The 144,179-nt window shown below is 37.1% G+C and overlaps 10 protein-coding genes across 17 annotated transcripts; 8 read left to right on the top strand and 2 right to left on the bottom strand.

Moving 5' to 3' along the window:
* Window positions 1-5,048: 5,048 nt before the first annotated feature.
* Window positions 5,049-10,279, top strand: LOC134649002 (spondin-1-like). 4 transcript variants are annotated; one of them, XM_063503714.1, is made up of 9 exons: window positions 5,049-5,464; window positions 5,565-5,756; window positions 6,370-6,576; window positions 6,782-7,039; window positions 7,396-7,564; window positions 7,869-7,959; window positions 8,260-8,437; window positions 9,522-9,639; window positions 10,159-10,279. In XM_063503714.1, exons 1-9 carry the CDS (start codon window positions 5,069-5,071, stop codon window positions 10,251-10,253), a joined length of 1,704 nt encoding a protein of 567 aa, XP_063359784.1. In that variant the 5' UTR covers window positions 5,049-5,068; the 3' UTR covers window positions 10,254-10,279. The 4 variants fall into 4 exon arrangements, with proteins under 4 accessions (XP_063359784.1, XP_063359771.1, XP_063359776.1 ...); XM_063503701.1 differs by having other exon boundaries at window positions 7,869-7,998; XM_063503706.1 differs by having other exon boundaries at window positions 7,866-7,959.
* Window positions 10,280-10,887: 608 nt separating this feature from the next.
* On the top strand, window positions 10,888-22,006 carry LOC134648904 (spondin-2-like). 4 transcript variants are annotated; one of them, XM_063503527.1, is made up of 11 exons: window positions 10,888-10,965; window positions 11,710-11,871; window positions 13,385-13,599; window positions 16,513-16,695; window positions 16,942-17,151; window positions 17,600-17,857; window positions 18,038-18,263; window positions 18,503-18,542; window positions 19,549-19,720; window positions 20,905-20,992; window positions 21,876-22,006. In XM_063503527.1, the coding sequence occupies exons 1-11, from the start codon at window positions 10,944-10,946 to the stop codon at window positions 21,929-21,931; spliced, it is 1,632 nt and encodes a 543-aa protein (XP_063359597.1). In that variant the 5' UTR covers window positions 10,888-10,943; the 3' UTR covers window positions 21,932-22,006. The 4 variants fall into 4 exon arrangements, with proteins under 4 accessions (XP_063359597.1, XP_063359587.1, XP_063359578.1 ...); XM_063503517.1 differs by having other exon boundaries at window positions 18,500-18,542; XM_063503508.1 differs by having other exon boundaries at window positions 18,497-18,542.
* Window positions 22,007-24,986: 2,980 nt separating this feature from the next.
* Window positions 24,987-29,253, top strand: LOC134648937 (tubulin-specific chaperone C). Of its 2 annotated transcripts, XM_063503591.1 has the most exons (3): window positions 25,125-25,226; window positions 27,789-27,910; window positions 27,946-29,253. In XM_063503591.1, exons 1-3 carry the CDS (start codon window positions 25,125-25,127, stop codon window positions 28,910-28,912), a joined length of 1,191 nt encoding a protein of 396 aa, XP_063359661.1. In that variant the 3' UTR covers window positions 28,913-29,253. The 2 variants fall into 2 exon arrangements, with proteins under 2 accessions (XP_063359652.1, XP_063359661.1); XM_063503582.1 differs by lacking the exon at window positions 25,125-25,226 and adding an exon at window positions 24,987-25,119 and having other exon boundaries at window positions 27,789-29,253.
* A 7,465-nt stretch (window positions 29,254-36,718) lies between these two features.
* LOC134653494 (uncharacterized) lies at window positions 36,719-40,518 on the top strand. The gene is made up of 5 exons (XM_063508865.1): window positions 36,719-37,032; window positions 37,409-37,502; window positions 38,476-38,615; window positions 39,553-39,660; window positions 40,437-40,518. The coding sequence occupies exons 1-5, from the start codon at window positions 36,970-36,972 to the stop codon at window positions 40,509-40,511; spliced, it is 480 nt and encodes a 159-aa protein (XP_063364935.1). The 5' UTR covers window positions 36,719-36,969; the 3' UTR covers window positions 40,512-40,518.
* A 9,579-nt stretch (window positions 40,519-50,097) lies between these two features.
* On the bottom strand, window positions 50,098-59,858 carry LOC134648803 (N-acetylgalactosaminyltransferase 7). Its single transcript, XM_063503365.1, has 6 exons — window positions 59,534-59,858; window positions 57,976-58,138; window positions 56,027-56,198; window positions 52,580-53,516; window positions 51,563-51,713; window positions 50,098-50,371 (listed from the first exon to the last, which is right to left on the bottom strand). The coding sequence occupies exons 1-6, from the start codon at window positions 59,724-59,726 to the stop codon at window positions 50,221-50,223; spliced, it is 1,767 nt and encodes a 588-aa protein (XP_063359435.1). The 5' UTR covers window positions 59,727-59,858; the 3' UTR covers window positions 50,098-50,220.
* Window positions 59,859-62,485: 2,627 nt separating this feature from the next.
* Window positions 62,486-71,941, top strand: LOC134648928 (spindle assembly abnormal protein 7-like). The gene is made up of 9 exons (XM_063503554.1): window positions 62,486-62,538; window positions 62,680-62,837; window positions 63,225-63,482; window positions 63,794-63,886; window positions 65,119-65,301; window positions 66,076-66,275; window positions 69,642-69,821; window positions 70,346-70,508; window positions 71,798-71,941. The coding sequence occupies exons 1-9, from the start codon at window positions 62,529-62,531 to the stop codon at window positions 71,885-71,887; spliced, it is 1,335 nt and encodes a 444-aa protein (XP_063359624.1). The 5' UTR covers window positions 62,486-62,528; the 3' UTR covers window positions 71,888-71,941.
* A 2,493-nt stretch (window positions 71,942-74,434) lies between these two features.
* On the bottom strand, window positions 74,435-75,116 carry LOC134653483 (lysozyme-like). The gene is made up of 3 exons (XM_063508856.1): window positions 74,894-75,116; window positions 74,646-74,804; window positions 74,435-74,565 (listed from the first exon to the last, which is right to left on the bottom strand). The coding sequence occupies exons 1-3, from the start codon at window positions 75,018-75,020 to the stop codon at window positions 74,435-74,437; spliced, it is 417 nt and encodes a 138-aa protein (XP_063364926.1). The 5' UTR covers window positions 75,021-75,116.
* Window positions 75,117-80,266: 5,150 nt separating this feature from the next.
* LOC134653474 (lysozyme-like) lies at window positions 80,267-83,388 on the top strand. Its single transcript, XM_063508844.1, has 3 exons — window positions 80,267-80,426; window positions 83,027-83,185; window positions 83,258-83,388. Exons 1-3 carry the CDS (start codon window positions 80,300-80,302, stop codon window positions 83,386-83,388), a joined length of 417 nt encoding a protein of 138 aa, XP_063364914.1. The 5' UTR covers window positions 80,267-80,299.
* A 16,789-nt stretch (window positions 83,389-100,177) lies between these two features.
* On the top strand, window positions 100,178-102,140 carry LOC134653468 (lysozyme-like). The gene is made up of 3 exons (XM_063508836.1): window positions 100,178-100,357; window positions 100,986-101,144; window positions 102,004-102,140. The coding sequence occupies exons 1-3, from the start codon at window positions 100,237-100,239 to the stop codon at window positions 102,135-102,137; spliced, it is 414 nt and encodes a 137-aa protein (XP_063364906.1). The 5' UTR covers window positions 100,178-100,236; the 3' UTR covers window positions 102,138-102,140.
* Window positions 102,141-105,244: 3,104 nt separating this feature from the next.
* On the top strand, window positions 105,245-131,811 carry LOC134648994 (START domain-containing protein 10). Its single transcript, XM_063503682.1, has 6 exons — window positions 105,245-105,524; window positions 118,370-118,517; window positions 123,985-124,117; window positions 129,320-129,439; window positions 130,726-130,876; window positions 131,188-131,811. The coding sequence occupies exons 1-6, from the start codon at window positions 105,354-105,356 to the stop codon at window positions 131,542-131,544; spliced, it is 1,080 nt and encodes a 359-aa protein (XP_063359752.1). The 5' UTR covers window positions 105,245-105,353; the 3' UTR covers window positions 131,545-131,811.
* Window positions 131,812-144,179: the final 12,368 nt, after the last annotated feature.

Raw genomic sequence — 144,179 nt, 5'->3', positions numbered from 1 at the left:
GTATTTAGTATTAAGTTTTGATATCAATATCATGTAAGTAATTACCTTTTTAATAGTCAATACTTTTTAGACTTTAATATGTAATGGGTCATAACCATGTGCCATGCACGTAACGGTACACATATAACGTTACGTGCAAAGTTATGCATTCCGGACAAGCAATTAAATTGCACTTTGTCACGACACTTGAATATATTAATTATGTAACACGTACAGTACAGTCGAAATAAAGTTTAGAAAAAAATTACTTTTTAACAATTGTACGTTTTTTAGGGCTTTTAGGTTTCGCCATTTCCGTCAGTTTGTCTGTACGTGGCTTTTAGCTCATTGGCCGATACCTACTGCTAGAAACCTACAATTTGGCATGGGTAGGTATAAACAATCATGCCAACAAAGTGATAAAACAAGAAAATTCTACACGTTCGTATTTTAGTGGGGATGTATTTTTTTCGCTTACCTAACTCAATTATGGTATGTAGGGACTGTATGTAGCGTATCGTTGGATACGAAGTAGATCTCTCAAGACGAATCAAAACCATTTCTTGATAAAGCCAATGTTTTTGGAAATAAAAAATTTGTCGTTAGGTTAGATGGCTAAATTATTTAACCATCATAGTTACAAAAAATATCAAACATGGTCGACATGTTCTTGACCTGTTTTACATAGTTTCACTTCACTTTTATTGTATTACTAGCTGTTGCCCGGGACTTCGTACGCGTGGATTTGTATATTGGTGGTTACATATTCTACATTAGCTTAGAACATTATGCAGCAAAAGATAGCAGTAGGGACTGTTAATCATTTTTTGTTAATTATTATACCTACACAACCTGGCTACGAAGTTTCAAGCCCCTAACTGAATAATATTGTTCTCGATATAATCCCTCTCCACCTCCAGCATATTTTCAAGTCCACTATTTAGTAAAACCTACTACCTAACTACCTATTTACGAAGTTTGAAGTTCCTAGCTTTAAATAAAATTTGATCTCTCTACCAACTTTCAACCCCTTCTTAAACCTTTTAGGGGATGAATTTAAAAAAAAGCTGAAATTACTTTTCATGTATTCTAATAATATGCCTTTATACAACGATTTGAATCGTGCCGCACTCAAATAAATGTTTGACCTCCATACAAATTTTCAACCCCTTTTTTACCAGCTTGAGGGATGAATTTTCAAAAATGCCGAAATAATTTTTCTTGTATTCTAATAATATGCCTTTATACAAAGTTTCAAGTCCCGCACGCAAAAAAATGTTTGATCTCCATACAAACTTTCAACCCCTATTTAACCCTTTTAAGGGATGAATTTTTAAAAACGCTGGAATCACTTTTTTTGTATTCTTATAATATGCCCTTATACAAAGATTCAAGTCCCACATTCAAAAAAATATTTGATGTGCATACAAACTTTCAACCCCTTTTTCACCACCTTGAGAGATGAATTTTCAAAAACGCTGAAATAACTTTTCTTGTATTCTTATAATATGCCTGTATACAAAGATTCAAGTCCCGCACTCAAAAAAATGTTTGATCCAATACAAACTTTCAACCCCTATTTAACCCTTTTAAGGAATATATTTTTAAAAATGCTGAAATTACGTTTCTTGTATTCTTATAATATACTCTTATACAAAGATTCAAGTCCCGCACTCAAAAAAATATTTGATGTGCATACTTACAAACTTTCAACCCCCTTTTCACTACCTTGGGGGATGAATTTTCAAGAACGCTGAAATAACTTTTCCTATATTCTAATAATATGCATTTGTACAAAGATTCAAGTCCCGCACTAAAAAAATGTATGATCTCCATACAAACTTTCAACCCCTATTTAACCCTTTTCAGGGATGAATTTTTAAAAACGCTGAAATCACTTTTTTGTATTCTTATAATATGCCCTTATACAAAGAGTCAAGTACCACACTCAAAAAAATATTTGATGTGCATACAAACTTTCAACCCCTTTTTCACCACCTTGAGAGATGAATTTTCAAAAACGCTGAAATAACTTTTCTTGTTTCTTATAATATGCTTTTATACAAAGATTCAAGTCCCGCACTCAAAAAAATGTTTGATCTCAATACAAACTTTCAACCCCTATTTAACCCTTTTAAGGGATATATTTTTAAAAACGCTGAAATTACTTTTCTTGTATTCTTATAATATACTCTTATACAAAGATTCAAGTCCCACACTCAAAAAAATATTTGATGTGCATACAAACTTGCAACCCCTTTTTCACTACCTTGGGGCATGAAATTTCAAGAACGCTGAAATAACTTTTCCTATATTCTAATAATATGTCCTTATACAAAGATTCAAGTTCCGCACTCAAAAAAATATTTGATGTGCATACAAACTTTCAACCCCTTTTTCACCACCTTGGGGGATGAATTTTCAAAGACGCTGAAATCAGTTTTCTTCTCTTTTATTATAATACCTTTTTACGAAGTTTCAAGTTCCTAGCTTATAATAAAATTTGAACCCCAAGACAAACTTTCATCCCCTTTTTAACCCCCTTAGGGGTTGAATTTTTAACAACATTCAATGAATGTTATTTTTTATTTTATGTTACGCGTTTATAAGAAGTTTCAAAGAATTCGTAATGGATTCCATCTTTCAACCCCGTTTTAACCCTGTTAGGAGATGAATTTTTAAAAACGCTGAAATTACTTTTCTTGTATTTTAATTATATGCCCATATACAAAGTTTCAAGTTCCGCACTCGAAAAAAAAAATCGATCTCCATACAGACTTTCTACCCCTTTTTCACCACCTTAGGGGATGAATTTTCAAAAACGCTGAAATTAGTTTTCTTGTATTTTAAGAATATATCTTTTAACGAAGTTTCAATTTCCTAGCTCAAAATAAATCTTGAACCCCATACAAACTTTGGACCCCCATTTCACCCCTTTAGGGGATGAATTTTGAAAAATCCTTTCTTAGTGGACCCCTAGACCTTATAAGGAACCTACTTGCCAAATTTGGACTTTCTAGTCCCAGCGGTTTGGGCTGTGCGTTGATTTAAGTCGACTGTCAGTCAGTCAGGTCTTTCACGTTTATATATATAGATTTATACTCATCTATTTCATTCATATCTCGTAAGTTTTTGTAGTTATCCAGACGAATGTTATAATTAGGTAATAGGATCTACCTACCTGCAAATGATCATCTAAGTATTTTACTTGTCACCCTGACCAAACACTGACTTTATGAGTAATAATTTTACTACCTATGTGTTATATTATAATTTATTCTGTGGTATTGTGTACAAAATATTCGTGATTGCAACCATTTAATAAATTAAAAAAATATAACTGAATAAACGTTAGGTATAATTTATAAGCCACGTAAGTAATATTCTACAAGGGAATTCGTAATTATACTAATTATTGTTACTCTATATTTAAACTAGCTGTTACTCGCGACTTCGTACGCGTGGATTTAGGTATACCTAGTTGTTATATTCTACATGAGCATAGAACATTGTGCAGCAAAAGATAGGGTAGGGTTCATAATTTTATAACGCATGAAATTTGTCTGTCACAACGTGCGAAGTTTAGAAGTGCCTCTCTCAACATGCTCTCAACCCCCCTTAAAAGAAGATATTTCTAAACGACTGAAATAGTTTTTCTTGTATTCAAATATAACACCTTTTTTTTACGAAGTTCCAAGTACTTCTTAGAGTCTGTGCGGAAAGAAACGAGTCGTGGAATGTAGGGGCCCAATACATTCCAGGACTCTTCTCTTTCCGCACAGACTCTTTCAGTTCTAAGTATGGGGAACCCCCAAAAATTATTGTTTTTTTTCTATTTTTGTGTGAAAATCTTAATGCGGTTCACAGAATACATCTAATTACCAAGTTTCAACAATATAGTTTTTATAGTTTCGGAGAAAAGTAGCTGTGACATACGGACGGACGGACAGACAGACAGACAGACATGACGAATCTATAAGGGTTCCATTTTTTGCCATTTGGCTACGGAACCCTAAAAACGCTGAATTTTTTCTTGTTTTCTAATGTTATGCATATAAGAAGTTTCAAGTCTGGCACTCAAGAAAAGTTTTCGTAGCCGATACAAATTACAAACTTCTAATTTTGTGTTTAATTACGGAGTTACATATTTCTTACCTAATAAAATGTCACTTCCGATACAAACTTAGGTAGGTAGGCTTAGGGGACGAATTTTGAAAAGCACTTTCGCATGCACGAATTTTAAAATTAATTTTGATTTGTATAATAATCCAATATTATTATGGAATAATCACATCAACAAATTTGCTCTGATAATTAACTTAAGATAATTTATAAGTATGTTACGAATCATAAGTGCTTGTTGCTAGGCCTACATGAATAAAGTATATTTTGACTTTGACACAAAAAAAAAATGCGTTCCTGGTACAAACTTTCAACTCCTTTTTAACTCCCGTTAGGGATGAATTTTCAAAAAAGCCGAAATTCTTTTTCTTGTATTTTAATAGAATAGGTACCTTTTTACAGTTTCAGGCTTCTAGCTTACCTACCTAAAGTAAAACTCTAACCCCATACAAACTTTCATCTGAGTTTCATCCCCTTTTTAACTAGAGATTGAGTTTCTCAAAATCGCTTCTTATTTCTTGTACATAATATAGGTATGAATGAAACCTGATGTGCAAATTTCAACTTTATAGGTTTTGTAGATTACTGCTAGGGTGCTACTAGGTCTAAAATGATGTCATAAATAAGTATGTATATCTATATTCTGTAGAACTGTATATAAGTAATTATAATCAACATGTACCTATTCTACATGAAGTATAGCTACAGTGTATGTAATATATCCCTTTAGATTAAGACGAGTTCCTAAGTAATTGGGTAGGATATGCGATATCCGTCGACGCGTCCCACATAGTCCTGTCCCACTGTCTTCATTTGAATCGTTACGTAGTCTTGAAAAACACATCATTTTATAGTTCTGTACATAGTATTATGTAAGTTAAAATTACTATAATTTTATTCAATATATCAGTTGAGTAAAGTTAAGAGGCATTTTTTTTTTCAGATAGAACTATATAGCAATAGCAGAATGTCACAAACGAGACTTGCACATTTTCTGCTCTTGCTAATACTATTTTTAAAGCCCGCTATAAGTTTTCGTTGTGATCGTCGACCCTACGGTTCTACGTCTTTGGCGTCTCCCTCGGATGGCCGATTTCAGTTAAATATTATCGGCACTGACGATACGTACCTACCGGAAGAAGTGTATACTATTCAAATTACAAGAACGGATGACGAATCTGAATTTACGGCGTTCATGCTGTCAGCTGAAGGTGATTTAAAGCAGGACCCGAGGAATCCAAGGAGGATGTTGGCTCAAAATCCAGGTGAACTGAGACCGCAAAGCCAAGCATCTGGAAAATATAGTGATCGCTGTTTGTATTCAGTGGAGCAAGCCAGCTATAATACAAAATCTTCTGTAGAAGTAAGTACTTATATATATTCTCTTCTTTACTATGAGAACTCATTTGCTAGATTTTTTAAATTTTGCTTTACTAAAATTGAAACTCACTTAAAACGTACAGGTGTATTGGGAAGCTCCTCCAGCAGGCAGCGGGTGCGTGACCATCCGAGCTATGGTTGCCGAAAGCCAGGAGGTCTGGTTTGAAGACGGGGCTCCGCTGACTCGTAAACTGTGCGAGGACATGCGCCAACCTGACGATGTGTCTCCGAACCTTAACTACGAATGTAACATTTGTGATGAGGCTAAATATCAGGTAAGGTACCGAATGGAGTATGTAGCCGTAAGGTATCAAGTAGGTAATAAATAGTCTAATTATCAGATTTTGGAATTCTTTCTACCTTTTTAGGGTTCCGTACCCAAAGGGTAAAAACGGGACCCTATTACTAAGACTCCGCAGTCCGTCCGTCCGTCCGTCCGTCCGTCACCAGGCTGTATCTCACGAACCGTGATAGCTAGACAGTTGAAATTTTCACAGATGATGTATTTCTGTTGCCGCTATAACAACAAATACTAAAAACAGAATAAAATAAAGATTTAAGTGGGGCTCCCATACAACAAACGTGATTTTTGTCCGAAGTTAAGCAACGTCGGGCGGGGTTAGTATTTGGATGGGTGACCGTTTTTTTGCTTGTTTTGCTCTATTTTTTGTTGATGGTGCGGAACCCTCCGTGCGCGAGTCCGACTCGCACTTGGCCGGTTTTTAACCATGAAGGCTCGCATAAGCCCGCCGTGTGGAATTGCTCCGGAGAGTCCGGGGTTTGGGGATTTACTTCACTAACTTTGACACTGGATTAATATTTAAAGTGGGTTTATGTGAAACCAGGCATGTTCAACTGATCAACAACATTGTATTATCTTTTTGTTAGGTTACATTTACGGGTATCTGGTCTCGTAACATTCATCCGCGACTATACCCAGAAAGCGACTGGTTGCCGCGCTACAGTGACTTAATTGGGGCGTCCCATGCGACTGATTTTGTGCTTTGGGCGCCTGGGGAGCTGGCTTCCGATGGTCTGAGACAACTGGCCGAGCATGCCAACAGTAGCAAGTTAGAAGCTGAGATACGGGAAAAGGTTTGTAGATTAATTATCAGATCAATGTAACCATTATATGTATTACTCAACTATGTAGGTTCCTTGCAAATAAGTAGCCTTGTTATTATCATGCGTAGTGCTTATTGATCGTCGAAATTGTATATATGCTTAAAATTTTGTTTAAAACAAGCCTTATGTAGTAACGATAATGGACCTTTATGTGTATACTATGATATTTCTTCAGATTGGTGATGGCGTGCGGACAGTTATCAAAGCAAAAGGTCACGGTTACAAAAAGATGGACAATCCATCTCATGCATTCTTCCGAGCCGACAAAGTCAACCACTTGATCACCACCGCCGTGGCGATGTACCCGTCTCCCGACTGGTTCCTAGGAGTGACCAGGTTTGAGTTGTGTCAGGAAGGCAACACCTGGCTTCAAGAAAAAGAACTAAATTTGTATCCGTGGGATGCTGGGACTGATAGCGGAGTGTCTTATGAGGTAGGTACCTACGCTTCAACTCAACAGCCAATATTATAATAATGTATAATGACTTGAGGAGTTAAGTTAAAGTTATGATTTAATTATGTAGTGCCTCTAAAGAGTTTGTGTTGTTCGTGATGTGAGATCAAGTCTTACTGTTTTAATTGTGTTCGACTATGTTGTGAAATCCACAAATTTTGCATGTTACAGTGGAAAATAAAAACTCATTGAGATAATTGTATAAGTACCACTTATTAAGTAGTTACCATAATGTTACCCATTGACTATTCCGTGGGTGTGATTGGTACGTAGCAAATCGTATGAATCAAGGTCCTAAAAGTCTAGGTAAAGGTCTATTTGTCTTCTTTTTCTAGTCCCCAAACATAGAGACGTATCCTCAAGACGCCATTGGCAGGGTCCAAATGAGCTCATACGATAAAAACTCACCATTCTATGGAATCGATGTGAAGGATGTCCACCCATTCGGAAGGATCCGTATTCAATTAATAAGGACGTACAAACGAGATTGTGAAGAATCTACAGGTCAGTATTGGGCCCGTTCTCATTATTTGAAATAGGTAATATCGGAAGTCAAACCGATATGATTTCAGCGACCATATCGCAGTCCCATTAATTATTTCCTAATTGAAGCATCTAAGGTACCTATCGGAACTCGAAAGGACATTTGTATAAAAATGTTGGTTCTGGGGTACCAATGCCGAATCGGAAAATGTGAAATGGCTTAGCGGTACTTAACTAGTTCGATAAGTAGTTTTTTGCGCAATGTTTCTGTGTTGCCCAGTGGTGGATAATTTGAAAGCTTTATCCTTTTTTTATTATATAGAAGAAAAGGAAGAAGAAGAAGAAAAGCCTAAGGAACCCGAAAGTGGGGAAGAGAAAACAGATTCCGAAAGTCAAGAACCAGACGAGCCCTCCAGGTATCAAAACCCTGACATAGCTAGCGACGAACACGGCCGGTGAGCCATGGTTCTGTATTCCTAAACTCTGCTATTCATTTACTGAAGTAGTTTAACACACGGTCATTTCCATTTTTTATATACTTGTGTCACTTTTTTAAGTCAACAATGTGCAAATTGCATACAAAATCTATTTTGCGTCAAGAGGTCCTTGCCTTTATTTTTTTTAAGAGAATAGATTGTAAAAACCTATATTAAACTAAGTAGGTATGTAGTTGATCAGAGTTATTAAAGTTCCATTTTAATGATGTATCGTTCCAGTTCAAGCGAGATACCTCTAGACCAAGACCCAGAATCAACAGAAGAATGTCCTATGACGCAATGGCTGGAGTGGAGCCCCTGCGAAGGTCTCTGCGAGGACGGCACGCTCACAGGCTATAAATGGCGGGAACGCTACCATCTGGTGGATGGGTTGCCAATCGAGATGTATGACCCTAATGTAAGTAAAAAAACCCTTTGCATATTTGCTTAAATGTATATACTTAATCACTAGTCAGTACCAGCTGATAAAATTAACGACGAGTTTAACCGTTTAAACTCGTCAATATTGCCCGCACTTTTCATATTTAGCCCTATCAGGGGATGAATTTTCAAAAACGCTGAAATAACTTTTCTTCTGTTTTAATATAGGTAATACCTTTTCACGAAGTTTCAAGTTCCTAACTTAAAATAAAACTTGATCCCCATACAAACTTTCATCCCCGTTTTACCCCCTTAGAGGAAAAATTTCCAAAAATGCTCATATTACTTTTCTTCTATTTTAATATAATACCTTTCACGAAGTTTCAAGTTCCTATCAATCCTAGCTTAGAATAAAATTTTAACATATAAACGTTCAACCCCATATTAACCCCCTTAGGGGTTGAATTTTTCTAAATCGCTACTTATCTCTTGTACACTTTATAAATGCAACCTAGTGTGAAAATTTGTTGATGAATCAGTCAGTCAGTCAGTCAGTTAGGAGTGTTAGGACACTTGCATTTAAATATATATTGATAGATTAGTTCAAAAGAGCGGCAGGTGCCGGAGTCGTAAGTTCGAGTCTCAAGACCCGAGTCACCCGAGTCAGGGATTTTTTTTCGCTTTTCCTTTATTTCATTGTTTATTTCTAATTGCATTGTGGTATCGTTTGCAGACATTTCGCCGGCTTAACACAAAATTAATTTACTTGCATTAAATTATGTGTTACATAAAAGTGTGACAAAGTTGAGCTATTATCCAAAGCTAAAATATTTATAATAAACAATAATATAATAATATATATATATATATATATATATTTTTTAATATTTATTTTATTTATATATTTTTTTTTAATTTATTTAATAATATTTCTGCTAAAATATTAGCATAAAGTAAGAACTATTATATAATCTGTGGCATAATTCTTATAGATTGGCTGCATTGACGGATGTGTTTAAAAATGTTCTTTTGGGCACTGATTATAAGGCCTCTGGTGGCAGTGTGTGCGAGTTTGATGTAGTACCTACTGCATTGATACACAGCAATTAATTTCCTTCTAGGAAAAACATCCAAGCAAGAAAGAAGTTCCAACATACTGCAAGACCCATTTCGAGGATTTCGAGCGCATGGAATGCGAGGAACCGTGTACGGAAGAAGGGGAAAGAACTGAAGTCACTGGTATGTAGCAGTATGTATGTAGTATGTACCCCGCCGCCTGGCGGGCCTTGTGGACTTTAGACAGTTTTGTTTAGGTAGTTATTTCAGAGTTGGCATATCATTATGAATTTGGGCCCACAACAGTTTACAGCTTTAGGTATCATGCCGTTTTTATATACTTACTCTTTCACACACTGCTAACATGTCCATTAAGAATGTACATAGCTACATACTTTTACTTTTGTACAGGGTAAACCAAAACCAAAGCCGAAAACTAAAGTATTTAAAGTTTAGCTGTAAATTGCTAAAAAATTACCACGTAATTACCAATATATACAAAAGATAAAGTGGATGTCGATATCGCATTGATAAAAATTAAGAAACCTCAGGGCCTACCGCGAAAAACTAAATGTATTTATCTGCATCTCGAATACCTACGCTAGAGAGGCGGGTAACGAAATTTAGATTTTAGTTTTCCGCGGTAGGGCCTCTGATGTATGATTAAAAATGTACGGTCTTAAGTATTTGTTATGATTTCAGCTGAACGTAGACGGAACATGATCATTCCTGGACACCCGTGGGGCTCAAGAAAACGAGAACTTTTCAACAAAAAGAACATCAGATCTTTGTTGTAAACTATGTTCCAACTAGATTTAAGATAACATAATCACTATAGTTAGAATATAAAAAAAAAACCGAATTCTGAGAAGAGCTCTAGTACGAGATAATCGGACATCTTAAGAAATCCAACTATACCTACCTGCCTAATGCTTTCCATAATTATACTTACTTATATACCTAATATATAACATCGTCAGTAAAATTAAATATTAAGCTTGAGTGTAATTAGTATTCTATGAAAAATATTAAACTGTTTTAAGTACCTACTCTAATAGTATTTTACTATACACGACGCAGAGAAAATAATTTCCCAATATAAAAGTCAAAAACAGTTACCTCTAGCTATTTAAAAAATCAAAGGCATATTAGGCATATGCGCTTATGAACGTCAATAAAAGGTACACCGGCTCTATCCCTACACAGAGGCTTCGAGAAGATTTAAATCCCCCCTCAATTCCACACAAAATTCCAACTCTATTCGTTTGACTCGAAGTATGATTCATACGTATGAATAACATCAGCAAGTAACCAGAAGGGATCTTTATTAGGTATATGAGGATGCGGACGATAAAGTATACATTACAGTTTAACAATGTAATGCTGCTAATGAAGGAGTTTATATTTAGTGTCATGCGGCATTTGTGTGCTGTCCTTTCAAATGGTTACAACTAGTGATCAAAAGTGTAACCGAATAGGTTTCCAAAATGCTTAAGTCGTTCAGTATCGGTAAGTAATTTGTTACCTATTTACATATTTTGTTTAAATTAGGTTATTTCTTAGTTTTTACAATTAGGTAAATCAAAATTAATTAAGATGTAGGTAGATGTTTTAAATTTTCAACTTTTATGTTATGATATCAAATTCAAGTAGAATACGGAGTAAATATCATGATTTTAGTACTATAATATTTAAGTAGGTACCTATTAAATATGATCTCTATCATATAGGTATTTTTTCTTATTTTTTTTATTTGTAAGGTGTCTTCGGGTAGGCAATACCGATTAAGCTACAGATTGTCGGGTTATTTCGAAAATGGACTCTTATAATATGATATCATTGATATGTCTAGAGTTGCTGGCTACGGAGACTGCTTACAATCAAGCGGGCCGTATGCTTGTTTGCCACCGAAGAAGTATAAAATATATCTTATTCGGAATTACCTGAAATTCTGAAGTTTTTACCTACCTTGGAATTACCATAACGCAGCTTACCTTATTATTGTGTAATTTGTGTATTATGATTTGCATACAATATTAATAGGTACCAAATTCAAATTTAGTAGTAGGTATACACATTAGTAGTAAAACACTTTATTGTACAAAAAAGAAAAAGTAAACAGGAAAAAACACAACATTAGTACAAAGGCGAACTTATCCATTTAAGGGATATAATAGTTTTAACCATGGCTTCTAACAGTTTTAACCATGACTTCCTATACATCGACGATTTTTATTTTATTTCGGGTTTCAGATTTCCCTTTCTTCATGATTTTACTTTTACAAAGTGTCCTGTGCGACGAAAGTTGTAGAGTACCTTTAGGCATTAAGACGCCCGCTTTGCCTCCTGATGACCGCTATATAATCGATATTAATCCCCCTGTCGATAATTACGTACCAGAAGGAACTTACACCGGTAAATTTTTATATTATATATCTATAGATCTATAGGAAGGTACCTTGTTTTCCACCACATCATACCACCTTCTTAGGATTCCATACCCAAAGGGTAATAGGGTTCCTAGTTGACTACGGAATCCTAAAAACGTACCGGGACCCTGTTACTAAAACTCCGTCCGTCTGTCTGTCACTCATGAACCGTGATAGCTAAACAAACTGTTGCCGCTATAACAACAAATACTAAAAACAAAATCAAATAAATATTTACGTGGGGCTCCCATACATCAAACGTGATTTTTTTGCCGTTTTTTGCGTAATGGTACGGAACCCTTCGTGCGCGAGTCCGACTCGCACTTGGTCGGGTTTTATTAACATTATGTCACATTAAACAAATACAAAAGCAAACTTAATACCGCATAAAATAGAAGAAAAGTAATTTCAGCGTTTTTGGAAATTCATCCCCTAAGGGGGTTAAAAATGGGATGAAAGTTTGTATGGGGATCAAGTTTTATTTTAAGCTAGGGACTTGGAACCTCGTGGAAAGGTATTATAAAAAAATAAAATAGAAGAACAGTAATTTCAGCGTTTTTGGGAATTCATTCCCTAATAAGGTTAAAAAGGGGCTGAACGTTTGTAACGGGAACGATTTGAGTAGGTAGGGACAGGGACTTGAATTTAGTAGGAAGAGAAAATATTAGAATGTATGAAAAATAATTTTAATGCTTAGCCCTCAATAGCAATAAAAAAGCGGCCAAGTGCGAGTCGGACTCGCCCATGAAGGGTTCCGTATTTAGGCGATTTATGACGTATTAAAAAAAGCGGCCAAGTGCGAGTCGGACTCGCCCATGAAGGGTTCCGTATTTAGGCGATTTATGACGTATTAAAAAAAAACTACTTGCTAGATCTTGTTCAAACCAATTTTCGGTGGAAGTTTACATGGTAATGTACATCATATATTTTTTTTAGTTTTATCATTCTCTTATTTTAGAAGTTAGGGGGGGGGGGGACACATTTTACCACTTTGGAAGTGTCTCTCGCGCAAACTATTCAGTTTAGAAAAAAATGATATTAGGAACCCCAATATCATTTTTGAAGACCTATCCATAGATACCCCACACGTATGGGTTTGATGAAAAAAAAAATTTTGAGTTTCAGTTCGAAGTATGGGGAACCCCAAAAATTAATTGTTTTTTTTCTATTTTTGTGTGAAAATCTTAATGCGGTTCACAGAATACATCTACTTACCAAGTTTCAACAGTATAGTTCTTATAGTTTCGGAGAAAAGTGGCTGTGACATACGGACGGACAGACAGACGGACAGACAGACATGACGAATCTATAAGGGTTCCGTTTTTTGCCATTTGGCTACGGAACCCTAAAAAGGGGTTGAAACGGCGTTTCAGGAAAAAAATCCACGGACGAAGTCGTGGGCAACAGCTAGTGATAATTATTGCTGACTTCAGATTTTTACACATTATGTAATAATTGCTTAAAAAATTCATTGAGTTAAACTTTAATTTATGTTTTAGTTATCCTTAAATCTAAAGACGGGAAAGCAAAGTTCATAGGTTTCACTATTTGGTTGACGGGGCACAGCGCGGAAAATCCTGACAACAAAAGGAAACCGAAGATTTTTTTGGCTGGTCAGTTATTACCGGATGATCCACTAACGAAATTTGGAGACCGAGAATGTCCCAATAACACAGTAATTCAGACTAATTTGGTACCTAAGAATATCGTGCAGGTAATTTGATGTCAAGTATGAATTTTATACTCGTATTAGGGTCATTCTCTCATTTCGTGCAAATCGGTGAGATTCTCTCGATTTGTAATTTTTGTTTTAAATGGTAAACTTTTGAGTTTCGTCAATTTGTGGATTCATTTATTAACATTTTTCTGCTAAAGGCACCTTTGTAACGTTATTACTTTTCATTTAATAAGGCTACTGGTAATGAACTACGCGCTGGTAATGAATTCGGCCGAGATGGTAATTTTATCAGTGGACGGTAATGAAACAAACTTATGAAATCGAACATATTCTATGTATATAAGTATGTATTTATCTATATACGTATGTATATCGTCGCCTAACACCCATAGTACAAGCTTTGCTTAGTTTGGGGCTAGGTTGATCTGTGTAAGATGTCCCCCAATATTTATTTATTTATTTATTATTTATATAAAAAACTGTATTTCAAGAAAATTAACACGAATTAAAATCAACAATATTAAAAACATGTGTCTTAAGCACTGCGGAGATGATCAAACCGACTTGACATACACTTGGAGTTGACAATCTCAACTTATAATGTTCAAGCTAGATGGTACATTCACCATTTACTTATCATCATTATAAGTCGAGATTGTTAACCCCAAGTGTTTGTTAAGTCGGTTTGATCATCTGCGCACCATATCACATTAAACATAGTTTTCAAATTTTCAAAAATTAGCATAGACAAAATATATTTAAATCATTCGCGTTTTGTACCTATGTAAATTTTTTTTATCGTTTTAACCCTATAGTGTGGGGTGTCGTTGGATAGGTCTTTAAAAATAAATAGGAGTTTGCAAACAACATTTTTTGATAAAGTCAATCAATTCGGAAATAATAATTTAGAAAGAATAAAAAACGGTTATTCCTTCTAACTTTTGAAAAATGGATCCAAAAAATATGGAAAAAAATCATAAAAATAGTGCTTAATAAACTCATTCAAACAAAATTAAAGCGAACTTGATAAGTTAAGCCGTTTATGAGTTATCGCTAAAAGTCTTCCCTTCTTATTTTATTTAAAAGCCTGGCAAACCTTATTTGTGACCGGATTTTCGCAAGCAACCCTATAACCACATAATAGTGACCGGAAAAAGATAGGCAACCTAGTTGATTTATATTGTACAAGTTGTATACTTTCCATTGGAACTTATTTCGTTTGTCAGACAGATCGATGAAATTTAAAGAAAAAAAATTTTTTTTTTCAAAAAATAATTAAACATAGTTTTGACCATATTTCTTTAAGCAACCCTATTTATTTATGTTCAGAAATATATTTTCTTTCATAATATGTAAGTTTCATCCGTCAGACATATCGGTGAAGGTCGACCATCTTAGACTACAAAGGCTCCCCGGTTGGGCTCCCCTATTATCATATACAGTTTTAAATGTTTATAACAACGTAATATTTATAATAACTAAGCCTCTTTCCATTAAATGCACTGCCTCGAATATATTATCATTACCTTCTTAAGTCATTCATTACCTTTCCCAGTAAAATTAGAAGGAAAAGAAGTGAATGAAACCGATATGAATGAAGTTTTGGAAGTTTTTGTCGCCTACATCAGTTGGCATCAGACCTTAATTTTGCAGAATAAACCATCTGAAAGGGGACACTAAAACACTTCATTACGTATAATTATAATAATGTACACTTGCTACTTACTGTATAAATCACGCGATGGCGATGAAGACTAACGAGAACCACACTCCTTCCCGACCCGAGAGATCGTATATATTTTCGCTAACAGCGGCACACGGGCGTCCGCTACGAGATCACGCGGCCAACTGACTGACGAACAATGTGTTGCATCGGCGGTAGGCGCTATATACCCTCGCTATATAGCAAAATATAGCTAATCTATTTCTCGCGTCGGTAATGAAGAAATTACTTGAACCATACACTTATAAGGCTGTATAGTTTTTATTATTTATTTCTAGCTTCTAATATTATACGATTTAAAACATAACTAAATAAGTCATTTATTGAACAAACAACGAATTTTCTATTTGTAGTATCTTAAGGTTAAAATGTAGGTCAAAGTTATATATTCACGCGTTACATGTAGAGATGAATGAAAAAATTGGGTGTTAATTGTACATATAAAGAAAATACATATCTTTTTAGAATTGTTCATTGGAGAGACATATACTTTAGGCCCTATGTTACAACCTTGCATTAACAGATATTTGAAAACGCCACCACATTTTTGGTAAATTTCCGAAAACACCGATTTGCACGAAATGCGAGAACGACCCATTACCTCTCTCTAATGTTGAAGGAAGGCAAAAAACACGACACAATAGGTATCAACACCAACTTTCGCCACGTAGTATTATATTTTTATTATATTACGTATTAGGTACACTGTTCGACCTTGCCGCAAACTAAGCATAAAGCAAAACTTTGGGTACATTGGGTAATTAAGTGTATTTATACCTACCTACTAGATATGTACCTACATACATAGAAAACACCCATAACTCAGATACGAAATATATATTCATACTCATTCATTACACAAGCAAATACCGAGACTCGAATCCGGCCCAGGATCTCCAACTAACTTCGTACGCAAAGTCACTTTGATATCGACCAAGCTACGGAGGCCGTTGGCAATTGGAATCGATGGTTATAGTTACTCGGGTTATGCGGGTTCCTTCTGTATAAATAGATCAAATCGATTCCCACGGGCTTGCTTGCTTAAAAAGAATGGAGCACTTCTACAATTTTTGAATAATAATTTATTTAAATCCAAATTACCCTGGCTTGCCTTAGAGATTTCTAATTTCTTAGGCGTTTATCAGTTGCCTGCCTTAAATTTGACTACCGAAAAGGTTTAGCTAGTGTCTCTATTTAATGTTTAATTCAAATATCATCTTATCGAGGCCAAATGGAAAGCTCCACCCAAAGGCCAAGACTGCGTGACCATCCACGCAATGGTGGCGATCAGAAACGACATGTACTACAGCGGCCTGACACGACGCGTGTGCGAGGACGTGCGCAAACTTGAAGACATGCCGCCGGACGAAAGCCCTAATTGCTCTGTGTGTGAAGAGGCCAGGTATAAGGTGTGGTTTCTATCTATATCTGCAGTTAGAGTCGAAACTCTTGATAGACTTGCGAAGTATAAATATGACGTGGATCCCCTTAGAAACAAGCTGTCGAAAAGCATCTGCTTGATTTTGTAAAATGTATGCGTAGGTACACAAAATTGTGTGATTAGTATAGGATATTATTACTTATGGGAGATAACCTTTCTTCTGCAACAATTATGGGACACTACTTACTAACAGATTTATTATTTTCTTTCCCAGGTGACATTCGAAGGCCTATGGTCTTATAATACACACCGTCCCTTGTACCCCATGTCTAACACGAGTATGCCCTCATTCAGTGATATAGTGGGAGCATCACATAACAAAAACTTTAAAATCTTTATCATCAACAAAGAGGCTTCCGAGGGAGTTAAAACACTCGCTGAACAGGGGAATACTACAGTACTGGAGTTGGATATGCAGGAAAAGGTATTGACGGTCAACTCAAGTTAACCGTATGAGTTGGGCAACTAGGGCATTGGTAAATTAAGAAATCTGCTAGGCCCAAATGGGAATGCGCTGGCTGTGCATGTATTCCGATAGGTCGGCTAGCATAGCTACCATGCGGATGCCGCAAGAAGGGCGGGCGTGGCCAATACGGAGATGGCGGGACGACTTAAACATTTCACTGGCCAGAAAAAGCACTAAATCAGGAGTTGTGGAGATTAAGGGGAAATATGCTTAAGCATATAGGCTAGCAAAAAAAACTTTAAGAGCATTAGGGCTCGTGTGTAAAAGTCTACGACGTTAGCACTATCACACCAAAGAAAACGGGATTCAGCTACGTATTTAGATATTTAATAAGATATTTTACATTATTCTCTTTGGTCATAGTACCTAACTTAACTCCAAACTTTTAATTAAACTACCCTTTCAGATTGGCAAAAGTGTTCGAAGCATAATCAAGGCAACGAGGCCCCGCACTACAAATGCGGCCACCTCCGCGATATTCCGTGTGAACCAGAAATACCACCTAGTGTCGGTGGTGACAGCTATCCTGCCATCGCCAGACTGGTTCTTAGGGGCATCCAACCTAGAACTCTGTGACGCGAGAAATCCAAATACATGGGCACCAAACATAAATTATAATCTCTACCCATTGGATGCGGGAACCGACAAGGGATCGGACTTTAATGTAAGTAAGTCTTACTTTAACGCTAAAAGTCCCTAATGCTAGGGCACCTATAGGTACAACATATTCGAGTTGCATAACACTGTCCATCGGTGGACCTTATTGCTTTTGTAATGCCAATGAACAGTTAAGGGTGTTGCTATTTGTACTACAATTAAAATGGTATTCTATGAAAATTTACAGTCAGCGAACGACAACCTCATGCCTCCTCAGGCGATAGGCAATGTAAAATTCCAAAACGCTCCCAAAGAAATCAAGCCATTCGCTAAGCTCCACTTCGAGTTGATAAGAACATTCAAACTTACTCCGGACTGCTTGAAAAATAAGACTGAGACCTCCGGTGAGGATGAAGGCGAAGGCAATAACGACAACACTCAAGAAGAAGAAGAAAAAGAAGATAAGGAAGAAGGTAAGATGCGTAGTCCATTGCTGATCAACAGGAAATATTACTATAAAATGTTAAAGTCGTAAGAATCTGCACGGTCAATTCAGTCGAAAATACCCTGTCTCAACTCAGATCAGCCTACGTTCAAGTAGCCCCTTCTGATGGTTTACTGATATTATTACTTATTACCTTATTAAAATGACATGCGTAGGTCCCTACTTAAAACAACCATAAGCTTTTTAACAACTTTGTTCCAGAAGAAGATAATGAATCGAGTGTAAAAACAACTGTCTCCAGTACCAGGTGAGACCAAAATTAAATTGTCAAATCATTAAGAGGCCGGTATCGATTTTAGTCGCAAAAATGTAAAATTGATAGATTTAGTCGATGAAATTGTACACCTTTTGTTACGTAATAGAAATAACAAGTACTGGTATCTATTAGCACGTCTTCTTATCTTAAATTTGTACAGGATCATTTTTTTGAAAACTGACTCACTAAATTAGTAATGATTTTTTTTCTGATGGACGTTTAGGTAAACGCGCGTAAATCACTGATTTAGTCGATCTTATTTGTAAATTTCGTAAAGTTTGGACTGCTAAAAATGGTAATTTTGTATTACACATATCCTATACTCCAACTTGCATAGACTACATTTTTGTTATATGATACTGAACGAGAGTAAATGAAAGTTATACGAAATCAATTTTCACCAGAAATTACTTCAAAACAAGTGAACATTTTTCGTGAAAATCGACTTAATTTCAACGTAATATTGATACATAAACAATCTACAACATTTCCTGAAACTGTTCTTATACATCATTTTTTATAATTTATAACTATAATTTTATGATGAATTTTTAAAAACTGCCCCTTCTCCTCACATATTGCCGGTGACGCACGCTCGGGACCTTATTATTAAAAGGCAAGATGAGAAGACGTGTTAATAGAAACCAATACTTATTATTTAGATATTACGTAACAAAAGGAGTACAATTTCAACGAGTAAATCTATCAATTTTACATTTTGGCTCTAAAATCGTTAACGGAGCCTTAAAAACTAGCTGTTTCGCGCAACTTCGATCGCAGAATTTTTATGTTTTTATGTTGTAATTCTTCATGAACATTGTGCAGAAAAAATGCAGTTGGGTTAGTAATTTGACAAAACGTAACATACTTATATTTCTTTTACAAAGTTTCTAATCCCTCACAAAAAAAACAATTTCAATTTTCATTACACCAGCTGGCTCTCTTGATCAATTCTTGATTGTTCAAAAACTGATGAGAATAAAAATCGAATTTTTAGTGAAACATCGTTAGTAACGGATCCAGAATCATCGCCGGAGTGTCCCATGTCGGCTTGGAGCGAATGGGACGAATGCGTTGCCAGCTGCGAGGGCGGCAAGCGCAGAGGGCAGCACAAGCGAGAGCGGTACCACTTGGTCAACAACCATCCCGTCGAGTATGGGGACGATGAGGTAACAACCTTTTTTTATACCACGTCAGTGGCAAACAAGCATACGACCCGCCAGACATTTCACATTGATTCAGACCGTAGTATGAGATACGATGAGATGAGCTTCAGAGGGTTTTAATATTGTCTATATATAATTATGGCCTTTCTCTGGCGTCTATTAATCTGACGGTTTTTTGTGCATAGTAAACCAAACCAAAGATAATTAAAAATTATTGATAATTTTATTATGATGTGTAAAGTCTTAGACGAATTTGTGTTTTATATTTGACAGCTGATGTTGATGGAGCTGTGTGTCTTCGTACATTTTACGGTAAAATACTTAATTGTTAAAAATTGGCTTTTAAAATCACCACAAATCATAGCAACAGTACAGCGCCATGCTGACAAACTAGGGGGCATGTTTTTGAAGTGAAAACTTTTTTAGCGGCGCTGTGCACTTTTTGTGATGGGGAAAAAATGTTAAACTCGTAACAGGTGTCACGTGACCGTAAGACGGACACGTGACCTGATCGAAAACTGTTACTTCAATGTCATTGAGTTTTTCTTTATTGATTTAAATGCCATCTAGTGAGTTTCGCTCTAACTGGTATTACCTAATATAACTCGAGTACTAACAGTGATGTGCTTAGGGGTTTCAAGTAATGCGAGTAATGCGACGAAATAACGCTAGATGGCGTTAACCTTAATTATACATAGTGCTGCAGACATATTGCAATAGTGATTGAGTTTTCACTTCTGCCGGCACTCCCTGAGTGCAACCCGTTGTTGTTTTTTATTTAGTTTTACATCTCTTCCACTAGTATCAAATTAGACTGTTTGATTTTCGTATAATTTAGGGATGAGGAATTCATTTTTGAAATAAACGTTATGACCCTTGAAGTTCATAAAAAAACAAACATATTCACATTCCTGCATTGCCGTCCGCCTCGCAGGACTGCGGAGCAGGATATAGCTCACACACTATACTGCTTTAGCCGCTATCGCTAATCTGCCTCTCTATTGCTCTTGCATATTCTATTAATAGAGAGGCAGAATAGATAACGAAATTTCCATCGTCGTTTTTCGTAGTAGGCCATCGGGCTTCGAACTCGCGACCTCCTCCATTTAAAGTCCCACAAGTCCCACATCTTACTACTTAGTATTATTTTATTACATTGTTTATAATTTATATTATTTGTAATACAGGAATACGAGAAGGTACCAGAAAGCTGTAGAGGAATAGAAGAATACGACTTTGAACTGTGCGAAGAAGACTGTGAAGAAACTTCGACAGGTGAATAAAGTTGATGAAACTAATTCCTACGCAAATTCCTGGGATTAGTTGCCAAGCGGACCCCAGTAGGCTCCCATGAGCCGTGGCCAAAATGCCGGGACATAATAATAATAAATAAGCATGCCGTCTAAGTAAGCAATAAACACTATATTGTACAAAACCTAGTACCTACTATAAGTGTTGTATTGTATGTTATAATCAGGAATTAGAGTCCGTCTAAGCTAACTTTGCAGTCTTTGCACCGACTTGAATGGAACAAAGTGAGGGGGTGTCATTATAAACGTCATACTTGCATTCAAATTTGACATTGTCACACTTTGTCATTAAAAATGGCATGCATGCAGAGTTATCTTGGTCCGACTATTGACTTTATACCTTCGTAAAGACGGGTCCTACGAAGTGGGCCAGTTCTTTGGCCTCAGGCGATATCAACTTGCCCCCCCCCCCTCCTAGTGCACTGGCTGGCTATTACGCTCTTGCGGACGGCTAGAGTAGAAGACTACCTAATAGGCTTCGTGCGAATAATTTGTAAATAATTATTGCTAAAATTGAATCCTAGGTACAAACTAGATGTATTTCGAAATCTAAGCTACTTACCTTCTATTCAGAGAAAAGTTATTAGTAGGTAAGTAGAGTTGATAGAGCCAGGAACAAGCTTCTATGAAATTATGACGTTTAAAAGAACACTTGCACAGCCTGGACTATCAAAATCGCTGCAGAGTTAGCATAGTCTGACTCTAAGTAAATCTAGGTACCTACCTATATACAGTATGCCTACTATACATATAGTCTGCCAAGGCAAATTCAGCAGAAAAGAGCGGCAGTTATTATAATGTTCATCGCCTGTACTTATAATACTTAATATAAATATATTATGTTTCAGCGGAGCCCGAAACGCAGCAACGACTCGCTCCAGGAAAAAGTTGGTGGTTCAACTAATTGACCTTAATTTGAGCCAAATTAAAACAATTTCATGTCCAGCGACAGAGATTAATTAAACAAGTGTGTGTCACAATGAATGAGTTGTAATTTCACCTAGTTTAGCGCTTATTAATTATAGTGCATTGGGGTAAACCCATCCGAAGACGGGATAATTTTGCAAATATCTACTAAACTAGAAAGACTTTCTACTGTAGCAACAGTACGCAAGATGCCATGTAAGCGTTGCAGTGGCGTAGGTCTTGCTAAAGTATGAAGTGTTTCTAGTTTAGTAGATATTTGCCATTTTCAAAATTACCCCGTCTTCGGATTTACCCCAATGCACCTTATACATATATCTACCTTCTACCCTTTATAAAGATGGTCAAGCAAATCTTGTCAGTAGAAAAAGGCGGCAAATTTGAAAACAGTAGGCGCGAAGGGATATTGTCCCATAGAAAATTTGAATATCCCATTGTGTACTGGGGCCTTTTAGGCCCCTCCAGACTATGTGCGTGAATCGCGGGCGAAGCCGCGAACGGAAGTGTGGAGTGTCCTATATATTATACTACTCTTTGGTGTGAGTCGATTTTCGCAGACAGCGCCGCGATTCGCGCACGAGTGTGAAGGTGGCTTATTATCGTGAAGTACTGAGGTATGAAGAGGCCCTAAACAATTAACTCTCAATCAGGCAACACAATGGCAATGGCAACACGCACTGAAAAAAAAAAAAACTTTACGTCATCCAGTGTTGCCAGATCGTACCTTTTAGTACGATTTTGCGTACTAGTTTGGATCCTTGCGTACCTTTTTTGTACGCAGCGTACATCGTACTAAATTCGTACCTTTTGAAGTACGATAGTTTTTCAATTTTTTTTTCGGTATGTTGGTTAATTCGGGGCAAAATTTCTAATTTGAAAATAATGGCCAACATAAAAAAGTACCATGTACATGTGGGTACTATAAGGAAATTAAAATTATAGACAATATACGTCCAAACAATGTACGTATATTACATGTAATTACAAGTAGCAGTTGCAGTCGGCAGTTGTGTCTTAACAAAACTCAGATAGTCAAAATTCGGTCGGCTATTAATTTTTCATGTACCTATATCAATTTAACTTTGTTTATGTTAAAATGTATTTACTGAGAGAAATACTTAGTTCTTTTTTTTATTACAAATTGCAATCGCAAAATGATAGCAAAATGTAGGCAAACGCTGATGCTGTTTTATAATATAACCTTTTTGAATCTGTGGGCCAACCGCGAAAACCGAAATAAGCAAATTGCGGGGATTTTCCTTTTTTACTCCAATGAAGGCGTAATTAGAGTGACAGACAAAGATGCCCGCAATTTGCGAACTTTGATTTTCGCGGTTATAGTCCTGAGGGTCAACCGCGAACCACTTTTGACTTGTGGCCTCTCTGTCTCACTTATGAATTCGTACGTAAGTGTGACAGGGAGGCAGGCAACACGTCGAAGGTGGTTCGCGGTAGGCCCTCTGGACTATTCAATTTTTTTTCCAAACTGGGCTATAACCGCGAAAATAGATGTTCACAAATTGCGGACATCTGTCTCTGTCACTCTAATTACGCCTTCATTGGAGCCAAAGAGAAAGATCCCCGCATTTTGGGAATTTAGGAATTCGCGGTAGACCCCCAGATTCTTCAGAAATATTATTTCTGTAAGAAATTTATCCTAATAAAAATCCGTACTTTTTTTACCCAAATCGTACCTTTTCTGACGTACCTACGTACAAAAGCTGGGAGCGCTCTGGCAACACTGACGTCATCTCATCTCATCTCGGCCTGTCTTTCGCTTCGCTTTTAGTCCAAATAATTTTGCGATACTTATTAAAAAACTTCACGTTAGACAAGAAAATCTTTTACGATTTCAGTATTTTTATATTATGCTAGTAAAAAAGCCGCAACCTGCATCTTACACGAAGTGGATCGGTAAAACTCTGAAAACCGTATTTATTCTGGAAGCACTTGGAATCGCTGTGTCGTACGGAGTGTATTTTAAGCTAAATACGGAAAGAGGTAAGTTCTGTTCTTTTTTATTTGTACTTATAAGGTTACAAATCTGAAACTTTATGCTTTGTTCTACTATTAAGAGATTATTTTGGCGCGTTTCATGAATGAGGAATGTATATTGGGGAGTTAATTGTCGATGTCGACACGTGATATGTACTTTTTTATGTGGGTCATTCTTTTTGTATATTCGTTATCAATATTCTTTATTATTATTATAGGTCTTAACCAGTTTTTAATCACATGTCATAAATATTACCATAAGGCCCACTTGCACCATTCCACTAACCCGGGGTTATCCGGTTAAACCTGGAGTTACCATGGTTACCAGTACAATTTGACACTAGGTTAACGGTTTAATTTGGCTTTGCATGTTTGTCTTGATTATTTAATCTGATCATGGATGAGTCAGTACCGAACATTACTTAATCATTCATTGGTGGACTTCACTACTTTATAGATTTTCATTTATTATTTATGTCTGTCATTTAAGTATATAGTATATAATAGGGCACTGTTTTTCAAACTTTTACATGCTGCGACCCCCTTAGTACGAACAAAATGTTTCGCTTATGTATTATTGTTTTAAGGGTGGCAGAGGCTTTGCGACCCCCCTGGGGTTCACAACCCAGTTTGATAAACACTGCAATAGGGTATTTGACTGTATGTAAAATAAATTATTTTACACCATGCATTAAATAAAGCACCAGAAAATTAATAGATAAACATAGATATCAGTTATTTTAAACACAGGTTCTATTTAATAAATCAGAGAGAAATATAAAAAGTAGGTGAGTTGATTGTGTCATTGTGTAATGTTTCATATAAATTCCATATTAGCAAATGGGAGAGTTCTAAAAAAGAAACTGATTTGACTAGTAAGAGTCCCTATTGTCTTATACCAATGAGGTAAGCATAGCTTATTAGGTTTATGGTTCTGCCATTCAATCTCTTTAGACATACAACAACAGCCAACAGAAATCGGTATGCTTGTATCTTTCTGCTTAACCAGCTAATGTATTCCTTTACATTCTTTTACACAGATTTTCGTTTGTACATGCACAAGAACTGCAACTGGGTTCTGGAAGGCTATTACCAACTCGGTGAACGGATTGCCGACCACAAGACCCGAGAGCTTGACTACAAGGTGTGGACTAACGAGGGCAAGATCTAGCGGTGAGATGGACATTGCTATTAGGGCCTCCTTCTGGGTGGTTACGTTCGGAGGGCTTGGCTATGCCATGTTCAAACTGGCCAAACCTAATGAAGAACTGCTGAAGAAGGTCATTATATTATTATTATGGGCTGATTGTGATGTTTTGTTCATGTAGCTTTCGAAATTTGTAGACATACTCATTCATCATAATAAATTATTTAATTTACATTAAAACTGTTAATTGAATCCCATTATCACTGCATACAATGTGTATAAGGGAAGAAAAAAATTGAAGCAGGAGAAGTGTGCACTGGATTGATGTCAAGAAAAACAATTATGACTACATACATCCAACTTGACCTTCACCAGATCTGTCTTTTCTTTATAACAATGAAATGATCTATGAACAAAACTGAGTTGATTTGCTTTGACAAAGTAAATTGTTAAGATTTTAGGATTTCACCAAAAAAGCATGGTTTTAAGGTACCTTTTAAAATCTAGTCTAGGATTCCTCCCCCCCATAAAACTGTAGAAATTGAGGAGTTTACATAAATTATTCCACTAAAATGCAATTAATTTAATTCCATTACACTGCATTTATACTGTCCGATTATTTCTCCTTCTGTATAAAGATGTAATATAAAGGGAGACATCCTTATAAGATCACTAGTATGTCTATCTGTCCAAACGTCTCACATCACAGCCACTTTGTTCAGAAACTACATACTGGACATGCATACTGATTCGAAAAGTAGCCTTTTTGGAGTAAATTAGAAAAGTAAAAACCAAAGTGACATATTAAATGAAAGGGAAATTGACCATTGATTCGTCACTAACAGGTGTACTGGCTTTTTGTTGATTTGATTATAATAGTGATAGTGGATAGAGTTTTTGTAAAAAATGAGTAGCATGCTTGACTTGATAAGTTCTAAATCATTGTTGGGATAATTGTTGACTCATTAACAACTAACGGGTTATCCCCAATCCCCACTAGTTTACCACCGAGTTGTTACCAGTGGTAACAACTAACAATTTTTTTCTTACCTGTACAAACTGGTAACAACTGAGCAAAAATTCCCAGTAGTTACCACGAACTTGGGTTTGCTGGTAAGTTAAGTGGTATGTTTTTTGTATTTACAATCTAATTTTGTTAGTGTTCAATACTAATACATCTACAAACCAAAAAGTGTTTGTGGTAACAACTGGGATTTTTTTCGCATTTGTTACCAATGGGAACATGCCGAACATGGGAACAGTTGATAAAAAAACTAGTGGTAAATTGGTAATAACCCCAATTAACTCATCATTAAGTGGACTTGAACTTGGAATCATCCTAAATAATAATTGTGTAGGTATGTAAATTGTAGTCATAATACAGGGTTTTTTAGTCACCTGCAATAATTTACGGGGTAAATCATACTGAGCAACTTTTACGATGGGACCAACCAAGAAGTCACGAAAAAAGAATTGGCCATTTCATACAATTTAGCTGGTCAGGCGGTCTAGCATGAGTTGCGTTCCCGCGCGTGAGTCTATACTTGAAGTCGCGCGCGAGACGAGAACGCAACTCATGCTAGCAGGCCTGATGTTGATACTTTGTATGGGAGAGTTAATTAGGGTTCCGTACCCAAAGGGTAAAAACGGGACCCTATTACTAAGACTCCGCTGTCCGTCCGTCCGTCCGTCCGTCCGTCCGTCCGTCTGTCACCAGGCTGTATCTCACGAACCGTGATAGCTAGACAGTTGAAATTTTCACAGATGATGTATTTCTGTTGCCGCTATAACAACAAATACTAAAAACAGAATAAAATAAAGGTTTAAGTGGGGCTCCCATACAACAAACGTGATTTTTGACCGAAGTTAAGCAACGTCGGGCGGGGTCAGTACTCAGTACTTGGATGGGTGACCGTTTTTTTGCTTTTTTTGCTCTATTTTTTGTTGATGGTGCAGAACCCTCCGTGCGCGAGTCCGACTCGCACTTGGCCGGTTTCTTTTTTCGCGATTTCGGTGTGGCTTTACTATGGTAAAAGTTGCTCAGTATGACTTGCCTATATATTTACCCCGTAACATAAATGATTGCAGCCCTAGTAGCACGGTCGCATTTTTATCGTTTATCACCATGCCTGTCACGTTCTAACAAGTATGTAAGTGCGAAAGTGACGGGCATAGTGATAGTCGATAAAAATGGAACCGTGCTGAGCCCGCAGGTGACTAAAGAAACATTTTGTATAAACATTTTATTTTTGAAAATGGGACTTATCAGCATTCATTTCACACATTATATTTAAAAAGCAAAGTTAGGTAATATATTTATTGTTAATATATAAAAAATACCTGCTTTTTAAGCCCTATTTTTAAGAAAATAGTCAATATTGGTATCATTTTGTGGAATCACAATGGTTGTATCAAATCAAATTGTTGATAAGTATAGGAAATAGTTTTACAGGGGGGCAAAATTTTTGTTTAACTTTTCATGTTAATATTGATACCAGAGACAGCGCAATCTTCCAAATTTGAACCACAAGCGTATCAAGCGGTTCTTAAAGTAGAATATTGTGCGTTGTGAGGATTACTTACAAGGCACGAGGGTTAAACAAGTTTTGCAATTTTGGGTTCAAAAAAATGGAATCTTGAGTGTTCTATATCTATTCTTGTAGCAGTTTTTATACCTGTTTTTTTTTGTTAACAGTATGATCAAGAATCGAAGCACACTGACACAAGAAAATTAGCCAATCAAACCTTAGCCGTATTGAAAGACGCGACAAAACAAGATTCCGAGCTTAATAAGAAAATTGAAGACCTTATAAAGAAGTAAAAATGAATGACAAGAACACAGTGTTAGAGAGGCTAAGCAGAAGAGATGCACAAAGACTGGAAAAGCTTCACAAAGCCCACAAGGCCAGAGAAGAAGTTGATGCCTGCAACGAAAATGAAGAATATTTCTCTGGGGCATTCAAAATAAAATCAGAGTACATTGAAGACTTGCTCTCCCAAGTACCCACATTAGAAATTAAAACTCTCCCATCTCACTTTGACAATATTAAGAAAGAAGTAAATGAGCTACAAAAATATGTAATCACATCAGCTTTGTTCTTGAAGGAGTTTAACATGCGCAAATATTTAGGAATAGTTCAAAATCTACAAACAAAATGCTATGAGTTAGAAGACAGATATGTACCAAGAAAAAAATTTGGTTTCACTAAAAAGAAGTTGCCTAGATCGAATAATCAGAAGCAGAACTTGGCGGATGAACACGATGGCGCAGGAAAGACAAACAGCAATAAATGGGACGAAAAACTTTTCGGATTTGATCTAAAGGAAAATGAAATATTGGAATTGCAAAACGATGAACTATTCCAAAGGGATGTGACATTGCGTAATCTGAAAAATTGCACGGTTAGTTTAAAGGGTGTCATGGGCACACTTCACATGAATAACCTGGACAACTGCGTTATTCTTTCTGGCCCCGTAACTTCCTCCGCTTTTTTAGAGAAATGTACAAACTGCAAGATTGTTGTGGCATGCCAGCAGCTGAGAATGCACACCTCAACAAAATGTGATATCTATTTGCATGTGACAAGTAAAGGTATTGTGGAAGACTGCACAGAGATTAGGACAGCACCATATAACTTGAAGTATGATGATTTAGAGAAGCATTTTAACATGTCATTGTTAGATAAGAAGAGCAATAATTGGAACTGTCTTGATGACTTCAACTGGCTCGCTCCTGATATCCCTTCCCCTAATTGGTCTATTTTAGATGTTTCCGATCGGGTCAATGATTGGAGCGTATACTGGTCAAAAACTCCTTGAAGACAAAAAAAACTGGTATTCAATTTAATATTTGTACTAATCAGGACTCAATCAAACATTCCGAATGGGAGTTGCAATTAAGCTTCACTAAATAAAATTCTAATAATTAATATTTTATATACACTTAAGGAAACAATTCGGTGTCTCAAGGCATTGAAAATTTTCTTGAATTATTTATCCCTCAAATACATGTAAAACCTGTAGTTTGATATGGAAGACTAATTGGAATTTGTAATGATAATTACTTAAAATCTTTGTTTAACTGCTTAGTTAATCTACATTAATATAGATAGCATTTGTTAGATTGGAAAACAATTTATGTAATAAAGCATTTTATCACATTATATTATAGTTATTTTATTTTATTAGTGACCAGTCAACGGCAACGGGCCACTGATTTCATTATAGGTTAAAAAGATAAACATCAGTTATCCGCCCCATCCCATCAGACGAGCGCTTTTTCAACGCGGGTTATAAAAGCGCTTGAATCTGTCTGCACGCTAAATTCAATTTAATGACCAAGGCTTAAAGTCGAAAATCCAGCGCTTGGTAAAAAGCGCCAACGCCATCGGGAGAGGTGGTAAGAGTGAGAAGAGATATCTGTTTCTCGCTCTCACTTATGGGTGCGACGCACCAAGGTCGCAATGCAGTGCGATAGTGTGTAAAGGGGCCCACTGATTATCAGTCAGCCGGACAATATCGGCCTATAAATTGTTCGGAAGTGTCATCTTTTTGTTCTAACTGACAGGCCGACATCGCCAGGCGGACTGAGGGCCGACGTTCGACGTGTTGCCTCTCTGTCGCACGTGTAAATTCGTACGTAAGTGTGACAGGGAGGCAGCATTTCGAACGTGGTTCGTGGTAGACCCTCTCGTAATCACTATCAGGGCTATAACCGCGAAAATCGAAGTTAGCAAATTGCGGGCATTTTCCTCTGTCACTCTTATTACGCCTTCATTGGAGTAAAAGAGAAAGATCCCCGCAACTTGCTAATTTCGGTTTTCGCGGTAGCCCCTCAGTGGGCCCCTTTACCACTATAAAGTGGAGTCCAGACGAGACAATTTTTCGCCAATCTGATGAAATTGTCCGATCGAATCAGGCCGTGCGGACGCAAACGCCAATTTGATTCCCCGATCAAATCAGCAGGTGCGGTAGTAAAGGTGAACCAGGATCTATTGAGGGTGCGCCATGTTGCGGAATTTCACTGGAACTAATTTTTTCATACTACACTGAATTGTCACCCTATACATGAGAATAACAGCGCCCTCTTGACAATTATCATATATTACTGGTCAGGCTATATCTTCTTAGTAGTTTGTGAGGTGCGGACACAAAAATACCAATTTTCGATGTTAGTATTAGTTAACACCTGTAATACCATGGATTGCGATTAAATGATTATGATTATGATTTGTGTACGTGGGGGCGCTAGATGAGATTGGCGCCAATTATTTTCCTGATCAAATCGGTCGATTTGCCCAGCTCGTCTGGACTCTTAAAAATACCGGTATTGAAAAATGCGTTTAAAAATACGGGATCCCGGTATTGGAAGCCCTAGACCGGACCAAGGTCGCGGTCCGGTGCGGCCATCTGTCTGTTACATGAATCTAGTATTTTAACTGGATCTGGCATGAGGGGTGGGGGAAATGACCGAACGGGATAGTCTTATGTATCTTTTAGTAGGAGTAGCAGCGAAAGCGCTATTATTGTTTATCACTGTCACAGTCTCACATTTTTTTATTCCCCACCGTAAATTTAGTATGTATTATGGTGGGCAACAAATAAATTCGACCAATCATAGTGTCGCATTTCCTATGTTTTGTCCCTCACGGAGGCACGCGTATACCACTTCTATAGGATCCTACCTTCTATGGTCTGTTACAATCGTGACATCTGTAGAGCCCTTTTCCACTTTGACAGTGACAAAGTTGACATTGACATCAATTGATGTAAATAACATCAAATCAAAAGTGATAGGAAATAGGAAAGCACAAAAGAACAAGGAAATTGTGTCTCGACTTGGAAGACACAATAAATCAAAGGCTGCTTAAGTATATTCATTAGTGGAGAAAATACATGGGATCTGCTGACAACTTAATACAATAGGACATCGGATTATTTTACATTTTCTTGTAACCTAATAACGTAAAAGTAAGTATACTTTTTTTACTGTTACGAAGTTTCTTTTGTACTTTAAAAAAATATCTTATAATTGAAACTCGTTGAGTTTCACTAGTAAATTAACATACTCATTAAAAAATATGTTTTAAAAATATACCTACTATAATTTCCGAGTGACTCATTTTTTTAAACGAAACTAGAGCGTCACACTACTTTAATTGTATAGTATAAAGCTCCTACTATATCCTTGTTTTAGATGTCGCGCGTAATAACTTGGACTGTGGGAGTTTTCCTTATTGCAGTCATTGTTACAACAACTGCAGATAAAAAACAAGATGAAAAACCCGCTTTTAAATTGACAACTGTTCCTTGGGCGGCCGCTTTGGTTTGTGCAGCTGTGCTGGGAGTCATCATCTTTTGTTTCTGTACCAAGATTATTAGTTTAGTTTTGATCGCTATTATTATAGCAATTTGTGGTGGCTTAACTTATCTTTATCTCAAATAATTTTGGTAAAGTCTGTTCATTGCTTAACTATTCATATGCTTCAGGATGTAGATCTGCATCTTAGGTCTAATTTAAATTTATGCATCAATTTACATTCTGGCATACTAAACAGATTCATTGATTGTGTGAGATGCATATAGACAAATTCATGCTTCAAATATGGCAGCTAATGAAGCTAGCTCTATATATTATGTGGTCACTCTGGTTATTAAAACTCAATCAATTATTTTTTGATTTTTTCAGATGACTAACTTTTGTGCAAGACTTCTCTTAGACTTTATTCATATTTATCAATGAACAAATATTTGCTAGAAATCAAACATTGTCTAAACATTTTTTCCTAGCAATGGGGTTAAACACATAGAAGTTGATGAACAGAAGATAATAATTGCCCTAGCCTAAGTCCCAGAAGCTTAAGTTTTATTTTTGAATTTGGAACCTTGTCTCATTTAATAAAAGTTAAAATTAAATTTTGGAATAAAGCCTCTGGGACTCAGGATGCTAGGCTATTTATTTTGCTACCCCAATTCAAGCCCAACTGGCCATAACTCTAGCTGCTCCGGGCAGTAAACCCATAAGCCTATAAAACAGCCTTCCACTCCAATATGACAAATATAATATATTACAGGAAGTTCTTGCATTGTGGGTGGCTGGAGTTAGAGGATAAGGTGAATCCTGTATCCGTCCAAGCTGCTAGGACTTTGAATATTATAAGATAAGAGTTATTATGTTGTTTCAACAGATCTTTTCTTACAAAGCATTTTGGTAAATTATTTAATCAATCGCTTCAGTTATTTTGAAGACATTAGTAGACAACTCATGGTCATTAGGAATTTCATGCTTAAGCAGTTAAGGTAAAGGCTGAGATTTGTACAATTGGTTTTTACTATTTATTTGACCATGAATAATAATTTAACTTTATAAGTTAACAGTGTCATAAATAGGCTTTATTCTACAATGTCAATATTTAACATTTGAACACACACAATAGCAGCTATTTTAATTTAAACTTGGTCTTATAATAAGTTGCCTTCTTAGAGGGTATCTAATATCTTATTCTTACACTTAATACATTAAATACTTATGTATCAAAAACCCTGCTGTCGGTAGATGTTGCACCACCAAGTAAAAATTGCAAAACATTATTTTCTAATATAGTATCAAGCAATCTTGTTAAACCATGATACATATCTCTATAAGAAAGAAAATCTTTATAAACTACCCCAAAACACCTGATAAAAGTCAACTAATTAGTTGATTCATTATATATTATATGTACCTATGTATATCAATTGATTTTGTTTTTTTATTATGTATAGGTAATAACTTAATAAGTTGATAGTGAAAATTTAAAAAAATTATATATTAAGTACAGAAAATGTATTAAATATTTTAATATTTGTATTGACTAATGACTGAATAGTAGGTAGGTATTGAATATCGAAATATTTATTTAATTAATGCTGCATAATTTACTAAGTACCTGCTAATATTTCGAGTCTCTTCTTTAAATATATTTTTTGTGATAACACTGTAACTACTGTAAGTACATTTTTGTTAGGTACTTGTAGTAGATGTATTATGCATTGCATCAATTGCATGCATATGATTTATGAACCAATAACTGTTGAGTTTATTGAATTATAATTATGTTGATTCATTAGGTTAAATAAGTGGATTATTATAGCACAATACTAATAACGTATGTGGGTGGGTATTTCTTTACAAATGGTTAAGGGGTTAATAAAATAAAATTTGAATAATTAGATACTCACTGTATCCTTTTTTGATAATTATACATTTTATTATTTATAAATATTAGGGTTTTACACCCTGGATGTATTAATTGAATTTTAGGTAAGGTAAATTGAAACGCACACTTTTACTAAAATAATAATAAAGGGTTTGGTGATATCTTTCAGAAATATGTTTTATTTAATTTTTTAAACATTATAAGCGATACTTTACTCAAAATCAATATCAAAAACCCATGAAACCAAGAGCGCCATAGGCAGACTTTAAAGGGGCTTTTGTATATATGTACCTATATACATACTATGAATAATTGGGAATCACAAGCAAAAGGGAGAGAGGGAAGGATTGTAGATACCCCAATAGTGGTCAATAGAGTCCGTCTAGCACTGGGTAGGTTTTTAATTTATTATTCCCTTTATTTGTCTTCAAACTTAAGTAAGGTTTTTTATAATATGGATATAAAAATAAAATACAAAAACAATACAAAATACTTATTTTATTATTATTATTATTTCATTCATAATTTGAAAACCCATTTATAATAAGTTTTAATCGAGCTTTGCGTAAACTTTATTTGTGGTGAATAAAGGAAACAATAAGATTTAAGCTTAGCAAGTATTAACTTTTAAGCGAGTTTTAAACTTGTTAATATACGTTTTACCATAGCTCCCATACAGCTTATTGACCGAGCGTTAGCGAAGGTCTCCGTCTCATCTTTGGCACGCTACGTTGGTGGCTTAACGGGTGTTATTACGTCGTCATTAGTAGGTATGTGACGCAGTACGAGGTTAGGTCTTTTTTAAATACATACGTACTCGTACTTAATACAAACATCCTACGAAACAAATTTTAAATAAAAAATGTGGGCATCAATCAAACTACAAACGACCGTAAATTGGGCTCTTGATTCGGAAATCAACTGAGACAAATTCTTTCCTATTTTTTTTGTAGGTACCTAAAGCCTATTTTGCTGTGTACAATGTTTCTCTACGCGTTTTATTTAACAATGGAACTTTTTAGGCTACTATTCGAAGCGCTTACAAAGCAAGTGAAACAAAGGGATCATAAAATGTATAATCCGGTCCGGTTTTGGCAAAGCAGCAAGCGCCAGCTAAAAATCTGGTTTGGATGATTGCTCAGCAATAAGTTATGTAATAAAATTAGGTACATTCTTTTGTTCTCCTATGCTTCGTTCTATCTTTCATAGTGAATGCGAATCTCGTTTATTATACCTAATATTCACTGACTTAATATAAAAGAAATAGACACACAAAGCAGAACAAAAACGTCAAGAAATGTGGATCCCAATGACGTTTCGCACCATTTGCATTGATGATAAAAACGCTTACGTAAATTTTGAGTCAAGATAAATGTTTCGTACAAAAAAGAGCTTAATGTCGTAAGCATTAAGTGTCAAATTTGCATACATAAGTACCAACACTGTTAAAAAATTTAGTCCGATGGCACAAAACGTAACGTATTTACGTCAAGCAACGTCAAACGAGAATAATGAACGAATGGAGTCACTTTGGTACACTTGAATAGGTATTACTGTACAGAAAAACCAATTGAAGTTATAAATAAAACAAATTTAATTTAATGGGGAGTTTAAATAAAATTAATTCGTGGTTCAAATTCAAACAAATTAAATTTTTAATAAGTAAGTATACGTCTTTAAATACTAATTTCCTTGAAATAAATTCAACTTATTAAATAAAATAACTGTGTATTTTAGATCTACATTTACTCATCGCACGGGTGCACGGGGACATTTAGGTACTGATTGGATTTTTTTTTATAAAGTCCATACTTTATAAAAAAAATCGGGTTGTTCCCACTAGTTACCACCAAGTTGATATCAGTGGTAACTACTAGGATTTTTTTTCCCACCTTTTACCACTGGTAACTACTGGGAAAAATAATTCCCACTAGTTACCACCAAAGCGAGTTGGTGGAAATAACCCAAAAAAATCCTGTGGTTGTCGCTGTGTTCAGACAGGTTTAGCATTTACAGTTAGTCGATATAAGCCCTTATTGGTTGTCGGAAACAGGGAAATGGGCCGATCACACAAGTGCCGTTTTGCTTTGTTTAAAACTGCATCACCCCTATCTCTTGCTATAATTAAATAGCAGTCCACTTTGCACGTCGCATAGGTTTTCTTGGAAATCTTGAATTTAAACATAATATTATTCCTTACGGATTCCATATAAAAATAAAAATAAATGTTGACCTCACATCGACTCATTAGATTTTTGTTCCTTGACATCCCTTCTTTGGTACTAACAAATTAATTTATTCAAAACCATAAAATTACCACCAGATTACATAAATTATGTAATGCTATCCAAAGAACTAACCGAAAGAAATACATTCCATCCTTTTTCCTTGTTTTATCATTGTTATTTTTACATATTTTAACGGCACATTTCGTAATTGTTGACAACTTCACATTTGAGCGTTTCAAACAAGACTAAACGAAAAAGTAACGCGTGATCTGTTTCAACGTTACTTTTGTGGGGCCATTTTTTGCGGCTGATTGGGTATCCAGTTCTTTATTCTATATCAATGCTAATATTCCTATGTAATTTAATTTTTTTTTTCATTTAAATTTAAGCAGGTTATGTGCCTAAACTACTTAGGTTCCTCTAGTTACAATGCGATGCAAGTGCAAAAGAAAAGTATACAAGTAGGTAAGGGTTAAATGGCAATTTCTCATGGCCATACCAAACCACATTTCGACCAGCATTACACATTAGGTACCACACACGAAAGGTCCCAACCCTGTGAGCTGTGTCTCGTTACAACCTATGGTTGTCGCCTTAGCCGAGCCAGTCGCGCTATAGCTCGTAACACGAACTGAATTTATACCTAGGTATTTCATATATTTACCTTCCCTAGCTAGATGCAGATATCTAGGGATATTTTAAAAATAAGTCAAGAGAAAAAATAACACGATTTAAATAAATTAGATTCATTTACGGTTTAAATTAAGCTGTTAATTATTTTTTTGTAATTAACTAACGACCAATAACGATTGTAGTTAAGGAAGTGTAGGTACCTAATGCGCTCGTTTGAGTTCTAATTGATCATCTAAAAATATTCATGGACATGCTTACTTATTTAAATTATTCATAAGGGTTTCAACAACTATTCTATAATTATAATCTATAGTTCGCCGTAAGGATTAAGTAATAATTAAATAGCAAGATTATACAAACGTGCATACTGTATTAGGTAACTAGGTATCATCTAAATACCAGGAATAATTATATTAATTAGGTAGGTATACCTACTTACTAAATTAAAAGAAAGAACTTAAATGTCCCAGACGCCAACCTGTCTGTAAAGTATGTAAGTGTTCATGCCACATTAATCTCTTAAAACACCATGTACCTATTGACTTGTAGAAAAAGCTTGTAAAAAGAGGTTCTTTATGATTTTACCTGCCTTAAATGCCATGCAATTTGGCACTTTATTACAAAAGAGATTAGTGCCATAATGAATTACTGGCAAGACACAAACACAGTTACAAAACTACCCCTCCCCACTAACAATTAATGCTTAATCTGGAGCCGGCCGGCGTTTTGCACTGCTCATTACAAAGTTGTGTCTTACACGGTGCGCTTGTCTGTTCCCTTAGAATTAGTTCAAAACAGTGTGATAATAGTTTTAGTGATGGCAAATATTATTGACGTGGAAATGGATACCTGCGAACCAGATAGCACGGTGGAAATCATCGTAAGTTTCATTTTGAGCGAAATAATGTGCATGTTATTTTAATAACTAGAACTTTTGCAATAATAACGATAGGTATACAATTATTATTGTTCTATGGCCATAAAGTCTATTGTTGACGGTAGGATGTGTACCTACCTAATTGCCTATATTTAAATAGATCTAACATAACTTTAAAGTTTAAATCTCAAATAGTAAAATAACACGCAGACAGTCAGCAGCAAAGTTGCTAAGCGGACTGGGTGTTCAAAATGATCTAGACGCGACTTTATTGTTAAGAAATAAGAGCGTGTCAAGGTAATTTTGTACACCTCGTCCGCTTAGCAACTATTTCTGCTGACTGTATGTTGTTGTTTATAATTTATTGTTTATATTTAAGGATGTGGAAGAAGAAACAGTGACTGAGGAGCGAACTCCGCTGCAGGTTATGAGTTATGAGCTTGTGGAAAGGCAGAATATGTGTGCAGCTATGGGTAATTAAGCATATTATTACTATTAGAAATGTATTAACATTTTATTTGAATTCAAGTAGAAAATCAGGATGGAGTTTAAAAATCACACGTGTCAAAAGTTGGATTTAGTAAGTACTTATACTTAGACGTCATCTTTATCAGATCCATAGGCCAGTTGCACCAACCACAGTTGACGGACCGATCAACGTTATAATATGGCTCCTCTACACGATGGGCCAACGCCGGCCACTCCAAGGGACGCATTTATGCGTTAGAGGGAGCAAGTGATATTGCTATCTCATTCTACCGCATGGCTGCGTCCCTTGGAGTGGCCGGCGTTGGCCCATCGTATAGAGGAGCCATTAGTCAGCAGTGAACTATGAAAGTTCCCACCTTATTACCAGATGGCGTCACTAACGCAGCCGGTCCGAGTTCCCATTCATTGTGTTCGGCCAGGCGTGTCTCACTCCGCGATTTCGTCGCTTTGCTACACAGGTAGCTAAAAGTACATCCGTTTCGGCCCCAATTTTGGGGAAAGCCATAAGCCGCGCGTGGCGCTGTCGCCACCTAGCGGCCATATCTGTGCTGATCGTAACAGACGCGTTTTGTTAGAGAGTGAGTCTTCTGTACTTAGTACTATTATTTATTTTGTGGTTTGGCGTTTAGACCACTGCTTTCGGATTCTAGTAGCGCAACACTATCTAATAGTGAACGGAAGTTGAGTTATTTTGAAGTATTGTCTCATTTAGTTCCACCACATATCATGTTCCACCCATTTTGTTCATCGCTAAAGATAATACCTACCTACGTCAGCTTCCCTTCAATAGATGGCGCTAAATATTGATGGAACTCGACTGTGTGTTAAATTCACTATCACCACTAGAGTCTTTTGGAATGTATGGGGCCCAATACATTCCATGACTCTTCTCTTTCCGATCAGACTGTATCAGTCTTCTAAATGTCTTTTTTAATTCTTTTTTTTTGTATATTTTAGTGGCGGCCAGTATTCGAGACAGAGACCGCGTCCGATCACAACTAGAGGAAGCCCGAAAACGTCGGGAAAGCGTCACGGCGGATTATCTGCAGGTGATGCAGTTGAGTAAAAATGCTGCTCGAAGCCTTGCGGACGTCAAAGTGAGTATCTAATAGTCATCTTAGGGATAGTTTTCAAACAATGTTTTATTTATTAGTCTAAGAGCAGCTACGGAAATAGGTTTGCCATTTATAGAGCAACGAAATCCCTCTATTTAGTGTGCCATACTATCATTATTAATTAATCCGCGCGCCTGGCAGCTGTCCAGCGTAGGGCATGCAGTACCGGTCCCGGTACCAAGAATTTCATTTCCCGGCTCTCAGGCATCTTTTGATTACTTTTAAGAAATTGTTTGTGTTAGCGTACAATCTTTATGAATGACTTATTTTCATATAAATAATTGCATAAGAATTAATAAATCACTTATTTTATTATAAACAAACACTTAATTGGCGTTGCAACCTATTTTACGAAATTAACCGGCACACTTTGCCTTCGCCTGGGCCGAGCCACACGGCTGTAGCGTAGTCGATGCACTCAGCACTATGACGGCACCGCCTGCTTGCACAAATGTCTACTTTACTAGGTTACTTTGTCGGGTTATTTGGGTCCCCCGTTTCATAGCACCATTATTAAATGTTATATAATATCTCGAGCTAAAGTACTAAAACATTACTACTATTGAAATGGGAATAAATAGTCATATGATGAGAACCGGGAAGTACCGGTACCGGGTCTTCAGTACCGGTTCTTTTGACACTATAAAATTCCCGGGAATATGAGAACCGGGAATTCCCGGGAGCATGCCCTAGTCCAGCGGTGGGTGTGACAGTGGTTTGCCAACAAAGAGGTTGTAAAATCAATTGAAGGCTTGGCCAGTTTTTCGTTTTGAGGTAGAACCATAAAAATAGGTACAACCTTAAAGAAATTATATCCTTCGTCACTTGTTACACTCATGTTTCTTTAGGATATTCTAGCTAGTAGGTAGGTACAGTTGAAGTTACACAATAACAATTTTGTCATTCAAATGTTTTCCAGGCTTCACTTGAGGACGCAATGAGGAAGCGCGTTGCTCTGCTAAAAGAAATCGAAACTGAAAAGATGTGGAGACGGCCGAGTGCTGAAATGTGTCTAAAAAAGCAGCAGGTAATTTATTATGCATACAAATCTGAGGATTCGAAAGGCTCCTGAATAGGAATCTGAATTGATGTACCTAAAGTCTATTTTTTTATTCGGTAGACTAAAATGACATTTCATAGTATGAAATGACATTTTATGTTCATACTATGAAATGTCATTTTAGTCTACCGAATAAAAAAATAGACTTTAAGAGAACCTGAAAGGGCCGTTAGTATAAATCATCTTGAATTTGCACATTTTTTAATCCATCGCGCCGAAAATTAAATACCTACCTAGAAGTAGATGTCTGTAAATAGGTACACTCTCTAATACTATAGTTTTTGGCGAACCGCGAGTTTTCAGTTCGGGCAATCTACTAGTATATGTATAGTATAGTTCTGCGCTGGTGGCTGGTGGCCTAGCGGTAAGAGCGTGCGACTTGCAATCCGGAGGTCGCAGGTTCGAACCCCGGCTCGTACCAATGAGTTTTTCGGAACTTATGTACGAAATATCATTTGATATTTACCAGTCGCTTTTCGGTGAAGGAAAACATCGTGAGGAAACCGGACTAATCCCAATACGGGCCTAGTTTACCCTCTGGGTTGGAAGGTCAGATGGCAGTCGCTTTCGTAAAACTAGTGCCCACGCCAATTACTGGGATTAGTTGCCAAGCGGACCCCAGGCTCCCATGAGCCGTGGCAAAATGCCGGGACAACGCGAGGAAGATGATGATATGTATAGTATAGTTCTAATACTTCTATTCTAAGCGTAGCATTGACATTTTTATTTGTATGTATTTTCAGGAACTAAAGGAAAGAGTAGAACATATGAGAGCCATTTTGGGTATGGGCAAAATACGCACACCCGATGATTGTTGACCTTGTATGAGGTAAGTAATTTTCTGTAAAATATATCTGTGTTTACTTTAAAGATTGACGATTCCGAATAAATTCCGTATTTTTTTCAGGTCATCTACATAGAAGAGTAGGTAAACTGTTCTTATTACTAATCTAAAGTTCTTAGTCACATATTCGGTACACGGCGGGAAGAAGTTGAAACTCTCGGGAAAAAATGGAAGAAATTTGAACCTTATATAATTTAATTTAAAGTTCTAATTTCTTCAACAAAATATCTCGAGTTATCAGCTTCTTCCCGCAGGGTACGGAATATAATATAATACTACCCGTTCGCTTCAAGATAGCCGTCGGCGACTGTTACATGATAACGTCACAGTTACAATTACTAGTAGTGTCGAGAAAATATAATTAGGTACGTACTTTATTCTTTAACGCTCACTTTAGTTTTAATTTTTTGTGATTGTATTAAATTTCAGTAATAAAAGTAGTTGTAAAAGCTGTGGTAGCCGAGTGGATAAAGCGTTAGAGAAGGTGATGCGGGGAAGCGAGCCGTAAGGTAATGGCCTACTTTAAACGAATGGGTAGTAATCATATAGACATACCTAAATAATTAAATGTAATTATTTTAGTTAATTAATTAGGAAAGCACTCAAATTTTCTTGCGTTTGTAATTTTACTAGTCCTAAATAGTCAAAATAAGTTATCTCTAGGTCGTTTCCGTAATTCATGTTACGGTAAACTATCGGCAAAGTTAAGGAGTCTTGTAATTTTATTTGATAAATAATTATTTATAAGATTTATAATAATTGAATAAGTTATAGGATTATTGGGGAAGTACTCATTTTTTTCAATCCTTATTATAAAAGGATGGAAAGACTTTTGTAAGCTAAACTACTGTGATCGTCCTCTTGTCTTTGACATTATTCATATTTTTTTATTGTATTTCAAAATGATACCTACACTGGAGGTGACCGGAGTAGGTAATAAAGAATATTAAAATAACTAGTCTAAATTAGTAGTCAGGGAAAAATGTAGATTAGATAAACTATTTCTAAACTGTGAGCCCTTCCTCCTTCCTCATACATACCCTCCTGTCTCAAGGTCCTACGTAGAATATTTACTTAAGTTTGATGAAATTTAAATCGTGTTCAAATGAAACGGAGTTGCATTTCTATTATTTCAGTAGGTACTTAAATTTTCAAACAAAGAAAATTCATCATAGGGGAAACTGGGGAGGGTTGATCACCCCTTTTGTTTTTAGCATACATTTTCTTAACTATTTGTAGTATTGAAAAACTTTATAGACCATACGACTCAGAATTTATCTCTTCATTAATAGTTTGAATTAGAACAGATTTGTGCAATAAATTAGATCATTATTTAATGAAAACCCATACTGTTGACTTTTACCATGTGTCCCCTATGTAAGGGAGACTTGTTTACCCCTGGTCGGGAGCCTTGATCCTAGGGGGATCAAGTGACCCTGGTTCTTGGGACACATGGTAAACATATTTTTACCATGTCTCCCCATACCAGATTCTCATTGATTATATAACTCGGATCGCTATTAGCAATGCATCTATAATTTGTAAAATACACAGCAAACATATATCTATTGCATCTTCCATGCTTTGAAGTTGTATTTCCCGTAATCAGATGTCTAAGCCGAAGGGATCAAGTCTTCCAGATTTGGGGACACTTGGTAAAAAGATTTTACGTGGCAATGTCATATTTCGAGGGTAGTATCTACATTAATTTATTCACTTTATCTACAGAAAATTAATATATGAAGATATCAAACACATATTTATCCATAATCTTATACTTTTAAAAAACAATGTAATCGTATTATCCATAAAACAACATAAAATAGGGAATCAATTTTTGTACAAAAAAAAAAACAAAAATCTAAGTTATTAACATAAAATTTCTTGTAACAAGCTAATTTTTTAAAAGTTCTTATGAAGGTATTTTTAGCGTCAGATACCTACAGCAATTTTAATTTTTTTACCCATCACTGGTCGTTATTGTTTACTATAATAAATAAGTTTAGAAATTTACTGCTCACGTTTCGAGGACGGTGTTTGAGCTGCATAATCCTAAAATCCTTTCTATGGACCGTCGGTTCTATAGTACATAAGGTCGGAAAGCCATTGAAATAGCATTTCATCCATAAAAACAAATATCGCCGGTTGAAAACCAAATATCGTTATAAGTGTTTTTTGTCGACCGAGTAACATCCCCTGTAAAACGTTTAACTTGATAAAAAAGACCAAGTACGGGTAGTTCGTAAAATGTTGATGTCAACTTTAGTCAGTCTTTTCAAAGGCCACGGGGATAATTCCGTTTTCGGAGTCGGTTGTATAGTTAAAAACTGAATTATACGCCATTAAATTCCGTTTTAATAAACAATAATGAGTCAAAAACCTTGAAAGTTTAAATCAGTGTTTCTCTGGTCGTACTTTTGCGGCATGATTTACTAAAGAAAAGAAAATATTTATGATAGCTCTATGAATCATTTTGTAAGTAAATTTATTACAATGTATACTTGATCGCTTTGGGGGTGACATGATCCCGGAATCATATCTCCCCTGAAGAAAAAGACAAAGTCTCCCCATACATAGTAAGATTATAAAACGTGCCGTACTCGAAACATGTGTTCGCGTATATCAATGTAATCCAAGTTAATCATCACTTCAATAAACAACAAATAAAATAAGCACACTCACTAACATAATTTCCATCTCATATTATAAAATAAATCCAGTTAAAGCTTACCGAAAATTGAATATAGTACGCAGAAAATCTTTCACCGTCCGCCATTTTTGAACCACTGACTTTTCCGATACAGTGCCATGACAGAACGTGAAGTTAGGAACGAATGAATGAGTGTTACCAGCGCAAAAAATTGTATCTCGTTTGGTTTGATTAAAAATGAAGTTTACCAAGTGTCCCCTAGGGATCGACCCTCCCCACCCTCACCTACATACTTATTTCCTACGCTACAGGTTCAAATTTCATTTTTCTTCTATGGATGGGCCCTTGGGAGGATAAATAAGTTTTTTTTATACACGGAAAAATTTACTGTTTTTTGTGCTCGTCTTTATAATGTGGACGTAGGTGCCAAGGAGGAAGCGCTGTTTAGCCTGTTTACAAATTGGTTCTTAAAGTGATGTGGTGCTAAGTCATGTAGGTATATGTTATTATTTATAAATGTACTCTCTTCCGCGTAATTTAGTAGGTACATTTGCCCTGTGATTTTGAATTAACTGTCGTAGTAACGTTACTATGTCAAAAATATATTTTTGATAGTGAGATAGTGAAACTAGTAATTAATAAAGCTGACATGCCGTAGCGCGTAGTCGTGTATTTCATAATTGTACAATTTAAACACATTCGCGAATATCTTCTAACATTACTATGTTAAACTTGCGTCTGAAAGACATGTCATTGTAGCTTACAGAGTTATTAGTTTCTTAACATTATACGTGTAATTTTATGTTAAGTATGTGTAAAGTCTATTTTTTTATTCGGTAGACTAAAATGACATTTCATAGTATGAAGATCATGTGTCATCTCATAGTATGAACTGTCATTTTAGTCTACCGAATAAAAAATAGACTTTAGTTAGAATTATGAATTTGACATTTAAGATGAATGATTGGTACTAATAGGTATTCGAAATTAATCAGTGGGTACTGCCGCTTTTGTGTAGATATACCCCTTTATTCATAAACGCGCTACAAACCTCAATTACCTAATAATCGTTTGTCCTTATCTATCATTTTGACTTATGTATTTGTAAGAAAAGGATAAAACATAATTTAAATCAGGCCCGTAAAGTTTTATGAATAAGGGGGTAGGATTAACAAATGTAACAATTTGATGAGACCAACATTAATAGATACGCACAACTAATGTATATTGCATCGAATGGTGGAGTCTGACAGATTGCAACAATCAATGTTTGTAAATTAGTGTACCTAACCAGATGTAGAAGCTCCACTGCTGATGTATTACGGCACAGGGTATGCCACCCCATAACTATGGTTAACTTAGCGTTCTATGTTCTACACAAGGCACATTTAAAGTATTTTTAGAATAATAGGGGATCGGATTGGCTATAGACATTTCAAACCACTTTGTTGCTTTCGATTCGTGAGTATAACATTTCAATGAATAAAGTCGTCATAATGTCGGTTTTAATTTTTCATTAGTAGTAAAACTTTGTATTTTTTATAAGTGAGCAAAAATCGCAAAAATGAAATGATACAAACACGAGTACAAACATGAACAAAAAATACATGATGTCTGTTATTTTGATGTTTAGGTATTTTTCGTTGGTCTGATCGAGGTCTGATCCCCTATTGCGAGTATGGACCTAAATGTGAGAGCTAAATAGCTATGAACACGATTATCGAGGTCGATAATGGCAAAATTTATTTTTATCTAGCTATAAAAAATATTTTTGTAATGTTATTGTGATAAAACTCGTCAATATTTTATAGTAATGTATTTAGTAATTTAAAATTGTGGGATATTTATAGCGTTTTAAAATAAAATGCAAAATTACATCTATGCAAGTATCTTATTCAAGAAGTTATGTAATAGAAATATCCCACAAGTCCCTAACATACGTTTCTATACGTGTCATTATAATTTAAGGATATCTAATTGATTAAAGACATTAAAACAATAAATATTAATTTATTTACATCGACCTTGAAAATATATAAAAAATGTCGGAATCACAGTAATACCTTTTGTGAGATTATCTCCAATCATGTGTATTAATAAACAGACTTATACATACTCTTAGTTCAGTGCTACAATCTTTTTAAGGATTTGTACAAAAGTATACATATGATACCAGGCAAGTTAGGGTAGTTGCCAACGTTTAAAATATACAGGTTGTTACCGAGGCGAGTCACCTTAACAGGATTCCGCCGTGCGCTCCTACGCATCAGATTTTCGCCAATAAAGGTGTGAAATATACAGTGTGACGAGACCTTTGATGGTCGCCAGGATTCGTGTTTCCGGCGGACCAGGGGGCCGATTTTTGAATTTCGATCGCTCGATTTCGTCACTCGAAAATCGGTGAAAACGGCGAAATGCTGATTTTTGAAATACGAGCGATAGAAATTGGGAATCTAGTGGTATTGACCACTCGATTTCAATTCTATTAGTAGAATTTACATGCCTCGTAGTGGAGATATTACTGAACGAAATACACGAAATCGAGCGGTCGAATTTCAAAAATCGGGCCCCAGTTCATATGGTTGCCACTTAGAGCCACTTGCTCCATCCCACTAACCCGAGGTTAAGCGGTTAAACCGTTAACTCAGTGTCAAATTGTACTGGTAACCATGGTAACTCCAGGGTAAACTCTGCTAACCCAGGGTTAGTGGAATGGTGCAAGTGGCACTGAGAAGGTTGGGCGGCATACTGATGTAAGTGGTGCATAATTGTTTTCCATCGTATTTTCTCGGAAATCATGCTACTTCAGTCAACCTCAGTACTTTTTGTACCGAGACTGACTGAAATAACAAGACACGTTCGTATGTTTCCGTGAAAATACGAATACGAACATAGGTACTTGCTTCTTATTACATATTTAAATTAAAAATGGTTGGTAGATACAAACTTAGTACCTACCTACTTAAGGTACTGCTTTTCTTATATTATATACGGTACCTAGTTGTGTCCAGTTTACAAAAATATAGGTGATTTAATTTTATTCCATTGACAAAAAAAGGGTTGGTTATGGGTTTTAACAACTCGACAATTTACACATTTACGACGTCAATACATAATTATATACATACATACAAGGAAGACAATAGATTACGGTTAATATATAAATAATCAGTCTAGAAAAACATTTTAGTGTCTACTTTTATAATAAGTAAGTACGTAATTTTCTTTATGTTCTACCTACAGAGTGTTGTAAGTTCCATCTGACTGAAAGTCCGTGTTACGTTTGCATCGAATCGGCGAGTTCGGTAGAAAGTTTTCGGCGCAGTGTACCTAAGGGTGGGTTGCACTGCACCACGCACGATCAACGAACTGAACTAAGTTAAATACACAGACTTAAATATACCATAGATGAAGCAAATATCACGATTTGTATTGAAACCAAGCGTGCCGACTTTTTACCACCTACTGTGACGTCACAGCCGCAATTTAGTGATGGGAAATCCTAACCGATTCAAAGACACCGATGCCCATCTGCCCCGCTACGATTCAACTGTCTTGCTCATACTCATATATTTTATATCTGCGGTCTCGCTCGCTCACTCCCCGCTCCCCCGCGATCCACGCCAAAAATCACAAATCGATTGTCATGAATGACATCGATTTTCTGACAGACGAATGATAAAAACAGACAAACGATTTTCTTCCCAACTTTTCCCTTCAATGAAACTGGTACTTTCAAAATCTATGACTGGATCATGTGGAAAACAAAAATAATGAAAGTTTCTTTTAACACAAAAGAAATCTATAACCCTACTAAACGTATAGGCAGAGTAGGCAGACATATAATCGTATGTGGTTAAATTACCCTTCTTTTTAAAAGTGTCGTGTAAAATAACAGGACATGATTTTTTTTTATCAATAACTACTAATAGTTTTTTTTTAATAGTTAATAATATATCATTAATCTGTCCGATATCGATTAAAATCGATTATTAGAAGCGATCGGTAGAACGAACAACACTAGTCGCTAAATTTGACGGACGAATGATAAACGGCCTGTACCACGAAGTCGAAGCGATGCGCGACAGTATCGCTAGTTCATCGTCTCTTAACTCACAACGTCAGATCAAACACGCAAAGCAAACGCGCAATGTAATGTAAATATAGTTTTGTAACGTTAATCTATAGTTACTTAGGTATATTATTAGAATCACAACTTGAAATACTTAAAAAATTGTTTTAAAATGAATTTACGCATAATCATTTTAAAATTACTTACCTGTCATAGGAAATATGTCCTTGCCCTTGGGTGCTTGCAATTTTTGGGCTGTTGCAGTTAATTATCACGCAACGAGGCATTTTTTAATTTTTTTACGGACTACCGGCTGCAACAACTGGCGCACGTGGAATGTCAATAGCGACGGCCAACCTCGACGCTTGGTCGGGGTTCGGACACGCAAAGTAGATGCATTTGCGTCATCTAGGTATATTTAAGTCTGTGCTTAAATAAGTGCAAGAAGTGTGGAAGTGGAGATTAAGATGAACATTTTACTCGGATATTTTCTTTAGCATATTTAATCTTTTTGGCGAATTACGAAGACGTTTTCAGCCAATTTGATGTAACCGACCCTAAATGTAATAAGACTAAGTAATAAAGCTTTAATGAGAATATAACAAAAAAAAAACGATAATGGAGCCGTAAATTTACATTTATACGTATTGTTCGTTTTTAAAGAAGCTATATTGTGATTGCAATTGAATATTTACTTAAATTGATATGCAACATAATAAGAAAGTAAAACAATATACATAATAATATATGAGCAAGAGACAGTCAAATGTAGTTTAAATATGTTTTTTTATTTGGTAGACTAAAATGACATTTCATAATTAGAACATAAAATAACATTTCATAACATGAAATGTCATTTTAGTCTACCGAATAAAAAAATAGACTTTTAATAACGCAGATAACGTAAAATAAAGAAATAAGACGCAGCTCTTTACGCCTGGTTGGAATGAAATATTTTGAACTGTCTCGGTATCTTTAATAAATTTGAAGAAATTTTGGCAAGTAGGTAGTCATTCATAACTTCTATTTACTACACGAAAATTGTCAAATAAAGATAAATTTTATTATAATGATATAACTAGGCATTAATTGTTAAATACACAATCTAGTTAAATTATAAACTTGTTATAGGCTAAAGTTGCCTATAAACCGATTGCTAAGAGCATTCTACAAAATAGGAGTTGTTTTAGCGCTAATGATCCCTGGCTGTATAAATAGTGCGTGTATTACCCATAGAATTTCTTAAATTTATTAAGTACCTTATGAGAGTTGTGAGCATTTTATATTATAAGTTATAACCGATACTTTCATAAAAGTACGAATGGTACTTACTATCTCAACCATTTATACCTAAAGTAAATCAAATGTTTTATTTGTTTTAAATACAAATATAACGATTCAGTAACGTTGTCAAAACGTCTACTAAATTGTGATTAGTTGATTACACAAACTGTGACTGACATCGCCGAACTGTGTTTTTTTTTCGGGTACATACTCCAATTTTAATAATTTATTTACTTCTAAAATGGTAGAACGAAATTATAAAGGTACGCCACGTCGAACAATGACAAGTTTGTTTCACAAATGTTAACTTAAATAATTTTCAAATAAAATAAAAATATTAAACATTAATTCGAACGGGTAAATAAACCTCTGTCCCTTTGAAAACTTGCATAGTTACGCTACTGACCATGAGTGCAGTCAGCTAATAACTCGTAGTTCTGGGCTGAGCTAAATACTCTTACAGGAGAACCTACAATACGATCGCAGAGACCGGCAACTCAGCCTGAGTAATTGAGCAATGAACATTGAACGTACATTGTTGTTGGGTAATTTATTAGTATTACACGTAACCCCGTTGCAATAAGTCTTACGACTAGTTAGTTATCTGTGTTCTCCAAGGTACACAATTACACATATGCAAAATATACATCGGCTAGGATTTGCTTAAAATGTTAATAGATAATAATATATGTCTGTTCTTCATTTACTGCGGGGAAAAGGTGGTAATTATGTCTTTACCCAACTACGGGAATGTATACGTAAGTTTGTGTCTTGTGTTCCATCCTAGGGTTAAAACTACCTTTTCAAACGTTTTCCTTGGCTAGGAGAATAGAAATAAGAATAGCACGAGACATAGCATCAATATCTCCGTAAAACAATAAAAAATAATAGCTCAGAGATGTACTCTGACAAGTGACACGACTAATTAAATTTAAAAATAAATAAATGCATACATTTCATAACTTTTGTCTTATTCTGACATTACTGACCGTATAGAACAAAAATAAAACATAATAATTCTAAGCACACTGTAACCTAATTTATTCGGTTACTGCAGTCGATGGAGTTTTAAAATAACTGACGTGGCATTCATTCACGGCCATACAGTTTGCATTAACAGTCCACGTCTAATCAAAAGGCCATGCCCATTGCCAGAAGGAGGAATCGTTTAGTTCTACGAAAGGCAACAAAAATTATTAAAGATCTATTCTCTCATCTCAATCATAAAATCATAATTTAATAAAAAGGAGGCTGTATATAAAGTTTGTGATTGATTACTAATGCCTCCAGTTGTAATAAGTCGTTTGGGTGGTAAACGAGACCAAGATATGCTGTCTGAGCTTAATATTGTAACATTATATGTTTTAAGGCGGTTGTCACACTAACACGAGGTCCGAGGAGATATATATGCAGCGAAATTACTCAAATGCAACTGTAGGGGACGGTGGTGAAAGGAGTGAAGACGTTTCAAGTTATAGCGACCGCTGGTGTATTCCCAGCTTGATAAATAAGCGCACCAGAAATTCGATACACCCGGATAAACTGTCAGAGTTCACGAGTAAGATCTATTTAGCCGCACATTTTAGGCCACTTTTCGTTTTTTTGCTTCACACCGTCGCACGCGTCAGCATGGCCTCGAACACATAGGTATAGTATTTAGAGTTAGAGTGTGGGGTATCACCAGCCGGGCTTTTTGTGGGTGATGGTCCACTGCTGGTAGGTGTTGCGCGGGTCGCAGGGCGCCAGCGCCAGGGTGCGCGCGTGCGGCTGCAGCGTTAGGCAGTAGCCGTGCAGCCGGTGGATTATATGGTGGTTCTCTTCGTCGTACCTGCAAATGTATAATTATATGAGAAGATCCGTTGTAAGAAATTTCTACTTTAATATACTGTTTTGTTGTGTGCCTACTAATACATTCGTAAATTGTGTAAAGTGTCATTCAATAGAACTTGCTAACTATGTAGACTAAAGTTACTAGTAAATTGACATTCAGTGTCAATTTTAGTATGGCGGTTTGTTTACATAGCAAGTTCTATTGAATGACACTTTATGGGGTTGCTTGGCTAAATCCCGTAAGAAGTTTTTTATAAATTTACATTTGGGGACAATATTACAGAGATCAACCTAGCCCCAAATTAAGAAAATTTTGTACTATGGGTACTATAGGCGCCGATATACATGCTTAAACAAATATTCGTGATAAACACACAAATAAATGCCCTTACAGGGATTCGAACCCGGGACCTCCTGCTTCGTAGCAAAGATAAGTTCGTAGGCGGGGTCAGGAGAAAGTTTAGGAAATAAAAGTACCTCAACTATTACTGCGGCCAGCCTGCTGGGTACACTGCCTGCTGGCGGTGAGTTGGAGGGTGTATTTTATTTGTAGGTTTTTTTTTGTTTCTTATTAATGTGTATTTTTAGAGTGAGTTGACGAAGCCTGTTGCGGATTTTATCGCTGTAGTTTTTTTGTGACGATGCCTGTAGCTGATTGTAAATTTGTGTTTACCTGACGAAGCCTGCGTTGCGGATATAAAAGTATGTGTTGCGAACGCAACCTTTATATTTGTATAAAATCTCAATACCTATATTCCTAATGCAGTAGCTAAACGCGGCCGTCGGGCTCGGCTAGTATTCGGAAGCTTTTTCTTAAGCACCAATAGGAGCGTTCCACATACTTTGTATCGCGGCCAATTAGAGGCACCTAAATTTAAACCACCTTTTGTACTGATCAAATATTGCAAATCACTCTCTCCTCAGCCTTCATACAATAACTACACCACTTCTACATTTAACCGTTTTGGCAAGAACCTTTGTAAACCAGTACTTTGGAGAATTATATCAGTTCACTAAGAATTTAAGCTTTTTATTTGAGTCGTCGAGCTCCTGACCTGCACGGCGGCTACTATGGTCTCTGAATAAAATTAAATCCTACTATTACACAAAAGTAAGATCTAAAACGTTTGCCTTAGCAATATTGCCTAAAGCTGGTCTGATCATGCAACAATGAGACCCGCTAGCTCACCTCCAGGGCCCGTCGACGGTGCCGAGCCGGCAGATGGCCTGCTTGACGCTGTCGGCGTCGGCCTCGACGCAGCGCTCGCCGACGCCGAGCTGGCCGGCCGCGTTCAGCCGGAACAGCTGGTTGTTGCCGGCGCCGTGACATGTCGACGTGCCTGTTACACGTTGTCCTTATGTCAAGTGATAGTAACGAAATAGTACATTATTGTCGAGGCTCGGAAGTAGCTACATGCTGGCTGAGGATTCGTTTTAAACGGACGACCTTGGCAGTCCGTTTAACTGAATCCGAAGCCAGCATGTAGCCTTCCAGCCGAGTCATATATAGTGCTTTTCTCAAAAATGGTGCAAGAAATAGAAATATTTTACAGAAGTAACGTTTTAATTTTCACAGAAAAAACTAAAACCATTAAAAGATTTGCTTTGCCGCCTTTAAAAAAAATGGAAGTGTATTTTTCTGCTGAAAATACGTCAACCTATTTGAGACACCTAAATAGTCGCGGTACCAACATTGCAATAATAAGTGCTGATCATCTGTTTGGCTGTTTAACGGACCTATGCCTTCATTTGATATGGCCATTTAAACTTTTAAAAAGTTTGGAACTCGTTAAATAATGGAATTTGTATGCAACATCGCAGTCCCGAAATCGAGACTGCAATGTTTTTAACTTTTTAATTTTTTGACTGACCATAAACTACGCACTTCGCGACCAATTTTTTAACCGGCAACGTCGACTTTGCCGTCCATTTTTGAGAAAAATAACTATGATACACTTTGATAATTTTTTTTTATTTATTTAAATTAGTCCTTTTTTGCCTCTACTCGGGCGCAGCGGGAATCGCCTTTATACTTTTTCTTTTTTTTTGCTTGGAGGGTTAATACCCCATTTAATTTTAAGCAAGTTTAAAACTGATTAATAATAAGTTTAATCATACCTCCCATACAACTTATTATTCTTAAGTAAGGATTGCCATGTATGGAGTGAAAACTTACTTATTTCTCTACAGTTAAAATGAAGCTTACCAATATATGCAGGCGCCGCCTTGCCCATGGTGTCGAGGCACACGTTCCCGGCCTTGTTGCGCACCATGCCCCAGCGCACGTTCTTCGGCAGCTTGGGGAACTTGTCGTACACGTCGTACGCCACGTTGTCCATGAACCACTTGAAGTCCTTGCACTTGAGCTTCTCCTTCAAGGCCACTTGCTCGCTTATATCCCCCATATCCAAGAACCTCGCCATCGGCTCTCTAGTGTAGAAATATTCCTTGTGCTCCTCGTCGAACCACGTTTCGATTACTCTCTTGTAGTTTATAGTTATCAGGGAACCCTTGCGATTCTTCGCCAAGTTGCCAAACGAGTAGGGCATGAATGCTCTGTAAACGTGACCTACTCTGGAACACGGCACCCACTCGATGCTGCCGCCGCACTGCCAAATTTTAAAGCTGAGCTCGAAATTCTCGCCCCCCCAAACTAATAAACCGGGGTCATATGCTCCGATTTCCAGGAAATACTTCCTGTTTATGGCAAAAAGACCGCCCGCGTGTGTAGGGCTCTTGTAAGGCTCGGATTTGTGCGAGTGTTTGCTGGCTTCTCGGTCGGGTACTTCGTTTTCTTTGTAGAGCATTCCCCACTCGAAGATGCCTCTGAAGTTGGTGTCGTGTGCGTACACGGGCCTGTACTCGAAGGTCCTGTGGTCGACTCCATCTATAACTGGGACGGTCATAGTCTTGTAGTCTCGGTAAATGGGCGCGAGCAGCGGCGGCAGCCAGTTCACGTTGACCTCGCAATGAGCATCGAGGAACACTATAACATCCCCTGTCGCCTCCTGGGCGCCCCTGGAGCGGGTTCTGATAAGCCCCTCTCTCTGCGAATTGCGAATTAAACGCACTTTGCCTTTCCATCGCTTTATGTAGTTATCGAGATTTGACTTCAGGTTATCCTTATCGGAATAATCATCCACCTAGAAATAAAACACGTGAATACTTAAATGTGTTTCTTTGAAATTGAGAAAAAGGAGTTTTTACGACCTAGATTTACCTATACATATCTAGTGTAAGTAGTGAATAATTTTCTCGGATCGTATTTTCTCAGAAACCTTCGTATTTATCATGTGCCATCAGATACATCGGAGCGGCCAGCTGTTAAAAATATCTGAATATGCACATTAACGTCTTGAAAAGTCGTTCAGGTTTTTGTGAACAGCTTGGCCACTCCAATATATCGGATGGCAACAACTGTACGTATATCATTACTACATATTACGAAAAAAAACCGGCCATGTGCGAGTCGGACTCGCGTTCCAAGGGTTCCGTAGATTCCACAAATTTTAACAATATTTTTTTTAATGAAAAGTGAGTAAAATGTCTTTAAAAAACCCGTAGGGGTCGGATCAAAAACTATATAAGTACTTAAGTCCGACTCACGCTTGACTGCACATTTTTAATAGGTTTTCCTTTCATCTATAGGTAAAGAACTATTAAGTGTATTTTTTTCAAAATGTTAGAGCCAGTAGTTTCAGAGAAAAAGGGGGGGGGGGGATGGTCATTTTTTGCCTATTTTCTTCAATAACTGCTAAACTATTTTATCTTAAAATTATAAAAAAATAATATATTTTAGATTACAACTTTCGCGTTTTGAACACATATAAACTCATATCTATAGACGGGTCTAACGCGAAATTTATTCCATTACATTTATTTACCGACGTTTCGACACAGGTTTCACTGGGCATGGTCGCGGCTAACTGACGTCCCAGCAAAATGTCAAAACAGAGATTTGTGCAACTACCCGACGAAAAGAGTATGAAAAAGTTTGGGGTAGACATCACATTTTCAAACCACCCACTACACATAATATTAAAGTTGTAGATCCATTGGCTTTAACTTTAATTTCGCGTTAGACCCGTCTATAAATGTGAGTTAATATATATTTGAGATTCTCAAAATGAGCTCGTTCATTTGATATGTAACACGATATAGTTTGAAAAACTTTATTTTTTTAATTTGCTCTTTTACCCCCCAAAAGTGGCCTCCATATTTAAAATTCATTTGTTTACGTTACATGTATTTTTAACAATATGTTTTTTTAATGAAAAGTGAGTAAAATCTCTTTAAAATACCCGTAGCGGTCGGATCAAAAACGAAGTACTTAAGTCCGACTCACGCTTGACTGCACATTTATAATAGGTTTTCCTGTCATCTACAGGTAAAGAACTATACTATTTAGTGTATTTTTTTCAAAATTTTAGACCCAGTAGTTTCAAAGATAAAGGGGGGGGGGGGATGGTCATTTTTAGGGTTCCGTAGCCAAATGGCAAAAAACGGAACCCTTATAGATTCGTCATGTCTGTCTGTCTGTCCGTCCGTCTGTCCGTCTGTCTGTCCGTCCGTATGTCACAGCCACTTTTTTCCGAAACTATAAGAACTATACTGTTGAAACTTGGTAAGTAGATGTATTCTGTGAATCGCATTACGATTTTCACACAAAAATAGAAAAAAAACAATAGATTTTGGGGGTTCCCCATACTGTGAACTGAAACTCAAAAAATTTTATTCATCAAACCCATACGTGTGGGGTATCTATGGATAGGTCTTCAAAAATGATATTGAGGTTTCTAATATCATTTTTTTCTAAAATGAATAGTTTGCGCGAGAGACACTTCCAAAGTGGTAAAATGTGTCCCCCCCCCCTGTAACTTCTAAAATAAGAGAATGAAATAACTAAAAAAAATATATGATGTACATTACCATGAAAACTTCCACCGAAAATTGGTTTGAACGAGATCTAGTAAGTAGTTTTTTTTAATACGTCATAAATCCCCTCAATACGGAACCCTTCATGGGCGAGTCCGACTCGCACTTGGCCGCTTTTTTGTTTATATTCTTGAATAACTGCTAAACTATTTATATTAAAATTATAAAAAAAATATATTTGAGATTCTCGAAATGAGCTCTTTCAATTGATATATAACACGATATATTTTGTAAAAAAATATTTTATAATTTGCTCTTTTACCCTTCAAAAGTAGCCTCCATATTTAAAATTAATTTGTTTACGATACATGTACGTCTTTGGGTCACAAACTTACATATGTGTGCCAAATTTCAACTTAATTGGTCCAATAGTTTCGGAGAAAATAGGCTGTGACAGACGGACGGACAGACAGACGCACGAGTGATCCTATAAGGGTTCCGTTTTTTCCTTTTGAGGTACGGAACCCTAAAAAGCAACATAAGTACTAAAGATGTTATTGACAGCGATCGAGCAAGAGTTTCTGAAGCAGAAGTTACTTAAGTTAGAAGAGTAAGGGGTGTTGCCCCCGCTTTATTGGCACCACCTCGTGCAGTAGGTATGTGCGGCGGCGAGCGGTCGATAAGGGTTGGAGAAGCCGTCATTGTGGAACCTGATGATCCACAACGTGGAGGGAAGCTCCGTCGGGCAGAGCCAGTACTTGTAGTGTGCAGTACTCACCAGCACCACCTCGTGCAGTATGTTCGGCGGCGAGCGATCGATGACGGTGTGCACGGTGCGCATCAGTACGGAGAAGCCCTCGTTATGGAACACAATGATCACCGACGTAGAGGGCAACTCTGTTGGATAGTGCCAGTATTTGCACTCTTCCAAGCGCGTGTCGGGGATCGACCTGTAGGGAGATACGTTGCTTTAATTATATATACAGGATGGCCAACTTAGAGGTATACAACTTTTTTTTGCCGCCATTTTATTTTGGCGGTAAATATGACAGTTATTGCATAAAAATTAGTTTGTGTAGATACGGCAAATTTATTATGGAGCGTTTTATGACGGAACAACGTGTTTTAATCATTAAAAACAATAGAAACATTAAAAATAACGTTTCCCGGTCGATTAATTTCGAGAAACGGTGACATTGACTGGCCCCCAAGATCGCCTGATTTAACAGCTGTGCAGCAGAATGAAAAGGGTTCGCATCTGCCATGCTGCTAGAGGTGGACATTTGTCTGACATTATTTTCCATGTGTAATTGCTGACCCTACATATTATATTTAACAAGGAATACTTAATATTTTTTATGTTTTATAGAATAAAATTTCAACAATAAAGTGTATACTTCTTATTTGGCCACCCTGTAGTTTTACTCGTTCCTACAGGCAGCAAAGCGCGTCGACTTAGAGCAAAGCGACCAAAACTGGACCTTCATAGGCGATGATGATGTAGTGATGATGTTTATCATCTAACTTAGGTAATTGTTATTTAAACATTTGACGTACGTCAAATAGATTTAGTAAACAATCGTTTTGTAGTCTTTAACACAATGCAAACACTTTGAGTTTTGACTCTCACCTATGGTAAAGTCGGCAATACTTTATATTCGAACCAAATATTAGCTCAATTGTGGCTACGTGGATATTAGGTACCTACCACGCCTCCTCTTGCGACGTCACACTATCCTGAATGTGGTTCCATGTGAACTGGCTGACGTATTAACAAAACCTAACTCCTATCGTGTAGATAACTGTAAACGAACGAACGAAGGTAATCACCTGGCGCAAGTAATTATAAGTGAAAAACACGCTAATTGACAAACCAAACGGTGTCAGATCAGAGGGGCTACCGCGAAAATCGTATATCGCAAATTGCGGGCATTTTTCTCTGTCACTCTAATTACCTACGCCTTCATTGTAGTAAAAGAGAAAGATCCCCGCAATTTGCGAAATTCCGTTTTCGCGGTAGCCCCTCAGATGTCATAATTTCTTTTGGGAAAAATCATTATACTTCTTATGGTATTTTAATTTAGGGCATTCTATATACCCCTGGACAAATTATTTTTTACTACCTATAAGTTAAAATTTAAGAGCTCCACAAAAAAACGTACGCTACGCTATCGTTGAACATTGTTTCTGATAAGGAACCGTGAAATGTTTCAATCATAAACGGTATTCAAACCATAGCGATTTCACCGGATTATACGTGGTACTTATTACAAAACAATTATCCAACCGATTATATTTTCTGCAAAGTAAAATAGCTTTAAAGATTAAAATCCTGTTTATAAAAAAGTGTTGTTTTTGTTTATACAAATAGTTTATGGAAAAAATTAAGGTCCTTGATCATGATTACTTATACGAAATATTACGATTGCAACAGAAAAGATAATATATATGAGAATTTATAGACGCTTAAACAAATTTCCAACAACATTGGCAAACCAGTCTTGGTGAATAGCAAAACCTGTTGGAAACTTCTATAAATAACTTTGTTTACTTTCTCCATTAATTCATGGCAATAATGTTGGGGGCAGCTATGTTTATGTCATACTCGCTCTCCGACTCGGCCACGTCCTTGGCACGGTCGTGCGACATGTCGTGGAAGGGCTTACCGTCGTGCCCGGCCTGGCCACTGGCTTGTTACAAATGTTACACATAGAGAACAGGTCTCACCTGTTCATGGCGATCATGTCGGAGGCGGCTATGTTCATGCCGTACTCGCTCTCCGACTCGGCCACGTCGTTGGCGCGGTCCTGTGACATGTGGTAGGGCTTGCCTTCCTCGCCGGGCCCGACCACCGACCGCCGCGCTTTGGGTTCGAAGTTACCCAACACATCTGGAACAAATTAGCACAGTTCATACTATACAAAAATCTAATAATCCTGAATACAGTAACACAAAGAAATTTCATGACGAGGATATTATGATCATGGACACATATTATACCAGTAAAATTACTGCTTGCCCTGTTTCTCCTGTACATTTCAAGTTAGCAAATCCTATAATAAATGAAGGGTTTTATGCTACAAACCCCTTCTACTTATACTAACTTCTCTAGATCAAACACAGCTCCACTAACAGTGGCAGGTTTACCCTAAGGCCAAGTAGGCACGAGGGTAGAGTGGCAACATATTAGGCGCGGAATTTAGCAGTCTATCTATATGATGGCTGAGAAAGGGGTAGCTAGTACTTACTACAGGGCCTGGGGCCTTAGGGCAACCAACACTGCAAATCTGCCACTGTCAACTAACTAAAGGGTACTTAAATAAAACCCACAAGAAATAGTTTCTTCAAAGAATATGTTAAAGGAAAATAAGGATTTAATAAATATAATATTTATAATGATTGCTACATATCACTTACATGAAGCACAAGATATACAAGAATACAAGGTCTCACACAGGGAACTGTTGGAAGATATTTTTACCTGGGGAATGTCTAATGGATCCATCTGATAAGCTAGGATTATCCGGGGCAAACATGTTGTAACGATCTGAAAGCTCACACCAATAAGGAGAAGGTATATTAACTACCGTGTGCTAAATTTTAGTATGGACAGTCCCATCATCAATTGGTGATAATAACTAAGTATTGAACACAACATGAAATGCAGTTTTATAGTAATTTAAATATTACTATAAATAGTACATTCAGTAGTAACCTCATGCCAATATTTGTAAACATGGGCTCAGCGCACCCTTATGTATATGATAAATAGTTCAACTTCAAAATATGAGTAGGAGGTTCAAAATATTTTAATATTTTTTTGTTTGTATCACTTTCTTCCTGTGATTATTTCCTATAAACAAGTTTCTTTTTCATACACATTCATTGATTTACCATCTTGATTCTACCTACTGTGAATGAAAACATTTTATGGTAACAGGACAATAATAATTATATTACTTGGTAATTAATTCATATATATATTCTTGCAGTTGAAACATGTATTTTGTAATAATTAATACATACACTTTCCATATATATTACAAGCCAAGCTCAGTACATAATGAATTGAGTTCACCTTTATCAAATTAAAAACAATTTACATGCAGTTTGATTAGTATAATTTCAATGAAAATCGTCATAATCGCACGCCTGGTGTCGTGCAGGCAATAAAAACAATGCGATCGAGAACCGGCCTTTACGTCGCGTCTCACCCCATTGGGCCACATAACTGTAACTATTTACTTATCCAGTTCAACTTCAGCGAAAACAAAAATACACTTACCGGTTTTCAGGGTCGGATAAACATGATGGTGCGATTTGAAAGAATTACTAAGGGAGTCCGAAACTATTACATCCTCTTGTTTGACGACGTTTTCATTTGACCACTTGTGTAGAGCGTAAATGAGCATCAGTAAAATTGCACATACACCACCCATTCGCGCGATCCTTCCGCGTCTTAAATTTGTTATCCGCATTTTGTAAGTATTTAAAATAAGTTCATTACAAATTTGTGTTAATTTAAAGCAATTATATTACTTTAAGCCGGATAACAGCAACACGATTCAACGAAATGCAATCGAATCGAATGACGTGACGTCGACTGACGTTTGTTGACAACGTCAACTGCCACCAGGGTTGCCAACTCCAAATTTTTTTTACCCCTAGAGCTCAACTTAAAAACTCCTAAAACTGTACTATTGTTTTGGAAAATCCACTAAATAAAAAATAAAAGAAATTATGCGTTTAATTAATTCTTTATTGATACATTTTCCAGAATTTCGTACATTAAATCATTTTCAACCGGTTCGACATTTTGAAATAAAATAAAAAATCAAAAATTCGCACCGCATCGCGACCTTGGAGCGGTTCTAGGAATAGCTCGTACTGGCGTGGGCTTCCACAGTCCACACCATCGCACCGAACCGTCAAAACGGTGCGATCCTAGTTTACATACTGCCGCACACGTGTGCCAGTGTTGCCAAGTGTCCAATATTTCCGTGTTTTTCAACGAATTTTTGCCATGAATACCTTAAGATTTAATTTAAATTATTGTGGGTCCGCTTTTTTAGAGGTAGATGAAGGGCCTGAGGTAATATAGCTGGTCAAGCAAATCTTGGCAGTAAAAAAAGGCGCGAAATTTAAATTTTCTATAGGACGATATCCCTTCGCGCCTACATTTTTCAAATTTGCCGCCTTTTTCTACTGACAAGATCTGCTTGACCAGCTTTATAATACACTTTTATGCCTGAAAATCTTTGGGAATCTACGTCCTTAAAGCACTGCTTCCGCATTTTTGCAATTTCATCAACTGGCTACATTGCCGTCCAGTTTGGCATTGACATATTCCACTATCATAATTTGAAAATGACAGCTGTCAAACGGTGCGATGCAGCCTACACACTAGGGAAATTGGTGCGGAGCGCACCAGTATTATTACTTGTCAGTTGGTGCGACGTGCATGCCAATCACACCACTATTAATAGTAATTATGTGCGATGGAAGCTTACACACTATCGATACGTGCGCCGCACCGCACTACTGTTACTGTTAGGTACTACTTTAACGTGTGCACACCCGTCGTCCTCAAGTTTGCCAACAAATCCAATAATCAACAGCCACGACGCCACAGAGCCAAAATAGAGCGCTAATAGCTTATTCACACGACACTTTTGGTGGGGCCCAATACCTATATCAAGCTTATAGCCTTAACAGACTACCGCACGTATACCCTGCCTTGACCCTCCTTGCATCTCCCTGATCCGCCGTAACGTACTTGCTTTTTATTATTAGGCCGGAACATACGGACTTTCTATTCGTCTTCCGTATGAAATGGCATGTGCAAATAAGCAAACCAGACAGCTGTATGAATGTGTATAGCGAAGTTCCGTTCACACATCATCATCATCATCATGGTCATTTCGTAAGAAAATCGGGTAAACATTCCGTATGTATGTGGCCGACCTAACACTGCCCGACCCGACAAGGGGGCCTGACCAAAAGGATGGTCTGAACCACATTTAAAGCGACGAAAGATCATATAATCACGTTACAATTCACTGTGTAGCGTAAATCGGAACGTTCAGCCGTGTATTTCCTTCTCAGTCGCACTTGCGAGTTTAAGCAACACAGAGTGGGATACACTAATATATCGAGAACGTTTCGTTTCCAGTAGTGTTGAGTCGCTCACTCGTGAGGCACCTCATTTGTACCACTCATTATGTTAATTTGTCGCAGTACTTCGTACCGCAAAAATGTCTTACTTCACTCCTCTATTAATTTTACTCCTTTACTCGCGCGCATCACAAACACCTCTTGCCACCATCAGACAAATCATTCACACACTTCAAATTTCAAATAACTCTTATCCGTTCAAATTCACTCGCGAGTCTCGCGATCCTCAAAACTCGTACAACTCGCAAGAGAGTCACTGGATCGCGCGAGGCGCTAGGTGCTCGCCTGCTCGCCGACACTCAAAACTCAAATGTCTCAAATGAAGAAACGAGTAATGGTTCACACTGTCAACTGCCGAACTACAAACCTTATTGCAACGACAAAAGGTCCACCGAGAAATGCGTTGAGTTTGTACCACTCACCGCCTCTCTGTGACATGAACCCCTCAAAAATCCTTTCCAAATGAAACAATGAATTAGAAATACCCAAAGAGGGAGTGAGACAGACACGCGACGTACTTGAATATCGCTGAAAAATTGTCACTGTTGGAATTAATGGAATAGTCGATGCTGAAAATATGCTAGTACCTCACCTCATTTGAAGTAAGACATTGTAACACCTCATTTTAGAAAATGAGGTACTCATACAAACTCATTTTAAATTGATGTCCTACCCATCACTTTTCCAGTATAGTATGTAGCTTCTCACATCGTGAACACTTTTACAAAAATCCCTAAAAAATCCACTAAAAATATTTAGTCCCTAAAAAAACCACTAGTTGCTTTTTTTTCCCCTAAATTTAGTGGTAAAACCCCTAAGTTGGCACCCCTGACTGCCACTGCCAGTATAGCCTGACCAGTAATATATGATAATTGTCAAGGACCAATGACGTATGATTCTTTTTTCATTGGACGAGACGTTTGCGAGACGTTGGTTGAATTTGTTTTGAAATTTCGACATAATTAAAATATTTTTTTTATTGTATCCCATACAATTGATAGAATTAGTAATTGTTTCTTTTAAATAATCTATATTGAATTGACGGTGTATTAGAATTAGTGACTCTAAAATTCGTGGCGCTCATATTCGTTAGAGAAATCGGCAAAATGGAAAAAGGTAAGGTTATGTGTACGAAAAATTACTATACGTTATTAAGAAACTAATTAAGTATGTGAAAGTTTATTTGGAAATACCATTCGCCTTATGGGTAACATCGTAATGAAATACCGTATAAAAGTGAAATATTGTTTGATCCAGTGTCGACAATAGCTGTGGACAACTTCCTGACGAACTGGAATGGCGTGTTCCCGGACATGCAGCTAACGACGGCGGACCTGAAGCGACCCCAGGCTGTTATGGTGGCTCTGTTCCACATATTAGATCGTCTTGGCGTTAGCAGCGATGCTGTGTTAATGGTATGATGCTAAACATAGTCACTTAAGAGAAATCTGGGTGTGGAAAAAACTGAATACCGATACTGAATGTTGATGGCATAAGTTAATGCTATATTTTATTTATTTTTTATTTACACGAAAGAAAAACTTATGTACAAAAGGCGAACTTAATACCATGAGACATTCTCTACCCGCCCTAGGCACAGGTCTGGGCCTTAGGCAAATCTGCCAGTCTCTACCAACATAACAAAATAAAATATACACATCGAAAAAACTTTAATTTTATACAAAGCATGCTGTGCTTAGACTCCTTGGAGACTGGTATTGTGTATTTATTTCTGCCAACCTTAAACATCTTTATGATCCAAACTAGGTTTTAGTTTCAATACTAACTCTTATACATTCCAGTTTCCAGAAGAATCCGACGAGCACACAACATACTACCGTGACCTGCTGCCTGTGATCAACATTACACGCGTCATCAACCACATGGTCTCCATCATGCCAGAAGCCAACCTGTGCTTCCTCATTAGGGACCTGCTGCAGCCCACCACTATGACCTCGTACACCATCTTGTACGTGCTCTTCAACCAGATGGTGTTCAATGACGCCAGGCTGGGGGATATCGCAGCCAGTGAGGAGGAACGATTTGCTGTTAATGATGAGGTATACATTATTGTCAAGTTCACAATATTCATTTAACTTGTCTTTAGGACTGTCTCTGAAAAAAAATGGAATTTGAATGAATTAGATAACTTAGTGTTGAATAATAATAATAATAGGCCTTTTCATCTGTGTCAGATGTTTTGAGCAGCATCCAGGTAACAACACGCGGAAAGGATCCCTCGTCCACACACCCACACACCATTAATCTAAATAGGAAAAGCCCTTTATGACTCCTTTTTAAGAATAATTGAACTATTTAAAAAAAAATAGTCTAATTATATTTTATGTGCCTACCTATGTTACAATTTCAGTTAAAAGCTTTAACAGAAAAGAAGGATAATCTAATTCAAATGAGGAATATGGAGGCTGCAGAGAAGGGTAACATGGCAGAACGCCTGGAGCAGGTACATTTTAATATATTTGTTACTAAATATAGGAAGGAATAACCAAGTTATCCAAAATATCATGACCTATACCTATATAAAAGAGCTTACCTAATATGTATAAGAATTACTAGATAATCTTATTGACCGAAGCGTAGCGAAGGTCTACGTTTTGACTCAGGCATTTTGCTTTTGTATGTCCGGATGTTCACCTCCACAGGTCACAATTCTCAACCGATTCTTGTGAAATTTTGTGACCAGATTCTATGAGTAAATAAATTTCTTTTGTCAATCCCGTTTTTGGAAATTTTCAAAAATGGAGGAGTTGTGATACCTCGCACTTAAACAAATAGTCGTATCGATATCATAAGAGTATTTTCTTTTTGAGACATATTTATATAGTAAATGGCAAAAAATGCAGAAAAATTGTATTGCTGGTTTAGGCGGTACTTAGATATTTAGTTTGTACTCGAGAATGAGTAGCCGAATTTCGTCAGCTTAGCCAAGAACTATTATGACGCATTTTGTAAACAATGGCTTTTTTTTTGTTTGCACACAGAAAGTCTGGGTTCGATCCCCAGTAAGACATAACTTTTTGTATTTTTTTTTTCACTTAAACTTCGTATTTTTTTTTAATAAATTATAATCTTTGTATTGTTGATTGATCAAAACGTTGTGTGGCGCTGTCATCGTGCACGGTCCCAATAAGCTATGCTCGCGAGGTCTACAGCTCACAGAGCCACTAGTTATATCTTTGAGATAAAAAATAAGTCTTATGCAAAAATAAAAACCCATAAAAACTCTTTGAAAGGGAAAGCAGGCTGTAGTCTGATAAAGTAATAGTTAATTCAATAAATTTATTTTCATCACACAAGCTGGTAAAGGCTCTCTTGATGGTTCAAAAACTGATGAGAAAATTGCATTTTATCCACATCCGGCAAGTTTACATTTTCTTCAGGTTGGTCTGGTAAAAATTTTGTTTAATATTGATACCGAAAGTGAATGATTCCAAAATTGAACCATGAGCGTAGCAAGTGGCTCCAAAAATGGAATCTTAAGTGTTGCGAGGGTGGCAAAGCAGAAAGGTTAAGTAAATTTTGCCCCTGAGTGAAACACAAAACTTTTAACTAAAAATAACTTTATAAATATTGATGATATTGATGTCTGTCTGAATGTGAGGTATTAAACATAAAACATTATCAACAATCTGTTCCAAAAACTTGGTTTTATTTTATCCTATATATCTATTACAGCTCGAGCATGACATACCATTATTAGAAGAGGAAGTCGACCAGGAGAAAGAGATAGAGGCTGAAGTGATAAAAGAGTTGGAGGCCATCACTGAAGAGAACAAACAGACGGATATTCTGCTGGAAAAGAAGAGAGCTCACAGGGATGGTATTTTGGAAAAGAAAGCAAGGAAAAAGGCTTCGAAGGTACTGTAACTAAGTGTTCATTATTCATGATAGGTACCTACTCCCCTATACTGATCGAGATCTGCAGCTAAATATTAGAGTAAAATATTAAATGGTATTTTTTTCCGAAAACTAATTGGTACAGGGCTTGTTATTTATTTACTAGCTTTTGCCCGCGACTTCGTCTGCGTGTAATAAGTAATTTCGGTACCTTACTTTTTAAACAAATCTGCTTTTTATTCATCTTTCTTTTCATCCCCAAATTGGTGCATTCTATAAATTTTCACCCCATTTTTTACACCCTAAAGGGATGATTTTGGGGGTAAAAACTATTCTATATCCCTCCCCACAGCTTATACTACCCGCATACCAAGTTTCGTCTAAATCGGTTCAGCGGTTATTGATTTCCCTTACAAAGTTCCACCCGCCTTTTCACCCCCTTGAGGGGTGAGTTCTGGGATAAAAATTATTCTATGTCTTTTCCCGAAACTCAAAGTGTCTATGCCAAATTTCAACTAAATCGGTTCAGCGGTTTAAGCGTGAAGAGGTAACAGACAGACAGACAGACAGACAGACACACTTTCGCATTTATAATATTAGTGTGGATTAGAGATAAATCACAATTACATAAAATTTGGATCTAATTGATCCTAAAAGCATAACCTTATCCTACTAACTCTAGCTTTCCAGCCACACATTGCTATAAACTTAACCTACAATTTACTAACTTATAACTACCAGTGCTATTACTTAATAATATTTTTTTAACACTACATAACAATTTTCATTTTCAAGGTATATGACGCGGAAGACATCAGAGGTCAGGTGGAGCAAGCGGGACAGAACTTGAGAGAGGTGGAGATGAAGCTCAGCACCCTGTCAGCAACTGTCACGCAGAAGGAGAGCAGTCTGCACAACCTGCAGTCCATGATGCCCACGCTGGACCAGTCCAACACGCTCCTGCACGACATTATGAAAATGGCTGATAGCATTAAGTAAGTTTGAAAGTCTTTCTTAAGAGCCAACAGGAGTGGTCATTTCTCCATACAAACGTACTCGACTGTTTCCTCCGTGGGTTTTGAAGCTAGAGCAATGATTTTTTCAACACAGATTAATATTGTCATTATCTGTGTTTTGCTTTTTTGATATTATTGTTTTTTAAGGCGCTAGAGCCCTTCAAAAATGGCCAAAATGGCCTAATTGACTATGCCGCAATGAGAGGCGTGCTATTCAAAACTGACATCAATTAGTCAAAAAAGCAAAACGGTCCGACACAGATAATGTCATAATCATTTAGATTTCCAAATTTGGTTACGATTGGTTAAGTTTTGGAGGAGGAAACAGTCGAGTACGAAACCTCGATTTTTGATATTTTTACGCAGGATTTTTCGCCTTGTCCTTATCGCACTAGTTTTAGGAGCCGCTTCCGTTAGCGAGACGGGTATATTTACCTAAAATATTTAAATCTTAGCTCCTGTTGGCTCTTAATCTACAACTCAGAGAAATAGAGAACTTACTGTTCACTTATTTACTTGGTGAATAGATTAATGAAATAAAAATAGATGTACATGGGTGAATCAATTATTTCTTGTTACTATTCTGTCCTGTCAGCTAGGCTACAATAGCAGTAAGTTTGTTAGAAGAACTCTTGTACCACGTTACGTTATATATTATTATCGTACTTGGTAGATGGCTCATTGTAGAAAGGGCTTATAACGACCACAAAAATTCACGAAACCATGGAACTGAGTGAAAAGAAAAAGTCGATTCACCCTCATTAGAGCATGAGTAGCATTGTGTCATAAGCATAATTATTAGATTGCAGTTTGACTTCAGATCCTTAGGGCTCATTTAGACGATGCGAGAACTCGCATGCGAGTTTCATTACATTGCGTCATTCGATCGGTCGGCTGAATTGGTGTAACCTCAATAGTCCGCAATGTAACTAAAATCGTATACGAGTTCGCGCGCCGTCTAAATGAGCCCTTATAGTAGTGTTCCTTTCCTAGGCTTCAAGAAACTCTGTGTTGCCAGTCGATAAAATTAAATCCCTTTTTGCTAATTGGGCTTGGGGAGACTAGCTCTTAACGTAATTGCACACAGTGGGGTGCGTGTCATAATGAATACGCACTTTTGGTATAATTTCAGTTCACAAACGTTCAAAACGTATACTAATCTTATGTATAATGCACTAAATCTATATTTTCAATTAGTATAACATAAAAATAATATAACATACAATATACATACCGCTGTTTCGTATAACATACAAATAAACTAATTACATTTAATATAACATTCATTATGCATATAAATTAAAATAATGAATAACATCTCATATAAGTATTTGAACAAAACATCAGTAAAATTATTTGGATAGCTCAGTATTTCATAGGTCATCGAAACTAATTACTGTAAGAAAAGTAGGTTAGGTTAGAACTGTGACTCCCCAGAAAAAGAAACTGCTACCAGAAAAGTAGGTTAGGTTAGGTTAGAACTGTGACTCCCCAGAAAAAGAAACTGCTACCAGAAAAGTAGGTTAGGTTAGGTTAGAACTGTGACCCCTCAAAGAAAGAAACTGCTACCAGAAAAGTAGGTTAGGTTAGAATTGTTACCCCACAGAAAAAGAAACTGCTACCATAAAAATAGGTTAGGTAAGGTTAGAACTATGACCCCCCACAGAAAAAACTGCTATCAGAAAAGTAGGTTAGGTTAGGTTGGAACTGTGACCCCTCAGAGAAAGAAACTGTTACCAGAAAAGTAGGATAGGTTAGGTTAGAATTGTTACCCCCCAGAAAAATAAAAGGTTAGGTTTATTGCGTGGTATTTGTTTTGTATATTATATTATTTCAACGTTATACCTTTTTATACTTATAATAAACGATATTATATGTAAAGTTCATTATTCATTATAAAATTATAGAATTCATTGTTATACGTATCGCACGTTATACTTATTGCACGTTATGCCATTCAAAATTATACTAATTGGATGTATATATTCTGAGCTATATGTTATAGGTTTGTATACGTTCTATTATAGGTGAACCAGGATCTATTGAGGGTGCGCCATGTTACGGAAATTTGTTGGTACTAATTTCTAGCAATGGCAACAATTTTAATAATAGACAACATCTACCCTCTATGATAGTTGTCAATATTGACAATGTAAACATTGCTTTGTCTAGTTTCGTGTGAATTATTATTAGACTGCAATAATCGTGCCGAAAGTTTTAGATTTTACAGAGAAAAACGTTGTAAATAGTGTATATAGTTATTTATTGGAAAAAAAACATGCGGGAGAGAAATTTCTTCCATTAGAAAACAACGAAATTAGCATCTGAATTGACGGGTAAGTTTCAAACTTATAGACAAATGTCACTATAGTCAGGTCGTCACGATTTGGTTGATGTCTTAATGACTGAAGAATATTTAGATCCCGATTTTGAGTATAATGTTGAGAACGAGTCAAATTCCTTGATGACTGAAGAATATTTAGATCCCGATTTCAACTATGCTGATTAGAACATATTTGGTACGTTAAATAATTTTATTTGTAAAATTATCTATATAAATTCTTACTTATACCTAACTCTTGCGTTACTTATTGACTTTACGCTATTCATTTTATCTAAATCGAGTCAGCTATTTAAGCGTAAAAACCGAAGAAATATCCAAACATCAAACTTCGCACTTATTAAAGTTGTCGGAATAAAACAAAAATCATCTGCCAATTTCCATTGTCCCCACTATACAAATTGTTGCTATATAAAATTCAAAACGAGCGCCCTCTTGACAATACTCCCAAAGTTCTGGTTTACCTTTACTTACCCATAAAAGTTAATAAGATTTATTAAAGTCCGTCTAAGGCATAGACTAGGAATCCTCTAGACTGAGTTTAGAGCAATTATTTCATGAAACCGATGCAGCCAAAAATACGGGGGTGCGGGGGGACGACGTGAGCGAATCCCGTGCCGTGATTGGTCCGTTCAAAGACACGGACCAATCACGGCACGGGATTGACTCGAAGATGGAGTAAAACTACCGTATAAGGGTCTCCCCATACTTATCGACGCGGATTCGGCGAAAGCCGATAGTAAACAGCATAAACAGGTAAGGTTCGGTTCGGCTCCGTTCGGCCGTCGACGGCCGACGCGTCGGCGTCTTTTTCGCTCTTATTGCGTGGACATAAAGTTTCATTTCTATTGGCATTGCCGATTCCGCGTCGATAAGTTTGGGGAGACCCTAAGTGGCAGAGGGGGTAGCGTTACTATGCTCAGTCTAGAGGATTCCTAGTCTATGGTCTAAGGTAACTCTGGCCTAGATGTAAATAGTGGTGGTAATGGAGTATGCACTTGCAGGGAGTTGGAGACCGGCGACCTGGACACGGACAGCTTGGAGGGCGAGCTGGCCGTGCTGGGCACGGAGCTGGGCGAGCTGCGCGGCGCGCTGGCCGACGCGCTAGACGCGGCCCAGCGCGCCGCGCGCTGCCGCCAGCAGCGCCAGCAGGCGCGCCAGCAGAAGCAGGCCGACCTCGACAGGTCAGTTTACCATCTACAGTTTTACTGCATGCAAATGTTCTCGTCGCCTCTCTGTTAGATTTTATGACTCAGCGGGTCTTCATTTTCTTTAATCGATCTCGCAGAAAACTAGCTAATGCTAAAATGTTTCCTTGACCCAGACTTTCTAGCAACAGTTAGCACTTACGGCAAAATTGGCAGTTAGATATCTACATATAATTTAAGTTTATTTTTTTGTTGAGCAGGCAGAGAGGCCAGCCTTTTGTTAAACATACTAATAACTAATATAATATTACAGTGGCATATATCTAAAAACTATGTGCTTTCAAAGAGATAGGCGGCTCGCTTTCGTTGCCTCTACGGGCTTGAGTTCATAGTGCGGTCGACTTTAGTGCACTACAGGTTACACATTTCACCTTGATTTTTGAAACCTTGACCCTCGCTACGCTCCGAATTCCACGTTCGAGTTATTTTTTTTTAAGTTCGTTCTTTCGCTTTGTTTCTCAATAACTTTGCACCCTTGCGTAACAAATATAAATTTCCAGCGTCCTCTTGGAGTACTCTGAGAAGCACCGGTGCGCCAGCTCGGAGGCGGCGCACGCGGCGCGGCTCACGCAGAGCATCAAGGACGCCACCGCCAAGTACGAGCTCGAGAAGGCGGCCGGCGTCGCCGACCTCGCCCGCCTCAGGGAACTCGCAGCCGGCAGCGTGAGTACACTACACTACTAGTTGGACTGACTCTTCACAATAAACTTCGCAGCAAAATCGCATTTTGCTCATTTTGTCTCACTCAGTGAACAAAATGCGATTTTGCTCACTGTTTTTAAGTAGCAAAGTACCCTTGTTCGAGCTGCTGAGGTGAAAACTTAATTGTTGGTATATCTTAAGAAAACATGAGTGAATAGGTAAGTGATGAAGAAGGAATACATTTTTCGGGTTCTCTAATATGTTCTCACTGCTGAGGTGAAAAGTTTTGTGAACTACACGAGATCAAAGTTATTTACATCTCGTGCGCTTTTGAGTCCCTTACTACACTCAAGATTCTAAATAGTATAGAATCTTTCGCTTGCACGGGACTCAAAATAAGCACTCGAAGAAATATCAAACTTTGATCTCTTGTTGTACAAATAACTATTAAATTCAAACAGTAAAACCTGCTAAACACATTCAATGCCAGCGCGAGCTACGCTACGCGCTACGAATGTAGCCGATGACACGGGAAAAACCGTCGCTGGCAGTGAATATGTTTACCCTTTTTCGGGCCGCATCGATGTAGAAAGTTTATCAAAAATATCCAAATAAATAAGTTTTGGTGATAAATCGTACTGTGCTTGGAAAAGGGTTAAGAAGATTCTGAAGGGATTCGCCCTAAAACCGACAAATGGTTTGCTATAAGTAGCTGATTTTGCGAGTATTTAATGTCGACTTACTGAGTAATAGGTACCAGAGGCTAGTAAATTGAAAAGAGCGTTAACTCCCATACAGCGCTGTGATAATCGTTATTTTTGTAAATTGCGCTAAAAAATATTTGCGTATAAAAAATGTCACTGTTGCTTCGAAGCGTACGTAGGACAAAAGCACAATGAAAGAATAACAAAAGCATGTCTAGATGAACATTGCATGCATTAACAATTATGGTTACAAGAAAGAGAAGTAAACAAGAGCAAGAAAGAGATGTTTTGAAAATGTGTCCCGTCGAGTTTCTTGCCGGTCCCATATTGGGATATGTACCCTCCTTCAATTGAGGGGATATTTAAATCTTGTAGCGTAAGATTGGTAAGCATAGCCTAATTGAATAATAAACTATCTTTATCTTTTATCTTTAAACAGCGCAGTTGTAACTTGTAGCTTTACTAAACTCGACGCTTAGTGTCTCTGGACTATTTGATTGCGCTGGCAATACTGACTTGTGAGTGTCATATTTTAAAGTATCATTGTAGTTACCTACTGTATTTACGGCTTTGATCTGTATCATGATTATTTTGTCTCTGTTTTAGTTGACGACAATGCAAAACGATTTTCTCACCAAAATGAAGGAAGTCTACAAGAGGGTCGAGGAACAAAACCAGAGACAACAAAAGTATTGAAAGTTTTTATTATTATCTTACGCAGTAATTACAAGGTGAATTTGTTAGTAGTAATAGTATTTTTTCTACTCCAGCAATTAAATGTGTCAATTAAATGACTGACAGTGATATCTAAAGCAATGTCATTTGAATGATTTGTCTATAGGCTCATAAGATGACTGGTAGCAGTCATCTTATGAGTATAATACAACTGCTTTATTTTTTTTAAAGATACAAGTTCCGATCATCTTGATTGAAAGAGGTATGTTTTCATTTACAATAATAACTCTTTTTTTTTTAAATAATAACTCAATTTTTTTTAAATAATAACTCTTTTTTTTAAATAATAACTCTTTTTTTTTGCTGCAGCTGTCATAGAAAAAGTAATGTATGCAACAGCTCATAATTGGTTCTTAAAATTCTCGGGTCTTTTTTTACAAAACTCGACTACGTCTCGTTTTGTAACTTCGACCCTTGAATTTTAAGAACCCTTATTATATCACTGTTGCATAAACTACTATAGGATGAAGATGATAATGACGAGGTGCGCATGTGTCATACGTTGACCGTTGTTCGGTATATTTTAATATTGTGTTTTTAAATAAAGAAAATGAAATAATGCACTGTGGTTTATGTTTTTTAAGTTAGCAAGACTTGGCGTTATTCATAAACGCGTTACTGGTTTGAATTGGCTATGAATCGTTTGTCTTTATCTGTCATTTTCACTTATGTATTTGTAAGAAAGGGATAAAACTTCATTTAACTAAATCAGGCCCGTAAAGTTTTATGAACAAGGGGGTCAGTCTTTACTCTAAAACAAAACCTGTTCAGTTCAGTTCAGTTTAATTTATTTTGTTAAACATAGGTAACAAGAAAGATGGTAGATACATTAATTTATACATTTGATCTCTATGTTTTACCTACTATGCAGGTGTACAAAATTGTCTCGTGCGGTTATCAAATAAACGCATGCTTATGTCTCAAAAAACCTACCTACCTGAAAGCATAGTCATTTTAGTTACTTAATAATAAAATAATTATTAGTTAAAAGTTAGGTACCAAATGATCAAACTAGCAATGTCGTGACTAAAAATCGACGGTTTTTTCGCTCTTATTGCGCGGACATAAAGCTTTTTCTTATCGGTTTTTGTCGAATGCGCCTCGATATTCTGGGGAGACCCTAAGTAGCGTTAACGATTGCATGTTGGCTACGCACCCTGGATTAATTGGCGCTATGCTATGGATACGATCACACAAGATGACAAGACATTCTATAAATCCTTAGCGTCTTGTAGCATCCATGATGTTCATGGCTTTTAAAGTGAGTGTGCTTTGTAGAAAGTGTCGGGTATAATAGCAACCGTCTACGCTTCACCGGTATCTCATTACCCGGTCGGTTTGCTGTGAAATTGCTACTACTATAAGTAGGTAACAGTTTGGCGCAGTGAACGAGATGTAGACATTAATGGTACATTATTTTCGAGGCGGAGAATTTTGTAAGGACGATCATGACCACACAGTAGGGTTGAAGCCGGTGTAGCTTTATTTGACGTTCATAAGCGCATTATAATATGCCTACTTGAATAAACTATCCTTTATCTAATTTATCTTTACAGGTCTAGTTTTCCTTTTGGGTCATCGGCAATCGCTTTTGTAAAACTAGCGCTTTCTTGGGATTAGGTTGCTGATGCAAAGCGTATCCCAAGCTCTGTATAGCCTTGCCTTGGTTCCATACTTGTTCAGTATTAACTACACAGCTCGCACAGTAGGTATGGGCAATTGGCAAGGTGTGAAGTCGGTGGAGGGGGAAGTGGCGCTGATCGTCACAAACACAGGTAATCTTATGGAATGTCCGACATTAGTACTAGCGGCAGCCGCTTGAACTAATTTTACTCCATAAGATTTAACGTAGAAAGTCCGACAAAATGAGGGCAGTACCAGTCGTGCACCTAGCGTATAAGGCTTCAGTAAGACCAATTACAGAGTCAACCGTGAACAGGGCCTCGGGCGCAGTGACGGCAAGGGCGCTGAAATGGAGGAAAGGAAAAGTATGAAGGATTGGGCGCCAGGCGGTCGGTTGGACTTGCTGGGAGACCGTACAAGTACATCCTCACAGTGCGGTATTAAAAAAATAGGATGTGTATGAACAAATAGGTAATGTTTATTCGTGAAATAAATAGGATAGTTTAATTTATGTGTAAAAATCAGTAATTGAAATAATACCTACCCAAAAAGCTCCTCGGAGACTTTTATTTATTTATTTATTTCATTATTTATTTCATTAGAGACTTCAGCTAATTCCTTAGGTTAGTTATTAATTATTATCAAATGACTAGGGTGACAACTTTGGTAATCAACCTCAGCGGGTAGGTTCTACGTCAACGTCGATAAGTCAAGTTCTATTCTAATGGTCATAGCAGTATATGCTCGAAGGGGAATAAAAATGAGTATGTTTAGAAAATAAAATCCACAAACTGCAAGGTGAAAGAGTTTTCGTGGCACATGTTAAAAAAAATCAGTTATGTTAAATTGATCGTTGATGGGTGTCTAATGTCTATAAATGGGCATCTAGCATTTGGAAATGTCGGGCTTGGCGCCCTGGCAGTGCGCCTTCCAGGCCGTCCAGCCGCCGAAGCCGTGGCGCGCGAAGATCTTCTTCACACAGGTCGCCGCCGCGGTGATGTCGTCCGTGCGCAGCGCTGCAACACACACACCGTCAACAACCGAGCTCATCGACTACATGTACATATCCAAGCATGTTTACTGTATGCTAGCTCACCTGCGCAGGAGACGTTGCACTCGAGGCCAGGCGGGCCGTCGCGCGTGCACCAGTAGCGGTCGTTGACCTGGAAGAGTCCGTGGTCCCAGGAGCTATCGCCGTTCAGCTTGCCGATCGCGTCCGTGCGGAAACCGCTCTCCTTCTCCACCAGGCACACCCCTGTAATAACATCGTGGTATCAGAAACGTTTTCAAATGACCAACTACCTACATAGTATATACCACTGTGTATGTGTACGATGTACTTACAGTCTCTCATCTGGGGTTCGGGGAAGCCTTGCTTCCTCAGCTCCCGCACCAGCTCGCACTTCTCGAAGTGCTTCGCAGCCGCCAACGCCACTAACGCCCCCAGTACTACCAGCACGAGTTTGGTCATCGTTCAGTACACCACGAAGAGTTCAACAGAAGGTAACTACAGCTCCTTGCAGCGTTCGCTGGCGGTATGCTTGAAGTGGCGGCAGCAAACACTTTATATACCTAGGCCTTCTATAGTTTCCTGTAGGCTTATCTCGAAGTGATGATACATCAGTAGGTTTATACGTGTTACGTTGCTTTGCCGTAAGCCGTGACGAGTTGTTTGACAACAAAGAACTTGCATCGTGTGACCAGCTGCGGTTTGAACTAGTAGTAATGAATGAATGAATGAATGAATGAAATCGTTTATTTCAGGCAACTAGTGGCCCATACATAAATACCTTAAAACTAGCATACATATTATAAAAATATATCTAAACACTAAAAAACACATTATGATTGCGATGCATTACGCAACCCCGCAGTGTCAGGGAACCAGCCGCGGAACCGCCGAAACTTGACACCCTTCGGCCAAAACTCCTCCTTGGTGAAGGTCGCTAGATGTTCAGTCGGAACGGTCACCACAAACGAATTAAAATTCGCATTGTGTCGAGATTCCAACTTCGCGACCCTCAGGATGAATCCGGTTTTTGCTTTCACATACCGTAATAAGCCGTACCTAACTAATTTACTTACTCTTAACTTACCTCTGTTTTAACTCACCTAGGTACCTCCCCCATTTAAATGCCGTAATATGAGCCCCTAGCCAGCAGAGGTTTGCTCGGTATGTGAGTTCTAAAGATGTCAACGTCCCATCAAGAGTTTGACATAGATTGTGTGATTTGCAAATAAATTGCGTAAATAGTGTACAGGTATATTTACATGAAGAGGCGTAGCCTGCGGTTTCACATTTATTTATATTTTATGTTTATTTATTGATAGCTCCGTGATAGCTCCTAACCTAACATAGGTACTCCGATGGCAAAGCACTTTCGGACAGCTTTCGGAAGATTTCTGTCTCGCGCCTATCGCATTGTTTTAAAGATGCCTTGTGTAGGTAAATTTTGAAGTCCTGGTACTGGACTAAAAATAAAATTGTATTAAACCAAAAAATATTTCAAGTATGTAGGTACAGTCAGCATTAAATAGATGGCGACGACAAGTGGCCAAATATATATACCTACTTAACACATCTTTGTTACCAATAAAAATAAGGATGTATTTACCGATATCTACCATCAGTATCTATTTGATGCTGACTTGGTAGGTAGGGGAAGCTGTTTTACCTCGGACAGTTTCTTCTTTTATGAATTTTAGAAAAAAAAAACTAATGGCTGTAGAATTATTGTTTATCCGAATCTTATAAGATACATTAATAAACTATCTATTACGATATAAAATTTAAAGATCAGTTTATTTATTTTGATGGGATACGTTGACAAAAAAAAAGGGAAAAGTGTCCAAGGAACAACACCCCTGATGTACCTTGGTCATTTCCCGTTGTACCTCGGACATGATAATTTTAATTAATTAATTTATAATTTAATTATAGAAAAAATATTTATATATGAAATCACAGATATTTTTAGCATATTTACGCCATTGAATAGATTTTTCTAGTACAATTACCTTCGAAAAATATACTTAGCAATGGTAAATTTTTATTTTTGCTTAAAACATTTTATGTATTGTTTCTAAAATTGATTACTTGGTAACTTATAACGTATATAACTAATAATTATAAATACGTCAAATATGAAACCTTAAGTTAAAGAAAATATTTTCAGTATGTAGCAAGTACGGGCCAAGGTACAACCTATTTTCGTTGTCCGAGGTACAACAAAGCAACTTTTTGGACAAGTAAGCTTGGTAATTAGCACTTCCAATTGAGATTAGGCTGAAATGATCCTACCATCGAGTACCTAATTAACTTAAGTTTAACTTATTATATTAAGTTTTACTATCTATTAGCAAAACATGAAATAATCATCCTTGATGTAAAGTTCGAAATACTGACTTTTCATAACATAATTTATATTTTAATTTTTTTCTTGAGTTACCAGCCGCTCTCAAGTTTCGTTGATAGCTTGTTTTTTATACTTAATAATAACGTTTCAAATAATATAAATGAAATATTTCAATAACCGTGGCAATGTGGAAATATTGCCATCTATCCGAGGTAAAACCATGTCCAAGGTACAACAGTTTCCCCTATACCATGGGACATGGGTACAAAATAAATGATATGGTTAAAAAGTACTAAATTTAACACAAGCATATCTACGATAAATACAAATTGCCTATTTTCCATAAACGTATGCAGAACAACATCGAGCGGTAAAGTATACTTGCCTAATATTGTAGCGTCTCTATTTTCTGTCACTCTGTGCACCAATTAAACTCCCTAACATAAATGAACTAACCGCGGTATTCGGAAAACTAGATTCTAGAGAAGAAAACGATACTATATGTACTAGATAGGTATCTACTAGATAGGTATGGTTGCCCGAATTGAAGCTCAATTCGGGCAACCAAAGTCACTTTCACGTTAAATTATCGTAGTAAGATCGTTTCAAAATCGTTTTGAGATCTAAAAATACATAACGAGACGTTTTAGACATTGGGGAAAACGTTCAAGAGTATCTCCAGAATCGCGGAAATGTCAAATTTGACAGGCTAGATCTTAAAAATATCGTTGTCGTATCTTGGTGATGTCTAATAGATATCTAGATCAAAATCCGAATCGGGCCCTAAGTATTGTCACTGTAACTTGTCCAATGAAAGGTGCGTGTAAAATTTTTAGCACATGAAGATTGACGCGACGTCATGGTCGACAAATCATCAAAATGAATCTTAGGCATTATTTTGGGTGTTCTTCGCCAAATAATCTGGTTCGGCCATTCGGCGTCACCTAAGTAACCTAAGTTCATTTCCGGCCGGATATTCTTACTGTACCTACAGTCTCCTGCAATAATATGTTACTCTTCGAAGGCAGCAAAAATATCTGACACGATCTTATGTAGACCCATAAGAGCGTGTCACATATAGAGTAGGTATAACATGGTGTCTGTACCTACGACATCCATGGACAACTCCATGCATAAGGTACAGTGGCAGGCGAGTCTTCTTGTGTTGTATGTCGTTTGCCACCATAAGGCACACGTATGCGCAATGCGTCTCAGACACTTCGGGGCTTCGGATTTTCCTTAAAAGTGTGAAACATTGTCGACGGTTACTTGTGATTCATTTCTCCATTCTATGTTTTATTTACCCATGACTGTAGATAATAATTACCTACTCTTGAAAACGCATTTTCTTACGGAAATTTTAAGGAATATTTTTACCTTCCTCAAACTGCACTTAAAGCATCATTATCATCGCTATTGCATTGAAATAAACGATATGCGCGTAGGTACGTTATGGAATACCGATTGGTTTTTCTTGTTGGAAAAATCATTTATAAGAAAATGTGGCGAAACTTTGGAATTTCCCCATAGAAGTCATGAGGTAGGTATTTTGCTTTTAAGTTGACTTCGACCTCTCTATTATAAGTTGATGGCTAGATTTGAAATATTGTTTTAAGTACCTATCTAGGTAACTTAAATTTCGGTGGTAGGTCCGCTTAGGTCGCTTAGGTAGTAGTAGAAGCCCACGATGCCAAATTAAATGTATGTATTAAATGTTCTTTGTGTTTTATGTTCTTGTTTGTATTTGAGCGTTGGGATTTCAAATTTGTATAGGTACCTTAGTAAGTACCTATACAAATTTGAAGTGTTTGCACTCACGCAATGAGGGTTCCGTATCATATACATTTTTAGGATTCTGTAGGTACCTCTAATCTAAAGGAAAAAAAACGGAACCCTTAATGCATAATATATGTAATCTCTCTGATCGCCGTCTGTCACAGTCAATTAAATTGGCTCCGAAACTATTGGACCGATTAATTTGAAATTTGGTACTTACACAATGGACCTTACTTATGATGTAAGACGGTGATCCAAGTAGGTACATGTGCGTAAGAATGAATTTTAAACACCTACATTTTTTTAAGTAATTTCAAAATAAATAGTTTTGAGGTAAGTGAGTAAAATCATTTAATAAAGAATCACTTTCTTTTCGAGTCAGACAATGGTTGGCATGGTAGACAATCTTACAGGTAAGTATGGTACCTTTTCAGCGTTTTTCTTAAAAAGTAAAATTAATACCTATAGCGCAAGGTCGATCGCTATTTATAAATAAAAGAGATATAAGTAATACATTTTATCTTTCTAGGTCAAGGGCAATAAATACTTATTAGTTATTATAATTAGTAAATCAGGCTAATGTGCAGGCTAATGAACTAAATTCCGTAACAACGACGAATTTTTTATTACGGTTTACTGGAATTTTTATGAACAATAGACCAACTAAATACAGGTGCAATTAATTATTAATAATATCGCTCACACTCGAATTTTAAGCTGTCTATCTAGAATTACCGTTAAGCTGCTCAGAGGGCCTAGCTAAGATGCCAATCGCTCGTGCCGTAGCGATCGAAACAGTAATCTCTCTCTATCACTCTTCCATATTAGTGCGACAGAGAGACATTAGCGTTTCGTTTGCTACGGGACAAACGATTGGCATCATGGCTATATAGGCACCCTGATTATGGCGACCGTACGTACAACCTTACTGAGTTAGGCTCGCAAAAATTGCTTGAAAAGTGGTACTTATATACGACAGTCTACATTTATTCATAAATAGGTATATTTCATAAGAAGGTACCTAAATCTTATGAAATAAAAGTAGGTAGGTGTACTTACCTACAGTCTACAGTCGGCGATAAAAGCTTTTATCGAATATGCCAAATATACCTATTTGTTTCTTGTATAATATTTTATTAACCAATTTTCAGACTGGATAAATAAGAAATGTTCAGAACTTTCTAGCAACACGTACCCGCAACAATATGTTGCTCTTCGAAGGCTGGAAGAATATGTGACACGCTCGTATGGCTCTACAAATAAAGATCGTGTCAGATATTTTTGCAGCCTTCGTTGTGTAATAACATATATTATTTCAGGTGACTGTACATACAAAAATATTAATTTACCTGATTACTTCTGAAAAAACAAAACACTTGCATCATTAACACGTCTCTCTTTTGTTTATTGATTGAATCACTCTACGTCATGGCATTTTAGACGCTGCGACATCCTCAGGGCTTACCGACTATGTTTCACCTCGAGATAATAATTCTACAGGGAAACTAAATAACCCTATATAAAGTGTGTGCCATCGTCGTTTCAAGCACATTATCAACAAACGCTGCAAGGAGCTAGTTACTTACCTTCCATTGAACTCTGTGTGGTAAAGCCAAAGATGGGTAAACGCGTCCTTGTAGTGTTAGCGGCGTTGGTGGTGTTGGCGGCAGCGAAGCAGTTCGAGAAGTGCGAGTTGGTGCGCGAGCTGAGGAAGCAAGGCTTCCCCGAACCCCAGATGAGAAACTGTAAGTACAGTCACCAGCACAAACATATGACTGTGGGCAGCCGTGCAAAAATATCTGATGCTCCATTGGAGGCATAAGTATATGACGACACTACCTCGGTAAAAATATGTGATGCTTTGTGGCCGGCAAAAATATCGTTAGTCTGTATCCGCATAAATATCGGATCGGGTCGCTTAAAAATATTTGATTACTCATAAAAATCAAAATTATCTGATTACTCTCATCTGGCATAAATATCTCTCCACTGTGAAAGCAAATACATCGGATGGACGACGGACCGCCTATTATAATATCTGACACGTTGGAAAATCACAAATATGTTATCGACCTTCAAAACGAACCATACATGTTTGGTATAGAGCCGTAAATTGTATGAAGTGATTTGACAATCCACGAAAAGAGTGCAGACTTGTCATTGTATATGTCTGTCTCACATTATATTCTATCATCGATTTGACGGAATAAAATGTATATTTATTTGTAAATTTGAAGGCATTGCAATCATATCATGAATCTAGTATATAACTGGATCTGGCATGAGGGGTGGGGGAAATGACCGAACGGGATAGTCTTATGTATCATTCAGTAGGAGTAGCAGCGAAAGCGCTATTATTGTTTGTCCTTGTCACAGTCCACAAGTTGACTTCTTTATCATCCTTTTTATGTAAGAAGGAGGTTTATTAGTTTTATTACACATCTTCTATTAAAAGTCTACCTGAATTATGTCACAATCACGGATTTAGAGTTAATAAACTGGATCGAGTACATTGACCAAAAAGTGTGTCCACATGAGAAGTCAAACTAGAGCCCTGCATCTCGTTCTAATTAGGGTGACCATAAGACATCTGTATGTGGGATATTAGGATAACATGGAATATATCAGTAGGGTGTGTCATTTTCTAAATAAAGTGAAATTTTAAGTGGTCAGGTTTTTTTTTCATTTGTAGTCGGCCTCTTTCGCTCTCACTCATGGTATGTTCATAAAGGTAGGCTTCCCTTTTGTCCACTTCAGCTTTTTTTAAGTGTAAGCGTCATTGAAGATCTGTTTAGCAAATATGACGTTTTTTTAAAGTTGGTGCCTTTTTTCTATTGACGGAAATGTGTCCTACCTATAAAGAATCAATGTCATATATCAATTTGACACACCTAACAAAATATTATGTATAAATGAGAGTCTGTAATGTTTAAGGAGTTAAGCACTTTGGTTTTAAATTTTGGCAATTGAAAGGATGTTTACAAAAACAACATACCTGACTACACTGGTTGATACCTGAAACGATTAACAATGTTCTTAAAAAAGTGTCAACCGGTCTAAGCAGTTATGTTGTTTTTGTAAACATCCCTTCAATTATTCTACAACAAATCTTAAATTAAACATGCCGAAATAAAAACATAAGGTACCTATTATGTTAAACTTACTTTTACATTACCTACGTTAATAATAAGAATTCTGTGAGACCGATTCAAAACGTGCCGACATCATAGTCACCCTAATGAGTTTGACAATGTCTTGTATTTTTATAGTAAAATGTAATCATTGTGGCTTTCTTGTGAAACAATATTCCACAATTAGCGATTATTTCACTCCAACAACCTTTAACACAACATTTCTTCACAATTTTTAAGAAATTTCGCATACACGTGTTTTGAAGAAATGTCATCAAGTTGGGGATACCAATTAATATTTAAAGTTACTACAAATTCTACCATACTAACATTTAGTTTTTTTTTGCTGTGTATGCGCTTGGTTTAATCAGTTAATAATATTGGCATCATAATTATTTACAAATTACTTAAAAGATATCAGAACTGTAGTCTGAATATAGCACTAAAATTGTATAAGAAGGTAATTAAATTCAGTAGTTTATTGATATAATTTCTACCACAATGGTATCTTTTTAACATTGGCAACATGTGCGAGTGAGACACAGGGCTCGGGTTTTTCTATCTCAAGTGGACCATTTTCTCTAGTCTGGTACGAACAACTTTCTGTCTCGGTGATAAGGTTCAAATTAGTATGGCAAAAAAAGTGACAACTCGCTCCAGTTTAAAAAATATAACTTCATGGTCACAATTTAAAATTGCAAATGAAATACGTGAGACAGACATATGCAATGACAAGTCTGCACTCTTTTCGTGAATTGTCAAATCACTTCATACAATTTAAGGCTCTATTCTATCCAGGTATGGTTCGTTTTTGCCGATTGATGACATACATATTTCATAATTTCGTGTCAGATATATAGGCGGTCCGTCTGCCATCCCATGTATTTGCATTCACAGTGGAGAGATATTTATGCCAGATGAGAGTAATCACATAATTTTTATTTTTATGACTCGTCAAATATTTTTAAGCGACCCGATCCGATATTTATGCGGATACAGACTAACGATGTTTTTGCCGGCCACAAAGCATCACATATTTTTACCGAGGTAGTGTCGTCATATACTTATGCCTCCAATGGAGCATCAGATATTTTTGCATGGCTGCCCACAGTCATATATTTTCGCTGGTGACTGTACATCGTACACAGTGGTACCTATACTATGTAGGTAGCTGGTTCTGTAATAACGTTTCTGATACCACGATGTCATTACAGGGGTGTGCCTGGTGGAGAAGGAGAGCGGTTTCCGCACGGACGCGATCGGCAAGCTGAACGGCGACAGCTCCTGGGACCACGGGCTCTTCCAGGTCAACGACCGCTACTGGTGCACGCGCGACGGCCCGCCTGGCCTCGAGTGCAACGTCTCCTGCGCAGGTGAGCTAGCGTACAGTAAACATGCTTGGATATGTAGTCGATGAGCTCGGTTGTTGACGGTGTGTGTTGCAGCGCTGCGCACGGACGACATCACCGCGGCGGCGACCTGTGTGAAGAAGATCTTCGCGCGCCACGGCTTCGGTGGCTGGACGGCCTGGAAGGCGCACTGCCAGGGCGCCAAGCCCGACATTTCCAAATGCTAGGGTATAAGTTAAATTAGACTGCGTAAATCAACGTAAATCGTATCTTATCTTATCTTAAAGTATTACGTGCGCTCTTTGATGCACGTATCTACGTTTCTAAGCACTATTCATTCTATCAAGTTTTCGCATTATTTATTTCCATTTATGTACCTACCTAATATTTGTGTAACAAATAAATTACATGATTCATTTACTATCGTATTTTTAATTACTTAATTTTCTAAATGAAAGTTACTTTGACCTTAAACGTCTAGGTACCTATATTAGAAAATGGGTGCAGCCAAAGAAAAACAAGGGAATGTTAGTTGTGATTCTGCATGACGTTCCGTGTGGTTCGTGTCATACATGACATAAATATAATTGGTAGCGTTAAAGCGGAAACAGTGGCTCAACTCGAACAGTGGCTCACTCAATCTACTTAATTTCAACACTCCTCTCTCTCGGTTATTCGCTTCCCTGCTAATACAGCAGAAATATTTAAAACTAGCGACTCGCCCCGGCTTCGCACGGGTAGTTCAATGAATTTACACAAAACCTTTACAAATTATACACCAAAACCTTCCTCAAAAATCACTCTAATAATAGGTGAAAACCGCATCAAAATCCCTACAGTCGTTTTTGAGTTTATCGCGAACATAGGTACAGACAGACAGACGCGGCAGGGGACTTTGTTTTATAATACATATTTATTGATCTAACAGATTCAAATGGACGAGCAATGATTATTCTAACACGCGAGAGTGCTGTAGGTAAGTATTAGGTACAGAACGACATTTGTGCGACTGAGCCACTATTCGAGCTGAGCCACTGTTCCCGCCTTGATCCTATTGCTATTGGTAGAAAATATACCTAATCTAAAAGTAATGATCTTTAGGGATCAACGAGAGGACAAACTAAAAACATTAAAAACTGTATCGTGAAATAACGTACCGTAGAGGTACATCACATCACACACACCTTGCAACATCACATTCCTTGCGGCTTTGATAGAACGAATGCGCCTACTAAAAAAGTGACTAGCAAATTTGATTTTTGGGCCCTGTTGGGCTCGCTAAGAAAGCATAAAATTATAGGTAGGCAGGCCTATGTACTTCATTAAGTACCTACATTAACGGTAGGCTTCGCACGGGTTATACAAAACCTTAACAAATTATATACCTTCCTCAATAATCACTCTATTGATAGGTGAAAGCCGTATGAGAATCCGTTCAGTAGTTTTTGAGTTTATTGCGAACATACATACATACAGACGGACGCGGCGCGGGGACTTTGTTTTATAAAGTGTTACTACTCGTAATTACTAATGATTGAGTCGCAATATATGTAGTTCGAGACGCCTACTGTTGTTGCAATCGCTACTTTTATAAAACAAATGAACTACGAGCATAGATACACTGCAAATATTTGTGAGGCGTTCTTACGTGGAACAAGATAATGTCGCTAGTCGAGACAATACAACTGAGCTGACGACAATATCCCCTTATTAAATTGATGATGTCCATGTCGAATGAGTCAATGTTGATATTTTCAAAGGAAGACGAGACCGGGCTTTGTCGGCAACAGGTCATGCGCGCAACTCTAACAAAAGACTCAATCTTGAAACAACACCGATCTAATACAAACTCGAGTAGGACTAGAACAAAAGTTAGTATAAAGACAACAGGGTTGTCAATGCTACGGGACAATATGGATGCTTCGTCGAAGTATTATGATTATTTATGATTTATACCTACCTACCTAAACTTCCTGAATCTGAATATAAAGCAAAATCGTATAGGTATAAAAATATAAGCAATTATAGTATTTATTTTTTAAACTCGATGGGTAGGGTGACAGACAATAAGCAATCAAAATATAAACGTATGTGCGTCGCATTCAGTATGATTAAAATGAAAACCAATGATAAAGACGACCTGGCCTAGTGGGTAGTGACCCTGCCTGTGAAGCCGATGGTCCTGGGTTCGAATCGAATCTATAGTTGTTCCTGAGTCATAGATGTTTTTATTATGGATGGATGTATTACCCAGTACCTACAAAAATAGATAAATATATCAATATCACTTATATTTAAAAATACCCACTCCATAGCACCACTTATTGATAAACCGAAGAGTTCTGGGGATTAACCGCAAGACGAATTAGATATGGCGGTAGACGATATTTGAATTTCGATACTCGTGGTAGCCCCTCTTACACTCACCGAACAAAGGAACGTAGACGTGACCTGCGAACTTAAAAAATATTGAATGAAATATTTAATTGTCATCTCTGACAGATGAGTGAACCATCGACATGTTTTTTTTTATTTCATTCATTCTTTTCCCGCCCGTACCCTCCATTCTTTGCTACTTCTTGAATGAAAAATATTTGTTAAATTTACAATTTTATTTCAAAGTGCTTGGTCGTAGAAAAAGTATTGTATGCAACGTTGTACTCACGCCACTAGCCTTTTTTGACCTCTCTTAAACAACGGTTGCATAAAATACTATTAAATAAGTACGTACATTAAAATAATATATTATGTCTACTTTTCTTCTTAGCATTGAAGGACGATGTGGAGATAACCAATTTGTTTGTTGTATATATATGTACCTACTATAAGATGTGTTGGGGGAACACAACTCAAAAACTAAACAATACAAATTACAATAACAAGTAGGGAGCGATATATACATAATAGGAAATCGCGCTTGTTCTTTGAAAATACGAGTAGGTACCAATAGAACACGAAAGAGAGATAAAAAATCGGCCAAGTCAATCAATCAATTTATTTGCAATAAAACATACTTACTTAAATGCATGCAAATTTTATATGGTGCACAATAAAATCAATATAAAATATAATAAACAATCACAACAATAATAATGCAATTGAGTGCGAGTCGGACTCGCTTTCCTAGGGTTCCGTACATTAAGTTCTACTTATGCTTGTGTGATGAATCAAAGTCCTTGGTACAATCATTTACTTTTAATTTACTCCAACTACTTACTTCTACGTACACTCTTAAACAATCTTAAGTTCACAAGCAGTAACCTTCGTGCTAAATTTAGTGTTACTCGTTCCAGCGCCAAGCGAGAATGAGTCTTCCACCCCATGGTACGTTATATTTATACTTTTCTATCATTAGAATTGGCGGGTAGGAGAGAAGGGTCATTTTCGCGAGTACCGACAGATTAATTAACAAATATTCGGGGAAACACTGATCATATTTTCAATCACTACCCACTGAATGCCATTAGTTAAACCTAACTTACACTAAATAATTATAATTAATTCTCAAAATCTTATGAAATATCACACTCGGCCATCCGACTGCGTGCTACCTCCGGTGCACGATCAACAATAATATCACACTCGGCCGTGTTGCCTAATTCCTTTCCAATCCTATTTTAGATAACAGAAGTCTGTTTATACAATACCAATACTTTTCATTGTACACCTGATTACAATAAAATAATACAAAGAATTACAGCAACTCAAATAGAGGTAAACTACAAACGGTAATTTCGCTAAAAATAATTTAAACAATTATTTAATTTATTCATGGTAGCAGGTATTGCAGATGTAAATGTTACTTATTTATTCTTCAGACTAATATTAATGTTACTTAAAAAGGGATATTTAAAGACTTATTTACACTACAAACCATGAAAAGGTTCACGAAATATATGTACATTAATAATAAAAAAAAAAGAAAGAGGTCTATTAACCACACTATCGACCCCTTTACTTTACAACATCATAAATCCTCAAACGATTAGTCATTTTAGCTACATAATCATCATACTTGTGAGTTGACCAGCGCATTATCGATTGGCTGATTATGATGTTTACCTTAATTACACGTAGGATTATAGACACATTACTATCGGCAAGTACCTATAGAATAAACCCAAATTTATTGCATTGATTTTAGTACTGTAAAACACTTTTTTTCAATTAAGTTCTCTAACAAACATGGTGCGATCACCAACATTTAGCCTGATACATTAAAATAGAAATAATGAAACAAACTTTCACAGCATTTAGCAATTGACATCGATAATTAACTAATCTCTTTATATGGTCGTGATTAAATTTACTACGTTCAAATTTTAGACATAGGAACTGTTTTATGGAAATAATGTTTTAGAAGCTACGTAATTACATTAACGGCTTAATTAGGCATAATGTAATTAACAGTTGTAACTATCTAACGTTTTCTCTCTGAAATCAAATTAATTTGGTCACTTACATCATTGTAACCCTTCAAAGGTGTACGATTACAATACTAGCTACAAACTTGATGTGAGCGTGGCCTTAACTCCCGCGGTCCTTCTTCGTAAGAGTCATCAGAGAGAAGCTACCCACGTCAGCGTCTCCTGTGGTGACGACATCTGTCTTTAGGCACCTCACGCTCGGCTGTCGCAGTGTTCCGCGTCATCTGTCCACCGTCGCTGACCTCATTTTTCCCTGTAATTAAATTTCAGTGCGCTGCATGATTGGTTGTTAAAATATATTTTTTTCACCCTGCACAGCATACCAATGCTTTACCGTGTTTAAATTCAGCACTTGTACATATCTACTTATATGTACTTATAGGTACTTACTTAAATCAAACAATTTTCCTTCCCATAACATACATGTATAAACATATATTAAGGTGACGGTAGAGGTGGGTAAATTTTCAGATTCTGTCAATTTACCCCATTTCACACACAAGCGCACTTCACGCACACTACCTCACTTTACTGGGACAGGTCACTGACCCATCAAGTTTTTTTTTAAGATAGCGTTTTGAGTTTAGTGGCCTCCTTTTAGGAAAAGCGTTCCATTGAAAGAAGAAAGAGAAACAATACATTTAATCTTGCTTTCCTTGTCTGTTCATGTCACACGTGACGTATTTAAATTCTAATAATTCATTTGGTTGTTGACAATTTTCTACATTATGGCTTTGTCGAGATACGCGTTTTCTAAAGTTAAACCGAATAAAACCAGATGTCATTAAGTCAGATGTAAAATTTTATTTACTACTCTATACGACTTTTCATAAGGCTCAAAATCAATTAAATGAGAATTTAAATAAATAAAGTTCCGGCAGGGTGCAAAATTTAATTAAGGCGGACAAAATAAAATTTGAAAATATATGGAAACAGTGTTGGCTAATGTACCCCTAATATCTTTACCGATTTACTTTTATGTGGTATATTCGCCTTTTGTTTCACTATTAAATTAATACAATTAAAATAAAAAATATTATACCGGTATTCCACCGGTATTATTTCAGTGCAGAAGCGATTATCTTCGATCGTAGCCTTGATAATGTAGGTGTTGATAGTTACTTACGGCGGTAGGAGCGGCAATGAACCCCGTGCAGAGTAGAACGTGAGGTGCGTTGGGATAAGTGCATATATCTACTTATAATTCTTTGGCTGGTTGGTAACCCTCTATATTTTATTTTTTGTTTTACTGTTATTACGTTAAGGGAGTTTTAGGGAGTGAAAAAAAAATGATTTTCGTTTTATGCGCTCGCGTGATTGCCGATGGATTATAATTAGACAAAAGAACTTGTTTTCCACGCATCGAATGTAGATCCCTATGACACTTCCTCCAAGTTTTCTCCAATAATGTTTATACCGTATTTTAATTACCTACCTTAAATGTTACATTTCTAAATTTTTTTTTTGTGCTATACATACTTCAAAAAAATCGCTGGAGGCCTAGCGGTAAGAGCGTGCGAATAGCAATTCCGGCTCGTACCAATGAGTTTTTCGGAACTTATGTACGAAATATCATTTGATATTTACCAGTCGCTTTTCGGTGAAGGAAAACATCGTGAGAAAACCGGACTAATCCCAATAAGAGCCTAGTTTACCCCCTATGGGTTGGAAGGTCAGATGGCAGTCGCTTTCATAAAAATTAGTGCCCACGCCAATTTATGGGATTAATTGCCAAGCGGACCCCAGGCTCCCATGAGCCGTGTCAAAATGCCGGGACAACGTGAGGAAGATGATGATGATGTGACACATACTTCCAAAAAAATCTACAAATATTTTACGTGACAACTGCTTATAAGTAAATATTATGTAGGTACACTTATAAAGTATAAAGTAGAAAATATCTTATAGGTACATAATATAAAAACCGATCATGTACGAGTAGGATTCACTATGGGTTCCACAGTTACACATTTTTATTGCATATTTTTTGTTTAAGACCAACTCACCTATTATAGGACATAGGTCTTCCATTAATCTTTTGGCGTTGAACTATTTTTTGTATATGTATTTATGTAATACAATTCTGAGTTAGGTTATGGTACATTTTTGCTCACCTACTTATAATTATGTATTATATCTGATATGTCACATGATACCAAAAATCGCCGCAAAGTTAAAAGTTCATTTATTTACGTTACTCATCTTCGGATCACCGACTTACTACTTCCTTACTTGACATATGTGTACTAAATTTCAATTGAACTAGTCCAGTAGTTGAAAATTGGCTTTAACAAAATGGCAGACACACGAGTGATCTTATAAGGGAGATTATTTTCCTTGAGTGAATGGTATGCATTTACCCCAATGCACCTCACGTTCCACGCGGCGCGGCGTAATCTGGCCCCTATTTCACCACGGTGACAGGTACGACAAAAACATCACTGTTATTGACGCCATAGGCATCCATGGACTACAGTTACCGCTAACACTGATTTAAACTTTCACGATTTTTACACATTATTAAATTGTACAACGGAACCGCAAAACGTTCAAGCGGATAAACAAGACCAAGTGCGGGTAGTTCGAAAAACTCGCGCGGTTAGAAGATGCTGATGTCAACTTAAGCCAGTCTTCTCCGAGACCACGGGGACAACGCCGTCCTCGAAACGTCGGAGGTAAATCTTAAAACTTAGATACGCGATTAAGTCCCGTTGTACAATTTAATAATACAGTTACCGCTTACCATCGGGCGGGCCGTATTCGTGTTTGCCACCGTCATTGTACCTATTATTAAAAAAAAACTTTATTATATCGGATAAAACAGACATTTCTCTCGCGAAAAAATCTTGTGACAATTGTCACAAGATTTTTCAAAGAATTTTCGGTAAGTCTTGACAGGAAATGAGTTCTGTGTCGCAATTTCGATACAGTTGCCGTGTTTCTTGTGACAATTGTCATTAGCTTCGCAAAATAAGAATTTTTTAGTGGCAATATAATGGAGTTTATTTATTTATTAAAATGTTGGTGGCAAACAAGCACATCGCCCGTCCGATGGTAAGCGGTTACCGTAGCCTATGGAGGCCTGTGACGTCAGCAACAGTGATGTCGACAACTGTCGCACCTGTCACCGTGGTCGTGGTGAAATAGGGGCCAGTAAGTACCTAATAATCGCAGTGGTCTTAAGTGTCACAGACCCTACTGGCGCTTAAGCCCTTTATGACAATTTCTGCCTATTTTAAATTGTTCAAAAAAAAAAGAAACCGAATAATTATATCGGACTACCGAATTTTCACGAGAATCAGTTGAGAAATGTGATATGCAAAGGAGAAGAATTCGGACATACGAAAGCATTTTTGCCCAAGTTGAAACGGAGACCTTCGCCAACGCTCGGTCAATGATGGTTTAGGTACAGCTAGCTGCAGAGAAAAGGTACCACCCCTGCATACAATTATCTATCTGGTCGTACCTTTTCTCTGCAGCTGACTGTACACCTATAAAAATGGTTGTCCCTGCTGTAATTTTATACCGGTACCGTACTTTGTATTTCAACCGGTATAGTTTTACCTTCAAAACGAACCGGTATTGATAAATAATAACGGTACCATACCGCTTATACCGTAAAGAAAGCATGATGCAGTCTCTGCTTTGCACAATTATTGTGTGGACAAAATTCTTATAATCACCGAAACATACATACCTACGCACATAATGTCATTGAAATAAAACATTGTTATTTTATAGTAAATTTATATAATACTCGATATATACACATAACAATAACCCGACCGCAGCGGTATTAGACTGTAAGCTTCATCTCTTGTCTCCAAATCCGCAAAAACTAGTTAGTACTAAATGCTGGTCTTGCTGTTATTTTATTCTTGAAGATTATGGCTTGTTTCTTGATTATTGAGAAAAACACGTAATCGCACACATATAGACGGAACGAACGGCAACAAAGTAGGTGTAGACACTAAGACTTTCAGGTATTAAACGAATTACGCTTCGTATTAATAGGTAAGTAATATTTAAATGAATATATAATATTCTCTAACGTAAATACAAGATTACAATTGACATCAAATGTCATTGACGTACAGAAGTCATATACTTTTTTTTAATGATGCAAAATTGATACCAGCATAATGAAAATCAATCCCAATCAGTAAAACGAGTCTTTAAACTTTTTTCATTTTAAGCGGGTTTTGAAGGAACAAGTTACTTAAATTCAATTGTAATCGTATTGTTTTAGGATAGTTTACTGCTGTTTTCGATCGTTACGACCTGTAAATAACAACAAATCAAATTTTAAATAAATTTATTTACCCTATTTTTTGAAATACAATTTATCTACTGGTATACATTTTCGTATGCGTATATGATGAAATGTCTAAATAATGTCAAAAACTAGCTACGGCGACGTACGCGTCTGCTTCGATCCAAGGCCAGCGGCCATCTGACTCGAAGAAGAATTTTGAGTGATGTCGTCAATGTATGGAAATTGTACGAAAGTTTACATTTGGGATTGAATTTCTGTGTTGTATTTGTGAGTAAAAATATAAGTAGATAATAATTTGCTAGTTTAGTTATCTAGCCTTCAAAATCACACAACAACTCAATTACTGTCAAAGACAAAACTGTAATGCGTGTTGCTCAAACGGAACTCCATATTTTGATTTTTGGATACTTTTAGTGTCGATTTGTAGAGAATTACAGCAAATAAAAAATATTATGCCGTGAAGAGCCGGTACACGGCTTCTTCGTGAACAAATTTACGTATAATTTAATGCAGTTATTAAACATTTCTTGAACAAATTGATTGCACAAAGTGAGCTCTAAATCGAAAACGTCATATACCGTCCCCTTAATCAAATTTAGCACATCATTATTGTTTGACGGTTACTCACTCTCTAATTTACACTAATTGTACCTACCTACCTATAGCGGCTATAGCATATCACCTACACAAGGAAAGTGATTCTTTAGACTCATTGATCAGACTATTTATAAACTTTTTGAACTTTTTGAACTTTTTGAACTTTTTGAACTTTTTGAACTTTTTGAACTTTTTGAACTTTTTGAACTTTTTGAACTTTTTGAACTTTTTGAACTTTTTGAACTTTTTGAACTTTTTGAACTTTTTGAACTTTTTGAACTTTTTGAACTTTTTGAACTTTTTGAACTTTTTGAACTTTTTGAACTTTTTGAACTTTTAACTTTTTACTCTTTTTACTCTTTTTACTCTTTGAACTCTTTGAACTCTTTGAACTCTTTGAACTCTTTGCACTCTTTGAACTCTTTGAACTCTTTGAACTCTTTGAACTCTTTGAACTCTTTGAACTCTTTGAACTCTTTGAACTCTTAAACCTTTAAACAACTATTTAAAACTCTTTAAACTAAGCTCGTACAAAATACTACATCCGTGGACTCTGGCAGCACACCTACATGTCCGCACTCATAACAGCACATCTACATGGCTGTAGACTTTCTAGCTGCGCACTACATGACCGCACTCATAAACAGCACATCTACATGGCTGTAGACTTTCTAGCAGCACACTGCATGGCCGCACTCTTTAAAACCTTTAAACTCAACTCAAAACTCTTTAAACTTTAAAACCTTTAAACTCAACTCAAAACTCTTTAAACTTTAAAATCATTAAATTAAACTAAACTTTAAAATCATTAAATTAAACTAAACTTTAAAATCATTAAACTCAAAATCTTTAAACTCAAAACTCTTTAAAATCATTAAACTAATCTTTAAACTCAATACTTTAAAATCATTAAACTAATCTTTAAACTCAACACTTTAAAATCATTAAACTAATCTTTAAACTCAACTCATTAAACTTTAAATCTTTAACTCAACTCTTTAAACTTTAAAATCTTTAACTGAACTCTTTAAACTTTAAATCTTTAACGCAACTCTGCAGCACACCTACATGTCCGCACTCATAAGCAGCACACCTACATGTCCGCACTCATAAGCAGCACACCTACATGGCTCGACATATAATCTAACTAAATAATCAAAGCGAGCACACATAATTTGGCTCATTAGACATTGGGTCTAGCTATAACATACCACCTCCAAACCTACATGGTACCAGTAACATATTGGTCTTAGTATCCATTTGCAATGAACTCAATAACAAATCTCATGTGGTTTGTTTGTCTTGTTCCCAATGATACCTACCATACAAAACATATATATTTTTATTTTATTTATCCAAACCACTTATCATAGGATCAAGCTCTAGTGTACGCAGTATAATATTAAATATACGTAGGTAATAACGTGGCAACTAGATCGTTCTTCGCGTACTCAGGTAATGAAACATCAGGTTCACGAACAACATAGCACTTACAAGTTAACTAACTACACCATAACCACCTGCATAGGTAACTAGCCATTAAATCTGGTTTTAGGGTACCGCCTACACGATAGGTTACGATATGTTCCCATAGGTCATATATACAGACAACAGTTGTTTATCAATCAGCGCTAGAACAGGTAGCTCTATTATTTAATAAAGCTGGAGCATTAACAGACCGCGCGCGTCGTGTGCATAACCCGCCACCAACTCAATATTCTTACAGCCGGTGACCGAAACAATAAAAATTGTAAGGCAACTCAAAAATAAAAATAGTCTTGGAGTCGACGAAATGCCGCCCGTTCTTATAAAGTTAGCACAGCCACTGACAAAACTGATTAACAAGTTATTTAATCAAGGCATATTCCCGGACTTACTTAAAATATCCATTATTAAACCCATATTTACAAACGGTGACGTAATCAATCCAAACCAATATCGTCCTATCGCACTCTTACCCGACCTTATCTTAATAAATCGAGTCTAAGACAACTTTTTCGTAAAGTGCAGCATTTTATCGTTTACCTTTTTTTATCAATACATACAGAACATCTAGACAACAGAACACATAATTTAGGATTTTTGCTAGCCATGACATAAGCGTATAAAAAAGTATCACACGAAATCTTACTCTGTAGATTGTACGGGATGGGAATACGCGGCACTGCGTATAATTGGTTCAAACCAAATCGTACCTCGGAAACCGTAAGCAATGCGTCCAAGTAGACCACGTTGATAAGGAGGAATTAAAAACTGTGACATCAAAATCGCGTCATATTTTTTGCTTAATACCTACTTCAGGGAAGCGTTGGTGGATGCCTACTATTTCTGACATATACCTGTTAAAGACCTGCCAAAAATACTTAACACAGACACAACCTGCGTTATGTTTGCTGACAAAGCCTCTCCATTGTTTAGTAGCAATAACAACTCCGAATGTAGGTCACAACTTCAGAACATTTTTAGTTCCGTACCGAAATGCGTCGGTGAACATAACATAGAAATGAACTTGAAAAAGACCAAAATCATATAACCCACCCACAAAAATAAACCATTGGAACTAAGTTAGACACTGCATCATGTAATATTGAAGAGGTCGCGTATTCAATTTGTTAAGTATAGCCATAGATGTGGGCATGAATTAGAAGATCCATATACAAAATATTAAAACGAAAATGTGGAAATTTGTATATGCTTAACATACAAAGAAAGAATACACTTCGAGTATGCATTATCTGCATACTACGCGTGCACATGGCTTCGGTACGCTGTAGTTCTTTGTGGTGATAGTGTCGAGGCTGAACAACTTTCTATAATGCAGAAAAAGAGTATTCTAATTATGACGAATGTGCGTAAAGCAGATAGCTGCCGTCCGTACCTTGTTCGTTACAAACTATTAACACTGCCCTGCATCTATATTTTGTTTGCAAGCTGCTCTTCTTGTTCGCGAAAACCAATCATTGATAACTATCTATCACGAACTTGCAATTGTGTAGAAATGGTCCACATTACACATGTATCTTAATAACTAATAAAATTCCATACCTAATTAAGCAACAGAACCTCCATGCGATCTAGAAAACTAAATTACAAAAGTGATAACTAGATAATTGTTACATATTTACCGTAACTTCTTTTTAAAATGTGTTTTTCAATTAAAAGACACATCCAGATAACTATAATCTTTAAAAAACATTTTGTAATGTATGTGACATGAACTTTCTTGTAATTGTATCATATCTTAATGTATTACTAATTTAGGAAACTTTATAGATTTGTTAGTACGCATGATGATTAATTAATTCTATTTTATAATGACGTCATAGATTGATTTACTGAACTGTATCCCAGGACGTCATGGACAGACCTGCTGATCTGTATGCAACACCTTAATTATAATAAAATGTATGTACATGACTTAACAATCAATAACTGAAATGGATATTTCCACGCAATACTTTATCAAGGTGTCGATCTTTGGGGTACAGCTGCTGATCGCGATAGACTGCTCAGAATGCAAAAACGTGCCCTTTGTATAATTGATGGCAAACCCACTGCCTATCCTGCACAATCAAGTGCTTACTGTATGTTTGTCAGAACAAATATACACTTGTACAAGTGTAGTGCATCTAACCGTAGTCGCCCAGCTCGCAGGTTGCCTGTCCTGCTCGCTCCTAAATACCGGCTCACGAAGTCGCGTAAGTTGTTCAAGATCATGAACCAACAATTTATAATTCAGTGCCGACTGGCATAAAGGAATCAAAAGTGACAACAATTCAACAAAAACTGAAATCATTACTTCTAGAACACGATTATTACTCAATTGACGAATTTATATTATCTATGCAAAACGATCACTGATTCCATATTGAATGGGGTTCGAAGTCCTAAGGGTTGCCTCCCATTATTAATTACTTAATTACCTACTATCTCATTTTAACTTAAATTGGATGACAATGCAAAATGTATTTATTTTACCAATAAAAATCTGTATAACAAAGACATTAGGGTCTGACTATGGTACATCACACATGGTGACTAACTTCATGCTAACTACACTATTACCGATTTGTTGCTATCCAACCACCTACATGGCACTCATACATAGGTACTAATGACAACGTGTCAGCATTTATTCATTTCAGAAACCAAAGGCGTTATCATGTATGGCTTTACTTATTAGATTATTTAGCTCATACTATGTAAATAGATTAAGTTCAGTATTCGAAAGTCACGTAAGTATATAATATACATCATGTAAACACTTTCAATTTAACGACGGCATAACAACCGAGCACTTCTGTATATTTCTTCACAATATGGGTTATTTAAATTTAAAACCACTCTGTTAAATAATACTTCCTTTAATGACACTAAAGTTACTTGCCTATAACCGTACACGTACAATTATACATGTTTGTATCTTGATTGCTAACGGATTCATTAAATATTTATCCAAATCGTATTCATCGTATTCAATTTTACTATAATCGCGATCACGTATCATCGTATATGCCTATGCTCGGCAAAACATCGACATTACACAAATAAATAACCTACTACTACACTGTACACACGAATTAGTATTATTGTTTTATTTTTTCTGTTTGACTTATGTATAGCTGTGTGTTTTATTATTTCTGTTTTATGTATTGTTGCGATCTCTGTGTTTTTAAAAATTGTATTTGCATGCATTTCTGTGTTTTTTATGCAAATAAATGATGAATATGAATATGAATATGAATTGTAAGTAAGTATTCAAATTCTAAGACACTTGTAACCACGGTCTTATCTTATAACATGGATCTTGTAAAAAAATAAAGTTCCCTCGCTCAATGCCTGTATCGATTTTGATTACCAGCAGAATTCTAAATTATGTAATAAGTCTGCATTTGTTACTTTAACTTGACCATGATCGCGTATCTACACATTCTTAATTAGGTTTTGAAATTACAAGCATTACAACTTAAAACTTACTACCATAACGTCCGAGTATATAAAACATGTATATATATATATATACTAGGTACTCACACGTTCTAGTCCTTTTGTGGGCGCCGTTGACCGCCGCTTCTGACTTGTGATGAATCAAAGTCCTTGGTACAATCATTTACTTTTAATTTACTCCAACTACTTACTTCTACGTACACTCTTAAACAATCTTAAGTTCACAAGCAGTAACCTTCGTGCTAAATTTAGTGTTACTCGTTCCAGCGCCAAGCGAGAATGAGTCTTCCACCCCATGGTACGTTATATTTATACTTTTCTATCATTAGAATTGGCGGGTAGGAGAGAAGGGTCATTTTCGCGAGTACCGACAGATTAATTAACAAATATTCGGGTAAACACTGATCATATTTTCAATCACTACCCACTGAATGCCATTAGTTAAACCTAACTTACACTAAATAATTATAATTAATTCTCAAAATCTTATGAAATATCACACTTGACTGCACATTTCTAATAGGTTTTTCCTGTCAGCTATAGGGTAGGTTAAATAAATAACTATTTTGTGTATTTATTTCTAAATTTTAGAACCAGTACCGCACGAGTGATCCTATAAGGTTCCGTTTTTTCCTTTTGAGGTACGGTAACCCTAAAAACGAACTCAACCTGTGATGAAAAATGGGTAAGTACAAGATAACTGTGACGTTATCTATGAAAAGGGACCTTATTGTCGATGGCGCTTAGGCCATTATTAACGATGATCCGATGATGCCACGCGACGCGCGACACTGTGCAGCGAATGCGCCATCGATAATAAGGTCCCTTTTCATATATAATGCCCCAACTTGTCGAGGTGGCGTAGAATGTTTTTAAGATTACCAAAATACGATGATACGTACTAACTCGTAGGTACTACTTACCTATATTTTTTATATTTTTTCACCTAATTGTACGTGTACGTAGGTGTACCAGGTACCTGTTAACAAAAACATAATTGGTAGGTAAACATAGTTGATCGGGTTGGTATTACTTATTTTGGTAAAGTCCCCCATATCATGAAACAAAGTTCGCAAGTTCAATCCTTATCATTATGTAAAGTGTGCTAGGTGAGTTATTTATGTGGTTATAAATCATTATTTATAACCACATAAATAACTGTAACTTATTCCACTAATAATAAATATTACTTTTGACAATAGGTATGGTAAAGCTAGGTATAATTTCCAATTATGAAAACATTTTAGGTGCATTAAAAAAATACTTTAGGATTTATTCCGGGTAAGTACTTATAGTTTAGTCTGCATACCTACGAAACTCGATTACGTAAATTACGTGAATTAATAGAATAAATTTGCATAGTTCTTGCATTATTTTTCATATTTTTTAAGGTTACAAAAAGTTTCGATTCTTGGTGATAGCGTCATCGAATTAGTAAAAAATAAAAAGCGGCCAAGTGCGAGTCGGACTCGCCCATGAAGGGTTCCGTATTTAAGCGATTTATGACGTATTAAAAAAAAAACTACTTACTAGATCTCGTTCAAACCAATTTTCGGTGGAAGTTTACATGGTAATGTACATCATATATTTTTTTTAGTTTTATCATTCTCTTATTTTAGAAGTTACAGGGGGGGGGGGGACACACACATTTTACCACTTTGGAAGTGTCTCTCGCGCAAACTATTCAGTTTAGAAAAAAATGATATTAGAAACCTCAATATCATTTTTGAAGACCTATCCATAGATACACGTATGGGTTTGATGAAAAAAAAATTTTTGAGTTTCAGTTCGAAGTATGGGGAACCCCAAAAATGTATTGTTTTATTTTTCTATTTTTGTGTGAAAATCTTAATGCGGTTCACAGAATACATCTACTTACCAAGTTTCAACAGTATAGTTCTTATAGTTTCGGAGAAAAGTGGCTGTGACATACGGACGGACAGACAGACGGACAGACGGACAGATGGACAGACAGACAGACAGACATGACGAATCTATAAGGGTTCCGTTTTTTGCCATTTGGCTACGGAACCCTAAAAACCCGTTCTTAATAGGTAACTGTACCTGTAAGCTTCGTACATAGCATAGGTCAACTTAATTATCTTAACTTTAGGTATAATGTATGCATTACGTCAAAGTACCAAAACTCTCTTAGTTAAGCTGTAATATTCCTTAGTATTTTTTTATAAAGCGATGCTTCTTTTAAATTTAATTACTATTTATTATTTATTTTCCTTCTTAGGCTAGGTCATTTATAATATGAATGAATTTAATTTATTATATTTAATTACTGTTATGTTGCTCTGTCAAGTTATTAATCGCATGTGATAATTTGTAACTTGAAAAAAAAAGGTATTACAGTTATTGTTAAATATAACATTCTAGTGCTGAAGTTAGCTTAGTGGATAATCTTAAGTCAAAATTAAATTTGGCCCATCATTATCCCGATTTTAACATTGTATATCCCTCAGGGAAATGATGAAATACCCACTACGCCCACAGACTATACTATGAAGACATGTAACATGTAATGTAACGATACCATACCTAATAACATCGTCTTTATCTGTAAGTAAACCAAACCATTTCTCACACAAACTTATATTTTATTATTTTGTATGCGGGTTGCTATGTATGTTTGGAGCACACCGCTATATTGTTGTGTTGCTTGATAAGGGACACTACCGACAGGATTCCCCTATTCCATAACAGTCTTTTCAGCGCATATATATAAACTCGCTAGCTTCGCTTCCGAAGCATACTGTGATCAACCGCGGTAACTCTACGAGTACCTACTAGCAGTTTGCGTTGTACTATTTTCATATACAATGTATAAGTTTGTTGTGTTCGCTCTGATGGTGGTGGCCTGCCAGGCTAGGGAGCTGAAAAGGTGCCCGCTGGTTAGGGAGCTACGGGCCCAGGGTTTCCCTGAGAACAAGTTGAGAGATTGTAAGTTTTTAAATGTTCCTTTATTATTTACTTTATTATAGTGACAAAGTAACACATTTATTTAATAATCGATATTAACTAGCAGCACCAAAACGAGATCGATCTCAACACAACTTCTTTCCCACTCTTCTTAAATTTAAGTAGTCTTAATTTAAATTTTAGCTAAGTGTAGAATAAAAGCAACCTGTATTTTCAGTGATATTAAGTATCCTAAATCCCCCAAACAACGACACGACTTAAGGGGCCCACTGATTAACAGTCCGCCGGACGGTATCGGCCTGTCAGTTAAAATAAAAAGTTGACAGTTCCGAACAACTGACAGGCCGATACCGTCCGGCGGACTGTTAATCAGTGGGTCCCTTTAGATAGTTGCAAAACTTTAACTTATGTAAGTTAGCGTCCGATCAAGCTGAAACTTGACATACTACCTACATTACTTTGCAATGAAACCATCGAATTAGGCTCATGAAGTCATGATAATCATCAAAGTTTTCTTTTACAAATTTCGGTTGGTTCGAAATCCTACAACAGCATAATTATTATATTATGCATCGGACCATGAACTGCGTTATCACCTACCTATGCAGCAGTAGGTACGAGTATGTCATATTACTTTTGCGTGTTTCAGGGGTGTGCCTGGTGGAAAACGAAAGCCACGGGCGCACCGACGCCAAGGGCACGGTGAACAAGAACGGGTCGCGCGACTACGGGCTGTTCCAGATCAACGACAAGTACTGGTGCAGCAACACCTCCACTCCTGGCAAGGACTGCCACGTCACGTGTGCTGGTAAGGGCTTACGAGGATAACACAACAGTCGAATAAGGCTGCGATTCCACCAGAGATGTGCGAGGATGCGTTGCGAGGGACTGAGCATTACTGCTGAGCTTAACACAAAGGTACAGTCAAAGAATTTAATTTGCGACCCATTTCGCATCTTGTCACAGTGACAATCAATATTAAAGTCGCTAAAAACCTTATACCTACTATTGTCACTGTGACAAGGTACAATATGGATCGGAAATTAAATTCTTCGACTGTACATACTCTATTCTTGCCTGGTCAAATCGCAATAAGAGCTTCCCACAGTGAAAGTGTCACTGCAAGTTTAGTACCGTAAAATGGGGTGAGTAGGGTTCGCGGGGAGAGATGGGTTATGAATGGGGAGAGAAGGGATCAAAGGGGGGTGAGATGGAATTTTAAGGCTACTGCTACAAAAATAATGTATTCCAATTTAAAATGGAGCTTATAATAAATACTCATAACAAAAAATTAAAAATCCAACAATCTTTCAAAATCACCTTTGTCTGAAATCCCATCTCACCCCAATTACGAGGGACTACGGGGTGAGGTGGGATTTCCTGTTTGTCGTCAAAGTTATGAAATGAAACTACCCAAAATAAAATAAAAACTAAAATACAAACGTCCGAAACACTTATTATATACACCATTCAGTTTGCATATGTAAAAATACAATGTTATCGATGTTTGAATGTCAGTTTTGCCCCTACTCACCCCATTTTACGGTAGCAAAGGACACAAGGTTTTGCCCCACGGAAGCACTTGTAAGCTTGAAGAATGCTTTAAAAAGTTTTAAAATTAGATTAAAACTTAAAATACATAATTAAAAATTAACACCTTATTGCAGACGTTATGACGGACGACATCACGAAAGCCTCAACGTGCGCGAAGAAGATTTTCAAACGCCACGGATTCCGAGCCTGGTACGGCTGGCGAAACCATTGCGACGGGAAGCCCCTTCCTGACATCAGCTCCTGCTAACTCATATACTTAGTACGCACAGACTACGCATTACATGTATTTGTATTTATAAACAAATTAGAAAGATCTCTAACGAATCAGGCTGTTTAATTCATATAATTATACCGTTGTAGGTATTTGTAAATGTCACCGTAAAATTGTAATTGATCTCGCTAGTTAAATTATAAACTGACGGTACGGAGATTATAAACTATCTTAACCTAACCTACGTTAGATTGTAAACTAACGTGTTCACAATCTTACGGCCACCTTACGGCTTAACAATAGTAAAAGTAAAAGTTGCTCAGAATTACCTATTTTACCTAAATTCACCTCCTAAAAATGCCCAGAGTTGAAAAACCACCCTGTAAGTAGTTAATTGCTTAGAGAGTTTTTGAGCTTTAATGCCTACATTAGTATAGTGTGCATGTATGATGGTATTGTATCTGGATTGATTTATTTAATGGTGTCAATCCTCGCGGGATTGTTGCAATATGACGTAGAAACCCAATAAAGCTGGGATCGAGTTATGGTTTTAATTGGCCACATCGAACCCGGGGAGAAGTTAACGAGAGGGAGTCGATCTAATAGATGTTGCCCATCTATCTCCGTTTATATAGCTACGCCTATAGTAAATTGGACTACGAATACTCATGGAATTCGAGTGCTTGTAGTAGAAAAGATCAAATTGGTTTTTTGTGGTGGTAACGACTAAAACAACACGTAAAAGTTCGTTGATTAAAATCCTCTCCTTTTGATAGGTTTAAAAATTGAAGAGTTGTACATGCTACTACAGACAAATGTAAGTAATATTCGGTCGACATAAAAGTTTATAAGTGATGCTTTACCTTAGGCTAGTGAAATACCTAAGAATTGTGTGTACCTATTATTCTGCTGCAAAATTTGTTCCCCTATCGAACTTTGAAACCCTCACTGCACCCAAGACTCCTTTTTTGACTGAATTCTATATTTTGGAATCTTTTTCTTTCACGGGTCTGAATATTATCACAAAGGGTAAAGAACAACTTTGCTTTATTAACAAAACGTCTATTTCAGTTTCTATATTCTTTACTTTGTGAAGCTAATTGTTTAATGGTGTATAAGTTCAGGGGGCCTAGCCAAAATGACAATCGTAAATAGAAATGCCAATCGAAACTTAAATAATGTTCCGGTACATTTTTTATTTTAATTTGCATACAAATTTCTATGCAGGGGTGGTACCTTTTCTCTGCAGCTGACTTTACCTAATGGTAGTTGGTAGGTAGGTTAGTTGATATAGCTGTTAAATATAGGTACTTTACCTATAGGTAAGGCAAGTCTACAAGTTTCAAGTAGCTCCGGAAATTGTACGAGTTAGCAATTGTACTTTTAGAGAACAGAAACTATTTTGAAGGTACCTTTACTACATGTACGAGGGGCGTTCAAAATATTCTCGGTATTGATATCTTACAACCTCTTCTAAAATTTCTTTCGTTACTGGCCGCTAAGGTTTATTCATTGACATTAAAAAAAAGTATAATTCGAACCGAGATGTTCTTTTGTTTTTCTGCAATTGCTGAACAAACATGAACATCATGTGGGAATTGACAACGTTAACTAAATTAGAACATCGATGCGTGATAAAATTCTTGACAAAACAGGGTAAAAATCAAAAAACCATAAAAGAGGAAATGGATTGTGTTTACCGTGAGTCTGCTCCTTCTTTATCTACCATTCAAAAGTGGTCAAGCGAGTTTAAACGTGGAAGGGAGAGTGTTGAAGACGACCCTAGACCTGGCCGGCCTGTAGTAGCTACTTCACAAGAAAATATTGATAAAGTGGAAAAACTTATATTGGAAGATGGTCGAGTGAAGGTAAAATCTATAGCACAAGTAACCAATCTCTCTATTGGTACCGTACATGATATTATCCATGACCATCTTAATATGTCAAAAGTAAGTGCAAGATGGGTTCCGCGAATGCTGACTCGGCTTCAAAAAGACATGCGTGTAGCTTGTTGTTCCGATTTTATTGACCTGTGCGGTGAAAATCCTGATGAGGTGCTGCAAAGAATAGTTACTGGAGATGAAACCTGGGTTCATCATTATGACCCAGAGAGTAAACAAGAGTCCATGCAGTGGCACATTAAGGGTTCAGCTCATCCCAAGAAGTTCAAGGTCATCCCTTCAGCTGGCAAGGTCATGGCCACGATATTTTGGGATTGTGAAGGAGTATTACTGATCGATTATAAAGAAAAAGGTGTAAATATCACAGGACAGTACTACGCTAACATTCTACGTCAATTAAAGGATGCAATCAAAGAAAAGAGGCGAGGAAAGTTAACCAAAGGTGTTATGCTTCTGCATGACAACGCCCCCGTCCATACTGCTCATATTGCCAAGGCAGCTATTGTTGAATGTGGGTTTGAAACTGTTACTCACCCACCGTATAGTCCGGACTTAGCCCCCAGCGACTTCTTTTTGTTCCCCAATCTTAAAAAGGATCTGCGTGGAAATAAATTTTCCGATGATGAAGCATTGAAGGCGGCAGTGGAGGAGCATTTTTACACCAAAGATAAAAAATATTTTTATGCAGGATTAAAAAAAATAATTGATCGATCTTTTAAGTGTATGAACATAGGGGGGGAGTATATTGAAAAATAAAAATATCAAACTTTTCGTACTTGTTTGTTTTCATTCTCATACCGAGAATATTTTGAACACCCCTCGTATGTACTTAACTATAACTACCTAATAAATCAAATTGATTGTTCTGGTGAGACCTGAACATTTATACTACCTACCTGTTTATATTTATTATCAAAAGTAAATTGCAAACTCTAAAGAGCTACAAGTCAAGCATGTGGCGCAATACTGTATTAAAAGATGTAAAAATAGATTGATTCTTATTAGATACTTTTGAAAATAAAATAACATATTATAATTATTTTATTATGTTTCCCAAATGATAATATTAATTAAATAAACCAACTAATACTAACACCAGTAGCAAACGTGATGATATAAACGAACCGTTTCGGTATTATTTACATACCTACCCATTTTCCTGCAATACACGGAAAATAAGTAGGTACTTTACGACACACATTTCAGTCGAGTCACCCACACAGTCGCGCCAGCTTTCACCAACACGTGTGCAAAAAGTAGAGACGAGGGCGCGCATGCGCGGTATCGAGCCATCAGGCCATGCTGCAGAGACAGGCCAGTCGGGCAGTCGAGCTGTGATGTCCGCGGTCGGATGGGCTCAGCCGGATGGGCGCGCGGCGAGGCGCGCGTAGCGGACGACTCCGACTTTGAAACCCTCAAAGGCCTTCTCGCTTCCGAAAAGGGCTGGACCTTGGAGTACGAAAAGGACGGCGTCAAGGTCTGGGCCGAGGACGCCGCTCACGGCGCGCTAAGAACCGTCAAGGTAGGTTAAAAAGTAAAAACATTCATTCCTGAAATTGACACTCTTCTATCCCTATTCAAGTATTCACCACAACCACTTGTTTGCTTACAACACTGAAGGCTGTATTGATTATTATAAACAAGGACAGTAAACATTTGTTTTGGGACCTTCAGAGTTTGTTATGCGGTGGTTTGTTTAGGCTTAATACGCTCTGAAAGCAGTTGGTCATTTGTTTTATGAATAAAAGCTGAAACTTGTAAAGGGACCATCTCAGGTTAATGTGGGAAGGGAGAAAAGGAATGTAGCCGGCGGCGGGCGTTTTATGATCCGGATTCAAATCCGAGGTAATAAAAACGATTATCCCGAGCGATTTACAGCGCTTATTCTTCTGCATTAATGATGCATAAAAAAATGTAGGTACGCAGGCAACAACTAAAGTTTACGGGACTGGTTATTTTGTACCGATCTAAAAGCCTCAAAAGCTTAAATTTTAACGATTTGATGAATATTTTGCAAGTCGTTCTGCGGGGCCGCATCAATTGGGTGGTGATTTATCTCGAAGCATAAGGTACACTCGTAATTTACTTTTGACTTTGAACGATTGGAGGACATTTCAAAATATGTTTAGTCTCACAAAGTAGGTATGTACTTAACTTCGTCGTTGAAGTTGTGGCTGCGTGGTTTTGCGTACGACGTACGACCAACAATCAAGATCGTAAGCGGCTCGTACACATACCACTGCGTTTCTCGGAGCTTATTTATAGCTTAAAATAACATATGTAAGTATTGTTATATTATAAAACATTATTTATCAATGGGTTGACGAATATTATTTACCTATATGTCATATATCGCTCTACTATCCCTACCTACTAATACATACTATCACTACATAGTATAAAACAAAGTCGCTTCCCGCTGTCTGTCTGTCTGTCTGTATGCTTAGATCTTTAAAACTACGCAACGGATTTTGATGCGGTTTTTTTAATAGATAGAGTGACTCAAGAGGAAGGTTTATGCGTAATTTGTTAACCCGTGCGAAGCCGGGGCGGGTCGCTAGTATATAATATTATAAATGTGAAAGTGTGTCTGTCTGTCTGTCTGTCTGTTACCTCTTCACGCTTAAACCGCCAAACCGATTTAGTTGAAATTTGGCATGGAGACAGTTTGAGCCCCGGAGAAGGACATAGGATCATTTTTAGGATTCCGTAGCCAAATGGCAAAAAACGGAACCCTTATAGATTCGTCATGTCTGTCTGTCTGTCCGTCTGTCCGTGTATGTCACAGTCACTTTTCTCCGAAACTATAAGAACTATACTGTTGAAACTTGGTAAGTAGATGTATTCTGTGAACCGCATTAAGATTTTCACACAAAAATAGAAAAAAAACAATAAATTTTTGGGGTTCCCTATACTTAGAACTGAAACTCAAAAATTTTTTTTTCATCAAACCTATACGTGTGGGGTATCTATGGATAGGTCTTCAAAAATTATATTGAGGTTTCTAATATCATTTTTTTCTAAACTGAATAGTTTGCGCGAGAAACACTTCCAAAGTGGTAAAATGTGTGTCCCCCCCCTGTAACTTCTAAAATAACAGAATGATAAAACTAAAAAAAATATATGATGTACATTACCGTGTAAACTTCCACCGAAAATTGGTTTGAACGAGATCTAGTAAGTAGTTTTTTTTTAATACGTCATAAATCGCCTAAATACGGAACCCTTCATGGGCGAGTCCGACTCGCACTTGGCCGCTTTTTATCACTGAAATCACCCTTTAAGGCGGTGAAAAGGAGGGTGGAAGTTTGTATGGGGAATCGATAAAAAGCAGCTTGGATAAAAAATAAGCTACCCAAATTTTTTAATTGATTGATAATTTTTTAATTAAGATGAAAAGCTATATTGTTGTGTAAAAATAACAACTGAGTGCAATTACGAATGTATGTAGTAAACTGCGGTTGCGTCGAAAAAATATTGTGTAGAATCGCGAATAGGAAGAATCTCGATTGCGTAAAAAAAACAACTGTGTGCATGGAATCATGAATGTAGTAAACTGCAGTTGTGTGGAATCCATATTGTTGTCGATCGCATAATTCGTCTAGATGGATTGGATGATGGATATTTGGAATTTCTCGGAAATTGTCGGAAGCAAAGTCATTGGACGGATATCGAAATATTGGCAACGGAACGTGCCGTAATTTTATTTGTTATCTTATATCTTGCCTTTTGTGATTTATTGCTTTTTTTACGACAGGTGTTCGAATTTACTTTATGATAGCTGAAGTGAGTTCCATAAGAAAATGTAGGAGCTATTTTTAAATTATAAATAGAACGAAATAAAACCTCAGTATATTCTAATAGGTAGGCGTAAGTATCTCTAGATAAGGTAAACGTACTAGAGCTCGACATGCTAATGCCCAATAGATGACACCCTGCTGTCACATTGACAATTACTTAAGTTTCAAGATTACATGTACTGGGACCGCGTCGAGCACCAGTACGTTTACCTTACCTCACTCCGGAATTTGCTCGCAGTAGAGGTTTCGCTCCAAGCGTCTGAAGCAAAGAGTAAAGTATATCTGAAGGTATAATTAGCATTAGCACTATTGCCTAAGACCTAAGTAATACTAGTCTGTGCATTAGGCGCATCGTTAAAGCCGTAACACACTACCGCACTGCACTGCGAGATATCTCTTTCTCGCTCTCACTTATGGGTGCGGACCCACCGTGACCTTGGTGCGGTGCGGTAGTGTGTAACGGCCATTAGATTCATTTATTAAACGGAGGGTAAAGTGCCCACATTCTTTAAAGTGACTAACAAAAACCCGTACCTGTAAAAGGGCATGTCGTCGCGGCACTTACGTACTTTGACTAAAAAGGGAAGCTTATTGGCCAAAACTCAAAGACGGTACAATCTGTTAAAAAAAATCGTTATACGATGTACTAAGTGTTACGTCTACCTAATAAGTGTTGTGTCTACCTATTAAGATATTGCATGATTAGTTTTAGCAATGACCTGTATTTGACTTGCTAGATGTACCTAACGTTATTAAAATGTACCTACAACGGGATTTAATCGCGTATCTAAGTTTTAAGATTTACCTCCGATGTTTCGAGGACGGCGTTGTCCCCGTGGTCTCGGAGAAGACTGGCTTAAGTTGACATCAGCATCTTCTAACCGCGCGAGTTTTTCGAACTAAGTACCCGCACTGTCTTGTTTATCAGCTTGAACGTTTTGCGCACTAGGGATGCACAACAGGGATCTAGGCATGGGCGTTGTACAATTTAATAATGTGTAAAAATCGTGAAAGTTTAAATCAGTGTTAGATGTACTTGACTTACTTGGTCAAATAAACAAACTTGAACTTGTTCTTGATTAAGTATGTGATTTTAATCAAATTAATAAGCTCACACTACTTCATTCTACTCGTAGTATAAATGAAGTAGGTACTAATATATTACATGTTTTTGATAATATGGCAAAGTGTACCGAGTATCATAGTTCAGGTCAGACCAATACCGAGGCATTATATTTCTCTAAACTCACACAGTTGCATAAAAACGGCGACGTATCTATCCCGCTGTCAAAAGTTTAAAAACAATTTGCAGGAAGTGGGTTTCCGACAGTAACCGCGTAACATTGAAAAATACCTACTGGAACCCGGAGCAAGTTTTAAGTGGAGCAGCTCAACGATATCTCAATTCAAGTACATACCTACAGGGAAAAGCAAAATACTCTGGAGGGTGTCATTTTAAGAGCCAACAGGAGTGCTCATTTCTCCATACAAACGTACTCGACTGTTTCCTCCGTGGGTTTTGAAGCTAGAGCAATGATTTTTTTCAACAAAGATTAATATTATCGATATCTGTGTCGGACCGTTTTGCTTTTTTTGATATTTTTGTTTTTTAAGGTCAATTAGGCCATTTTGGCCATTTTTGAAGGGCTCTAGCCCCTTCAAAAATGGCCAAAATGGCCTAATTGACTATGCCGCAATGAGAGGCGTGCTATTCAAAATTGACATCAATTAGTCAAAAAAGCAAAACGGTCCGACACAGATAATGTCATAATCATTTAGATTTCCAAATTTGGTTACGATTGGTTAAGTTTTGGAGAAGGAAACAGTCGAGTACGAAACCTCGATTTTTGATATTTTTACGCAGGATTTTTCGCCTTGTCCTTATCGCACTAGTTTTAGGAGCCGCTTCCGTTAGTGAGACGGGTATATTTACCTAAAATATTTAAATCTTAGCTCCTGTTGGCTCTTAACGATTAAGGTATCGTATCTTCGAGAGCGGCGTTTTTGAAAAATCGTACCACTTTTGTAGATCACAATATGGTTGCCAAAAATTTTCTCTCATCGATTACTTTTTTTAAATTAAAATTTACATCAAATCAAATTTCAAAAACATGATATCCGCGGTCCCGTGCACGCACATCCATCTCGCTCACGTTTACGCTCAGTGAGACTGAAAGGAGAACACGAATTTACAGGGCCTAAGATTTTACCTATACCATCATTGCTTTATGAATGATGGCATCGGTAGTTAAGAAGTTTCATTCCCTTAAACCTTAAAGGATGACTCACGTTAAACCGCGTCGTGTCCGGGCCGGAGCTTACTTTTCTATCACAATGACAGGTGATCACGTGATCCTTTCCATAGAAAACGAAGCGCCGAAAGCTCCGGCCCGGCCGCGGCCCGGTCTAGCGTGAGTCATCCTTTATACCGGGCTCAACTAGTTAAACAAGGTTCAATTTTGACGCGTGGCCTAACTTTTTAAATGGAGCATCGGGCGCACTCAGGGAGTTCGTTCCCGACTTTAATACCTACAGTTTGTGGTATCGAGGGTTTGCGGGCAATATTTAATAATTTTCAGCCATGATTCAGGTAAATTAGTTATCTAAAGCTTTTTGTAATACTTAATATTAAAAAGAATATTAACAAAGTGAAGTAGTAACACCGGTTACCGGTTTATGAAGACGTTGGAACTTGACCTAATCTGTGATCATTAGGTATGCTCCTCCTTAGGATCCTTGCTGTATGAAGTGGGCGTGGGGGGGGGGGGCCTTGTTTCCCATAAAGTTTTAAGTCATAATGTATTGTTTGTCATATTATCATTAGTCATAAAACTTGTTTTATGGCAGTCCTGAAAAGTGACGCGTTTCTGAACCAAATTAATTATGACTAAGGAAAATGCGGGCAAACAATACATTATGGCTTAAAAATATTTGGGAAATAGAGACCCATGAAGTGGGTTATTATAAAGAGAGGTCATTATTTAGTTGAACACATATTTAACCTAACACAAACATTCAATATGTACATATTTAGTATTTCAATAAGGTTTTTTCCCGAGCTTCTTCATATTTAAGAGGGTATTTGAGGCACGATAAGGTACGAGTACTTAACAGGAAGGGCCCCACTCAATCGCGCTTCGTTCCGGCAAACGGAATTAGCTGCTTTGATAGTGCACGACACCTTGCACTTTGTGACTATGCGCTGAAACTTGGCACAATTGATTCTTAGCTGGTCTTGAGTTGATAGAGACCGGGAGTCAACGAGAGCCAATTCCTTTTAGTGGGGGGGAGGGGGGGAAGTTCGACGCTGCAGCGCTTCAATTAAAGCAGTATTAGGGCATGTGATATATCATTTTCGGATAAATTAAGGACGAGGAATCTATTTTTAGAACAAAAACAATGCACTTTGTAACAAAAAAAAATTAATAAAGTAGAAAAGACTAAAAAAAGCGGCCAAGTGCGAGTCGGACTCGCCCATGAAGGGTTCCGTAGTTAGGCGATTTATGACGTATAAAAAAAAACTACTTACTAGATCTCGTTCAAACCAATTTTCGGTGGAAGTTTACATGGTAATGTACATCATATATTTTTTTTAGTTTTATCATTCTCTTATTTTAGAAGTTACGGGGGGGGGGACACACATTTTACCACTTTGGAAGTGTCTCTCGCGCAAACTATTCAGTTTAGAAAAAAATGATACTAGGAACCTCAATATCATTTTTGAAGACCTATCCATAGATACCCCACACGTATGGGTTTGATGAAAAAAAAATTTTGAGTTTCAGTTCGAAGTATGGGGAACCCCAAAAATTTATTGTTTTTTTTCTATTTTTGTGTGAAAATCTTAATGCGGTTCACAGAATACATCTACTTACCAAGTTTCAACAGTATAGTTCTTATAGTTTCGGAGAAAAGTGGCTGTGACATACGGACGGACAGACAGACGGACAGACAGACAGACAGACAGACATGACGAATCTATAAGGGTTCCGTTTTTTGCCATTTGGCTACGGAACCCTAAAAAGTATATTTGTTTACCAAGTATATTTACCAATTTTTTTAAAAAAGTATAACAGAATTCTCAAAACAAAAAATATAGTCATAAAGCTACACTTATCTAGTTTACAAAAATATATAGATTTATTATTCAAGGTGTCCCAAGAAGTAGTGATATACTGAAGCTGGGAGGTAGAGGACCTAGAGCGCTATCTGAATCACCCCCATGTATGTTCCGCGATTTTTCGTATTTTCGGAATTATGATTTTTTTTAATTTTTCACCTATCGCCGAGTACGATGAGATTTTTATTTATGGTGACGTGAATTATTGCGGTAGATGCTTGATTTTTTTTGTGTGCTAAGCTGATAGATAGGCCAATTCAGTATGGTAACATTTACTATCGTTAGATCTTTGAATGGAATAAAAAAAAAATTAATGCCAAGGAAGATAAAATTACCCAGTATGTTCACAACTTCAAGGGCGCTTAAAAAAATAAAACATACTGGGTAATTTTATCTTTATATTTGAGATCACCCTAACCCACGCTGAATATTATTTTCTATCTCCCATGTTTCAACAGATTTATATAATAAACTATATATTTTTGTAAAATAGATAAGTGTAGCTTTACGACTATATTGTTTGCTTTGGGATTTCTGTTATCTTTAAAAAAAAATTGGTAATTATAAAAAAAACAAATATACTTTTTTTAGTCTTTTCTACTTTATTAATTTTTTTTGTTAGAAAGTGCATTGTTTTTGTTCTAAAAATAGATTCCTCATCCTCAATTTATCTGAAAATGATATATCACATGCCCTAATACCTATAGCTTTAGAGAAATGTGGCTTCAATTGAAGCGCGGCAGCGTCGAAATTCCCCCCCTCCCCCCACTAAATGTGAGTTGGCTGTCGTTGTCTCCCGGTCTCTATCAACTCAAGACCACCTAAGGATCAACTATGCCAAGTTTCAGCGCATAGTCACAAAGTGCAAGGTTCCCATACAACAGCGTGCAGTATCAAAGGGGCTAAGACGGGTTAAAGGTCTACTCTGCGCCACAGATTTAGAATTTCGGAGTGAATAGTCGTGTCGCCACTTCGCTCTTATGCATGTGTAAACCCAGCCTAGACTAAGCTAAGTGACATCTCATCGCGCCACAGTGAAATTGCGTCTAGAAATGAGATGAGATGTTTAATAAGAATAATAAGCTTCTATATGCATAAAGGTAGGCATATTTGACGTTGGAAGCGGCGGTCGCGGGCTGTAAGTTCCTACACGCTATTTTTATTTCTAGCCTACGTTTTGGTACTTCTTAATATTATACCTATTTCAACAACATATTTTATTAAAAACAAACCTTTTTTAGGGTTCCGTAGCCAAATGGCAAAAAACGGAATCCTTATGGATTCGTCATGTCTGTCTGTCTGTCCGTCCGTCCGTATGTCACAGCCACTTTTTTCCGAAACTATAAGAACTATACTGTTGAAACTTGGTAAGTAGATGTATTCTGTGAACCGCATTAAGATTTTCACACAAAAATAGAAAAAAAAAAACAATAAATTTTGGGGGTTCCCCATACTTAGAACTGAAACTCAAAAAAAATTTTTTCTTCAAACCCATACGTGTGGGGTATTTAGGGAGTTCCATTTTGGACGCCGTACCGAGTGGTCGTGCCCAGAGCGAACAAATAAACCTCATAAACGCGCAACGAAACAATAGCACCCATCGCCAGATGGTCGAGCATCGCCGCGCCAACATCTAAGAGCCATCTCGCGCTAAAGCTCTCGGGTCGCTTGCTTACTAAATTACAGAATCCCGTGAAAGTGTTTATAGTTAAGGTTATCAGTGCACCTCAATTATAAAATATTTACGTGTACAAGTGCGTTAATCTGTATGCGGCCCGTGCCTGTGCAAGCCCACCGTGACGATCGTAGGTGCGATCGCTGCTTCATCAACGTCGGTCCAACGTCGAGACGCGGCGTCTGTCGTCCCCGCCTACACCACGGCCAAACTTGGTGAGATCGCTCCGAATCTGCTTGCTCATAGGCTAAAGACGCCCATCAGGCCCTAAACCTAAATCCCTACCCTAGGTAGGCAACCTAACTACGACTAAAGCTAGGCCCATAATACTACCCTAATCTACATAATAACTACTTAGACATATTTTGACGGGTCTACTCTTCGACAATCGCTTGTTAATCCTAAAGAGCCTTAAATAAGCGAATAAATAACATAGGAAGGCACACATATTTACCTTCAACTACCAATTGTTAGTACTCCATAAACGGTATAGTATATAGATCAAGTATTGCACATAGTTTTCCCAGCTTTAATTTATACCAGCACCAACAGGCCACTGTTGGCTTCTACCGACTCATATCGTTTTAGGTAAGGAAGGCAGATCACTTACCTACCAGTTGATTTCAGTTATATCTAGTTTCATCTACCTAATCTTTTTTATTAATAACGCCTTATTTTGCCAGCCTTAATTCCAGTACCTCTAGCCTACCACCATCGAGCTAGCTTTGGCCCAAAGCGCGATTATTTAGTAGGAAAGCTGATTTCATAGCCAATTTAGTCCGTTTTTATTATTCACGAATTTAGTTTGGTGCCATTGTTCCACATTTAATAATATTAAATGATATCCTGAAATGGTAGATTATCCTACCTTAACAAGACATCAATCGTATAGGTGCAGAATAATATATATATGTTGTATTCCAGAGAATCAATTATCATAAAACAAACTATATCGTAACTACTTACACATAACAGGAACGATATTTGGTATTACCTACCTACTTTACTCACAATAACCCGAAGGCATATTGCTCCCCGGAAAGCCCGAAATATCCACATCTGCCGCTCAAAAAAAGGGATTTCTCTCTGCAACTAGTTGAAACAATACCAACGCAACTTATTTGTAAAAGAGTACACATCTGGCACTATTCATAGTAGTTCTACAAAATACGGTCATTAACAGTAATAATTACGCAAGGCACTACCTACGCAAGGGTTGTTTGCCTGCCATTGTCTCCATTTACAGGACACCAGCGTGAACATAATAAAACAGACGGCCACAAAATCCGGGTTCCTTAGACAATTCTATTATGCTGACAATAACGCCAAGATCCTCACAAACTTCATCAAAGAGTCCCGTATGCAATACGAACGAATAATCTTAAGAGACATGCTAAATAAGTCAGGGACAACGCCGAGGCCCAGTAAGATTCGCGATATACTACACGGCAAAACAATAACCAAAAGGATAAAATGCCTACGAATGTGCTACCTAGGACACATCCTAAGACAGCAAAAACCGCACCTCCTAGAAGTAGCATATATAACTATAGAGCCAAAAAACTTGAAGTTGGCAGACCACTCTACACTTGGGAAAACTCGCTGACACAGGACATGGAATATTACACCAGGCATCCATCTGAGTTGATCGACATGGCAGACGACAAAGGCGAATTCATCTAAGCAGCAAGAGAAATAGGTATATCAACTGGACGAAACCGACAGCGAATCAGACGAAGAAGAAACAGCACTTCGAATCGACGAGCAAATGCCACCTCATGAGGACATCGACGCTTGATACAAGATACTACGAAGACCGAAACGGAAACGACGAGCACCATATCACCAACGCTCTCCTTCAACGACATAACCTACCCCACCTATCTTCCAATATTGGCTTGAGGCTGCATAGCCGGCTGATTGTAACTATCCCTCCCCATCCCAGAGCGTGTCACTCCCTTAAAATTTCGTCCCCTGGTATGCCGGCTAGTCCGGAGCGGGCATGTCCCCGGCTGGGTGTGGCGCATTCTTGTCTTGTCTTCTTGTCAAACCCATACGTGTGGGGTATTTATATTTATGGGTAGGGCTTCAAAAATGATATTGAGGTTTCTAATATCATTTTTTTCTAAACTGAATAGTTTGCGCGAGAGACACTTCCAAAGCGGTAAAATGTGTCCCCCCCCCTGTAACTTCTAAAATAAGAGAATGATAAAACTAAAAAAAAAATTATGATGTACATTACCATGCAAAATTCCACCGAATATTGGTTTGAACGAGATCTAGTAAGTATAGTTTCTTTTAGTACGTCATAAATCCCCTATATAAATACGGAACTCTTCATGGGCGAGTCCGACTCGCACTTGGCCGCTTTTTTGTAATAGCGACAAGTTTGATTAGGTATATATAGGCTACATTTATCATTTCAGTAAAATGACAGTTACATTATATTCTCTCCGTGGTAGTTACATTTACTTTGATATTCTAGTATTCTACTGTATATAAACAAAAGTTAAACTATGAACACCCTATGATGTGTTATGTAAATGAGTGTTATCAAATACCTAAGCGTCGACGCAGAATACCGGAGCATGACGTCCTCAGCCCCAGCCCCGGACAGAATTCCTTTTGTGAAGGTCGGCTACGGAGCGGACGGTACAAAGTTGGACTGAAACTTTCACGGGAAGGAATGGAAATTCATGTTTAGTTAGGACTAAGCTGATTAAGAAATAATTTCACTCATATTTATCTTGGTGTCTTAAGTAAATGTGACCTTTTCTAATGCAAATATATAAACAAAGAGAATTTAGTACCGTAAAATGGGGTGAGTAGGCGCAAAACTGACATTCAAACCTCGATAACATTTTATTTTTACATATGCAAACTGAATGGTGTATATAATAAGTGTTCCGGACGTTTGTATTTTAGTTTTTATCTTATTTTGGGTAGTTCCATTTCATAACTTTGACGATAAAGAGGAAAACCCACCTCACCCCGTAGTGCCTCGTATTTGGGGTGAGAGGGCTTTTCATACAAAGGTGATTTTGGAAGAATGTTGGATCGATTTTTTTTATTATGCGTATTACTATAGCTCCATTTTAAATTGGAATACATTATTTTTGTAGCAGTAGCCTTAAAATCCCTTCTCACCCCCCTCTCAAACCTTCTCTCCCCATTCATAACCCACCTCTCCCCGCGAAACCTACTCACCCCATTTTACGGTATACCTACATACTTACTTAGAGGCGGATTGTCAAAGTAAATTTTGTAGTCACAGTAAAACTTTACTTTTATTATACTAAGTAAATTTACTGGGAATTCGTGTTTTGTTAGTCATATCTATAGACGGGTCTAACGCGAAATTTATTCCATTACATTTATTTACCGACGTTTCGACACAGGTTTCACTGGGCATGGTCGCGGCTAACTGACGTCCCAACAAAATGTCAAAACAGAGATTTGTGCAACTACCCGACGAAAAGTGTATGAAAAAGTTTGGGGTAGACATCATATTTTCAAACCACCCACTTCACATAATGTTAATTATTGTCAATAGACCCCCGATAGACCCGTCTATAAATGTGATTTAAGGTGACGGTAGAGGTGGGTAAATTTTCAGATTCTGTCAATTTACCCCATTTCACACACAAGCGCACTTCACGCACACTACCTCACTTTACTGGGACAGGTCATTGACCCATCAAGTTTTTTTAAGATAGCGTTTTGAGTTTAGTGTTAACCACTGACCTCTTTTGAGGAACAGAAACTATAAAAACGTTCCATTGAAAGAAGAAAGAGAAACAATACATTAAATCTTGCTCTCCTTGTCTGTTCATGTCACACGTGACGTATTTAAATTCTAATTTAATTCATTTGATTGTTAACTATTTTCTGCATATTATGGCTTTGTCGAGATACGCGTTTTGTAAAGTTAAACCGAATAAACCCAGATGTCATTAAGTCAGATGTAAAATGTTATTTACTACTCTATACGGTTATTCATAAGGCGAAAAATCAATTCAATTAAAAATTTAAATAAATAAAGTTTTGGCAGGGTGGAAATTTAATTAAGGCCGACAAAATAAAATTTAATAATATATGTCGGCTGATGTACCCCTAAGATCTTTACAGATTTACTTGTACGAGTATCGTATATTCGCTATTTATTTTGCTATTAAATTTATAAAATTAAAATAAAGAATTAAATATTATACTGGCATTCCACCGCTATTATTTCAGTGCTGAACTGATTATCTTCGATCGTAGCCTTGATGATGTAGTTGTACTTACACTTACGGCGGTAGGAGCGGCAATGAACCCCGCGCAGCGTAGAACGAGAGGTGCGTTGGGATAAGTGCATATATATATAATTTTGTTTTTTTTTGTTATTCATCGTCATATATGTACATATATTTATCTTTATAACCGCAGTAAATTTGTTATTTTGATATATGGAGGTAAACATGGAATTTATAGTTGAACGTCAAACAATGTTTGGCTCTTTAATTTTAGTAAGGATTATTCATAAATTAAATTAACGGGCAGAATTAGGGAAATATCAAGGAATCAACAAAAATAAACAGGTATTTAAGAAACTATCCTTACAAGTAAAAATTGATAGTTATTTATTTACCGAAAAAGTATGTACTTGTACAACCTACCCTGAACCTACCTCACTCAGACTACATATTCACTTGTGTGTGTACTTGCCAGATGATACCCACTGTAAATTGTACTGTGCTTTTAATTGTAATGGAATATTTTGATTGTGGCAGGTGGTAGCCGAATTCGACGATGTGGAACCGGACGCCTTGTACGACGTGCTGCACGATCCGGAGTACCGGTCCGTGTGGGACACGCACATGCTGGCCGCCGAGGACGCGGGCCACATCAACGTCAACAACGACGTCGGCTACTACGCCAGTGAGTACACTGTCCGATGGATACCAGACACGTGCACGACCCGGCACCGCTCCGTGTGGGACACGCACATGCTGGCCGCCGAGGACGCGGGCCACATCAACGTCAACAACGACGTCGGCTACTACGCCAGTGAGTACACTGTCCGATGGATATCAGACACGTGCACGACCCGGAGTACCGCTCCGTGTGGGACACGCACATGCTGGCCGCCGAGGACGCGGGCCACATCAACGTCAACAACGACGTCGGCTACTACGCCAGTGAGTACACTATCCGATGGATACCAGACACGTGTACGACCCGGCACCGCTCCGTGTGGGACACGCACATGCTGGCCGCCGAGGACGCGGGCCACATCAACGTCAACAACGACGTCGGCTACTACGCCAGTGAGTACACTGTCCGATGGATACCAGACACGTGCACGACCCGGAGTACCGCTCCGTGTGGGACACGCACATGCTGGCCGCCGACGACGCGGGCCACATCAACGTCAACAACGACGTCGGCTACTACGCCAGTGAGTACACTGTCCGATGGATACCAGACACGTGCACGACCCGGCACCGCTCCGTGTGGGACACGCACATGCTGGCCGCCGAGGACGCGAGCCACATCAACGTCAACATCGACGTCGGCTACTACGCCAGTGAGTACACTGTCCGATGGATACCAGACACGTGCACGACCCGGCACCGCTCCGTGTGGGACACGCACATGCTGGCCGCCGGGGACGCGGGCCACATCAACGTCAACATCGACGTCGGCTACTACGCCAGTAAGTACACTGTCCGATGGATACCAGACACGTGCACGACCCGGCACCGCTCTGTGTGGGACACGCACATGCTGGCCACCGAGGACGCGGGCCACATCAAAGTCAACAACGACGTCGGCTACTACGCCAGTGAGTACACTGTCCGATGGATACTAGACACGTGCACGACCCGGCACCGCTCCGTGTGGGACACGCACATGCTGGCCGCCGCCAGTGAGTACACTGTCTGAGAGGGAAGCCAGTCATGCCCCACAACACCCAGATTTAACACATGCCCGCTCGCTAGGCGAGATCTCTGTAGGTAGGCGCTTTTTGCTACATATATGGTTTGCCCGTGTTATGGGCTACGCTCGTAGCGCGTAGGTCGCGCCGGCAGTGAATATGTACTACCTACCTAAACCTACACGCAAAAACTCTTGAACTTATTTACATGTTATATGGATACATGGGCAGTTTATAACTTGGAAAAGGTTTTAAAACACTTTTTATCTCGGCATTAATCGATAATTAAATTTAACGGTTTATACCTACGCGGACGAAGGCGCAGGCAAAAGCTACTTTAATTTATAAATGTTTGATGGTGCTGAATGGTGAAACTGACTGGCAATAAGTACAAAGACGCAGGCGTAAGCGGTTTTTCCGTGTTATTAAATTAGTCTTTTCACAAAGCAAAGCGAGCCGAGCGAGCGAGAGGCTCTATTAACCCCATCCCTTTATAATGTAATTTACTGTCCACGGAGACCTCTGCACATTACCGTGACGTGGCTTTCTAAAAGTTAGTTCAAATACACTGGGCAGATGACCGTGAAAGGACAAAGGGTAAGTAAATAGAGACTGAGAGAAATATTTCTTATTTATGCCATGAAATTTGAGGTGGATTGACAAATTTCTTTGCCTTGCATTAAAATCTCGCTCACTATTTTTGAAAACTTATAGGCATAGGAAATGTTACTTCATAAAATGGCGAAATAAGAGCGATTGAACATCGTCTCAGACGAGTTGAGATGAGACTCTTATTATTTAGATACCCATCCGCCCACTGAAATACCTATTTATGAACCTGATTAGTTTACGTTAAAATATTTAATCACTGGATAACTGCTTTATCTACACCAATTTAATGAATATAGCTACCATAATATCCCAAAGCAAAACGAATTATCCATCTTCATAACCACATACCACAATACAGGGTGATAATAGAATTCTGCGAGCATAAAGCAAACTCATACTAGACGCTCCGTAACGTGTAAAGAATCATAATGGCAGGGGAAAGTGGGGTTTGTGTTACCAGTACAAGTTTGGAACAAAACAATAACTTAGATAGCCGGTTCTGGTAATAGTGACCATTGTTGACTATGTTATAGTCATTGGTCTTTATTTATATGAAGCGAAAATGTTGGATATGGCAGCATATAATCAACATAAATACATAACAGGGTCCCTGTTACTGTTGTCTGTGAAATCTTTGAACAAACATGGACGATTTCTTCACAATCCGTGGGACTTAAAAAAAAAGGAACTTGTAACCCCGCTCTCCCCTATATGCGTCAAGAACCGTAGAATAACGCTGGATCGCGCCATGAATAACAAGAGCCCGTGAAACTATGCGACGTTACTGAACGTTGATTTCATCAAATATTTGATGCGCCAAGCTTTTCGGCCGGCATCGGCATGGCGTTCGCTATTGGGATGAATACTCGTATCAGTTCAATGTTTGCGTAAATCAGGATAAAGGGAAATATGTGGCATTTGTAGGCCGGTACCGTAATATGACCGTCAGTCAGATACATTATAAAGACCGTAAAATTGCCACCCGTCTGACTGTCGCGGGTGCACGGAGCGGGCGCACGCACGCGTGTGCAATTGTAGGTAAAATCTGTCGCACGCGTGACACGCGTCCGTGCCAGTTAGCGTTGCTCATACTATTTTTTGTTAACCCGCTCATCCGCTCCTTGTAACCGCGCCAGCTAGCGGACGCCCGGATGCTTTGATACCTACGAGGCGTGTCCAGAAGATTGTAAGATCCTTGGCCATGTTTTTCATATACATTACTTCTTTATTATTTGATTTATTTATTATTTAACTTAACTTAGACATACATAGGCACGTTATACACACTTGGCATTTATACTGGCACTTGCGTTAAGTAAAAGCTGATCTTTTATCATACTTACGGAAAATCGATTGTTCTATCCGAGAAACGCTCACCCCGGACGCAGTTCCGGCCAGATATTTCAGTTATAATTTCCCGAGATAGGATGCTCTCACGTACTAATGCATCGCTGATGTGGTCGATTAGAGGGCTCTTAGGCTCTTCATAGTAAAACCACAAGCTTAATAAGAGGAGGCGTAAAGCCAGGAAATTAGAAGGAAACAAAAGATATGGAGCGCAGTGCGAAACATGTGACGGAAGATATAACCACTGAGCGGGTTTTTATCTTTCAATCTCAATAACATTGAAAATAATTTTCTGTTTAAAACTTTGCATCACTAGCTAGTTTAAAATGCTAAAATAGTATGGTATGCAGGGTGGTGATAATAATAAATGAAAACTAGGAATATGTTTGGGATTTTTTCTGTAGAACCAACTTTAACCTATTAAAGTTTTGGTTGGAGTCTGCCCTTGCAAATATAGTCTAGTTTCCGTGTAATTTTTAATGGCATTTACCCTTAAACGTGTCAAAGACTAACTTAAAATTCAATATAAAACTTCAATTTTGCGTTAGCCCCCCCTTAATACACAGAGCTCTTGTGTTAATTAATAATCATAGATTATAATCAAGGTGAATAATGTTTCATAACAAGCGTTAATTATACTAATTGTAAGCAAAAGCTATAAGATATATTTAAAATTAACAAACTATGTATGTACTAATATAATTAAAACTTAACACATTCAGTGCCAGCGCGAGCTACGCGCTACGAGTGTAGCCGATAATTCGAGAAAAATCGTATGTAGCGAAAAGCGCCTACGAACAGAGACTGGTCGCTGGCAGTCAATGTATTAAATAATAGGAGCTCAGCTTGCGCTCATATCGTGTAAAGTAAAATGGCAAAAATGGAGTTCGCTCGAATCAAAAAACTCTACTTGCGCCGAAATCAAACACGTACTGGATTCGCAATACCTATCCTCCATCACGTTCTACTAAATTGGTCACGCGTGAGCCGGAGCGAGAAACGTTACCCGCTCAATCCTTATTCAATTTGAGCGTTACCTAGATAAAATACCCAGTTGTCGATATTGTTTATTCGGTTCAGCGTAGATTAGGGCTTAGGGCAACCACAAGCTCGTGGCGAGCGACTTACCGGTGATGTTGATTAATTATCGCTCCGCACTGACCGCACGGGTCGCCACACTGTATAAACGTGTAGATATACAGATTACGGAAACTTTGGGATTATAAGTTTTATATCTACCTACGTTAATCGTCTTCTTTTGTTTTTATATTAACTCTTTCGCCGTGTATGAAGTTACATTCCGGTAATATCGTTACTTAGGTTTCAATAAAAACGGTCATCTATTCGCTACGGCTACGATGTAGCGCTACGAAATAATTTTTACGTGGGGTATAATGATAATCATTATCATAAGTTTTTATTAAATAAGTTTGTGTACCTACTGTTATCTTATTCTAATCCGAATCAGATTCGATAAGAAGAAAAACTTTGTTGATTCCATTGAACGACCAGAAATGTCTGATAATAGCTAAGAACATTTGGTTCTGTTGTCAGTTAGTAAGTACAAAGAGTACAAAAGAAAGTAGATTCCTATACGCTGGCGAAATATCTCGGAGACTAAATCAAATTGTTCGGCTGCGTGCATCGGCCTTTAATTAATTAAACCGTTCACCACAAACGCTGTCTGTTTTGTTAAGTACGTTGTAGGTATCACGGTAAAATATAACTCAAATTCTATTATAATCAGTGATCGTTAATTTTCCAGCAATTTTGGTGCAGCATTGTTGGTTAAAAAGCATCTGTATGTGCCCTACTCTAGGTGGAATAGATAATTAGGGTTAATAACAGTAATATTAACCTTAACCAATCCTCTCCCTAGAGAAAAATTTAAGAAAATACTTTATTTTTACTATGCTGCACAAAAATTGCTGGAAAATTAACGATCACCAATTATAATATAGAGTTAATGTACTTATCCACTCACTTATTTAATTGTGGTCCGCCTCTATTTTCTAAACACTTTTTTTAACTAGGTAGGTATTTAAATTTAGTATAAGTAGTACCAAATTTTCATAATTAATAAAATGAAGACTCATTTATTGGCCGGTAGGATTAATCTCAGAGTGGACCCCTGACACGTACCTATAGGTTGTTGTTTTGAACCGGAAGTTGATTAGAAAATCAGATTTAACATGCAATTTATTGAGGCAGAATATGGTAAACAATGTTTTTTTCAAATGACACTAAACTTACAGCTGTTATAGTGAAGCGGTATAGCGGATAGTATTTTTGTAAAGTTTTTACTTACGAATTATAACTTGATCAAATTCAGCATTGATTAAATTACGATTACGAGTAGAGTTAGACCAAGATAAGTTTGCAACAATTTTGATAGCATACGCAGTGCAAGTGTAGCACACACATCAATATTTTTGTAGACTTGGTCTAACTGTATAAATGTTATCATATTCAAATTCAGTGTTAATAAATAGCACTTAATTGTTATAGTGTCATGTCCGGCACCGCTCAAGAACCGCGACTTCGTGCTGCAGCGTTCCTGGCTGGACACGGGCGAGGAGAAGCTGATTCTCAATCACTCGGTCTTCCACAAGGACTACCCACCCAGGAAAGGATATGTCAGGTGAGCAATTGGAAGATTACATGCAAACTTCTATTCCATACACACACCGTCTCTTGATTGTTTTATCCCGTTACTTGCTGAGGGAAGAACGATAAGTAAATCAATAAAACATTAAAACATTAAAACATAATGAAACGATGATCTAAGTAATACTCATACCGTAAACACTACTAGTGCTTTGGCTTTGGCTACGAAAAAACGCTTCGTGCGAATTCACCACGGCGACTTCGAGTGCCATATTAAAGAACATCGACACGAATAACGAACAATACATATTAGAAAAAAATGGTAAGATGACGCTGAGAGCATTTTTTTCGTGGCCTCCGTGTTCAGGGTGCGTAGCCAACGTTACAATCGCTTATTACGCAGCTGTATAATATCTACATCGGCCATGTCGCTTTTTGGTAGGTACCTAGGTTGGTAGGTACTAGGTATGAGGGAAACGAGGCCTTGGGTCGGGAAATCCAAATTGTAATCTGTAATCCACATTGGTTCGAAGAATGACTGCGCCGATTTAAAAAAAAATGCCTTTTGCCGTTCACAGAATGGCGTTACCAACATAATCGTAGTGTGATGAACATAAAATAGTCGGCGTAAATTCGCGTCATAAATAAGTTGACCAAATATGCATCAGTATTCGGGATCACGCCGAGTCGCCGAGACAATACTTAATGTTTAGTTTACGTGTCAGCACGCCCCCATATCTATGCTATGCTCGACTGAACCTAGTCAACAGCTTGCAACGACACGTTACATGCATCAGATGCATCGCAACGAGCGTCCGGGCCCCGGAACTTGCGCCAATTTCCGTTCCGTTTCGGACTCGCTACGCTAAGTGCTACTGTCTGCGTCATGCTTGCTAAAGTTACATCCGATTCTTACGTGCTAGATGATGATGCGTACGTGGTATCTAAACATGATAACTTGATAAGGTTATGAATTACATTTTTTATTAAAAGAGTTCTTTATCATTATAAGTGAATTTTTGCTACAGATAATGAACAATAAATGTCCTGTACGCGACTCGTTTCAAAGGCGTAACGTAGCAGCACCTTCTGCAGTTAACGGGTCTGGGGCAATCTCTGATTTATACCACTCGAGGCCTGCCCGGTCATTAGTATATTTGTCCGCTGATAAGATACCGTGTGCGTCAATCCGCAGCGACCTCGCAAACACTAAAAGGATATAAGTATTGCTAGTTTATTTTCGTATTTTAACTGCATGCCACTTGCCACTCTTATTTCATCGATATTTGTTTGAATGGTAGAAAAATAATGGCTTGTATCTACGAGAAAAATTGGCGAAACATGTTTTGAAGTTAATTAAGTACTTACCTATCTATGTATAGGTATGTGTTTAAGTCATTTTAAGTCCTACACTCGTAACGTGTAGTAAACTCTTAAACGGCGTTTTAACAAATTTAATGGAATTTATATTTTATGGATTTAAATTCGTTTAATATTTTTTCACAAACTTGCAGAAAACAAACGATCGACACATCTCGGCCAATGAAATATTTATAAGTCATTTAAAAAATCCGGCCTCTGCCACTGGAGGGCCTGGTCACTTTTTCTTTAGTAGGTATAATAGGTATCATATATTTCAGTTTATAATTTAAAAACATTAAGAGCAAGAGTCCTTATAAAAAAAATGAATTTTTCACCTCAGCAGCTCGAACAAGGGTACTTTGCTACTTAAAAACAGTGAGCAAAATCGCATTTTGCTCACTGAGTGGGACAAAATGAGCAAAATGCGATTTTGCTCACTCAGTGAGCAAAATGCGAGTTTGTTTACTGTTTTTAAGTAGCAAAGTACCCTTGTTCGAGCTGCTGAGGTGAAATTTTAATTGTTATATCTTAAGAAAACATGAGTGAATAGAGGTAAGTGATGAAAAAGGAATACATTTTTCGGGTTCTCTAATATGTTCTCACTGCTGAGGTGAAAAATGTTGTGTACTACACGAGATCAAAGTTATTTACATCTCGTGCGCTTTTGAGTCCCTTACTACGCTCAAGATTCTAAATTAGATTCACTCGCTACGCTCGTGAATCTATTATAGAATCTTTCGCTTGCACGGGACTCAAAATAAGCACTCGAAGAAATATCAAACTTTGATCTCTTGTTGTACAAATAACTATTCCAACACTCTTATCGCCCCATTTCGCTTCTCGTCCTTCAATAGTTTTTAAACGATTTCTGCTAATACCGCGTAACGTAGAGAGTAGAAAGAAACGACTCAATGAAAAACCAAAAGTGGAGCGCCAAGTGTTTCATTTAGAATGCCAAGTCAAAATAGCCGGCGTAATGTCTCTAACCACGCTGAATGAGCTCGAGGTTTCTCACGCGTAACTTGAAAACGAGTGAATTTTCGTTTTCGAATAAGAGTTAATTACCTATATTTGTAGGTACATACTGAACACAATCAGGTATCCTTTGTTGTTGCTAGCTCGCTGTGTTCTTAATTAATTTAATATAAAATAAACTCGTTCACATTTCAGACAATCTTTTCATTCTATATGGACTATATGGGTGGTTAGTTTTAGTTTCTTTATACATATTATGTATCTACAATTTTTTGTTGTTCCAAATAACCACGATCTTTTAGGATATTCTTTCGATATCCACAAACACACAGGTATTAAATAGTGTTTAGGTAGTTTAAAGTATTTTAGGACTTTATAACGTTCAATCTCATTCTTCATAGATACGAAGTAAGGACACGTAGAATGTGCCCTTCTTGAACAAAACCTAACTTGTAATTTGGACGTAGGTGCCTATCCAAGGCTTATGGCGCGATGATTGGACGCCGACGTCGTGCGATAATTCCGCAAATGGAAAGCTCGAGATGAAAACACAATTTCAGACATAAGATCCAAACTTCTGTTGTGACTTCTGACTTTTGAAAAAATACTTGTTTTTATATGTACCTATTTGGGCTAATTCTATCTAGAAATAATACTATTATGCTTTTAGCCCAGCGGCCGATTTTTGAAATTCGACCGCTCGATTTCGTGTATTTCGTTCAGTAATATCTTCACTACTAGGCATATAAATTCTACTAATAGAATTGAAAACGAGTGGTCGATACCACTCGATTCCAAATTTCTATCACTCGTATTTCAAAAATTAGCATTTCGCCGTTTTCCACCGATTTTCGAGTGACGAAATCGAGCGATCGAAATTCAAAAATCGGCCCCATGTACAGTCGGTGCTCTAATAAGTCTAATATAATATACCTATCTACTTTTGTGTACAATTAGTGTACGTGTAATGGCGACGTGGGTACTTAAGTTGGGGCACCGACCGTACATATTACTTACTGCGAGTTTATGCCAAGAATCCGATCTCTGTAAGTGTAAACTAATGTCAGTCATGTCCGAGTTTTAAACATTATTTGCCTCATGAGGATAAAAAATGATTTTTCCCGCTGTTTTTGAAGAATCCCCGAGATATTGAAAAAAATTGTGCTTAGATAAGTGTATTATGCGAGACTCACATGCCAGTCCCACGGGTGTGCCTTTGAAGGATTTCATCTACGTAGAGTCTTCGTAGGTACTGTTGTTACCGACTTGATTGAATTGGGCTAAATCTCAAAGGCCTCTGAGACTGCGTAGGGTTTGACGTGAAACATATTTAAAATTACACTCAAGAGCAATGAAAACGGGTCGCTTTATATAATAGAGATCTCTATACACACTCAATATTCGTATACATACAGGGTACCTAGCCAAGGTGACAATCGCTTGCGCTACGAAAACGAAACGCTTTGTGTCTCTCTATCACAATTCCATATTAGTGCAATTGATATAGTGATAGTTGCGTTTCGTTCGCTACGGAGCGTAAACGATTGGCATGTCCGCTACGCACCTTCTCATTCTCACTGAGCGTAAGCGTGAGAGAGATGGATGTGCGTGCCCGGGATCGCACATATTATAATATGTAGAAATTTAATTAATTTATACGTTTTTGGGTTCCGTAGCCAAATGGCAAAAAACGGAACCCTTATAGATTCGTCATGTCTGTCTGTCTGTCTGCCTGTCCGTCTGTCCGTCCGTATGTCACAGCCACTTTTCTCCGAAACTATAAGAACTAAACTGTTGAAACTTGGTAAGTAGATGTATTCTGTGAACCGCATTAAGATGTTCACAAAACAATAAATTTTTGGGGTTCCCCATACTTAGAACAGAAACTCAAAAAAATTGTTTTCATCAAACCCATACGTGTGGGGTATCTATGGATAGGTCTTCAAAAATGATATTGAGGTTTCGAATATCATTTTTTTCTAAACTAAATAGTTTGCGCGAGAGACACTTCTAAAGTGGTAAAATGTGTCCCCCCCTCCTGTAACTTCTAAAATAAGAGAATGATAAAACTAAAAAAAAAATATGATGTACATTATCATGTAAACTTCCACCGAAAATTGGTTTGAACGAGATCTAGTAAGTAGTTTTTTTTTAATACGTCATAAATCGCCTAAATACGGAACCCTTCATGGGCGAGTCCGACTCGCACTTGGCCGCTTTTTAAATAAATAAAAATGTTATTGATGATTCCCTCGAACATGATTATTGCTCACTTTTTAGAAGCAATTTTCATATTTTTAGCTTTTGTGTAAAATTTGTTACAATTTTTTAAGGTGTATTTTAGACCTACGTTCGTGATTTTTTTTCTATTGAGCAAAAGTCAAAAACTCAGAATTCGCATTAATGAAGTCCCTAGAGAAGGGCTTCAAGATTGCTAATTAAATTTGTGGCAGCCGTATTGTTACCTAAAAAAGTGCTATGACTTTTCAAAAACTCCGCTCTCTGACCCTGCGGCACCTTAAACATCGACCGTAACAAAATTGTGTATACTTATACTCATGTCTTGTCTTCGTGCTTGATTAGTACTGACATACATTTAGTCGTAGATCTACATCTTTTTCTCAAACATGCTCGGAAATGGTCGCATTTTGACGACCCCGAAGCAAAGATGAAGACGCAAAGTGCTAAATACATATTTCTCGGCAACACTGTACTATTTCGCATCGGTTAGACAAATTCGGACAATTTAACTGTCATTTCAGCATCTGATTTGATATCGCTATGATAACGAAACATGATAATGAAAATTAAACATAGGTAGGTAAAACCTACCTAATATATGAAAATTTGTATGTTCGTCTATCTCGCTTTTGCAACAGTATGTTGGTGTTGTTTCCAGGGCCCTATCTCTCCTCACCGGGTTCGTGGTGCGAACTAGGCCCGGCGCCGGCGGCAGCTGGCTGGGCTACGTGTCGCGCTCCGACCCCCGCGGAGCGCTGCCTGCCTGGCTTGTCAACAGGCAAGTACAAAAAGTTAGGCTTAACATGGCTGTTGATCACTCTGTTGATGGGTCAGTAAATTATTACCAAGGAGGCCAATTTGAACATACATTTTGATATCTTAATGACGTCATGTCATTTACTTAGTTGTAACATTTAACAGCGAAATGCATGCGCGAATGATAACAAAAAAATATTTTAATGTTAAAATGTAGGTTAGAATTGGCCTTAAGAACTTGTTTCTCCTCATTTAATCCGTGGGGTACACGCCCTACGCCAATTGTCAATAAATAAAAGTGAGATACCTACAGCCATCCTTCAGCTAACGAATTAAATACTTGTGACTAAAGGGTACCTACTCCGCGGTAGGCACATGGAAAATTATTTTCTCTGATTTACTAATTTTGAATATGTATGATACCGTATACAACCTTATTTTAAAAAGTTTTCCTGAATACTTTGGTTAAAACTTGATTTAGTTAAAGAGAAAACGCGCTTTAACTTAAAGCGTCAAAAATTGTCGTACCTATTTTTAAGATATTAATAACTACCTACATAATTGTTATCTAGTAATAAGTATGTAAATACAACGCCATAAAAAAATTGCTAGGTACAAGATAGGTAGGGCACTAAATAGGTATTAAGTACCTATAAGCACATAAAGTTATCGGAGATTGAAGACGACTAAACCGTTTTCCCTGTTTATTAATAATGGAACTGGGAGAATAGAAACCGTGCGACAAAGAGATATTGTGTTTGCGCAAGCAAAACCAGAACCTCGAACGTAAATGTTTGGCGCCTAAAGTTTGTTCTACAGCCACCACTTGTTTGAACTAAAACTCGTTGCTCTAAGTTTATAACTAGGTGCCGTGCCGTGTCGTATTGTAAAATTATAGTTGTTACAGTAAAATAACTCTAAATCGTAAAAAAAAACCCGCTGTGAATGAAATTTTCTGAGTGAGTTAAGGTGCAAGAGGAGCCATAATATTAGTTTACAGCAACTGTCACATTTTTTACTACGTAGGTACATTTAAATCTATACGTAGGTATAATATAGGTACCTAATCTATAAACATTTTATAAAACTAAGTTACTGCTTAAATATATAGGTAATTGTAAATAACTACATCCTCGCAGGTGTGATGACATATATTTTTGTAAACATTGGTGATGTTAAAATTGTACTTACTTTATACAGATCCTAGGTGCCCTCCGGTAACACTATTCAGATGTGCATACGGACTGCACGTTGTTTGTATTGCCTATTATGTAACCGCCTAGTTTATCGTAAATGTTGGTCGTACAGGGTGACGGCTCAGCTCGCACCTCGGTTGGTACAGCAGCTGCACGCGGCGGCACGGCGCTACCCCGGCTGGAAGGCGCTCACCGACTACCCTCACCACAAGCCCTGGCGCCACCCCGAGCAGGTCCCTGCCTACAGGATTAAGCTGGAAGACGTGAGTGTCTACAATAGACTAGGTACATACCTACCATCATACAGAGTTGGCGCCTCGGTTGATTCTGTAAATGCATGCTGTAGGTACTCGTAGGTACCATAGTTGGAAGGCGCTCATCGACTACCTGCTTACAGGCTACTAACTTTAGTTGCAACTAACTTCTTTGGTTTTTGATTAAAAAACATTCTAAACGTTACCATTGTGACCCAATGAGGTTTATTTGTAATCTTTTTCTCACCTTCTATAATTGCAATTGCGTAGATCCATACATACCTATAGTACTTCCCTACTTATTATTGTTTATATTTCAGTGTGTCGATCCTGACGCACCGGTGGCACCTGCTCAGGAGCCTAAACCAGAGACTTCAAAAGCCAAACTAGAGGTTCCACAGAAACAGATAGAAAGTCAGAGTATCGAAGACTTGGGAGACATATCATCAGAATTCAGCGTCGAGGTGGAAGAAGAGCCGGCGGACTTAAACCAAGACCCGACTAAAAAGAAGGGGAAGTTTTACAAACTCGTAAAGTCTATGAAGAATAGAAGAAAGAGTGTCCAAGTCGCTAAAAGTGCAGATAATATTCTCGAAGGTAAACCCGAAGAAAAGGAAAAGAAAAAAGGGTTCAAGTTCCATCGTAGGTTTAGTATTAGCAGAGGACGGGAGGATTGAGCTTATTGGAGTTGTGAATTCTGGTTACAGAACGGCAGTGTAGGCACGGCTGGATTTTAAACAGAACAACGTTTTAAATATCAGTCAAAAGGCTAGATCAGATGTAGCTAGTAAAATACGGTTAAATACGATTATACGTATGTATAATTAGATAGGTAAGTACTGTGTCGCCAACGTTACTGGAAATGAATATGGCACTTTAAACAATTAAGTACCTATCGCTAAACCGATATTAATAAATAACATAATCAACGTTTTACTCACGAGTATTATTACCGTCAAATCTTTTTGTACCTATAAAATTTTTAAAGTCTGTGCGGAAAGAGAAGATTCGTGGAATATATGGAAACCGAGACATTCTACGATTCGTCGACTCTTCTTTTTCCGTACAGACTAAGCAAGACATTTGATTAAATCTGTTTGATTAGGTAGGTACCTAATCGAGGTACATATGTGAGTACCTACTCACATATGTACTTCTAACATAATTGTACACGTCATAAAATAAACAATCTCAGTTTGACCCGATACCTTTTGGTGATCTACAAATCTCAAATCATTTTCCACTTTAGGTATTTCATAGGTATATTTAAATAAAAATGTCGATAAATACTGGCACCATCTAATTTATCAACTAAAGTTGTTCTCCTAGCAAAAAACATTACCGTATTAGACTTATAGACTTACGTTTTTAATTTAGGGCCCGGCCGATTTTATAAAGGCATCAAACCTTTCACATGTTTCTAAAATAACCGAGACGAAATGTTTATAGAGCATAATTCAAGATTTAAGAGACACACGAACCTATCTGCCACCATGCAATTGAAAAAATGCAAGTTATGCTCTCATTTTAAAACGACATACTTAAATAACATGAAATTTGATGAAAATTCAGGTAACATACTCGTATATCTATGACCGGTACTAGTTTTCGATGCTACAAATTGAAATACCTACAAATAAATGTAGAGCTAATAGAACTTTTACGTGCAAAACTTCCACTCGCTTTATTCCTCTATGTTCATGTCCTTGAAATAAGAGCGTAACTCGGATTGTATAGTGAGCGGCTCTTTAGCAGCGGGTTGGCGTAGCTCTTAAGCTAGGTTGGTGTTTAATAAGTACCACAAATAAATAAAAAAATCAGTCACTTCTTTTGATTGTATTGTTCTTGGATTATTTTCACGTGTAAAGTCTATTTTTTTATTCGGTAGACTAAAATGACATTTCATAGTATGAAAATTATGTGTCATTTCATACTACAAAATGTCATTTTAGTCTACCGAATAAAAAAATAGACTTTAGGTACATGTACGCTGTCAATGTTATTTCGGAAATGTAACTACGTTTTGGATATGTAACACAATGCAAACATGTAAGATTCAGAGCTTATTCAGTAATTTTGATAAGATGCCAGTTTTTATGTCTGTCGATGTTAAAGCGACTTTGTTGGTTACATGTTGAGATAGCTAGTGATGTTCTAAATAAATAGATAATTTTACCACTCTCTATGTAAGTCCTCGATTAGGTTAGTTTTATAATATTCCGGAATAAGAACTATATTTATGGGATAAATTGATATACCTGTTGTTTTTCACAATCCATGTTTTACAATTGTCTTTGCTAAAATAAGTCAAAGAATAACTAATAATAACAATAACTTTTTTAGACCTAAATTCGAGGGCCATATCGCCATGATTAAATATCATTTTTGTAGGACGTTAAAATATCAGTCAGTAGATTAAAGATAATATTTACAGAAAATATGACTCTTATAAATAGGCAAACGTAAATTATTAAATAATCATTTACAAACAGGATTGATGTTTACAATTTTACATTTTATTCCATTAATTCTACTCAGATAAAAAAAACTTGGACGGTCTTCCTTGTAGAAAGTTAGATATAGATTTCAAAGTACTATTAACAAAGTATGTATATACAGTGTGTAAAGGGACCCATCTATAAAAAATGTCTCTTGATATTGGATTAATTGATTTAGGATTTTTGTATTCTTCCCGGGATGGAGAAGCGTTCTAAAAATAATATAATTGTAAATAAAATGATAATTATTACAAGAAGCTACGAGAGAGCCCAAGGAAATATGACTTCCCGAATCGATCGCATGATTTTACATTGAAGTAGTAGAAGTCCCAAACCGAGATTAATTTATCATTGTATTAACATTTCTTAATTTTATACAATCATTAATAATTTCTATTGACGAGGTCACCTATTAGAATTCAAAAAATTTAGTTTATAAAAATAAGTACTATGTTATACATGTAGATGGGTCCCTTTATGTCTTTTTTGGCATATAAACAACATTTATTTGGTGAAATTACCAAATTTTGTAAACAAAAAAACGTGTACAATATATATCGTACAAAAAGTTTATTTGCTGGATAAACAGGTAAGTACAAAAAATTAATCGTGCTCATGTAAAAAGGTTTAAGTAGGTTTGTATGTTAACAATAGATTTTTTCCCTATGTCGTCGAGAGAATTCTGTGAAACTTACCTACTTACATAAAACAGACGGTCCACTGGAGAGAAAAGCGGCCAATATACATAAGCTAGGAATGTTAGCACTGGTAGAGGTAAACCTTAAATATTATTTCTTCACTTATTAAGTAAACCGCGTTATTTACATTTTTATTATTTTACTGTTTACTAAAATATCGTAGGTACATGACGGAGAGTTCATGTTCTAATCATAGTGACAAGTAACAGAGCGGCTCTGGCCCCGTAGCCAACGTGCCAATCGCTTACGCTCCGTAGCGATCGAAACGCAACTGTCACTGTCGCACTAATATGGAAGAGTGATAGAGAGACACTAAGCGATTCGATGGCGAAGCGATAGCGATTGTCACCTTGGCTAGGCCGCCTGGTTTCCAGTGGCTCGCGCTGCGCTGTAACGTAATGATAGCAATAACCGTTTTTATCTGTGATAGTATTGTGGTTTGTCGTTATAAATCCAAGTTCAAGGTCGATCTTTATTCCAACTATGCCATTGAGACGTGACAGACTATTTGAATCGTTCGCAAGATCATTATTTTCTTTGGCCGGAGAAAATTTAGCGTTAATAATAACTTAGGGTACTCGCACTTTTTTACACAATCCTACTTAATAATATACCTGTATTTTGTTTTAAATTTTTATTGCCAATCAGTGAAGCTATTTCGTACCAATTGTGGGATTTTAATTTGTTCTAAAAATATTGATAAGACGTTGACAGGTTATTAAAAAAATCGACGATATTCATTAAAAGTAGGTATTGGACATCCAAAGTCTTCTAAAGGTTTCTTATTTATGGAAATATTGCCCAATACCTAAGTATACCTAATTACCCATGGGTTCATTCCACAAGATAATTTGAATACACAACTCAATATATGTGTTTCCTATTAATTTGTAATTTTTTCTTTTTTAAACCCTTTCAATAAAAGGAGGAGGGGTCAATTTGTTGGAAAGTTTTTTTTTGGTATGGCGTCTAATTCTTGGCTAATTGTTTAGTTTTTACTCTCTATTTTTATCAAATGTGTGCCTTGCTCTATTTACTGTTTTAACGCTTAAGTATCTAATAGCTTGTTTCAAGTTGTATTCCACTTTAATCATACACCTAACTTTACATTAATATAGTAAATATAAAGATATACCTAATATAATTCGCTTTTATTGAATTAAACCGAACCGTTGGTTCAAGAGAAAATAAAGTTTTAATGAAATCAATTTTCTTTCTTCTTGAGTTAACATTTCGTTACACTACTAATACACTACTGCGAAAATCGATCAAAATGTACCTAATCGATTTTTTCCTCGTAATTAACATTGAAAAATAAAGTTTGTCTTCTGAGACTGAATATCTTTTGGTTTCTATTTTACTAATTAGCTTGAGAAACAAACCAGTTTGAGGACTAAAAGCGTACCTAATATGAAAAAACAAAGCAGAATAGTTAATCTTGAAAAACAAACTCTTATTGGTATTCTTTGTCAGTCCAATTGACAACTAGCACACGTTTTTATGTAGGTACCTACCAGGGATGTTGCGGATGCCGATTTTTTGACATCCGCGGATGCGGATGCGGATGCGGATTTTTAAAGGCTCACATCCGCGGATGCGGATGGCAAGATAGGTACATAAAAAACGTCAAATATTACATTTTAGTCATATTTATTTCAAAATACCGGCCAAGTGCGAGTCGGACTCGCGTTCCAAGGGTTCCGTACATTAAGTCCCACTCACGCTTGACTGCTAATTTCTAATAGGTTTTTTGGGCTAATGACTAAATTACCTAGCAGTCTAGCACTTACGCCGATGCTAAGACGTTCCTGTACCGAACTGTTCCACATCCGCATCCGCTTTAAATCCGCATCGATTTTATGCGGATGAGGATGCGGATGCGGATGTTGAAAATAATGCGGAAGTTCCGCGGTTGCGCGGATGCGGATATTTGCAACATCCCTGGTACCTACTTATGCTATTTCCTATTTTAAATAGTGTTCTATTACTTTAAATTGGGTAAATCGGGTAAAATAAAATAAGAAATATTACATACATATTTACTTCGCATACCTACTAGGGTTTGCTCCCGGTACTGAGTTTGTATGGCGAGAAACGGGAATTCCCGGTTCTCGCCATACAAACTCAGTACCGGGAGCAAACCCTAATACCTACAAAATAGTACTAACTGCATGACGATGACGTACCTAAGGTCTATTATTTTAAAGGCTCAATTTTCAGTAGTATTCTGGAGGGATTAATGTTAAATACCACGCGTTGTGTTTTATGCACTGTGGAGGCGTATTTAGATTTCTTTAAATATGATAATGATTAGATAGATGAACATATTTTTAAGTCTAAATACGTGGCCAGCACTCGGTATGTATATAAATTTTTTTTGTCGATTTTAGTATAACCGCCTCAATGATTAGAGAGATGAACATATTTTTAAATATAAATACCGGCCAGCACTCGGTATGTATATAGTTTTTAGTGTACCGCACAAACTTTGTTCGCGGTACACTTATGGCCATGGGATCACATCGGTCTTGCAAATCAGTTAAATGTGTTTTTTTTTTGTCGATTTTAGTATTACCGCCTCAAAGAATATTTGAAAACCATACATGTATATATATACCTAAATTAAATATCTATTACAAAATTATTATTTTTATTAAAGTGACATTTCTTCAACCAAAAACGTCACTTTTGACACGGACAGATCAGTATCACATTGGAATCAGATCTAATAGGTATCTAAAACTCGAATTGGCCTGTAAGTATTTACTACTCGTAATTTCTACCCGAGTGGACAGTTTTTAAAAATTCGTAAGTAGGTAAACTACCTGTATTTAATTGACATAATTTAGTCAAGTGATATTTTCTGTTGATCTTTCGAGACCGATCTTATACCTAAATCCTATAATTTATGTAAGTAATATATGTATGTGCCAACAGGTTAATTCTAAGACGAAACTGACTGGCGTTTGCATTTAGCTGAATTTATTTGTAACCGTCTTTAAAAAAAGGAGGAGGATTTCAATTTGTCAACATTTATTTTTAGTATAGGAGGGTGATGATATCATCTTTCAAAATTATAGCGGTTATAGGCGAAGAAAACAAGACCTGTGGAACCGCTGCATGCTGTTACATAATTTTTAACCGCCTATATATACGTGTTGTCTTTGTGAAATATAGTACGTACTCTAATATTGTATTTTTCTTCCACGCCTTATTAATAAAGAGGTATAATGTTACTTATGTGCAACAATTATCAACATAATCATAATACTTATTATCTATATGCTCTGTTTGTTGAAGAAATTAGGTGTGACAACACATGACCTGGTTAAGGTTTATTTACAGGCTTTGTTGACACTAGTTGTAATGCTAAATTTGTATTGTAAATATATTATATGCTGTTATATTGAGATTTGTGAATTTCATTTAATCCCTATTCTAGGAGGTATTATTTTTATTATAGGAGGTCCCGAGTTCCAATCCTGGTAAGGGCATTCATTTGTGTGTTTTTATCACAAATATTTCTTCCCGAGTTATGGATATTTTCTATATGTATACTTATAACAAAGTATTTAAATTATATATAACTATATATACTTCGTCTAGTACACATGCCTTTCTGACCTTACCGTGGAACTAAATCGAACTGCGTAAAATTGACCTATAATATATTTTTCACCTCAGCAGCTTGAACAAGGGTACTTTGCTACTTAAAAACAGTGAGCAAAAAAGCATTTTGCTCACTGAGTGAGACAAAATGAGCAAAATGCGATTTTGCTCACTGTTTTTAAGTAGCAAAGTACCCTTGTTCGAGCTACTGAGGTGAAAACTTAATTATTGGTATATCTTAAGAAAACATGAGTGAATAGAGGTAAGTGATGAAGAAGGAATACATTTTTCGGGTTCTCTAATATGTTCTCACTGCTGAGGTGAAAAGTTTTGTGAACTACACGAGATCAAAGTTATTTACATCTCGTGCGCTTTTGAGTCCCTTACTACGCTCAAGATTCTAAATTAGATTCACGAGCGTAGGGAGTGAATCTAGTATAGAATCTTTCGCTTGCACGGGACTCAAAATAAGCTCGAAGAAATATCAAACTTTGATCTCTTGTTGTACAAATAACTATTTTAATTTATTTAATTGAATCTGCATTTTGTAAACCTACTCCACCCTCTACCTTCTTTAGTCTCGGGACCTGTGGTTTTTAGCGAAGTTTTATGCGTTTAGAGGCAGATGAACCTTATGTATGAAATATCATTTGATATTTACGTCGCTTTTCGGTGAAGGAAAACATCGCGAGGAAACCGGACTAATCCTAATAAGGCCTAGTTTCCCCTAAGTAACAGCTGAAGACTTATTTAATAGCAACTGTGAGTGTTGCTATGCTACTGAGATGGTATTGGGGGTTGATTAAATATACCAGTCTAAATCGTTGGATCATAAGGAGGGTCTGAGCTACTTTGGGGTGTCTGTAGAGAAAATGCGCATGGCGATTTATATACTTGAATTTATTATCGCAAATTTGTTGGGTATTGTGCGTTCCTATGAAAAATTCCACAAGGCATTAGTTTCCTACAAGTCAATTATTCGTGCTTGGATATAAACTCAATAAGTAATCTTTGCACTGTGGTAATACAAATATGGAGTGCAACCTACCTATGCCTTTTATTGCTCGAACCATTACCAGAATGTGATGAAGTCTTTATACATTAACAATAACCAACGCACATACCCCCCTGGGAAACATCTTGGTAATCTCCTACTCGTCGAACCAGGAAAAACCCAGGAAAACCTTTGGCTCGACCCTTAATACTCTAAATTATAATGTCTAGATACATCGGTGCTTACACGTTTCAGTTTATCTAACAATAAAACTAACAATCTACTCGTAATTTCCAAGACAGTATACACAGCATAATTGCGAATGACGGTTTAACATGATTAGTCGGTAATATTCAACTACAAAGTACAATATCGGAATTTCCATTGACAATTCATTTAAGTACATCCAATCATCTGCGGGAACTTGAATGCCTGATTCTATTTGTTTATTTGTTTATTTATTAGGATCACCAACAGAAGATACAATTTACATACGAGTATACGTTACAAACTAAGAGGGCACATTTATTATTGATCCCCCACTTAAAGGCAATCACAGCATGCATTAAGTATTATAATGTTTAATTTAAACTGTAAGTTAACTCTCAGAAAAAGACTAACTAGAATAATTTAGAAAAAGTACCTATAAAATACTAATTAACAACTTAACATTAACAATAAATTTTCCACACAACGTAACTAAGGTGAGTTAGACGAGCTAGCTGAGGTTGCCAACAGATAATAATTTGTTTTTAAATAAGGCTTCACTGTCGTAAAACACATCCAATGAGGGGACATTGTTAGCATGCTTGTTGTATAGGCGAGCCAGGCGAGGCAAAGGGGAATGAGCTAATAGGTTAGTTCGACTACGACGCACATAGAGTAAGGCACAAGGGTAACGTGGCAAACGAGACGGCACTTTCAGCCCTATCTGACTAACCATATGCATGCAATCAATCCTGCCGTTCAGAAGCTTGTGCAAGAACATTAGGTCCAACATAATACGCCTACTAATAAGAGATATTAATTTAAATTGTTTTAGTCTTGTATTATATCCTTGGCAGCCCGTTCCAAAGCGATACGCAAGATGTCTAGTAAACCGTTTTTGCAATCGTTCAATCCTTTCAATATGTACTTTATAACTAGGATTCCAGATAATGCTACAGTATTCTAGTTTACTTCTTACAAAACAGTTAAAAAGAGTCACCATTGTTGAACATTCTTTAAACTCCCTAGCACATCTTAACACAAACCCTAGAGATTTAAAGGCAGCATTTATTGTCTTATCTACATGACTCACAAAACGTAGTTTGCTGTCCATTGTGACACCCAAGTCTCTTATTTCATTGACTTCCTGCAAAGCTTTGTTAAGAATGATGTACTCTGATGGAATAGGATTTTGTTTCCGATTAAATTTTATGTGGTAACATTTACTGGGGTTAAGTACCATTTTGTTAGTCCTACACCACTTTACCAATACGTCCACGTCCTCTTGTAACAGATGGACGTCCGATAGATTTTTTATTACTCGTACCAATTTTAGATCATCCGCAAACAGCGATACGGCCGAATTATTGAATATACAGGTAATGTCGTTAATATTTATTTTTTTAACATATTTATGTTAAAAAATAATGGCCCCAAATTAGACCCCTGTGGTACACCGGAGAGTGCAATGTAACAGTCAGACTGAGTGCCTTCTATTACCACAGTTGAAGGCCTGCCTTGAAGGTAAGATTGGCACCAGTTAAGTAAACTACCTGCAATGCCGAAACTGTGCAATTTATTAATTAAGATTCTGTGATTAACTTTGTCAAAAGCCTTCGAAAAGTCAGTGTAAACCGCGTCTACCTGATGACCACCATCGACAGCTTCTGTAAGGTTAGTGACGTAGCTAAAAAGATTTGTACAAGTAGATCGCTTAGGCATAAACCCATGTTGATATGGAGAGAGCCCGCCTTTGACATGATCAAATAGTGCAGCATACACCAGCCTTTCGAACACTTTGGCCACCGAAGACAATATGGAAACGGGTCTATAATTTGCAACTAATTCCCGACGGCCGCTTTTAAATACCGGAATAACTCTGGCTCGTTTCCACGCTGATGGGAATAACCCTGACTTTAGAGACGCATTATATATAATCATAAGTGGCATGGAAAGTGACTTCGCGCAGTTTTTTAGAAATACGGGGGGAATATCATCTGGGCCTTTACCCTTCGTAGCATTTAATCTCCGCAATTGTAATTCAACCTCAAACTGTGTGAAAGATAACTCACCAGATACATCACCCGTCCGTATTACAGCTAGTTCCCCGCTACTCAAATTTGGTTGATTTACACTATTATTCGTGTCGCTGTCATCATACACTGAACTAAAATGCTCTGCAAATAAGTTGCCAATCTCACTAGAATTACTAGCTTGTTTATCCTCATACAACATGACTGGAGGATAATTTGAACTATTTTTACGCATGTTCTTAATATGGGTCCAGAAATACTTAGGATTTTTTTTAATCTGTTTTTCTATAGAATTTATGTAACTATTGTAGCATGTTTTCATAATCTTTTCACAGTCAACCCTCAGGTAATCAAACTCTAGTTTATCTAGTGGATTTTGGTACTTTTTAAATCTAACGTGATATTTATGTTTTCTATTTAAAAGATATATTAGATGGGTTGAGTACCATACTGGAAAGGCACGGTTGCAATTGTGCTTTGTCATGGGCACATTTATTTTGATAATATCACGCAAATTTATAATTATAAGTGAGGAACATACTTCACAGGTCTTCAATTTCATTAATACAAGTACTCACATATTTATTTTTCCTTCAACTAAAAACTTATGAAAATATGAAACTGTTAGTTCCAGTATTAAATTCGGTAAGTAGATACCCTCTTCTATAAATGTATTTAACCATATTTATTAGGTAACACTAATGAGAGTCGAACTCATTATATATAATTATAGAATGTCACCTTTAAATACTCGTAGTATAGTTTGACAGACTATAGGTAACATTACTAACACTTGGCCTAATGCTAGGTACTTAATATCGCCCGACTGGAACCACTGATTTTAGATTTGATTTTATACAAAACAAGGTTAGATAACACTTGGCGATATTTCGTAGCAAGAGTTAATTTAATGGTCACCGCCGTCCTCTCTAGCGTCTCGAATCTCAGTGTCCCCCATCTCATCCCATCTCATCCCCAGCGAAACCCTTACAAAATACCGACTTATCTCTACTTAAACTAGGGTCGACTTTATTAACAGTGAATAAAATACTCTCGCTAGAAGTGTCTGCACATCCCGTTTGTAGTGACGTCACTGTATTGCTCGTACGGGACGCGTTCTTCTGTTTCCCTTCCACACATGGCGCCATCGGGCCAGCGTTGCTCTATCTCGCTCGCTCGCACAGGGATGCGAAAGTGCCCGCCGCAGCGCAAGCGACGCGCACGCACAGGATTGCTGGCACGTGTTCACTGAAGCATTCGAATAGACCAAAGTAGATACCGCTGCGTATCATATTGTAGACCTTAGGGTCATATGTTGAGATTCTAAATTAGTTTACCGTTGTGTACAGTGACGGCCCTTTATCTCTCCCAGTGAAAGCTAGAATAGACGTTGGTTTGCGTAGTTTTTGTAATTTCCCCGAAACTATACATCGAATAACCATAAATTACAACCTTTTTGCTCATGGTTTCACTTTAAATTATCGTTGTTTATTTTAGCCTGTCGTTTTTGTCCGTCTAACTATTTTAAATTTATTGCTTCCTCATGATGGGTCAATGGTTTTAAACTATTAGGGGCCTACGTATGAGAACCTATTGGGCCATCTCACTACTTACTTACAATTTAGAACATTCAATTAGTCACGGTAATATAATATATAAGTATTTTAGCTATAAATAGGTAATAGGTATGTACGTGTAAGTAGGTAGCCTAGTAGACAAATGCTCAATATAAATAAACAGGTTTTATTCCTTGAGAAATAATAAGTATAAGTAATGAAGCATGGCTAAGTAAGTACCGGTCGAAATAAAGGGGGCTACCACGAAAATTAACACTGTCTATCGAATGTCTTATTACTTATGTCTATGTAAGTTAGAATTAATGTAGAAAAAACAACGATTAAAGTTAAAGTATAATAAGGTTTTAATTTCAACTCGATACCATCACGCGTTCGCGAGATAAAAGGTCTTTCTTGACAGACCGACGGACGGACGGACAACAAAGTGATCCTATAAGGGTTCCGTTTTTTTCCTTTTCAGGTACGGAACCCTAAAAACAATGCACATAGGTTTTTTTGTCTAACACTTCTTACTAAGAAATAAAAATGATTGGGTTTTTGCGTTCGGTTAAAAAAAAGGGATAAACATTATTACTTAAATTGAAAGAGCCTAAATTTGTTGACTATTTTCGTAGATACCTTGTAAAGGCATGAAACCCTTGATTTGGGCAAGGTTTGTCCCGCACTTTGCGGTTTATTCATTATTTCCTACCTACTTATGCTTCACCTGCAATAAAGACCTTTTTATATATAACGTGTGCTATTAAAGTTCATAAAATTGTGGTACCTAATAGGTTGTTTATTTTAGATACGTAATGGTGGTCGTTGAAGCGATAAATTAGGATTGAGTTCGAGTTGCCGAAGGTAAGGTATTTAAGCCTATGTGCGTGTATACCGCCTTTCCAGTTCTCTGGCGCCGAGACGCTTGTTAACGTTATTCTAAAATATTGAATAATTTATAACTGATCATGACAATGCGGACATAATTAACGTAAAATTTGTGTGGCATTCTTTCTATTTGGACCTGTGTGGCATGTGTGGGTGATAAACAACTACAACGAATATTTTGGTGTGAAAACACAGAGAAAAAAAACGGGTTATATTCAAACGAGGTGAGTAGACTACTATTTTTGTAAGTCTTTCGAACTATTTAGCGTTTCTAAAATGGGCCTGTTTAATTGCGGTTTTCTAAAAATAATTTTACCTTTTACATAAAATTTTACCAATAATCGCTGCGGAAGTCTATAAAATGCAACCATATTTACTTAAAATAACATTACTACCTATAGTTAATACATTCTGAAAGCACACTATTGCATTACGATTAGAAGGAATAGCGGTGGTTCAAAGGCTCCACTAATCGTCTACTCCACTCCACTCCACTAACCTTATCAGGAAATACCTTTATACTTATATTTTATTACCTTTTAATATCCATCAATTTGTCAAAGTGTTATTAAGGCGATCACTATGAACAACAAATGTACCTATCTACGTATAACTCGCTTAACGTGAGGTATAAAGGTAAACTAGACATATTGATTTTCATTAGAATTCGATTCACCGGTGGGGTTAGACGACGCTGACAGAGGACAAGTGTTAGTGGTGGTACTGGTGGTAATGGTAAGTGTGTTAACGGTGGCGTAAATACAGAAAATACGATTTAAAACTAAAATGTCATTCAATAGAACTTGCTAACTATGTAAACAAAAGTTAC

Source organism: Cydia amplana, chromosome 1 (assembly GCF_948474715.1).
Source record: "Cydia amplana chromosome 1, ilCydAmpl1.1, whole genome shotgun sequence".
In the NCBI taxonomy this organism is placed as follows: domain Eukaryota; kingdom Metazoa; phylum Arthropoda; class Insecta; order Lepidoptera; family Tortricidae; genus Cydia; species Cydia amplana.
The sequence above is the reverse complement of the archived record's forward strand: the minus strand, read 5'-3'. Positions and strand labels throughout refer to the sequence as shown.

Bases quoted from the DNA above. Each gene is read 5' to 3' on its own strand.
- LOC134649002 (XM_063503694.1), top strand. From the start codon at position 5,069: ATGTCACAAACGAGACTTGCACATTTTCTGCTCTTGCTAATACTATTT. The intron at 5,757-6,369 runs GTAAGGTACCGA...TCTTTTTGTTAG, and splicing joins GTGATGAGGCTAAATATCAG to GTTACATTTACGGGTATCTG. The intron at 6,577-6,781 runs GTTTGTAGATTA...ATATTTCTTCAG, and splicing joins AAGCTGAGATACGGGAAAAG to ATTGGTGATGGCGTGCGGAC.
- LOC134648904 (XM_063503503.1), top strand. From the start codon at position 10,944: ATGCTTAAGTCGTTCAGTATCG. The intron at 10,966-11,709 runs GTAAGTAATTTG...TTCGGGTTTCAG, and splicing joins GCTTAAGTCGTTCAGTATCG to ATTTCCCTTTCTTCATGATT. The intron at 18,543-19,548 runs GTGAGACCAAAA...TCGAATTTTTAG, and splicing joins ACAACTGTCTCCAGTACCAG to TGAAACATCGTTAGTAACGG.
- LOC134648937 (XM_063503591.1), top strand. From the start codon at position 25,125: ATGGACATTGCTATTAGGGCCTCCTTCTGGGTGGTTACGTTCGGAGGG. The intron at 25,227-27,788 runs GTCATTATATTA...TTTTGTTAACAG, and splicing joins ATGAAGAACTGCTGAAGAAG to TATGATCAAGAATCGAAGCA. The intron at 27,911-27,945 runs GTAAAAATGAAT...AGTGTTAGAGAG, and splicing joins ATTGAAGACCTTATAAAGAA to GCTAAGCAGAAGAGATGCAC.
- LOC134653494 (XM_063508865.1), top strand. From the start codon at position 36,970: ATGGCAAATATTATTGACGTGGAAATGGATACCTGCGAACCAGATAGC. The intron at 37,503-38,475 runs GTAATTAAGCAT...TGTATATTTTAG, and splicing joins GAATATGTGTGCAGCTATGG to TGGCGGCCAGTATTCGAGAC. The intron at 39,661-40,436 runs GTAATTTATTAT...ATGTATTTTCAG, and splicing joins TGTGTCTAAAAAAGCAGCAG to GAACTAAAGGAAAGAGTAGA.
- LOC134648803 (XM_063503365.1), bottom strand. From the start codon at position 59,726: ATGCGGATAACAAATTTAAGACGCGGAAGGATCGCGCGAATGGGTGGT. The intron at 58,139-59,533 runs GTAAGTGTATTT...AATTTGTTCCAG, and splicing joins TTATCCGACCCTGAAAACCG to ATGTGTTGGGTAACTTCGAA. The intron at 53,517-56,026 runs GTGAGTACTGCA...TTTTATTTCTAG, and splicing joins TACTGCACGAGGTGGTGCTG to GTGGATGATTATTCCGATAA.
- LOC134648928 (XM_063503554.1), top strand. The intron at 65,302-66,075 runs GTACTGTAACTA...TTCATTTTCAAG, and splicing joins CAAGGAAAAAGGCTTCGAAG to GTATATGACGCGGAAGACAT. The intron at 69,822-70,345 runs GTCAGTTTACCA...ATAAATTTCCAG, and splicing joins AAGCAGGCCGACCTCGACAG to CGTCCTCTTGGAGTACTCTG.
- LOC134653483 (XM_063508856.1), bottom strand. From the start codon at position 75,020: ATGACCAAACTCGTGCTGGTAGTACTGGGGGCGTTAGTGGCGTTGGCG. The intron at 74,805-74,893 runs GTAAGTACATCG...ATGTTATTACAG, and splicing joins CGAACCCCAGATGAGAGACT to GGGTGTGCCTGGTGGAGAAG. The intron at 74,566-74,645 runs GTGAGCTAGCAT...TGTGTGTTGCAG, and splicing joins GTGCAACGTCTCCTGCGCAG to CGCTGCGCACGGACGACATC.
- LOC134653474 (XM_063508844.1), top strand. From the start codon at position 80,300: ATGGGTAAACGCGTCCTTGTAGTGTTAGCGGCGTTGGTGGTGTTGGCG. The intron at 80,427-83,026 runs GTAAGTACAGTC...ATGTCATTACAG, and splicing joins CGAACCCCAGATGAGAAACT to GGGTGTGCCTGGTGGAGAAG. The intron at 83,186-83,257 runs GTGAGCTAGCGT...TGTGTGTTGCAG, and splicing joins GTGCAACGTCTCCTGCGCAG to CGCTGCGCACGGACGACATC.
- LOC134653468 (XM_063508836.1), top strand. From the start codon at position 100,237: ATGTATAAGTTTGTTGTGTTCGCTCTGATGGTGGTGGCCTGCCAGGCT. The intron at 100,358-100,985 runs GTAAGTTTTTAA...TGCGTGTTTCAG, and splicing joins TGAGAACAAGTTGAGAGATT to GGGTGTGCCTGGTGGAAAAC. The intron at 101,145-102,003 runs GTAAGGGCTTAC...ACCTTATTGCAG, and splicing joins CTGCCACGTCACGTGTGCTG to ACGTTATGACGGACGACATC.
- LOC134648994 (XM_063503682.1), top strand. From the start codon at position 105,354: ATGGGCTCAGCCGGATGGGCGCGCGGCGAGGCGCGCGTAGCGGACGAC. The intron at 118,518-123,984 runs GTGAGTACACTG...TAATTGTTATAG, and splicing joins CGACGTCGGCTACTACGCCA to TGTCATGTCCGGCACCGCTC. The intron at 130,877-131,187 runs GTGAGTGTCTAC...TTTATATTTCAG, and splicing joins ACAGGATTAAGCTGGAAGAC to TGTGTCGATCCTGACGCACC.